Genomic DNA, 122474 nt, shown 5'->3' on the forward strand with positions numbered 1-122474 from the left:
CTCTCTCTCTCTCTCTCTCTCTCTCTCTCTCTCTCTCTCTCTCTCTCTCTCTCTCTCTCTCTCTTCCTTTCTTTCCCAATTCAATGATCTTTATTATTATTAATAATAATAATAATCCATGTAATTTAATTAGCGCTTTTCTAGAACTCAAAGTCACTTTATACTAAGGCGACTTAACCCTTTCACATTTGAACGTGGAAATATGTACGAAATAAAAGAAAAAGATTAAAAAGTTAAGATTAAAGAAATCAAAATAATAATAAATAAAGGATGTGATCAATTATTCACATTGAATATCGATGGATGAAATTGTACATTCCCTGTCGTCTCACTCTGTCCTCTCTTCCTCTTTCCCTGTGGCCTCCACGCTCACGTCTCTCAAACCAATTACACCCCCTCTCCGTTGCCCCCAATGTCAAGCACTGGATAGGCCCACTCACACATGATCCAACAGGGTTACACACACACACACACACACACACACACACACACACACACACACACACACACACACACACACACACACACACACACACACACACACACACACACACACACACACACCTACACACACACACACACACACACACACACACACACACACACAGTCACACACACACACTGACACCCTGTCCCCCTCTAGTTCTCGCTCTGTCCTCTCTCTCTCCTTCTCTCTCTCTCTCTCCCTCTCTCTGCTCTCTCTGCTCTCTCTCTGTCCTCTCTCTCTTTCTCTGCTCTCTCTCTCTCTCTCTCTCCCTCTCTCTCTCTCTCTCTCTCTCTCTCTCTCTCTCTCTCTCTCTCTCTCTCTCTCTCTCTCTCTCACCCGTCGTATTTTTCAATGGTGTCTTTTGTCCCTTTCATCTCCTCCAAACAAAGGATTCTTGTGCACACAGGACACACAGGACACTGGCGAAGGAGGGAGACGGGGAGACAGACGAGGGGAAGAGACACCAACCTCGAGCGCTTGGTTGGTTAAAGTCAAAAGTAAAAGTGTCTCCGACGCAGCGCGGCGGTTATTGTTTTGGTTGCACGTTGACGCAAGAAATGACTTCCATCCTACTCTCCAGTGGTGGAAGAAGTACACAGTTCCTTTACTTATATAAAAGTAGAAATACTCAGATAAAGGAGTACTCTGGTAAAAGTAAAAGTGCTCCATTCAAATTCTACTTAAGTAAAAGTAGAGAAGTATTTGCTATTGAATGTACTTATGTTTCTAAAGTAAAAGTACACATTCTACATGACATTTGTGTATCCATTGACCTCTATAGGTTATGTTGGTAATAAGTGGTATGTGGTCCAGTTCTGCTGCTCTGATTACGTCCTCTTGAAGTTGACAGGCTTCATATGTGAAAGTATATAATCTTCATACATTTTTTATTTTGTATATATTATGTTTTCTATGCAAAATCCTTTTCTTCAAAGTAACTAGTAACAGATGGGTTGAGATAAATGTAGTGGAGTACAAAGTACAATATTTCCTTTGAAATGTAGTGGAGCAAAAGGATAAAGTTGCCTAAAATGAAAATAGTAGTACAAGTACAAATAGCTCGACATTTTACTTAAGTACTTACTTTCCACCACTGCGACTCTCTCAAGTTTTCCCAACGCATGCAAGTGTGTGTTTACTGTATGCGTGGGGGTGAGGACTCGGAAGGGTTCAGAGGTCAACTGTGGATGTACAGGGCCTATCACATGTGCCTCCTTTTTCTTTTCTTTTTTTCTTTTAAACCCGCCTCTCTTCCCCACCTCTCAGTATTCAGAGCACAGACGTCAACACAGATCCCCATTCATCCACCCAGTGTGAGCACTAGCTCGGAGAGAGAGAGAGGGAGGGAGGAGAGGGGGAGAGAACAGAGTGAAGAGAATCAGAGAGTGAGCGAGCTAGAGGGAGGTCAGAAAGGGGAGTGTATCAGATCGCCTTGATTCTTGTGCTTTTGTTTCATTTATTTATTATTTTCTTATTTAAAAAAAAAAAAAAAATTACATTGGGTCCGGAAAGCAGAGGCAGAAGAGCCAGACAAAAGGGCCATTTAGTGAGCGAAAGAGAGAGAGAGAGAGAAGGAGAGAGAGAGAGAAGGAGAGAGAGAGAGAGAAGGAGAGAGAGAAGGAAGGAAAGAAAGAGGGATACTGAGGAAGAGAAACTGCAGGCCAGATGAGCATTACGCTGTTGAGGATGCACAGAGAACAGCCGGGGGGGGGGGGGGGGGGGGGGGGTGCGGCACACACACACAGACAATGAGTATCCATTGCACGGAGGAAGGGCCGACTGACCTCTCATACAGCTCCAGTCCATGTTGATGGTTATAATAAGACCCGTGCACTTGTTCTTGTCTGTGCACATCCCAGCGCATGATTCCCTGGCAGGCTGACTCGTTCATCAGAGACTTGTTTGGTAGTTGTACAATAGCCATTGAGCTGGAGTGTCCCCCGGCCCAGTAGTACCAACTCTCCATGACAGCAGACTCAAACTGTCGCGACTGAGGTCGTCATTGATCCAATGGACGTGCCGATGATGCGCGTGGCGGAGGAAGTATACAGTTTCTTTACTTTACTTTACTTTACTTACATTTTACCAGAGTACTATTTCACCTGGGTGTTTCTACTCTTACTTAACCCTTTCACTGCCACACGACAGAAGGTTGACCCTTTACTATCACACAACCGACGGTCGCCACGGCAGTGAAAGGGTTAACCGGCTGTCGTGTGGCAGTGAACGGGTTAACCGTCTGTGTATTGTCACGGTGAAAGGGTTAACCGTTTGGTAGTGCGGCAGTGAAAGGGTTAAGTAAGAGTAGAAACACCCAGGTGAAATAGTACTCTGGTAAAATGTAAGTCCTACATTAACTTTTTTACTTAAAGGTGCTATGGATAAAAATGTTATGTAGTTCTATGTAATTATTAATAATAAATCTATTCTCAGTGTTAAAATACCCTTATGTCCAAAAACCTGCCTCTTGGGCATAGGGGTAGTTGGTATACAATCAGCACTTACGCAACGCATCATTACACTAGCACATATATGTGTCAGTTAAGCGTACAATCATGATGAACTGGAAGATCCAAAAGCCAAATTGTTTCTGCATGGACACCATGGGCCCTCATGCATCAACGTGTTCTACGCACAGATCTGTGCGTAACCCGTGCGTACGATCATTTCTAAGCAAAGAGTGGGATTCATCAATTTCGATTTGAACTTGACTTCGTGCGTACATCTACGCACATTTCAGACCTGGCGTACCTAGCTCCCAGTGGTAGAATATCGTTACTACGCATAAGCACTCCTCAGTCCTGCATTAGTTCCAAGGCGGAAATAAAGTCACTGGCGCGTGTTCTGTATGACCCCCGTGATTCATCATAGTTCATTGTGAAACAGCGATATTAGTGTAATTATGGTCAAAACCCTATAAATAGCATTTGGAATAATAGATCTTTCTCTCAGAATGAATGCAGCATGTCATATATGTTACGATGAATTGAAAATGGGGGACCCTGATGTAAACAAGACGAAAGTCTTTCTCTGGTCTGCATCCCCTTAACAATTGTATGTATTGAGCTGTACTGTACTGTACCCATTCTGCAATCTGTTAATAAAGTTTTCATTCATTCATTCATTCATGGTTTATATAGCGTTATCGGAATATACGGGGTGTAGGCTACTGACTGACTGCGCTCCGCGTAGCTTGATTGATTGATTGATTGAAAAGTTTATTAACAGATTGCAGAATGGGTACAGTACAGTACAGCTCAGTACATACAATTGTTAATTGGGGATGCAGACCAACTTTCGTCTTGTTTACATCAGGGTCCCCCATTTTCAATTCATCATAAATCATAAAGCTCAACTCGTTATTATTTTGCGCACAGACCGCCGAAACACGGGAACGTTTTGATTATATTTAAAAGGCTTTACGTTAAACGAAACAAGTGGAACTTCGAAGCTGTAAGCAGAATAAGTCATATGAATATAGTGTTCTTCCCCCTTTTTACTGTACAAGAAAGAATAGAAAACGCATTGCAATGACACCATGCAGATAGTGGACAGACTATATGATGGGATTCAAGTTCATGTATTGAAAGACAGGATACATCATACATGCAGTGAGATTCATTGTTCTATGCTCTCGTATTATATTGTTTATATAGGCTACCCAATACTGACATCAAAATAGATTGTAGTATGCCTCTAGAAATCATATGCAGCAGGTAGAAAATTGACGGGAGATCCATCGCGATTTGGAATAGAATTGAGGAGAACTTTAATCCGTGGGTATTAATCAAACAACACGGGAAAAGGCAGTCATATTCCAGCGCGGTCTTTATTAGCCGACAACAAAATAGATGCCTCTAAAAATCATATAGCCAATCGAACACAACTAATAAAGGCATTCATACAGCACGGTTATAATGACACACAACCAGCGCCAAACAGTGGTCAACGAACGGTCTTTATTAGTATTTTGAGCTGTCCAGGCAGAATTGCAGCAATGGTTTTAGGGAGCCGTTGATATCTGACATCACCGTTTACAAGTCCGCCTTTTATTTATCCCATAAATCATAATACGCGATAGTGTCTTCTTGGTTCGACAGCAGTGAATTCTCCGTGGAGTTTCTCGGAGTCCCGCTCGGGTCGGTCCATTATTTCACATCCCATGGGGGGTGTTTCCTCATTTTCATGACCATATATGGATAATCATGCACGAGCATTGACGGTAGAACAAAGTGGTATTCATCAACACGGAGGACCATAGAGCCTGCGTACGCACGTGTGATGAATGCCGACTTCCCTGTGCGTACGCTAGTTCTACATTCCGTGCTTACGTGTGGAAGTAGGTCAAGTTCAAAGTCCACGTTGATGCATGAGGGCCCCTGGATGAGGGATTTCATGGACCTATTGACAATGGAACGAGCAGCCTCAACGCTCGCTGAACATGACCATGGAGAGGAGGGTCCCTGGATCTCTATAAGGACATACTTTGTTGAAGTCAGAGGTTCTAGGTAGGATTGTTAGTAACTGTCTAACTGCATATATAACTGTTTCCACTAGAGGGCGCTCTAGGCGGAGCCACTCAAGACACCACCAGGTGGCGAGTATAAATAGAGATGTCTCCTCCTACTCTACCTCTCTCCCCCACCTACCTCTCACAGAGGAGGACTCATGTGCTACTGCTCATACCATGTGAATAAATAAACCACGCCAGTTAAAGGCTAAAGATAGAAACCATGCCTCTGGACCACATTATTGTCGCCCTATAGCCGGATTCTGTCAACAGGTTATGGGCCCAGATCACGCCGGGGCGAAATAATAAGGGTAGCAAGTATAGGCTAGGTTAGCACCGGGAGTACCGTGTGGCTAGACGCTAGGCCAACAGGAGCTAAAACTACGCCCACCATCAAAGAGCAACATGAAACCCAACACGATGATCCTGCGCGTCAAGAGGAAGCGGGGCACCGACCCCACCGACGGGCTGCTGGAGCACAAGCGGACCCGCCCGGAGAGCAGCGCGCAGAGCCCCGAGGAGGCGGCACCGGAGCACAACGGAGGCGAGGGGGAGAACCCCGTCTTAGAACTCGTGGCGACCAAAGGAAGGAGCAAATGGCCCTCGTTTAATGGGAAGGCAGAGGACTACAAGCTCTGGGAACAGCGCATGCTATGCTGCATGCACGGTGCGGGACTGAAGGAGACGATCCTGGCAGCCCCCACGGGAGAACTGACGGCGGAAGAGCAAGCCCTGGACGACCAGCGTAACGCAGACGCGTACTGTGAGTTAGCGCCACTGCTCGACGACACCAGCTTGGGGCTGATATTCCGCGACACTAAAGACAAAGGCAGAGAAAGCCTGGAGGTGTTGAGAGAGCATTACATCGGGCGAGGAAGACCCCGAGTCGTGGCCCTCCACATAGCACTAACGGCCCTGAAGAAGGGGCACACCGAGACTGTGACCGAATACGTCAACAGAGCGGAGCAGATCACAACGCCATTGAGGAGTGCAGGAGAAGCACCAAGCGATGGGCTAATGATGGCGATGATGATGAGAGGACTACCGGAGCTGTACAAACCGTTCAAACTCCTGGTAACACACGGTTCAGCGGACATGACGCTGAGACAGTTCAAGGCCAAGTTAAGAAACTTCGAGGTCTCAGAAGATACCCACCTAGCCGCCGCGGAGGCGGGAGAGAGGGTGTTGAAGGCCCGAGCGACGCCAACGGAAAAGACCAGGCCCACGACGGAGCTGGCGTGTTGGCGATGCGGAGAGAAAGGCCATCGGAGAGGTAACTACACGAGGACTGTCTGGTGTGGCTTCTGCAGATCCACGTGGCACGCAGACAGAGCGTGCATGAAGAAACGCGACCAGGGCGCGCGACACGCGCATGGACAAGATGGCGGCAATGGTCGGCGTGAGACGAATTGAGGCGACGCCTGGAGAGTAGCGGACGAGAGGGCTTCATCCCCAGGGCGCAGACAGCGTACGTCACCAGGCCAACGCAGCTGCAACAGGCCCAAAGGAAGGGACTGATCGTGGACACAGGTGCGTCGTCCCACGTCATCAACGAGTCGGTTCAAGAACTTTGACAAAACTTTCCGCCCGGAGAGACACAGCATGGAGCTGGCAGACGGGAAGCACACCTACGGGTTGGCAAAAGAGAGAGGAGACGCACAGGTATGCCTCACGGACAGCGGGGGGTGCCGGCGTACAGTGACATTAAAGAACGCTCTCTACGTACCATCGTTCCCACAAGGACTATTCTCTGTAATAGCTGCTACTGCGAACGGTGCCAGAGTGTTCTTCATTGAAGGTAAACATTTTCTTGTAGAGCCCAACGGTACGCGATTTGACATAGAGGTGTATCAGAGAATGTATTACCTAAAAACAGAGTGTAATGACAACGACAAGTGTAATGGTGACAATGTTATGTGTAAAGTAACTGTCAGCCACGATATTCAGACATGGCATGAGATTATGGGTCATTGTAATTACGAGGATTTACTGAAACTGCAAGCAGTGACCGAGGGCATGCACATTGAAGGTGAAAAGCGTAGACCTGATAAAGAATGTGTAGTGTGCATAAAGGGGAAGTTTGCTCAATCGAGAAACAGAAATCCCACAGAAAAAGTAAAGGTACCACTTGCGTTGGTTAACACAGATCTTGCCGGTCCAGTAAGAAACGAGTCCATAGGAGGCTTTAGATATGTACAGTCTTTTACAGACGTGTGCACAGGGGTAGTGTTTGTTTACTTTCTTAAAGCAAAGAGTGATACACTCCAGGCCACGGAAAAATTCCTGGCAGACATAGCCCTTTATGGCAACGTAAGATGTTTGAGGTCCGACAACGGAACCGAATTCACAAACAGAGAGTTCCAATCACTCTTGAGGAGGAACAAGATAAGACACGAGACGTCATGTCCATATTCCCCACACCAGAACGGAGTGGCAGAGAGGGAATGGCGCACTCTTTTCGAAATGGCTAGGTGTAAGCTAGTCAGTAACTTACCTAAGAGTCTATGGCACTATGCGGTGCAAGAAGCCGCTTACACCAGAAACAGGTGCTTTAATAAGCACACGGGCACCACCCCGTATACAGCACTGACAGGAAAGAAGTGTAATCTAGCCAGAATGCACCGATTTGGATCAGTGTGTTATGCGTACCTGCAGGACAGAGGAAAGCTCGAGTCCAGATGTGAAAAAGGACTCTTTGTAGGGCATGACAAGGGAAGCCCCGCTTTCCTGGTTTATTATCCCGGTAAAGGGGGAGTGCAGAAACACAGGCTAGTCAAGTTTGTCACAAAGACAACATGTGAGGGCGAGACACAGACAGAGGAGCCAGAGCTGGACTCCAGAGTAAGGTGTGTAGAAACAGAGACACATCAGCCCAGTGTACTTAGCACGGTCGTGCAGGCAGACAGTCAGCCACCCCCAGAGGGCGATGACGAGGACCACCCGAGGGTGACGTCAAGTGCCCCAAGCAGTGGGAGGTATCACTCAAGGGAACACAAACCCCCAAAGTATCTGACAGACTATGCCCGGAAAGGGAGTGACGAGGAGGACAGTACACCCACCACCATTGATTACTGCTACAGGGTAGTTAGTGGGGTACAGTGTTGTGCTAGTTACTGAAAAAAAGTAACTCTGTTACTTTACTAGTTACTTACACCCAAAAGTAATGCGTTACTGTGAAAAGTAACTATTTAGTTACTTTAAAAAAAATAAAAGATTGCTCCCATGCCCGGCTTACAGATACTCAAAATCGGTTGATCAACTTGACAGTTTCCATTCACATCACTGAACTCTGCTAAGCAATGTGGTCTAGATACAAACACAAATCTGACACAGCTCGTCACGCGATTGGGCAAACATGTCAGTGGCCAATCAGAGAGCGTCAGTCAGTGGCCAATCAGAGAGCGTTCGCCAGAAATGCGGCTACGGAAAGTATAGACGCTTACAGCAGAGCGTCAGTCAGTGGCCAATCAGAGAGCGTTCGCCAGAAATGCGGCTACGGAAAGTATAGACGCTTACAGATACTCAAAATCGGTTGATCAACTTGACAGTTTCCATTCACATCACTGAACTCTGCTAAGCAATGTGGTCTAGATACAAACACAAATCTGACACAAAGACAAATGTCCCGACGTACTAAGAAATGCACCGTGCCTAATTGTATCGCTGCTTAGGTTGAAGGAACAGCCTTGATGTCGCTGGAGCGTTTCATTATAACCGTCTTGCAACGTTGTTTAAGATATCAATCGTGCATTGCAACGTTAGAATAGTTAGGATATCAATTGTGCATGAAAGGACTATTTATATTGTTTGATTAGTATTGATGAGATTCCCTGGCAGATTCGTAGTCAAAATCCGTTGATCAACTTGAGTTTCCATTCATTTACATTCACATCACTGCACTCACCAGTGTCTGTCGAGATGTAACGTTAGTCCAGCAGCCCCTCAAACATTTTCTTTATCTCATTTCCATGTTGTACTGTATATTCTCTCTCCAAGTAGTTGGAAAAAGTTTTCCGTCCCATTTGCTGTGTGTCGCCTGGTATCATTCTATGCGGGTGGCGAGTGGCTTTGGATGAGTCCTGGTAGTTAACGTTAGACTCCAGTATCTTTGAGCCAAAACACAAATGACATAACTAAAACGTTATTTTCTTTTCAAAAGTAATGCATTAGAGTACTAGTTATCGCCAAAAGTAACTTTGTTACTGTAACGCGTTACTTTGTAATCAAATCAAATCAAATCAAATTTATTTATAGGGCCCGACAACACACGTTAATGTCCCCATGGGCCGTACAGGTCTTCTTTAAACAAGTCAAGAAGACAACATAACAATAAGTCAAGAACAGAACAAGAACACCATAGGGTCCAAACATTTTTTAGATGAATGCAAATAAATGAAAGAATGCAAGCACTCCCAGACATACCCCACGCGAAGGTAAGGAAAAACTCACTAAAACCTAACAATAGGGAAAAAAAGCTCCACAGGCAATGTGGAGGAGAGAAACCTTAGAAGGGCCGTTCAAGGGGGGATCTCCCTTCTTAGATGTCGGTGATAGTAGTGTTGCAGACGGACAGTTGGTAAGCATGCACTCATGTGTGTGGTGAGACACAGATGAGTGCATGCAATAGCAACTGTACATTTTGAAAAATTAAAGATAGAGCTAATAGCGATAGCAACTGAACATTTTGAAAGATTAAAGATAGAGTTGATAGCGGATCTATTTGAGGCACAGGGGCGGCGCAAGAGGGTCACGTCCTCCCCGTCTTAGTCACGGGACATTCAACACTCCGGTCGTTGCTCAGGGACAGCCGGAGACAGGGGGAAGGGGGGTGGCGCAGAGAGGGTCGCGAACTCCCGACATCATCGCGGGACATCCGGCACTCCGGTCACCACTACGAGACCTCCGAAGACAGGGGGGCACGCAGAGGGGGTCGCAATCTCCCGGCCTTCGTCACGGGACGTCCAACACTCCGGTCAACACTCCAGGACAGCAAGTCATAGGAAGACAGGGAGACGGGACAGGCGTTAGACAGCTCATGCGTTAGTCCCAACACTGGTGGGGTACCTCAGACCTTTAAAGAGGCCATAGTGTCCCCTGAATCAAGTAAATGGGAGAGAGCAATGGATGAGGAGATGAGGTCCCTAGAGGACAACCACACCCTCACTCTAACCAAGTTACCAGAGGGCAGACAGACAGTGGGAGGGAAATGGGTGTATTCAATCAAGAGGGTATTGAAGGCCACAACAAGTACAAAGCGAGGTTTGTAGCTAAGGGTTACAGTCAGAGGGATGGGATAGACTACGGTGAAACATTCTCCCCCACAGCCAATCTGACCAGTATAAGGGTAGTGATGCAGAAAGCAGCTGAGGACAATTTAATTTTACATCAGATGGATGTGAAAACAGCCTATCTGCACGCACCCATAGATAGGGAGATATATATGGAACAACCTGAGGGTTACGAAAAGAGAGGAGAGAAGCTAGTGTGTAAGCTGGAAAAATCCATTTACGGCCTGAAACAGTCTGGGTGAAATTGGAACGAGATGCTTCATACATGTCTTATCGAAGATCACTTCCTACAGAACCCAGTAGACCCATGTGTTTACTCGAGGGAGTCAAAGGAGTCAGGAAAAGTGATCATCGTCATTTGGGTGGATGATTTGATCATCGCAGCAGACAACACTAGAAGCCTAGCACAGGTGAAAGAGATGCTCTCCACCAGATTCAAAATGAAAGACCTTGGGAGGTTAAAGCATTTTCTAGGCATGGACTTTGAACAGTCTGCCAATTGTGTAAAAATATCCCAGAAGAGATATGTGGAAAAGATCCTGAAACGTTTTGACATGCAAGAATGTAGATCAAGGGAAACACCATGTGATCAAAAACTAGACTATCAGGAGGATGCTCAGAAACTGACAGTTGTAAAAATGTACAGAGAAGCTGTGGGTAGCCTCATTTATTTAACAACATGTACCCGCCCTGACCTATGTTTTGTAGTGAGTAAACTGTCACAGCATTTTGCTGACCCCACAGAGGAGCATTGGATTACAGCAAAACATGTCTTTCGTTATCTTAACCCTTTATCTGCCAGGGATTATTCTGATCTTATACCCCTCTCTGTCACCACTGTAAGTCTATGGAGATATTCCTCTTCTTTGTAGGGCTATAACTTTTTAAATTGTATTGCTAAATTGACATTACTATGGCCCATTCAACGTCAAGTATCTATCGTTTAGGATGTAGCAACGTTCTACTTTTTCATTCACATATTCATACTAAAATACGGTCTAAAGTATAAATATGTTTTTATCGTTTTCTGCAGCATTCTGCAGAACGTGATTTATAGCCCTAAATACATATATTAGATCATCAAATGTAGTTTGATACCGATTGGCGTCAGATAAAAAATTTCAATTGTACAAGGTCCTAAGCGTCATGCATCATCATCTGCTGGTGACCGGAGGGGGGGGGGGGGGGGGTTTATAAGTCCGTGACCGACGTTAAATCATTCATGTAGTATGGGCGATACATAGATCACAGCAGTTTATATGGATCATAATATTCAAACACGCTGAAACTTACCGCATCTTCCTCTGACCGTTGGGTGGTCAGCGTGGAGCAGAAAGTTCGCGATTATGAGATGTTGATATATGCGATCCATTTCCAGGTTGTATAATAATATATACGTCCAAATCATGTTGTTTATCGAGTTATTGGCAACGGATCGCTATCCATTGTGTCGAGCTCGAGTCCTGCGAGCGATAGCGAGTGGCCGGACCGAATATGGATGAGCGCCACTTCCTGCCGCTCATTTCCTGTTTGGGGGCGATCCGCCGATCGGCCACCAGATGGCGCTCTTGAACCGTTGGAGAGTTGAGAGGAGATCAACAGGAGATCTCCAGTCTCCGTGGGTGAAATATGATTGCCATCACAGATTTTTGAAATATTGATCTCAAAGACACCTTACGGCGTCATTGGCAGATTACGCATGGCGAGCAATGATGTGGTAACACGTTCTTGGCGAGAAAAGGGTTAAAGGTACAGCAGATAAACAACTGTGTTTCAGAAAGAGCAGCGTGGGTCTAGGACTTAAAGCCTACAGTGATGCAGACTGGGCAGCTGACACCACAGATAGAAGGAGTACCACAGGATATTGTGTGTTTGAACACAGACAGCTCACTGGTTTCATGGAAAACAAAGAAGCAGCCCACAGTGGCACTATCAACTTGTGAAGCCGAATATATGGCCCTAGCTATGACCATACAGGAGTGTATTTATCTGGAACAACTGCTCGAAGGGATGGATACCTATGTACAGGGCCGCCTCAGGGGGTGTGCGAGCAGTGCGGTCGCACAGGGCCTCATTATTATTTTTTTTGCGAGGCCCCCCTTCCCGCGAGGCCCTTTTTCATCACAGACCTAAAATCTAGTTTTGCTTACATGCTTATATATTTCACATTAGACGTTTGTAGAATAGTGTTCCGGGCTCTGCGGCTCTGCGGCTCTGCTGCTCTGCAGATAGACACGTTTGTAGAATAGTGTTCCGGGCTCTGCGGGCGGCTCTGGGTTTTTCTTTTGTGCAAAGCATCATTGGAGGACTAACACTAGGGGGAGCCGAGCTGGTTGGCGTCGTTCTGGTAGTCGGTAGAGAGATGTGAAGAAGACCGGATCCACGAGGGAAGGGGCTACAGCCAGGTACAGGATCTATTCAGCGCTATCCAGAGGAGCGAGTGGATGTCTTTTGAAAAGCAGCATGGAGCAGAAGAAATAACACTGTGTGCCATAAGCTTGTTATCAATACCAAGTATGATTAGGTTATGCCAAGACGAAGAGGACGTTCGGCAGATGGACTGAAGATAAAAGTTGTTGCGTGTTAGAACCTTCAGTCAGGCTATAGCTATGTCGGCTAGTAGCAATTAGCTAAAGGCAGGGACAGGTAACTAGCGTTAGCTAACGCTAGCTAGCGTTAGCTAATGCTAGCTAACTAGCGTTAGCTAGCTACGTTATCGAGTGCTGTTCCGGGGGGACAATATCATGGATGGGACTGGTACTTTTCATCTCCACGGTATGAAAATGCGTCGACGTCGTCTCCTTCCAACTTTGCCATTGAATCTGCGTTAGGGTGAGTTTTTCAAGCAATCTATTCTGTTCCCGCTGTGGTCTCTCTCTCTCGCTACACCCACCCGCCGTGGTCTCTCTCTCTCTCTCGCTACACCCACCCGCCGTGGTCTCTCTCTCTCTCGCTACACCCACCCGCCGTGGTCTCTCTCTCTCGCTACACCCACCCGCCGTGGTCTCTCTCGCTACACCCACCCGCCTCTCTCTCTCTCTCTCTCTCGCTACACCCACCCACCGTGGTCTCTCTCTCTCGCTACACCCATCCGCCTCTCTCTCTCTCTCTCGCTACACCCACCCGCCGTGGTCTCTCTCTCGCTACACCCACCCGCCGTGGTCTCTCTCGCTACACCCACCCGCCTCTCTCTCTCGCTACACCCACCCGTCTCTCTCTCTCTCTCTCTCTCTCTCTCTCTCTCTCTCTCTCTAGAAGCATTTCTCTCTCAATTCAATTCAAAAAGCTTTATTGGCATGAAATTTCACAAATGTTGCCAAAGCACAATTATGACATAAACAGCAAACAATATAAGATCAAAAGAAATAAAGGAGATGGTGCGGTGAGTAAAACATGGTACATGTATATACAGTATATGTGTCCTACTGGTTGTCCCTTTTCTTGTGACATGGATTGACATATTTTGCAGCTAAAACTGCACATTCTTTCTGTTCCCCCAGGAGGAATGGCAATTTCTGCACTTCTGTCATACTTTGGAATTCTGGGGAAATTATTTCAATTTTTGGAAAGAATTCCTCCCTAATATTTCTGTAATTTTCACATTGTGTTAGGAAGTGTAGTTCTGTCTCTACGACTGGCCCCGGTATTCACTGACATCTTTAACCTGTCCTTAGAACAGGCTGTCATCCCCACCTGTTTGAAGAAGTCCACCATCATCCCTGTACCCAAAATATCTATGCCCGCTTGCCTCAACGACTACCGCCCTGTAGCTCTCACCTCCATAGCCATGAAGTGCTTTGAGAAGCTAGTGAAGGGCTACATCTGTTCCTCCCTCCCCATCAACCTGGACCCCCTGCAATTTGCATACCGCCCTAACAGGTCCACGGAGGACGCCATAGCCCATGTGCTGCACACAGCAGCATCACACCTGGACAAGAGGCAGGAGAACTATGTGAGAATGCTGTTCATCGACTACAGCTCAGCATTCAATACCATAGTCCCCTCCAAACTCATAGCCAAGCTCAGGGACCTGGGCTTGAACTATGACCTCTGCCAGTGGGTCTTGGACTTCCTGACGGGCAGACCCCAGGTGGTAAGAGCAGGCAACTGCACCTCCTCATCCATCACGCTCAACATAGGGCCCCCCCAGGGCTGTGTTCTGAGCCCCCTCCTCTACTCCCTGTACACTCATGACTGCGTGGCACAGCGGAACAACAACACAATCATCAAATTAGCTGATGACACAGTAGTGGTGGGCCTGATCTCTGCCAACGACGAGAGGGCCTACCTGGAAGAGGTAGAGAATCTGTCACAGTGGTGTCAGGAGAACTGCCTCTCCCTGAACGTCAGCAAAACAAAAGAGATGATTGTGGACTTCAGGAGGTCGGGGGTCAAGGACTACAGCCCCCTCAGCATCGACGGGGCACCGGTTGAGAGAGTGAACAGTTTCAAGTACCTCGGAGCCCACATATCCGAGGACTTGACATGGACCACACACATTGACAGTGTTGTGAAGAAGGCACGACAACGCCTCTACTTCCTCAAGCGCCTAAGGCAGTTCCAAGTCAGTCAGAAGATCCTTAAGAACTTCTACTCATGTACAATAGAGAGCATCCTGACTGGCAACATCATCTCCTGGTTTGGGAATAGCACTGCACAAGACCGTAGCAGACTACAAAGAGTGACATGTTCAGCCGAACGCACAATTGGAGGGGGGCTTCCCACCCTCCAGAACACTTACAACAAGCGGTGCAGGGGTAAGGCTAAGAGAATCATCAAGGACTCCAGCCACCCGAACAACTGCCTCTTCGAACTGCTGCGGTCAGGCAAGCGATACCGGAGTCTTAAGGCGAGCACAGAAAGACTCAGAAGAAGCTTCTATCCCCAGGCCATCAGGCTGCTCAACAAACAATAAACACTATGCAACAACCATCAAATGCACACAGCACACACACCCACACGCACACACTCACTTAAACAAACAACACACTGCAGCACCCACTCTCCACACTTTAGATCACCTAAACACACTTTACACTTTATATTTATTGGTAAAGGATTTGCACTACAACTCGTACACCTTACTGTAAATTGTACCTAAATTGTACCTCATCCCATTTCTGCTTTGCACTATATAGTATTGTATATTAGTACATTGCATAGTATATTGTATATTGTATGGTAACTCAGTTACTTCTATTCTGCATCGAACATTGTACATATGTCTATACTGAACACTGTGACCTCTATTTTTACTTCTATTTTACATGCTATACTATTTTATTTCATACTTATCTTGTCTAGCACAGTCTCTGGAGTGTAACAGTAAGAAGCATTTTGTATAAAAGTATTCTGTACTTCTGTATGACAACTATTAAATAAACTTGAAACTTGAAACGTGTGCCGACAGAGATGTAAACATGTCGATATAAAATATAATTTAATCAGATCTGTCATCAGAGAAGAAAGGATGACACTGATTTATTGTCCAACGGACGACATGGTAGCAGACGCTATGACAAAACCTGCTTCAAAATTGAAATTGAAGAGATAAGATTTGCAGAGGTCATGTTTGGTCTGTAGATATTGACTGCCATATTCTTTTTGATGTTTTTGGATTATATTATTTCCTTTGTAAAATGTTTTTTAGGAGAAGTTACCCAGTATGCTAATACAACCCTACGTGGGAGTGTTGAAGTCAGAGGTTCTAGGTAGGATTGTTAGTAACTGTCTAACTGCATATATAACTGTTTCCACTAGAGGGTGCTCTAGGCGGAGCCACTCAAGACACCACCAGGTGGCGAGTATAAATAGAGATGTCTCCTCCTACTCTACCTCTCTCCCCCACCTACCTCTCACAGAGGAGGACTCATGTGCTACTGCTCATACCATGTGAATAAATAAACCACGCCAGTTAAAGGCTAAAGATAGAAACCATGCCTCTGGACCACATTATTGTCGCCCTATAGCCGGATTCTGTCAACATACTTGGAGAATAGTTATGACTGAAAGCAGGAGTGTTTGATCTGCACCCCCCCCCATTTTGTTAGTGTATTTTGTCTGTATTGTACTGTTTGTGAGTTTTGTTTCGTCTGTATTGTACTGTATTGTATTGTTTAATGTTTGTGAGTTTAGTTTTATTTGTATTGTACTGTTTGTGAGTTTAGTTTTGTCTGTATTGTACTGTATTTATGTTGAGCTATTAATAAAATAAAATAAATTAATAATACATCCACAGAGCTTTTAGAAAGGTGCGTAATAAAATTATTGCTCCTCCCCCCCCAAAAAAAGATTGATTAATGAATTTATAATTTTTTTCTTTTTTTTACAACTTTCTTTATTGGAAGAAGAAGAAACAAAATTACACAATCAGGGTTCACTCAGGGTACATCTTGAATTTTTTTTCCTTTTTTCCCCCTTCCCCATTCCTATCCCCTAACCCACCCCATCCCACCCAAGGAGAGCGACAACAAACATACAGATGTGACAGTAATATCCTCCACTGATACCAGAGAAATAACTTTAATATCCCCCACTGATACCAGATAAATCCCTCTAATATCCCCCACTGATACCAGATAAATAACTTGTGTTGCCATAGCAACCACATCAGTGAGGCAGGCATGACCAGAGAGATCCCCTTAATATCCCCCACTGATACCAGATAAATCCCCTTAATATCCCCCACTGATACCAGATAAATCCCCTTAATATCCCCCACTGATACCAGAGAAATCCCCTTAATATCCCCCACTGATACCAGAGAAATCCCCTTAATATCCCCCACTGATACCAGAGAAATCCCATTAACATCAACAATATACATACATCCGCCCATGTCCATATCCCTCCCACACAAGTCCACCGACACAAGTCCACCCACACAAACCCACCCATGTACATACAAACCCTCCATATCCCTCCCAGTCCCCATCCCCCCCATACAAACCCAACCTCCACTCCCAGATAGCTTTTTCCACTTCCATAACTTCCCCTATGCAAGAGGTCCCCTGGTCTTCCCAGCACTATGCCAATCGACACCTTTATACTGTATATCCCCCCCTCTTTAGATAGAAAATAGAATGAAAAATTTATAAAAAAAAATAAAGGGGCTCTTGATTATAGTAATATACATTATTTTCTCTTAACTGAAATATATATATGTATATTAATTAACAACACCGCTTTAACACGACGTCTATCATACGGGTATTCTTGGTTTAGGGGACAACCAACAGGTTTGTACGAGCTAAAGTGAGCTCCGTTTTTAAATAGTAGTAACATATTTTGGATTTTATTGGATTTTATTGAATTTTTATGGATTTTTAACATGGAATTGTACTGCCAGTTGAAAGGGTCTGTTTTATTTCATCTGCTTTAACTGTGGACTACTTATACTGTTTTTGGGAACTTTTCTGAATTTGTGCTCTTGCTTGTTAGCAGTAGCCTAGCCTAGCTGGCTCTGTTAGCAATTAGCCAAGAGCTGGAAGACCTGCAGTAGCTTAGCTGGCTCTGCTAGTCCTGCTATCAATCCAGTCCAGAGTTGGAAGAATAATCTCCTGTTTACCTGCCCATCACAACCATCTTACTGCTGCAGTGTGGCTCGTCTATAGCCTAGATCTGCAGCAGAGGCTTATTGCCTGAGAGATATATTTTTTACTTTGGCCTGACTTGGGCCTCCAGCCTGCTACACCTGGGCCTCCAGCTCTACTGGGCCACTAGCTGCACCTGGGCCTCCAGCTATACTGGGCCTCCATCTCTACTGGGCCTCCAGCCTGCTCTACCTGGGCCTCCAGCTCTACTGGGCCTCCAGCTCTACCGGGCCTCCAGCTCTACTGGGCCTCCAGCCTGCTCTACTGGGCCTCCAGCCTGCTCTACTGGGCCTTCAGCCTGCTCTACCTGGGCCTCCAGCTCTACCGGGCCTCCAGCTCCACTTAGCCTCCAGCTCTACTGGGCCTCCATCTCCACCTGAGGACCTCCAGCTCCACTAGGCCTCCAGCCTGCTCTGCCTGAGCCTAAAGCTCCAGGATGACATCGGGCGCCGGTCCCCCACTGGAGTGTTCCATTACTGGCTGATGCCAGATCGCCAAGCAGTTGGAGGATTTGCTGGAGCGGGTCTCCCTCCTCACCACCATCCATCTGGATGAGCAGAGACATCGGGAGACCATCCTGTCGGCTGACCTGAGAGAAGCACCCCCCCCCCCCGCGCGCCCCCCGTTCGGCTTGATCTTCTACGGAGAGCCAATACAGGAAGCAGGGAGCCAAGCCCAAGCTCTACAGCTCCACTCCTACTCACCCCCCTCCCCAGGCCTGGTCTAAAGTGCGGTCGAGGCGTAAGAGGCGAACCTGGGACTCTCGTCTTAGCCCTCCACCCCATGAGTCTCTCTCACTCTCCAACAGATTCAACATCCTGGAGAGTGTGGAGCTTGACCACCGGACACCAGGGGCCAAGAGGCAACGTCCAGGGTCAGGCTCACCCACTCCTACGGCTAGGAGCTGTCTGGGCCCCCCACCACAGGAGCGGGAGGAGGATCTGCCAGCTACTCCTAGCATTTCTAGGCGCCCTTGTTTCCCGGTCTTCACCCCCAGACCGAAACCGACCTCCTCTCCCGGGGCGTGGGAGCAGGTGTTGCAGCAGACTGGTCATGCAGGAATGTCCTTCACTGCTGCTCCTGGTACCACGTCTGTAGCCGACACGCAGGAGGCGTGGATGGGTCCCCTGCCTCACTCTCTGAAGGATCCCCCTCGCCAGCCGCGCCCCCCTCCCACTCGGAATGGTAAACCTCTACAGAGACCCACAAGGCATGGTGAGCCCTGCACCGCTCCCCCCCCCCTCCCTCTGTGCTTGTCATTGGGACTTCAATGGTGCGTCATGTGGCTGTCCCGAGGGCCAGAACCTACTGCCTCCCAGGAGCCAGGGTCTCGGACATCAAGGCAGCACTCCCTTCACTCATTAAGGACCATCCTCAGGCATCATCCATCATCATCCACTCCGGGTCTAATGACATTAGGTATCAACAGTCTGAGTTATTGAGGGAGGACTTTAGGGCCCTGATCTCCACAGTCCAGTCATCTAATAAATCCTGCATTATCTCTGGTCCCTTTCCCTCCCCTAGGTATGGGGATGGCAAGTACAGCAGGATCCGTGAACTTCATATCTGGCTGAAGGGTTACTGTTGCCTAATGATGATTCCCTATATAGATAATTTCTATGTTTTCTGGAGACGTCCGGAGCTCTTTGCTAGGGATGGCCTTCATCCCAACTGGAATGGAGCCCGGCTGCTCTCCATGGGTATGGACATGGCTCTGAGATCCGCAGTGAGTGGGAGTAGGGAACTGGTCCGAAAACATAGAACAGTGGATGTGGCCTGAAATGGGGTGAGTCCGATCCATCTCATAGTTCCTTGTGTCCATGTTTTTAAAGCCACTCCCAGGGATCAGGCGGATCAAAGCCCTATTGATGGACCTACTCCTAAAAATATCTCTGTTGTATGTGATGGTTTGTCGCGTGGTAGGCGCAGTTATGTAGAAGAGAGGGGTGTGGTCAGGAGTAACCTGGTGGATCTTAAAAATTAGAGATATGTACACCCCTTGTCTCAGGTTTCTGTTCCCATAACCTCTGTACCTAATGATACAGTCTCTGCCACAGTTAGTCTGAACAGCCCATCTGCCTTCAAGGATAGGAAAGGGCTTGGCCTAATCCATTTAAACATACGAAGCCTCCTTCAACAACATAAGTTAGACCATCTGAACATTTTAGTATCTCAGGCTGATCCTGATGTTCTGGTTTTATTGGAAACCTGGTTAAAAAAATCTGACAATGACTCATCTGCAGCTTTACAGCACTATAATTTATATAGAAGCGACAGAGCTGGCAGAGGGGGTGGTGTTGCAATGTATGTAAAATCCTGTTTGTCTGTTTCAGTATTGAATACCATCACAGTTCCAAAGTGTTTCGAATTACTTGTGCTGAAGGTTGATTTGGGGCCTTGTAACTCTTTAGTTTTGATTGGTGTCTATAGGCCTCCCAAAGCTGAGGCTAGTGCTACTGATAAAATTATGGATATACTGTCATTATATTCTAATTCAGAGATGCTAGTGCTGGGTGATTTTAACTTGGACTGGCGAAATGCTGCTTCTAGTTACCTGAAGGAGGTGAGTGGTAACCTCTGCCTTACTCAGTTGATTACTGAGAGCACTAGACCAAACCCTAAAGATCATGCTAAATCCACTCTCATTGACTTGATATTTTCTAACAGATGTGACAGGATCTCTGCTAGTGGTGTTTTTGATTTAGGCATTAGTGATCATTGTCCTACGGTCTGTGTTAGATCCACAAAGCTGCTGAAATCAAGACCGCGTATTGTTCAAAGAAGAAATCTTAAAATCTTTAACCCCAAACCTTTTTGGAGGACATTGCTACTAATAATAGTCTATGTTTAGCAGGGTCTGATAATGTGCAAACTGCACTGGATTCTTTTATAACGACATTTAATTGCTTTGTAGATAAACATGCTCCTTATAAAAGGACTAGGATTAAGGATAGGGTGGCACCGTGGTTCTCAAGTGAGCTGTCAGCATTATTTTCTGAGCGGAACTCTGCGTGGTCACGTGCTAGATGCACTGGGGATACGCAAGACTGGCTTTCCTTCAGACAACTTAGAAATAGAACTACTGCAGCTGTGAGGAAGGCTAAATCTGATTACTTTTTAGACTTAGTCTCGAATTCCTACTCTAACCCAGCTAAATTCTGGGGTGCAGTAAACCTGTCAAAAAATAACCCTGCTACATTGCCATTGTGTATTAATGTGGCTGATTGTAAAATCTCGGATCCTCAGGAAATTTGTCTTGCTTTCAATAAACACTTCATTGAGGCTGGGTCCTTATTTGACAGGTTGTCTACTGGGCTGGCTCCACTGGATGTTGACTCTGACCCTAGCCCAATCTTCGATCATGCCTCGTGTGTACCTACATTTTCCTTCCAGCCATTTTCATCTAGTGAAACTCTCAATATCTTGCAATCCATAGACCCTAAGTGTTCTACTGGTGTGGACAATTTAGACAATTTTTTTATAAAACTGGCAGCCCCTGTCATTTGTGAGCTATTGTCACACATCTTTAACCTTTCTATTGCATCTGGCATAGTCCCGCAAGTGTGGAAATCTGCCAAGGTGCTCCCCTTGCACAAAGGGGGGGATAGGGATAAGATGGATAACTATCGTCCTATCTCCAAACGATCATGCCTAGCCAAAGCACTGGAGACCTTGGTAAACAACCAATTAAAAACCTTTTTCTCAAGTTGCTCAGTGCTAAGTACTCACCAATCAGGTTTCAGAGCAAATCATAGTACTATTACAGCTGTTACTTTGGTCACTAATGACATTATTTCAGCCCTGGACAATGGGAAGCATTGTGCAGTTCTCTTTGTAGACCTCTCAAAGGCGTTTGATACAGTAGACCATCACTTGCTTTTGAATAGTCTAGCTAGCATTGGCCTGGATAAAGCCGATTGTGCTTGGTTTCAGGACTATTTATCTTCAAGGTGTCAATCTGTGAATTCAGGTAACTTTCAATCTGATTTCCTGCCATTGTCTAAGGGTGTACCACAGGGTTCGGTATTGGGGCCGGTCCTGTTTACAATCTATATTAATGATATTGTTTCTAGTCTTTCAGCACTAGCAGGTTGTCAGGCTCATCTTTATGCGGATGATACAGTTGTCTACTGCATTGCGGATACTGTTCAGGAAGCTATTGTGAACCTGCAGCTTGCGTTTGACACTCTCCAAAATGCTCTAGCTAAGCTCAAGTTAGTGCTTAATGCTAGTAAAACCAAGTCTATGATGTTTTCTAGAGCCAGGGTTATAGATTATGACATGCTACCTAACAACAGCAAATGGTTTGTATATTGAAAGAGTTAGTGAGTATAAATATCTTGGTATATGGCTGGATGATAAACTTTCTTTTAAATTCCATATAGATAACCTAGCTACAAAATTACGGCAAAAGATTGGTTTCTTGTACCGTAACCGCGCTAGTTTTCCTATGTTCTGTAGGAAAAGAATTATACAGGCTGTTTTTTTGTCAATATTGGACTATGGTGATGTCATTTACAGGCATGCGTCTGCGTCTGCATTAAGGCCTTTGGATTCTGCCTACCACTCCGCCCTAAGATTTATTACGGGTGACAAATATGATACTCACCATTGTCTTTTGTATGAGAGGGTAGGCTGGCCATCTCTCTCGTTGCGACGTAGTTATCATGGGTATCTTTTTATCTACAAAGCAATTATTGGCAAACTTCCACCTTATATTACATCTTTGTTGGTCTGGAGTGCTGTCACCTACCAAACTCGTTCGAATGATCGGCTTGTGCTCAGGGTGCCTCGAGTTCGGTCTGAGCTTGGAAAATCTGCCTTCTCCTACGATGCTCCATACACATGGAATACCCTGCAAAAGACTCTAAAGCTCGGAACATTCCCGTCATTCATGGAGTTTAAAGGCATTGCACTTGACCTATGTACTGAATCATGTAATTGTTTTTAATCCATCATTGTAGTAATTGTAATTCATTGTAATTATTAACTGTTATGATATTTGTGTCCTTTGTTAACTCGTCATCACTGTAAATGAGGGAAACCTCAGTGCTTTCACGAGTATAAATAAAGGTTTGAAATGAAAAAATATAAACATGAAAAAGGCATGTAGGCTATACTTGAAGCTTCCAGTGCACATACACTGAGAATGGACTATATGGCGAAGTAGCTAGCAGCTAACATTTATCTGCTGTTTACAGCCTCACAGCCAATAATTTATTTCACGATATAAATATTTGTTCCTTATTCTCACCTGTCATCATGAAGTGGGTAGAGCAGATATACGTATGATTTTACTTGGGGAACCAGTGTCTGCTTTGATCGACTCTCCCATCTGTGTCTACGTCCCATCAGCCTCAGCTGGTATTATATAAAACTTGCGATTTTGATTTTTGATTTAGTTATTATTAGTACAAAACGTAACACAGCAGCTCTTTGGCTGTGATGCACTGAAGAAAATTACCCTTGATTGTGTTTAATTTGCCGCTTTTCCGATACGTTTTCTGCACTAAATGAAGCGTACACAATGTACCCGGGGTGAATGTTTCCCCCAAGCCGTAGTTGCATAGCAACAACAGACAGGAAGTTGACTTCGAGAATGAGAAAAACAAAAAACAAAATGGCAGTTGAACTGCAACGTAATGCATCTGTCTCTTGGGAGAGCAGAGTTACAAAATGGCAGTTAAACTGTAATGTAGTTCAAGTTCAAGTTTCAAGTTTCTTTATTAGTTGTCATACAGAAGTACAGAATACTTTTATACAAAATGCTTCTTTCTGTTATGCTCCAGAGACTGTGCTAGGCAAAAATAGATAAGTATAAAATAAGTATAGCAAGTATAAAATAGAATTCAAGTACGTAGACAAAAATGTTCAGTATATACATATATACAATGCTCAATGTAGAGTAGAAGTAACTGAGTTACCATACAATATACTATACAGTGCAAAGGATGAGGTACAATTTAGGTACAATTTACAGTAAGGTGTAATGAGGTATGGGTTGTAGTGCAAATTCTTTACCAATCAATATAAAGTGTGCTTAGGTGTTCTAAAGTGGTTAAAGTGGGTGCTGCAGTGAGTTGTATGTTTAAAGTTAGTGCGTGTGGATGTGTGGATGTGTGTGCTGTGAGTGCATTTGATGGTTGTTACATATTGTTATTGTTCATTGAGCATCCTGATGGCCTGGGGATAGAAGCTTCTTCTGAGTCTTTTTGTGCTTGCCATGAGACTCCGGTATCGCTTGCCTGACCGCAGCAGTTCAAAGAGGCAGTTGTTTGGGTGGCTCGAGTCTTTGATAATTCTCTTAGCCTTGCCCATGCACCGCTTGTTGTAAATGCCTTGGAGAGTGGGAAGCCCCCCTCCAATTGTGCGTTCGGCTGAACGGGCCACTCTCTGTAGTCTGCTACGGTCTTGTGCGGTGCTATTCACAAACCAGGAGGTGATATTGCCAGTCAGGATGCTCTCTATTGTGCATGAGTAGAAGTTCTTAAGGATCTTCTGACTGACTTGGAACTTCCTTAGGCGCCTGAGGAAGTAGAGGCGTTGCCGTGCCTTCTTCACAACACTGTCAATGTGTGTGGTCCATGTCAAGTCTATGTGGACTCCGAGGTACTTAAAACTGTTCACTCTCTCAACCGGTGCCCCGTCGATGCTGAGGGGGCTGTAGTCCCTGACCCCTGACCTCCTAAAGTCCACAATCATCTCCTTTGTTTTGCTGACGTTCAGGGAGAGGCTGTTCTCTTGACACCATCCCGCTAGAACCTTGACCTCCTCCAGGTAGGCCCTCTTGTCGTTTGCAGAGATCAGGCCCACCACTACTGTGTCGTCAGCAAATTTGATGATTGTGTTGTTGTTCCGCTGTGCCACACAGTCATGTGTGTACACGGAGTAGAGGAGGGGACTCAGAACACAGCCCTGGGGGGCCCCTAAGGAGGTGCAGTTGCCTGCTCTCACCACCTGGGGTCTGCCCGTCAGGAAGTCCAAGACCCACTGGCAGAGGTCATAGTTCAAGGCCAGGTCCCTGAGCTTGGCTATGAGTTTGGAGGGGACTATGGTATTGAATGCTGAGCTGTAGTCGATGAACAGCATTCTCACATAGTTGCCCTGCCTCTTGTCCAGGTGTGATGCTGCTGTGTGCAGCACATGGGCTATGGCGTCCTCCGTGGACCTGTTGGGGCGGTATGCAAATTGCAGGGGGTCCAGGTTGATGGGGAGGGAGGAACAGATGTAGCCCTTTACTAGCTTCTCAAAGCACTTCAATGCTATGTAGGTGAGAGCTACAGGGCGATAGTCGTTGAGGCAAGCAGGCTTGGATTTTTGGGGTACAGGGATAATAGTGGACTTCTTCAGACAGGTGGGGATGACAGCCTGTTCCAAGGACAGGTTAAATATGTCAGTGAATACCGGGGCCAGTTGGTCGGCACAGACTTTTAGGACGCGGCCGGGGATACCGTCCGGTCCTGCTGCCTTCCTGATATTCACTTTCTTAAAGGTCCTCCTCACCTCATGTTCTGTTACCCTGAACACTGTGTCTCCATCAGCAGTGTCCCCCCCCTCCATTGCAGTGGATTGTAGGCTGGTGCTGTTATTCCCAGCCTCAAACCTCGCATAGAAGGTATTGAGATCATTTGCTAAGGAGATGTCACTGTTCAGCTTGAGGGAGGTGCCTTTGTAATCTGTCACCGTTCTGAGCCCTGCCACATAGCTCTAGAGTCAGCCTGTTCATATTGAAGTAAAATTGTATCCCTGTAGCGCCTCTTTGCTTCTATCACTGCCCTCCTCACGTTGCCTCTTGCCACCTTGTGGTCATTCATGTTGCCTGCCACAAGCCCGGCGTTGTAGGCTGAGGTGCGCGCTTTCAGAGCCTCACTGTTAACAGAACTCGCTTTGGGGTGCCAATAATGTGGTCAAGAGGCATGGATTCTCTATTGTGCCTGAACTGAATTGGCTTCTTTTATTCACATGGTGGGAGCATTTTACACATGAGTCCTCTCTTACTGAGGAACTGGAGAAGAGAGAGAAAGGGGGAGGAGACACAGATACTTATACACGTCATCTGGTAGTACTCCAGAGTGCCTCCGCCTAGAACGCCCTCCAGTGGACACAGATATACATGCAGTTAGATAGACACTAGTGTGAACAGTTACATATGCAGTTAGACATTTACTAACAATCCCACACAGAGTCTCTAGCTTCAACACTCACGGACGGATTTGTCTACCCAGGGCTTTTGGTTTGGGTAAACTCTAATTGTGGTAGTGGGGATTGTTTCTTCCACCAAAGTACAAACAAAGTCCAGCACTGTCTCCGTGTAGTCATTAATGTTATCTGTGTTATCTCGGAACACCCCCCAGTTTGTACATTCAAGTGCAGCCTGTAGAGTTTCCTCTGATTCCACAGACCATTTCTGCACCTCTCGCGAGACTACCGGGGCGCGCTTGAGACTTTGTTTATATGTAATGTGTCTGTCTCTTGGGAGAGTAGAGTTACAAAATGGCAGTTAAACTGTAATGTAATGCGTCTGTCTCTTGTCGCGAGAGGTTCACAGGAACATGTGCGTCACTCCCGATCAGCTGGGAGTAGCCTCTTTACAACAAAATGTCCGTCGAGTACCAGACAGAGAGAACAGAGTTCAAAGTACACAAATGTTCTTGGTGAAAGTCAATACAAACGCCACTCAAGGGGCTTGGTGAAAAGTCAATTGTAAACCGTGCACTTACCCAACAATGATGTGCGATACAAATGTCTACAAAGTAATGAGCGAATAATGTCCGTTGTTAGAGAACTGAGCAGGAACAGTAATCAATGGTGGCCGGAGCATCACGCGCACCACGTTATCCACTGTCGATCAGTCGCTCTTTGTAGAATTGGCATGCATTCTCCGGCGTCTCAAAAGTGAGAGTCTCGTTTCCATGTGTAACTTGCAAGCGAGCAGGGAATAATAATCTAAATCTAACAGCCTTCTTGTAAAGAGCTTGATTGATGTCATTGGAAGCAGCGCGCTTCTTAGCAGTAACTGGACTCAGGTCCGGGTAGAATCGCAGCGTCTCCCCGCAGTAGCTTAGCACATGTTGTCTGGACCACCAAAGCACCACTCCTGGTCCGAGTTTGGTGGCTGGAGAACGGCTCGCTCCCTCAAGCTCCGGTGGTTTGGTGAAAAAGTTCGGGCCGAACAGCTCCATTAGCAGGCCAGATATAAATTCTATCGTGTCTCGTCCTGTTTCGCTGCCCTCTGGGATGTTAATTATACAGAGGTTGACTCTGCGAGATCTGTTTTCAATGTCGTCAAGGCGGTCTTGAAGCTGTCCATTCTGGGCCTGAAGTGATTTGACCATTGCTTAGGTGGCCGTCAGAGATTCAAAGATTTCCCCAGCTAGGGACTCCATAGCAGCTAGGCGGCCTTGATAGATATTCATAGTCTCGCGGAGTGCGTCTACCGAAGACTGTAGCGGTTTAACCGACTCCTAAATTAGAGCCGAGATGTCCTCTTGGAGTGAAGCTCGTTATTTATCCAGTTCTGTGACCAGCTGGCTCATGGATAGGGTTTCAGAGACTTCTTCGTGTGCATCGTTAGCCTCCAAGTTTGCGGCCGCCATCTTAGCAATTTTGCCAGCCAACGTTGCTGCTTGTTGATTTGAGCTCGGCGTTTTAGGTTTATTGCTCATTTCGCGACCGAATGATAACTCTTTATATAAACTGTAGTATATCACTTTGTTACAAATAAAAGTATGGTGTTTACAGGTAAATCTGGACAATTAGACCGGGAGACCTCTTTCGCCTGACTTTCTCCTACCTCGTCATCACCGGAAGTCTCATGAATTTATCATTTAAAAAACTTTGGCGGGTCCAAAAATAATGTTGTTGTTTACATGTTGCATGCATGTTGCATGATTCCTTGGCAGGCTGACTCGTTCATCAGAGACTTGTTTGGTAGTTATACAATAGCCATTGAGCTGGAGTGTCCCCCGGCCCAGTAGTACCAACTCTCCATGAATTTTTGTCCTGCATCTTCTAACCACACACCCTCAAGATGCCTCCGCTCTGCATCTTCTAACTACACACCCACAAGACCCCTACGTTCTGCATCTTCTAACTACACACCCTCAAGACCCCTCTGCTCTGCATCTTCTAACTACACACCCTCAAGACCCCTACGCTCTGCATCTTCTAACTACAGTACACACCCTCAAGACCCCTCCGCTCTACATCTTCTAACTACACACCCTCAAGACCCCTCCGCTCTGCATCTTCTGGCCGCCTCAGACCCACTCCTATCTGAGCTCCGGGAGGGTCATCAAAAATAAGCTGCCTATTCTCTGTCCTCGCTCCACAAGTCAAGTCAAGTCAAGTCAAGAGTTTTATTTGTCACGGCATACAAGTATACAATGAAATGCGGGGGGTCTTGCCCGCAACGATGTGCATAATACAATAGTAATATATAATAGAATCCAATAGAACGACATTGTGCAATAAAACAAGTAAACAAAGTAGGGCATATCGGTATATGTACATGAGTTATTTACAGAGCATGGTAGAACATGCTAGGTCCTGTGGTAGTGCAATACACTGTTAGCTACAGATGAGGCACTGGGTCTTTATGTACACTGCTATACAATGCTATATTATACAATCTCAAGTTATACTATACTATTCTTAAAGTGACCTTTCCTTTTGTAAAGTGACGATAAGTGTGAGCGTGTGCAGCATGAGTGTGTTTGCTCATGTTAAAGTTAACAATGGCGGAACGAACTTCCCACCACAGTTAGGACAGCCGAAACCCGACCAATCTTTCGCCGTCGACTAAAGACACTCTTCTTCAATCAATATTTGAAAAAAAAAGAAAAAAAAGAAAAGAAAAAAAATGCTAACCTTCTTACTGTCCTCTACAGTCATGCACTCTTCCTAATATACTAACATACACTCGACACTGTAGCACTCAAGTTTAAACACTTTGATGAACATTGTTACTCAGCTGATAGAGTTGTACCCTTCCTTACCTGTTGTACAAAACTTGTAAGTCGCTTTGGATAAAAGTGTCAGCTAAATTAGGGTGACCATATTGTGATTTCCAAAAAAGGACACTCTGCCCCCAGCCTCAAGATAATTAAATTAAACTCAAAGTTTACTCAGAGATGCCTTATCATTTTAATATATTTAAAGTATGCCTCCTCTGTATGGATAGAAAATTATCATTTATATATATTTTTATATAACAAAAGAATATCTCTCTATAACCAACGTTACTCAACATGCTTTATTATGCCTAAAGTAATCTCGCTGACAAATCTCACGAAAATAACTTAAAAATCAACCTATAACAAAATAATATCTCTTTTCAAGTCTTACTGGACAAAATAAATAACCAAAAATATATAAATTAATGTTGTAAATAATACCTCTTCTGTATTAGAAAATCCAGCTTTAAAATGTATATATTTGCATGTTTTCAATGTAATGTAAATTATAAAACAGTAACCTCACAAAGATACTAATTTAAAAGTAAAACTTAGCAGTTTTGGATTTGTTGACATTTGCATAACGTTAGTGTAATTAGTGTACAAAACAAATTTACTACACACGTAATCCTTAGAATGATTGTATCATAAGCATTTTATATCATCATAAATCAAACCAAAACATAATTTTGAGGCATCAAAATCCTCTGCTATATTGATTTGTTATATTGTTTACACTGCTTGTTTTTACTACCTGTACCTCGCCTTCCCCTCCCCCATGCTGCTATGATGCCTGAATTTCCCCAAGGGGATCAATAAAGGAATATCTTATCTTATTTTATCTTATCTTATATACAATATACAATACAGAGTAAAATTAGGTACAATGAGGTACAATGTAAGCTCAGACCCTACATCCACATCTTGAGCTGCAGAACACGTTGTGGCCCGTTTCTCAGCTGTATTGATTGATTGAAAACTTTATTAACAGATTGCAGAATGGGTAAAATACAATACGGCTCAATACAAAGCATTGTTAAGGGGATGCAGACCAGAAAAATACTTTCGTCTTGTTTACATCAGGGTCCCCGATTTTCAATTCATCAAGACATTTATGACATACATGACATATACAGTACTGTTTCGTCAAGACATTTATGACATACAAGACATACAAATATACAGTACTGTATATCCAATCACTTTGTGTTTATAAAACACATATAGAAAGTAGCGTATATGCATATAACATTGTTTAGAAACGTTTTTGCAAACATTAGATGACATGCTAACTAGGGATGCACCGATATGAAAATTTGCCACCGATACCGATTGTTCAACTAACACAATCGGCCGATACCGATACTTGTGGCAATTTTTTTTTAAATTTTTTTATTATTTATTTTTTTATTATTATTATTATTATGAAACTACTGTATATTTGTATGTCTCTAAATGTTTTTATGAATTGAAAATGGAGGACCCTTATGTAAAAAAGCCGAAAGTCTTTTTCTGGTCTTCATCCTCCAGTCCACTGAGCTGTACTGTATTGTACCCACTCTGCAATCTGTCAATAAAGCTTTCAATCAATCAATAAGACAAATGCATAGAAAAGCCCTTATTATAACCAAATAACAAAAAATTATATTATTGTTTATGAAAATGTTTTAGCCCTATGCTTGACTATTATTTTAGCCATAATAAAATAATAAAATGAATAAATAAAATATTAAATAAATAGGCTACACGTCTCTCTTTTTGTGTTACAAATTGTGCTCACCGATATTTTTACATTTACATTTAGTCATTTAGCTGACGCTTTTATCCAAAGCGACTTACAAGTTCTGTACGACAAGCCATCAGGAAGGGCACAACTCTATCAGCTGAGTAACAATGTTCGTCAAAGTGTTGAGTGCTACAGTGTAGGTTAGTTTATTAGGACAAGTGCATGACAGTATGGTTAGTTAGGGTTAGATAATTTTTTATTTTTTTATTTATTTTTATTCAGATAATGGTTGAAGAAGTGCGTCTTTAGTCGACGGCGAAAGATTGGACGTGTTTCGGCTGTCCTAACTGGGGTGGGTAGTTCATTCCACCATTGTGGGGCAAGGACTGAGAATAGGCGACTTCTCTTTGATGACCCTCCCGGAGCTTGGATAGGAGTAGGTCTGAGGCGGCCAGAAGAAGCAGAGCGTAGGGGTCTTGAGGGTGTGTAGTTAGAGACCATTGACCGGAGGTAGGCGGGAGCAGTTCCCTTTGCCGCACGGTATGCTAGGTCGAGGGCCTTGAAGCGGATTCGTGCAGCAATGGGGAGCCAGTGCAGGTCCCTAAGAAGTGGGGTGACATGGGCCGACTTCGGTAGGTTTGAGATCAGGCGGGCCGCTGCGTTCTGAATGAGTTGAAGAGGCTTAGTGGCAGTGGCCGGGAGGCCAGCGAGCAGTGCGTTGCAGTAGTCGAGGCGGGAGATGACTGTTGATTGGACGAGGAGTTGGGTGGATTCTTTTGTCAGGAAGGGGCGGATCCTTCTGACGTTGCTCAGGAGGAATCGGCAGGTTCTGGTTGTCGCTGCGATGTGAGCAGAGAAGTTCAACTGGTCGTCGAGGACAACACCAAGGTTCTTGGCGGTCGGGGACGCGGTCACAGCTGCATTCTCGACTGTGATGGAAAGGTCGGTCAGGGGCGAGGATTTGGCCGGCAGGTGGAGCAATTCTGTTTTGCTTAGGTTCAGTTTGAGGTGGTTGGTCGTCATCCAGGCGGAGATGTCGGACAGACAGGCCGAGATCCGCTCAGAGACGTGGATATCTGAGGGAGGGAAGGAGAGGAAGAGTTGAGTATCGTCGGCATAACAGTGGTAGGAGAAGCCATGAGACGTGATAATGTTACCCAGTGATTTAGTGTAGAGGGAGAAGAGAAGGGGTCCTAAAACCGAGCCCTGGGGGACACCCGTCCGCAGGGGGCGGGTGGCCGACAGGGTCCCTCTCCATGACACTTGGTAGGAGCGGTCATTGAGGTATGATGACAACCATGTCAGCGCAGAGCCAGCCACTCCCATTCCTGCGAGGGCCACGAGGAGGATCTGGTGGTTGACTGTGTCGAAGGCTGCAGATAGATCTAGGAGAATCAGGACAGAGGAGAGGCCTTTCGCTTTTGCTAAGTGAAGTGCCTCTGTGACCGCAATGAGGGCTGTCTCTGTGGAGTGACCAGTTCTGAAGCCTGACTGATTAGGGTCTAGGAGGTCATTCTGTAGAAGATAAGCAGTAAGTTGGTTGGATACAGCACGTTCAAGTGTTTTAGAAAGGAAGGAGAGAAGAGAGACAGGACGGTAGTTGCCTATGACGGTAGGGTTCAGGGATGGTTTTTTTATGAACATAGGCCTCTTTACTTACTTAAAAAAAGTAAACATCAAGAAATATGTTTATGGTATTAATTCCACCATGCCATGTAGCACTATCTCTCTCCCAGTATGGTCTGCCGGGCTGCAGCTGGATACTATTAGGCTTGTTCGAGATGGGATAGGCGGACGCAGATCTGCGCAGGTTTCACTACTGCCTCGCCAAGCGCGTTGCATGACGGTTAGAATGTTGTCCGACTTGCTCTGAAAATCTGACGAGGCGAGGCGCGGAACTCCCGCGGGAGCGAGCCACGTGCAGCCTTCAGAGCGAGGCGCCACAGTACCTCTCACTTGGCTGCTCCCGGCTGGGAAGCGACTTGCTACGGTCGCGCAAAGCGCCTATTGGCTCAGAAAAGCCAAAGAAAAAGCCACGTGACAGCCAGGGAGTTATGAGACGTTTGATTGATTGATTGATTGAAAGCTTCATTAACCGATTGCAGAATGGGTACACTACAGTACAGTTCCGGTCTAAACATAACATATTACACATTCCATGTCCACAGTAATAAATAAATGAATCAGAGACATAGTATTATACATATTATTATCTAACATCTACGTCTGTATGCATTACATTCTGTATTAGCACTCCGAGATTGTTTCACAATGAAAAGTGCTTTATAAATAGAATTATTCATTATTTTCTTATTATTATTACATGAACTGACACTCATTCCTGTCCACTGTATTGACCTTTATTGTGCCTTGCTGCAAGCTAAGTTTCCCATTGGGCCACAATAAATATCTGAATTTAACTGAACTGATCATTAAAGTGGGATTAGTGGTGCATGGATATAGACAGACCACATGTACATTGGCCATTCGGAATAGTTACCTCAACATGTGTGCCGGCTCCTTAGAACCACTCAATCCCAATCATTTAATACACATGTGCCACTCAGAATCATCCAATCAAGCAGGTGTGGTTCCTCATTAGGGCTTACCTATATAAAGCTACCAAATGAGATAACTTTCCTCTTGGACAAAAATGGCAACTCAGGCTGTGATACTCAAAGACGCTCTTGGATCGCTAACCCTCATGGTTACCCCAGCCATAGCAGAAAGACTAGTGAATGGTGAGTAAACAAGTAAAGTGTAAATCAAATGTCATGTAACAATTATTACTGTAGGAAGGGACTTTGTTATTTGATACATCTGCTTTTTCAGATCAAAGATATGCAGCTCAGATGATGAGGGAAGTCAGAGGTATGGGAAATCATTCAAAAGCAAATAAATGACTCATTCAAATGTTTACATCAATAACTTTTATTGTGTTTCTCCATTCATGTAATCAGCTTCATTGGCAGCTGCAACCCCACGAGCGCTCACTCCACACCCCCCAGTAGCCAGGCCACCTTCAGTGCTCACTCCACACCACCCAGTAGCCAGGCCACCTTCAGTGCTCACTCCACACCACCCAGTAGCCAGGCCACCTTCAGTGCTCACTCCACACCCCCCAGTAGCCAGGCCACCTTCAGCCCCCACCCAGTACCCTCCAGTAGCCAGGCCACCTTCAGCCCCCACCCAGTACCCTCCAGTAGCCAGGCCACCTTCAGCCCCCACCCAGTACCCTCCAGTAGCCAGGCCACCTTCAGCCCCCACCCAGTACCCTCCAGTAGCCAGGCCACCTTCAGCCCCCACCCAGTACCCTCCAGTAGCCAGGCCACCCTCAGCCCCCACCCAGTACCCTCCAGTAGCCAGGCCACCTTCAGCCCCCACCCAGTACCCTCCAGTAGCCAGGCCACCCTCAGCCCCCACCCAGTACCCTCCAGTGGCCAGGCCACCCTCAGCCCCCACCCAGTACCCTCCAGTAGCCAGGCCACCCTCAGCCCCCACCCAGTACCCTCCAGTGGCCAGGCCACCCTCAGCCCCCACCCAGTACCCTCCAGTGGCCAGGCCACCCTCAGCCCCCACCCAGTACCCTCCAGTGGCCAGGCCACCCTCAGCCCCCACCCAGTACCCTCCAGTGGCCAGGCCACCCTCAGCCCCCACCCAGTACCCTCCAGTGGCTATTCCCCACACAGCCCCCACCCAGTACCCTCCAGTGGCCAGGCCACCCTCAGCCCCCACCCAGTACCCTCCAGTGGCCAGGCCACCCTCAGCCCCCACCCAGTACCCTCCAGTGGCCAGGCCACCCTCACACCTGCATCTCCACGACAGTCAGGTCTGTACAAACCAGGTACATTAACCAAAATTACAACCTAAATAGAGCAAAAGAAATCTGTTTGTCAACACTTGTGTCTTTACAGACTTCACACACAACAGAATAATGCTGCTCCTGGAGCTGACTAGGACCCACCAACACCTCTACTACCGCAATAAAATAGCATTTTACAAGAAACTGGAGGAGGAATTCAAGGGCCGTGGCTACAACTTCACAATAGAGAAGCTGCGGAAGAAACTGGGCAACATGCTAATCACGTACAAGAGGGCTAAGGACCGGAGTCACTCTACAGGAGGGGGGAGCATAACATGGGAATACTATACAGTATGTGCAGTTTGTTAATGCATTTCCAGTTGTAGCTTCTTTTCCAGTTGGAGCTTTTTCTTAACAACTGTGCTCTTCCACAGATAATGGATGACTTATTTGGGTCCTGTGGGGTCGGGAAGGCACCACCAGGCACCATCGTGTCAAGCCCTCTATTCCCCATGAAGAGGGGTTCGAGTGCCAGTGCCACTGCTACATCCTCTGAGCAACTACCCAGCTTCCCTGAGGAGCAGCCTGGTCCTAGTGCTCCAGAGGTCCCTGAGGAGCAGCCCGGTCCTGGTGCTCTAGAGGTCCCTGAGGAGCAGCCTGGTCCCTCCACGGCCCTGCCCAGAACCACGGCCCTGCCCAGAACCATGGCCCTGCCCAGCACCACGGCCCTGCCCAGATCGACAAGTCGGAGGGAAGTCCTGCGCATCAATCGTCCGCGTTTCGCCGAGACGTATGAGTCTCATGCGGAGAGACGGACGGTGGCGTTGGAGTCCATGGCGATGCCCGATCAGGACCGACGGAGAAGGACAAAGGAGAGAAGGAGGAGAGCATTTGAGACACAACATTTACTTCTCGCCCAAAACAATAACACACTTTTAACTAGTCTCAACCACACCAATAAGCAGCTTCTAACCGGTGTCACCCAACTCACTAATACACTCCAAGAAATCAGTAGCCAGCAGAAAACACTTATAGCACTCTTGTTGTCACGGGCACCACAGTCACCAGGTAACTAACATTTCATGCATACATGCCACTTTTGAGTTTCTTTTTTCAATCACCGTCACCAGATAACTAACATTTCATCCATACATGCCACTTTTGAGTTTCTTTTTTCAATCACAGTCACCAGATAACTAACATTTCATGCATGCATGCCACTTTTGAGTTTCCTTTTCTTTTTTTGCAATGTTTTGGTTGTCACAGTTCCTGCCTGGATGTGCTCTCTCTCTCTCTCTCTCTCTCTCTCTCTCTCTCTCTCTCTCTCTCTCTCTCTCTCTCTCTCTCTCTCTCTCTCTCTCTCTCTCTCTCTCTCTCTCTTGTCCTTCCCCTGCAGGGCCACTGGAGGGTACTGGGTGAGCACTGAAGGTGGCCTGGCTACTAGAGGGCATGGAGTGTTGGCTGAAGGTGGAATGGCCACTGGGGGGCATGGAGTGTTGGCTGAAGGTGGAATGGCCACTGGGGGGCATGGAGTGAGCGCTCGTGGGGTTGTAGCTGCAAATTACATGAATGGAGGAACACAATAAAGGTGTTATTAACATAAACATTTGAATTAGTCATTTATTTGCTTTTAAATGATTTCCCATACCTCTGGCTTGCTATCTGAAAAAGCAGATTGTATCAAATGTCTGCATATTGGGTTCAGTACAAACCGTTATAGTTGTAGTGTCTGTGTCAAAGCATTTCTTTTATTCCCTGCTAGCCAGGGAATTCTAAACAAAATGTATTCAAGGTTTCTAGCACTAACAATGTTGTCTCACAACAAATGGGGCAGTGGTTGGTTGGCCATATTCGTCCCCTTGACGTGACTCAGTACCTCTGGGGACCACTGATGCTCCGAGATCCCCTGCTGGTTTAGCCTGGCTTTTAAATCTCCCAGTTTCCATGAGCTGCCACACGGAGGCACAGCAGGAGTCTTGATGATGAAATACACTGTACAGAGTCAATGCATGTAATCCATGCCTGTTGACAAATACTCAATATGTGCATCACATCACCCTGTGGGATATGGCCCACCAGCTCACAAAAAAGGGGAGGGTGGGGGGCTAAAAAGAAAAGGGGAGGGTGGGGGGGCTAAAAGAACAATCAAGTGTGTGTCATTGGCAGAGGTGATGTTTACAAACTGAGACAGATTAGATCCCTACGATGATTTGCACCTCTGTCCTGGTCTACTGCTGGTGGCTCGTGATCGGCTTCTACCTCAACATCCTCTTCAACTTGGTCAGTGGGCAGGCAAAGACTGCTGCGCTGATGTTTCCTGTATCCCTCATATGCAAGCATCTAAGCCTCCTGAACTTGTTCTTGAGGATGCCGAAGGAATGCTCGATCACCACACGAGCAGTATTCAACCTCTTGTTATACCGCCTCTGCCTAGCAGTCAAATGCCCGTTGTCCCTGTAGGGCTTCATGAGCTGGGGCATTAGTGGGTACGCAGAGTCCCCAATGATGTGCATCCCCTCCGGCACCAGGGACTGGGGATCTGCTTCTAGCAGCCGGCCAACCTCCGATACCCGAAATGCTCTCGCATCGTGCCAGCTACCAGGGTCGCCCACACTAACGTGACAGAACCGCCGATGGCTGTCACAGTACCCAGTGAGTATGACTGAATAGAACCCTTTCCTATTCAGATACGCCACTGGGTTCTCGCAGTGTGGCCTCACCATGGGGATGTGGCAGCCATCCACGGCACAGACCGTGTTGGGGAATCCTGCTGCCCTGAATCCTAGCTCTGAGGAATGTAGCGCTTCCCCTGAGGGCCAGGAAATGTGATGGGACATGTGTGCATTCACTAGTGCACAGAAGTCGTGCAGGTGTTTGCACACTGTGGATTTTGTGGTGTTGAACCGATCTGCAACACCCCTATAGGACTCTTGATTCGACAGAGTCCACAGACATGCCAGCACACTGCGATTCAGTGGCAACTTTGTGTGAAGTGTGTTGTTGTACACAGGGTCAATGGCAGTCATCAGCTCCTGAATGGTTGAGGAAAGAGCAAAGGGGAGTGATTTCCATTCAATGGTGTAGCAGCATGGGCTTTAATACTGTAATAGCCAACATAGAATGTCTGCTGATTGTATACATACCTCCACGTGCCCACGGGAGAGTCTGAAGTGACTTCTGAAGTCTGAAGGGGTATAGCGTGGGACCACCTCTTTGACGAAATAGTTGATCTTGGGAACCGATCTAGAACAGAAGGCAACTTCAGCATAATGTTTACTTTAACTACTACTATCTCAGTGTAGGCTAATACAAATGGCAACAATGTACTGGACATGCATTGGCGACATTTTAAGTAGCCTTGCTTGGACCTTGTTGGAAATGTATTTACAAATATATGGCATGCACCATTTGATTGATCTGTGAAGTGCATTTAGGAAATGTGTCGTGATTGTACTTGTCGATAGGGAAAACAATATTATGAGGGGGGCAAATGTGTAGGAGTTAATATGTATTACACTTGATCAAGTGGAGCAAGATTGGCCCCCATTTCTTAAGAGGGGTGTGGTATTACATGATGTAGAATCTACCTATTACTGGAAATGCTTTGTACAACCACAACACTAGATTAAACGCTTTTATTCAATTGCAAAATCACTGAAATAACACTTGTACTGCTACAGCAGATGAATGAATGAATGAATGAATGAAAACCTTATTGATTGCAGGATGGGTACAATACAGTACGGCTCAATACACACAATTGTTAAGGGGATGCAGATCAGAGAAAGACTTCCGTCTTGTTTACATCGGGGTTCCCCATTTTCCATTTGTAGTATAATCCTATAGAATCCTAACAATAATCTAAGGTTATTGTACAGTACAAGGAGGTCGCTTAACTGGAAGGAGGAGAAAGGATCATAAGTGATAGAATTTTTGGTCTCCTCATCTGACTTAGTCAGATGAGAAATAAACGTGTATAGCCAGACAACCAGAACTCTATTTCAACTCAACTGATTTATTTGTCACAGGGCCAAGCGTGAATAAAAGGTTGCTTTTCACATACAAGGATTATCAGAATACATTAACATGTCTGTTTTGTACAAAGAATCAACAAGGTTTGCATCTCAAAACCCCAACATACATACAACAGTCATTGTCAACATCAAATTAACATAGAGAATTTACTGTACACATTACACATGAGTAAATCTGGTTTACAGATCAGGGATCTGTACATTACTCTAATCTAAACAACCATTGGTGTTTCCCATGATTTACTCACGTAAAATGCAATCAGCTCACAGTAGTCTCTGGGTGGGGAGCGGTGGAGCAGCAGACCTGGGGTGGTCTGGGCTCCTGAACTACCAATATGTTCGCTCTTATATACTATAGCTTCCCTCCAATCATAACATTCTAGAAGTACATTTTGGTCCAATCATGTGGTTTTCTGTGGGCGGTTCTCTGTGGGGGCTGGCTGCCCCCACCTCTGGGTTGTGGCGACGTGATGGGACAGAGATGGAGGGGGCCTGTCTGTGGCCCCCGTCGGTGTGGTCTTTTGCTGAGTACAGAGGGGTTCTGCTGGTGGCCCCTGTCCGTGTGGTTGCTGTGTGAGTCTTCTTTCAGTAAACAGAGGGGGGGTCTTGGTGGCCCCCCTCCTTGGTGTGGCCGCTTGATGAGTACAGAGGCCTGTTCCAATAAACCTTTTACCAACTGTATCTCCCGTGTATATGAATTTACACATTTCTAATATTATGGTTTACTCTTTTGATACTAAACAGTTGATTAATAGATAACTTTGTTTGTGACTTAGTGTCCATGACTAATCATCTCTTCAACAAGTCTAAACTGGTCTGCCCTGTGTTCAACCCAGCTGTCTCTGCTTCTACATTTACATACAGTCAATTCGAGAAGGTGTTGTTTGTTCTCTAAATTAGTCATTGCTTGAGTGGGGGTTGAAATAACTGTTGCTGCTGTTATCTGATGCAACTGTCTCAAGTATGGTTCCTTATTTTAGCCACTGAGTCCACTCTGCTATTGAAAGGTACACCTGGCTTTACATTATGGTTCTCTAATTTATTCACACATATTAATTATGAAATTCAAAGGCAATATTACCATCATGTACATCATCATACCCATCGTGTCCATGGTCATCCAAGAGTTGTCGGACTTCAATGGCATCGAACTCGTCAGCAACAAAAAACATGCGTGCGACGTGTTGTTGTGTCATTACGACTAGGCGAGCAGAACGGTCTCGACTCTCGTGCAGGAAGTGTCCGCCCTCTTAACTCCTCCCCCGGCTTCACTCGGCTACTCTCGTCTACTAGTCGAGGCAAACCGAAATCCATCTCGAACAAGCCTATAGTCTCAACCAGAGCTCTCAACCAAAGCAATGCAACAGAACAATTTTGATTGACAGTCGATTCTGCCAATTACGTCACACCGCTTGCACCCGCCTTTGCTGTTACCACCAATCGGCAAGCGCGTATTCGTGTTTTACTTCCTGGATGTCCGCCATTGATCTGCAGCGAGAGATCAACAACAAACCAACGCGCTAATAACGAGTAGATTACCAGCGCTCCGCAGGATGACCAAACGAGGCATAATGATTTTACAGCAACTAATGTTATAATAAAACAAAGCTTTTCTATACATTTGTCTGATTGAAAACTTTATTAACAGATTGCAGAATGGGTACAACTCAGTACAGGCTCTGAGCAACGGAAGGAACTGAGCTATGAATTGAGTAATGCTTGCTATGTTCGGGTAAATAATATGCTGATGTTATTGAACGTGTAACACTAACTATATAACGTTAATGCCACAAAACGAATGCCTTTGTTAATCATAAGTAGTAACTTTGATGCAGTAGCTAGCTTGTGTGTGTGTGGGGGCGGCGTTGTGCAGGTCGCTTGACTGAACTTTTATTTATTTTTTGCCTTTTGACGCGACACAAATTGATGGATATTTATCGGCTACTGCCATCGGCACATTTGAGCTTATCGGCCGATAGGCCGATTGCAGTCAACAAGGCACTTATCGGCCGATACCGATACCCGACCGATACATCGGTGCACCCCTAATGCTAACGTGACGTTAGACTGTTTACACAAATGTGTTGTGGTCTGTAACTTGCCAACAAGGAGGCTGCTATTGGGCAAGCGCAAGACACGTGACAGAACTCGCACCAATTACATAAAATGTAACTATGCGATGACCAAGTATCCGTTCGTGAGGAAAGATCTAGTCCCGACGTTAAAATTAGAATTGCACAAAACCAGGTAGTCTAGCGATTCCTCTGGTCCTGCGGGACCAGACGGCAACCCTCGTCCCGGTTCGGCTGGTCCAGGTTTCGGACCTTCTACACTCCCCTTCAATACACCACTTCACACTTCAACATTGCCAACTGGTGGGCTGATCCAGATGTGGCAGATCTGGCATCAGCTCACTCACCTGATTAACATTATTTGCTGTCATTTATGTTTGATTTATTCGTTGTCTATGTTGTCTTTATTAGTTCCACTGTGTTAGTCTTGTGTCCCTACTGTCTGTGTTTTGTAATGTGTTTTAGTCTCGTATGTCTCAGTTTGTACTATTGTTATTGTTTTCCCCTGTGTGCTCTGTATTCTGTTAGTTCTGTCTACCACACCTGTGTCCTGTTAGTAATTACCCTCTGTCTCTAATTAGTGTCTAATTAGTGTTTGTATTTAAGTGATCTGGGCCAGCATACACTTGCTGGTTCATTGTTTAATGTTACCTGTGTGTCAGTCGTGTTTCCTTGTCTTCTGTTTGAGTAAAACCTTGTTATCATCACAACGCCGTCTCCTGCTTCCTGTTAAAGTATCTCTCCGTTATCTGCTGCAATTGGGTTCCACTCTCCACCATGCCAACGAAACGCACCAATCGTAACAGGTAGATTCTAAATGGAAAACTTTTTATTCCTAAATCTACACCAATAGACCTTTCACCCAGAGTGAAAATTGCGTAGTCCCCCAAGGTGGGAACGAGAATTGTTTTCTAGCCACTTCTCAGGCTTCACCTTATGGCCTATCAAGAGCGAAGCCGCTAACTACTACAGTGGTTAAATCTGCGTTGTTTCATCGTTTCATGAATGAATGAATGAATGAATGAATGAATGAATGAATGAATGAATGAATGAATGAATGAAAACTTTATTTAACAGATTGCAGAATGGGTACAATACAGTACGGCTCAATACGCACAATTGTACGTTTGTCTTGTTTAGGGTCCCCCATTTTCAATTTATAGTGACATTTATGACATTTATGACATACACAGCATACATGACATCATGACATTTATGGCATATGGCATTTATGGCATAGCCCAACAAGAGAAGTAACTAGCCGCTGGAGGTACCTTGAAGTAACTAGCCGCTGGATATACCTAGCCCAACAAGAAAAGTAACTAGACGCTGGAGGTACCTTGAAGTAACTAGCCGCTGGAGATACCTAGCCCAACAAGAGAAGTAACTAGCCGCTGGAGGTACCTTGAAGTAACTAGCCGCTGGAGGTACCTTGAAGTAACTAGTCGCTGGAGATACCTAGCCCAACAAGAGAAGTAAGTAACCGCTGGAGGTACCTTGAAGTAACTAGCCGCTGGAGATACCTAGCCCAACAAGAGAAGTAAGTAACCGCTGGAGGTGCCTTGAAGTAACTAGTCGCTGGAGATACCTAGCCCAACAAGAGAAGTAAGTAACCGCTGGAGGTACCTTGAAGTAACTAGCCGCTGGAGATACCTAGCCCAACAAGAGAAGTAAGTAACCGCTGGAGGTACCTTGAAGTAACTAGTCGCTGGAGGTACCTTGAAGTAACTAGCCGCTGGAGATACCTTGAAGTAACTAGCCGCTGGAGGTACCTAGCCCAACGAGAGAAGTAACTGGCCGCTGGAGATACCTAGCCCAACGAGAGAAGTAACTAGCCGCTGGAGATACCTAGCCCAACGAGAGAAGTAACTAGCCGCTGGAGATACCTAGCCCAACGAGAGAAGTAACTAGCCGCTGGAGGTACCTAGCCCAACGAGAGAAGTAACTAGCCGCTGGAGGTACCTAGCCCAACGAGAGAAGTAACTAGCCGCTGGAGGTACCTAGCCCAACGAGAGAAGTAACTAGCCGCTGGAGATACCTAGCCCAACGAGAGAAGTAACTAGCCGCTGGAGATACCTAGCCCAACGAGAGAAGTAACTAGCCGCTGGAGATACCTAGCCCAACGAGAGAAGTAACTAGCCGCTGGAGATACCTAGCCCAACGAGAGATGAAGCATGTAACCAGCTGCTGGCAGCTGATCTCGACGTCTTTCCTTCAAAGATAGTTTCTATATGTGTGAGGAATAAGACACGGCAGTATCTGTTCATCTCCTCAGCTACTTGTTGTGTGCCTCACACACGTGAGTGGTGCGCTTTTAATGTGAAAGAGCAGCTGCGCCGTCACGCTTGAAAGGGGGCTTTTATTCTGAAGGAGCCAGCTGCTCCTGGTGAAAAGAGCTTAAGTAGACCACTGCCTCTGTCCAGTTGAAAAATGTGCTCTGTGTGTCACATTTATAATCCCTCTAATTTTCTCTCTCTCTTCCTCTCGCTGGCCCTATCCCTCTCTCCTATCCCTCTCCCCCCCCCCCCTCTCTCTCTCTCTCTCTCTCTCTCTCTCTCTCTCCCTCTCTCTCTCTCCCTATCCCTCTCTCTCTCACTCTATCCCTCTCTCTCTCCCTATCCCTCTCTCTCCACTCGAACGTTACACTCTGGCATGTCTTTCATTCATGTCCTTCATCAAACACTTTCCCCCCTTCCTCTCCTCTTCTCTCCTTCCTCTCCTCTTCTCTCCTTTCACTCCTTTCCATTTCTTTTTCATCACCCCTTCTGTCCGCTCCTCACCCGCCATGCACTCCCCCTCTCTTTCCTCACATCCTTCTCCCTCTCTCGTCCCTCTATCCTTCCTCCCTCCGTTCCTCTCTCTATGCTTCCTTCTTTCCCCCCTCCTTTTCTTCTTTCTATCCGCCTTCTATCAATCCGTCCCTCCTTTGTTCCTTTCTCCCTCCCTCCCTCCTCCCTCCCTCCCTCCTCCCTCCCTCCCTCCCTCCCTCCCTCCCTCTCTCTCTCTCTCTCTCTCTCTCTCTCTCTCTCTCTCTCTCTCTCTCTCTCTCTCTCTCTCTCTCTCTCTCTCTCTCTCTCTCTGTCTCTCTCTGTCTCTCTCTCTCCCTCTCTCTCCCTCTCTCTCCCTATCCCTCCTTCCTTCTCTCCCTCACAGCTGCAGCCATGACCTCGGCACTCCCCCCTCCTCCCAGGGCTCCTCCCCGCAGAAGTGTGCCACTCCCAGACGCAGACCGATGTCACCAAGCCCCTGCTGGGGCCCACAGGGGGGGACGGAGGGGCCACAGGGGGTGCGGCCGGAGGAGGAGCAGGGGGGACGTGCGCTCTGCGGCGGAGGCGCCGCGTGCTCTCCAAGGACGGCCGCAGCAACGTCCGAATCGAGCATGTGACCGGGGCGCGGGGCGCTGTACCTCCGTGACCTCTGGACGACCTTCCTGGACATGCAGTGGCGCTACAAGCTGTTCCTGTTCTCTGCCACCTTCGCCGGGACCTGGTTCCTGTTCGGAGTGCTTTGGTACCTGGTGGCACTGGTGCACGGAGACCTACTGGGTGAGGAGGGAGCGGGGGGCGACGAGGAGGAAGTCAAGTCAACATTATTTATACTAGGGCACACACACACACACACACACACACACACACACACACACACACACGCACAACACACACACACACACACACACACACACACACACACACACACACACACACACACACACACACACGCACACACACACACACATACACACACACATACACACACACACTAGAGGTCTGCACGGGCCTGACATTTCGGCCCCAGCCCGGCCCAAGCCTGTAGCATTCAGGCTCGGCCCTACCCTAGCCCGAAAAGTTAAGCAATTATTCGGCCCTAGCCTGACTTAAGCCAGAGACCAATATTATGATGTGATGACAGACATCACACACACACACACACACACACACACACACACACACACACACACACACACACACACACACACACACACACACACACACACACACACACACACACACACACACACACACACACACACACACACACACACACACACAAATTGTGCACAATGCAATAACGACATAGCTCTGTGGCTAACAACAGAAACAATTACATGCCCACAGACTAACACATTAACACTTTGAGTGCCAGCGACGTGTTATGTCGTTATTTCGCCCTGACCGTTGAATGCCGACGACGCTAATTGTCGTTTTTCTTTTTTTATTAGCGATCTGAATTCATATTTCATCAACCGAGTCTCCGTTGGTACAGCAGCCCCCTCTAGGAGCTCCGGTGGGGAAATACCGCCCCCTATCGTCTATCCCTGTGTAACTGCAGGCCATTCGATTACACTGGTGGATCTGTGGGGGGGGGGCCTACTGGCTCCACTATGCTGGCAAGCCGTCTGATGAAGAGGGAAGTGATCGCGAGATGGAGAGCAGCCTGGAATATATATTTACAGCAGCCAATAATCAATCAATAAACGCGATCGATATTTGGAATGGCGATCAGGAATTGGAATAATCTTTTTGGAGAACATCTGATCTAAGGTAAGGAGTCTATGTTACCAGTTTTAGGATAATCAGAGCTGTTTTCACTGAGATAACAGCGTGTCCCGTATGTGTATATGTGTGTGTGTGTGTGTGTATGCTGTTGAGGAAATAAGAGAATCGATTTCTCAGCTCGCTTCTATAGCGTGCATAAGTACACATATATTATCGATAATCTAGCGTTTATTTGAAAACGATTCATAAATAGGCCGACAAATGACAACGTGTCTAGTGTATTCAAGAATATTCCAATAAATGCCGTTTATGACGGAATCTTTCTATTTTCCTGAAATTTTCGAGAAAACGATAGCTTTTCGAAATGCTATAAAAAAGGATATGAACCGATTAAAAAACAATCCGTTTCGACAATGTTGACTGCAAACAAGTCATTGATAAGCGACGGGCAGATTAGACACATAGCCATAATTTAAAACATAGATTATGCGTTTTTAATGCTATCATTGAAGTGGATGCTGGCATCCAAGGATATTAATCAACGTTAATGGCTGGCACTGAAAGTGTTAATGTCATGACACTAAAGCATACCGAAAACACTCATAAACCAGCAGCCAATACATTTTTGTAAATCAGGATGGACTCACCACTTCACTGTTAGATGAACGTCAGCAACAAAAACGTCTTGCGTTGAATAAAGTTAACAAAACTCACAAATCTTCGCCAACCAGCTAAATCTTTTTTGCAATCATGCAAAACCTTTTACAGTGTATTCCACTCCGCTGTTCATTCGCGGGCGCTGTGAAGGAAAATAATGACATCCACCATTGATGGCTTCAGCGCTGTTCTCTTCTCCTCCAGCATTCGCCCTGCGGTGCTGAAATATCGCTCGCTCGAGCTGCTGCTTGCAGGGTATATTCAACACAGTCTAGCTAGCAAAGGCAGCTTCTCCATCTCCGACACGCACACTCTCACCAGTGGTCTAGCTTGTTGCTTTGACAGAAACGCTACCTGACGTGACGGAGTGCTTGTGTGTGTCTTCCTCTGTGTGTGTGTGCGCGTGCACGACTCTCTTATGCGCACATGTGTAAAATTAAACTAGACAAAATAAAAGGAGCCCGAGCCCTGAGCCCTATCTATGCATAAAACAAATCTGCCGAGCCCGCCCTAATCTGTCCATGGTGTCGGGCTCCGTCGGGCTTGCAGACCTCTAACACACACACACTCACACACACACACACACACGCATGCATGCACGCACGCACGCATGCATGCACGCACGCACACACACAGAGACACACACACACACACACACACACACACACACACACAAAGGCAAACACAAAGGCAAACACAAGACAAGGTCAGATACAATTAAGACTATTAGGTAAAAAATATGTTTTCAGCTGTTTTTAGCTATAGTTTCAGTTTTTTAGCTATAGTGGAGGGTTAGAGGAGAGAGAGAAAGTCTGAACGAGAGAGAGAGAGAGAGAGAGAGAGAGAGAGAGAGAGAGAGAGAGAGAGAGAGAGAGAGAGAGAGAGAGAGAGGAGAGAGAGAGAGAGGGAGAGAGAGAGAAAGTCATAACGAGAGAGAGAGAGAGAGAGAGAGAGAGAGAGAGAGAGAGAGAGAGAGAGAGAGAGAGAGAGAGAGAGAGAGAGGGGGAGAGAGAGAGAATGAGAGAGAGAAAAGAGAGAGAGAAAGTGAGAAAAGAGAGTCAGGAGAGAAAGAGTAGAGAGAGAAAGAGAGACAGAGAGAAAGAGAGAGATAGAGAGAAAGAGAGAGAGAGAGAGCACGAGAGAGAGAGAAAGAGAGAGATAAAGTGAGAAAGAGAGTCAGAGAGAGAGCGAGAGAGAGAGAGGGGAGAGAGAGAGAGATTCTTTATTTTTATTTTAGAAAAAACATTTATTTACATAATTCTCATTACAATGTGTGTGTCAATACAATTAAATAACTACACATTATATCGGGCAACATGTGTCCCCATCATACTTAAAACCACATGAAATCGCACATAAAAAAAAGTGCTAAAATACAACTGTCCTTCTGCAACACAACAAAAAACGTCATTGAAGCTCCACCCCAAACAAAAAAAAGTTTCCATATTTCCATTCAACACATACATCTCAGCAAGAACAACACATGAGCAACCCAAGAAGGGTCCCGTCAGTCCAGTTTTGTCCATTTTGATACCCAGTGCATGAAACAGATCCCCCCTCATCAGGACCCTCCGTTCCACTGAAATAGTCCTGCAACAGGTCTTGTCCCCCGATGCTCCGCGCTTCAGTCCAATCGTTCAAACAGACTCTGTTGTGACAAGTTGTCCTCAGCCCCAGTAAAGAAGCCACTTCCTCTGTGTGGTAAATTTCTGCCGGCTACATCCACTACATTTTTCAGTTTCACTGTCCCAACTGAGTGCAGACGCTGTCCAAGCCCAGGTCTACTACCTTCCTGAAAGTCCAGCCGGGCTCCATACATCAGAGGCTCCTCCATACAGTTAGTTAAAAACATAGACGTTAAAGGCCAACTTGCAGGTTGTATTTTTGTTCAATAAACAATGTGACTAGGGCAAACGGTGACTTTCATGAAGAGGGAAAAAAATTCGAAATTGACCCAGTTTTAGCGTTTTTATCAAACATTTGTCGACCAAACCACAACCTCCACGCACATGCATATTTTAATCCATGGTTCATAACGTGCGTGTGTCATCTTAATGATGACGTCACACGAGGTGCAGGGCAGTGAGGGGCTCTGAGAGTCAGAGCAGGTAGTGGCAGGAAGCAGAGAGCCTTGCTACTACTAGCCGAGGAGCTAGTCTCTGTTTCACCTAACACTATTGCTCTGTGATCATAGCCATTCATCTCTAAAGCTAACCACTATTTGTAAAAGCCCACAACCACGTTACCATATTTGTAATAATGTAAATCATTGTGTCGTTGTACATATTGTGTTTATAACGTTAGTAGCTAAGTTAGCTAGCTTGGTAGCCAGCATTCTCGAAACTCCTAACATCACCCGATTTAAAATGGTTCTCTCCTCTTTGTATACCTTTGTCCTCACAAGTATTCTGCCAGGGAACTTATGGACATGACAATAGTAGTAGTTATAAGGTGTTTGAGCTTGTAACGTTAATGTTAGTTAGCTAATAGCTATCGTGGTAGCCCGTTTCGTGACTGATGCACCGAGTGCCAAGGGGCTGCTATCGTATCAACATGCCGCGACGTGTAGCTTGCTAGCCGGCATGATGTGTGTACAGTGCTTTGCCCCACAGGTCTGAGAAGAGGACCTGCACATTTTACTCGTTCCCCAAACTCTTTTACATGGCCCGATTTAAAATGGTTCACGACAGTAGCCATAATGCTAACGTTAGTGGGGTAACGTTAGCCAGAGCCATATAGCCAGTAGTATGACCCGGACGGGCATAAGGCATAAGTTGCCTCGAGTGACGTCACAGCCCTGCTAGCGTCTGATAAGCATTTTGATTTGCTCCGTGCATGTTATTCGTGCATGGACCTTTTTAACCCTTTCTGAGTGGCATTTCCGGCGTCAAATGGAAAAAAAATTATAATTAAATTAGATACCAATGATGTAAACTACCCATAATTGCAGAGTAGGGTTTAACCTGCAAGTTGGCCTTTAAAGGTTCAATATTGAGCGTGTAAAACTTGATATCACTCATAATCTCCAAAAGGAGTGCACAACAGATAAAGAAACACAGGATCCATCCTAAAATACTTGGATTCTGGTTACCCTTCATTGTCTGTTTTATTGAGCTTTTGTACAATTTTGTCTAAAAATTTCCTGGGAAGTGTACCCCCCATTGTTTTTCAACCTCATTTGAGTTCTTGCTGAAATAATAAACATCTCCTTTCAGTAGATAGTAAATTATAACACTACCTTATGCATACTGCACTTTATGTGACACTGTGAATACTGTGAATATATTTTTCAGCTAGTTAGATAGTAAATTATATTGACCTATTTGTTTACACTGCTTGTGTTGTTTTTACTACCTGTACCCCCCCCCCCGTTCCCCCATGCTGATATGATGCCTGAATTTCCCCCAAGGGGATCAATAAAGGAATATCTTATCTTATCATCAAAAAAATCTCCAACTTTGACATTCTTCATGTTTTTTGTTGTGTGCAGGAACTTCTGTATGTGCCTGACTGCATAACGTTTTCTCTGTTGCGAATCAGACACTTGAGAATCATTGGGAAACTCATTTTCCTCAGAACTTGTGCCCTCCTCATCCTCGCCCATGCTGGACTGAGAGAAAACTGTGCCTTCTACATCCTCCTGACTCTCTTTGACCAAACTTGTCACTCCTTCCTTATTCTGAGAGCCACTGTTGCCACTTCCTTTTTCCTTTTCAAATAATACAAGTACATTTCCCCCCACCCCTCCATCACTACTTCCCACCACGTCATCCACTGTCTGACTGTTACATTATCTACCACATTCGGCTTTTTTCCTATTACTTCACTGTCACTTGTCATATTTTCCTTATCTCTTTTCTTTCTCCGACGCGGTGTTTGGGGGACCAAACCACCTCTGTTCTCCCCTGTTACCTCGCCACTGGTTGAGGGGGGAGCAGCGTCTCTCACTCCTCCCTTCTCTGTACCTGCACTACCCGCAGCTCTATGCTGCCACACTCCTTCCTCTTCTGTACCTGCACTGCGCGCAGCGCTGCGTTCCTCCTGGGGCTGACATTGTGCGCCTCTCGCCTCTCCCCTCGGACAATCGCGCACTATATGTCCTTCCTCTCCACACTTGAAACACTTTGAGTTTCCAGAGTACACAAAAACGACATAGTCAAAATCATCAACTCTTAATTTTAAAACCAAATCAAGCTCTTCTCCGATGTTCTCGAGAATCATTAAAACCTGGCATCTATGTGAGACAACATGTTTTAATAGCGGAGATTTGCATCCAGACGACAATTTCCTTATCGGGGAAATTATCCTCCCATGTCATGCAAGTTAAATATATAATAAATAATAAATGTTATTTATGTTAATCCTTCTGTGTGGTATGGAGAGAGGCGCCACGGCAATGAACGCATCATCGATACTAATTCCGGATTCTACCACCGCGTTCACCTTGTCCAAATAATCGAGAAAAATCACCACTCCACTGTTCATTTTCGCAGCAGATTTAACACTTTTATGCCCAACAACTTCAGCTACTGCCATTAATACTTATTTTTTTTATATCTACGATCCCCACCCACCGGCTTTCCTACCCCCTAATACTGCCAATTGTATTAGTATGAACGACCAGCCAAGCCGGAAGCAACGCCGAGAGCTGGGCTCGAACCCAGCATCTCCTGCGTTAGTGGCAAGCGCCTTGCCCACTGCGCCACTTAGCCGCCCGGTAAGAGCATTCATTTTAACACCATGCTTCCTGCCGAGTCTGGCAAACTCCATACTGGCGTCTCACGCCAACCAGCAGCACAACCTGGCCGACATCCAAACAAACAAACTCCCCACTTAACCCTGTACACACCAAACACACAGAAAACTAACACTACACTATAATTACAATATAGCATAAATAAATGTAACTAAATAGATAGATAAAGAATTCGAAAAACTCACTCTACTTTCACGCACCTTCAATCTCCAATCTCCAATCTCGCTCCCAGCATGCACTGAGAGAGAGAGAGAGAGAGAGAGAGAGAGAGAGAGAGAGAGAGAGAGAGAGAGAGAGAGAGAGAGAGAGAGAGAGAGAGAGAGAGAGAGAGAGAGAGAGAGAGAGAGGGAGAGGGAGAGGGAGAGGGAGAGAGAGAGAGAGCGAGGGAGATAGAGAGAGGGAGAGAGAGAGAGAGAGAGGGAGAGAGATAGGGAGAGAGAGAGGGAGAGAGATGGGGAGAATTAGTGAAAAAAGAAGTCCTAGTATGTGATGAGAGCTGTGGAAAGAGACAGACACACGCAGGGCAGCACAGAGTTACATTGTAGAGATGCAGTGAGAGGGAGAGACTATGCTGTGAGAGGGAGAGACAGAGAACATGGAGGGAAGAAGCAGCGAAGACCAAATGCTCTGTGCTAATTGAATTGTACCTTTGTACCCTGAGCATTTTCACATGCTAACAGATCATAGCGCAAGGCTCTCGCCTCGTATCCCAATCTCCTCAATATTACTCAAAATTACGTTTGACTTTAACTAAATTACAAAAGAATAGAGCTCTGCATTGTTTGTCCTCTGTGGCTGAATGTTCAGATAAGCCAAAATAAATATAAATAAATGGTGCATTTATATAGCACTTTTATCCAAAGCGCTTTACAATTTTGTTCCTCACATTCACCCATTCACTCACACACCGATGGCGGAGGCAACCATGCAAGGTGTCAACCTGCACATCTGGAGCAATTAGGGGTTAAGTGTCTTGCTCAAGGACACATCGACACTCTGGTCGGGAGGAGCGGGAATCGAACCGGGAACCTTCCGACTACCAGACTACTGCTCTACCTCCTGAGCCACTGTTGCCCTATCTAATATAGATACATATACTGTAATAGACACCCATGGATCTATGGGCTCACAAATCAGTTGGATAGATTTCTGCTTGTTGAAACCAGGACACAGCGATTAAAGGGGCATACCACCCATTTTAAGAGTGCACATTATGATCTTAGAATAGAATAGAATAGAAATACTCTATTTTTCCCGAGGGAAATTCAGCACTACAGATCGCTCACAGTAAACAGTAAACATTTAGGTAGTCAGAAACAAAAGTCTAAATACATCATAAATACAATTTCATTACAATACATTTTAATGTAATCTACTCATTTGGGTGTAAGTGCTCACAAAAACATTATATGACCTCATAAATTCAGAGCTCCATTCATTGTCTATGGAACAGCCTCAGATTTTACATCCCAGTGACATCACAAATTGGCAGGGTTCTTTCTCTGATTTCTATAGCTTTACCAGAGAGTGGTGCGTGTTCACAAATACTGAACGGTCCTGGGGCACAGGAATAACGTATGTGAATTCTTAAAATGGGTGGTAGTCCCCTTTAAAAACAGCCATTTAAAACCAGCTTGAAACATTAAATATGTGAGATGAGCTTTCCATTATTTGGAATGAGAACCATGTAGTCTCAACCGCATGCAATTTTGTGGAATTAGCACGTAGCACTCGTGTTTGAGTCTACATGGTTCTCATCCAAACTGGCTGACACTGTATTTCACCCCCCCCCCCACTTCCTCTTCTCCCTCAGAGTTTGATCGCCCGGCCAACCACACGCCGTGCGTGAGTGAGGTGAAGACGCTGACGGGAGCCTTCCTGTTCTCCCTGGAGTCTCAGACGACCATCGGCTACGGCTTCCGCTGCATCACGGAGGAGTGTCCCGCCGCCATCATCCTCCTCATCTTCCAGCTGGTCATCACCATGGTGATGGAGATCTTCATCACCGGCACATTCCTCGCCAAGGTAAACGGGATGTGGGGGCTTGCTTAGGTCGGTGTGTTTACACAGGGATGGATCGACGTGGCCAATAGGGGATCGCTTTACCGATGACCGTTAGATCCGAGACTGAAAAGGTTTTTCTTCTCGCTGTGTGACATTCTCACCCGGAACACTTCCCCCCTCCTGGCTGTAGGTGGCGCGGCCCAAGAAGAGAGGAGAGACGGTGAAGTTCAGTCAGCACGCCGTGGTGTCCAATCACGAGGGCCGGCCCTGCCTCATGATCCGCGTGGCCAACATGCGCAAGAGCCTGCTGCTCGGGTGCCACGTATGTTGACCGCATGTGTATGTGTGTATGTGTATGTATGTATGTGTGTATGTGTGTATGTGTATGTGTATGTGTATGTGTATGTGTATGTGTATGTGTATGTGTATGTGTGTATGTGTATGTTTATGTGTGTATCAGGCCACGTGAGCGGATCGGCGCGGCCGAGAAATCCGCTCTTCGCTCTTTAAAGCTTGGTCCGCTCCGCTAATCGCTCATGTTGACCCCGCCCCCAAGTCGCTCTCCGCTCGCTCACCACTCACCTTGAATCGAGCGCTCCCCGCTCCCCGCGCCAGATCGCTCGGCAGATTTTTTTTCTTTTTTTGGAGCATGGTGTAAATTAGCTCAAACTACAACAGTCTACACCCCCTGGGCCCCTTAACAATTGTTTGTATTGAGCCGCATTGTAATTGTACCAATTCTGCAATGTTAAATAACGTTGTTTATCCATTCACTAGCTCTATTAAGCGATGATAGCTAGCCGAGCCACAATGCTATGGTCGCAGCCATTAACGTTAGCATGTAAGCTAACGACAACAACAATGGCGTCGATACTTTTTCTAACAGGAGTGAGTGACAAAGCCTGAACAGGATATCACAGGTTCACCCTTCTCATTTGTTGAAAATGGCCTTCATGTTTGTACATCGCCATCTGTTGCTTTGGCATTGTACTACATGTATATTAACATCAGCGTTAAACGCACCTGGAAAAGCCGCGCAGCTCAGTGAGGATCATGTTCTTTGATTTCTCCAGCGCCTTCAACACCATCCAGCCGTCACTGCTAGCGGAGAAGCTCTCTGCGATGCAGCTGGAGCACGGCTTGGTGGCCTGGATCAAGGACTACCTCACTGAGAGGCCACAGTACGTCAGACTAAAGGACAGTCAGTCTGACGTACTGGTGAGCAACACCGGCGCCCCCCAGGGAACTGTGCTGTCACCCTTCCTCTTCACCCTCTACACCTCAGACTTCTGCCGCAACTCCAGCGGGTGCCACCTGCAGAAGTTCTCAGACGACTCCTCCATCGTAAGCTACATCACCGACGATGATGAGGAGGAGTACAGAGCCCTGGTGGAGAGCTTCGTGGGGTGGAGCGACAGCAACCACCTCCAACTCAACACCAGTAAGACCAAGGAGCTGGTGGTGGACTTCCGGAGGGGCAAGAAGAGGCCCCCCCCGATTCCCATCTCCATCCGAGGGGTGGATGTGGAGATGGTGGACTCATACAAGTTCCTTGGGGTACACCTGAACAATAAACTGGACTGGTCGGACAACACAGAGGCCCTCTACAGGAAGGGACAGAGCAGGCTGTTCTTCCTGAGGAGACTCAGGTCCTTCAATGTGTGCAACAAACTGCTGCAGTCTTTTTACCAGTCTGTTGTGGCCAGCATCCTCTTCTATGCTGTGGCATGCTGGGGAGGCTACATCAACTCAAGGGACACCAACAAGCTCAACAAGCTGGTGAGGAAGGCTAGCTCCGTGGTGGGAGTCGAGCTACCTAGACTTGAGGTGATGGTAGAGAGGGGGATGATAAGGAAGCTGGATGCCATCATGGAGAACCCCTACCACCCCCTCTACGACGAGCTAGTCAAGATGAGAAGCTCGTTCAGCCACAGACTCATCCCCCCCCGACACTCAACTAACCGCCTCGGACAGTCCTTCATACCAGCGGCCATCAGGCTCCACAACAGTGGGCAGCGACTAGCAGCCTCCAGGCCCCACAACAGGGGGCAGCGACAGCGACTGCTACCAGACATTGACCTGGGACTTATAGGAACCCAAGGGGGACAAAGTAGACTACCCTGGTACTTTGATTAATGTATACTCAGTAGATAGTAAATTATTATAACACCACCTCTTGCATACTGCACCTCATGTGACACTGTGAATAATGTGAATATTCCTCAGCTAGTCAGTTAGTAAATTATATTGACCATATTGATCAAATTGTTTACACTGCCTGTGTTGTCTTTTACTACCTGTATACTGTTTTGTTTTACTACCTGTACCCCTCCCCCCCTCCCCCCATGCTGCTATGATGCCTGAATTTCCCCAAGGGGATCAATAAAGGAATATCTTATCTTATCTTACCACTGTGAGCGGCCTGGAGTGGATTGGAGCGGAGGAGAACTCTCGCTCCGGACGTCGCGCCGACACATTTTAAAACCCACTCCTCGCTCACGTCAAAACCGCCCGCTCCGCTCCCCGTGCCGCTCACGCTCCAATCCGCTCACATGCACTGGTGTGTATGTGTATGCGTGTATGTGTGTATGTGTATGTGTATGTGTGTATGTGTGTATGTGTGTATGTGTGTATGTGTATGTGTGTGTGTGTATGTGTGTATGTGTATGTGTGTATGTGTGTATGTGTGTATGTGTATGTGTATGTGTGTATGTGTATGTGTATGTGTATGTGTATGTGTTTATGTAGGGGCAACAGTGGCTCGGGGGGGTAGAGCAGTTGTCTGGCAATCCGGAGGTTCCCGGTTCGATTCCCACTCCTCCCGGGCAGCGTGTCGATGTGTCCTTGAGCAAGACACTTAACCCCTAATTCAGGGCTATTCAACTAAATTGTTCAGGGGGCCACATTGTCAGAAACCCAAGGGGCCAGGGGCCGGACTGCCACGGCGCCTCCCCGTGCTATGAGTATATGTACACTTGACACAACACGCAACCACATTTTCACAACTTTTATTTAAAGGGGAACTATTTTACTATTTCTTTCACTATTTGGGCACTTTTACACAATTCCTGTGGGTTTATGGAACACCTCTGTAATTTTTTTTTTTTTAATTCATTGTTTTGTATTTCTAATCAAGTACTCAAAAACAGCATTTTTCTACCTCAAGATCTTAAGCGTTTTGAGCCTGGGCTCCAACCACAGTGGGAACTGTGTGGAAACTCAGCTGATTATCATGCAGCGGTGTCTCTCTGACATCACAAATCAGCACATTTTCAGATGACTCAGTTCAGTGAGGGTGAATATTGTGAGAGGAGAATTGGAAGAATGCGCCAATATGAGAATTAGAGACATAGATCATATTAATATAAGTCAACATAGCTAGGAAACAATGCTAAACACTGAAAAAGGCCATTTATAAGATAGTTCCACTTTAACTACATTGCAAAAGTAGTATACTTTTCAAAAAAAGTGCTTCATTTATGTGCCACATCTGCAACATCTCCTGCAAAAAGTGCTTCATTTATGACTGTGCAACAACTGCAACATCTCCTCTTCAACATTTCAATATAGAAATAAAATAAAAAACAAACAAGTGCATGATGTGCATCTGAACATTCTAACATCAACACTTGAACAAAAAAACACATTTATAGTGCAGCTGAGCTTATGAAAAAGTGCTTCATGTCTGTGCAACAACAGCAAATCACAGCATCTTATTAGCACTTATTGTCGACTCTTAACTCTCAAACATCAGGGGGGTGGGGGGCAGACAGGCCTAGCCTACATACACACATCTAATGAGAGCGATTGCACTTCTTTGACTGGCAATGGCAGAGAAAGAGGGTTCATAGGAAGTGAGGGCTACCCGCAAACAGTGATGCAAATGCTCATTTGTCAAGGAGGCATGGTTGCTTGTTTTAATGGCATTCATGTGAGAGAAACTGGATTCACAGGTGTATGTTGAGCCAAACATTGTTAGCACAGATATTGCCAGCGTTTTTATGTTGGGGAATGTCTTGACATGAATACACTTTATCCAAAATGTTGTGGTGGATTCATTCTCAAGTGCCTGCTGCAGAGCAGATGATGCTTGCATGTCAATTATTTCAAGTTGCAGGAGACCTTCATCAATGTGAAGTGATGCAAGGAACTCTTGTCCTTTTGTGGAAATAGCAGCTACATTGGCAAATGGGTTGCTCACAAAATGCATCAATTCTCTGGACATGTCAAATTCATCAAATCGACTTGCAAAGTTTTCCCTCAATTTATCAATGAAATCTGTCATTAATTGAGTGACTTTTGGCTCAATTGTGCGTGTTAACGTTGACATGAAAAGAAAAAAGTAAAAAAAAAAAAAAAAAGATTTAAATTTTTTTTTTTTTATATATATTTTTTTATATTTTTTAATTTTTTTTTATTATCATGTAATCTTTGGCGGGCCGGTCAGAATCATCCCGCGGGCCGGATCTGGCCCGCGGGCCGCCAGTTGAATAGCCCTGGTCTATAGTAACAAGCTACAGTCAGCATCCAGTTAGACTGGACAGGAAAGAGAATTAAGCAATCGCCTAGCCTGACACCATCTAGGCAATACAATGTGTATCCATGCACCTCTAAAGCTCACCAATTACGTTGTCCATTTCTTATAGGTTGCACTTTCATCACTTTATTCCAACATAACACTTTTTTTTTAAGTTTTTGCAACAGCATAATTATATTCTGAATCACCAGCATCACCAGCATCACCACCTCACTACCTAAACTTAACCTATGAAGTAGTTTGCAGGGGAGGAAGCTCACCAAACATGCAGGCTTGTAGTGTGGTGTGCTTGAATGGCTTCTTGCTTTCTGAACAACGCTTGTCTTTTTTTCCAGCCCAGTTGAACCCACTGGCCAGGGCGTTGGTCATAGCAGTTTTCAACATCAGTCTGATCAGGTTCTCTGAATTGGTGCCTCCTACCAAAGCCAGGCGAGAAATCTAAATCAGAGAGAAGAAAATGAAGGCCCTGCGTTAGAAACAGCATAACATTTATTTTATGAACACAGAGCAACCAACTTGTTTATACACACACTTTATGCATGCACTGATATTCCAGCCCATGCCAGTCATTAGGTTTAACCACATTAACCCTCCTGTCCATATGTAAACGGTATATTTGAACAATTTCAAAACGTTTCATAAATAGCAGATATACAAGCTCTAACACGTTTTGAACTAGAAAGTGCTAAACACATTTTTCCCCTGAACAAGACCACACTGAAACGATCTACATTTGATAAATGAATGCAGTTCAATAAATTACCATCTTTTGACGGACTGATTGCTCCATCAGTAATGATTCTGCCTCATTGAAGTCTTGTTCACTGGCGATTGGCAGCTGGACGGGGAGCATAGTGGTTGTGGTGGCCACCCCGTGTCCCCTGGTCCCACCAGATATGTTGCCCTCAGCCAACTCGGTCTTGATGAACTGCACATCTCTGGACAGATCCTTCACCACGACAAGTAATTCAGCAAGCATTGAATTCATCTTCTGGATGGTAAGGTCTTCAGAAGAAGAGTTAAAATCATTAAGTGAGAAATAAAAATAAGCAGCAAATCACACGAGGAATTACACCATGTCCAATAGACTTGCCTTTCATAAGCTGCCCGTCATCGCCGGCCATCTGTCTACGCTGTGAAACACCAGATTGCCCTGAGCTGTATCCTGACATCGCTGTAGAAACAAAATCATAGTTATATATTTCACTATAGTTTGACTGCATTGGATCAAACTGGTGGTAGTTCCCTCTAAAATGGCATACCATTTTGTGCATGTTGTGAGAGACCAGGGGGACTGTAGTATTGCCCCGAGCTGCATCCCGACATCCCTGTAGAAACAAATCATTATATTTAAAAATACAAAATCTGACTTGTCAGTCAAATTAACATACATGTCATAATCACTAACACCGGTTCCTGACAGGCAGCAAGCGAGCGAACTGGAGACGAAATCGCACACGACACTGTCCTGATATGATGCAGCGCGTGTCCGAGTGTGTGTTACCTGGATTCTCGACCAATAAAAAGTGTTTAGGGGCGGGACTCGGCCGCGTAATCGCTCAACTAGAGACACAGCGAGCGAATATTTGAGGGGTGAACGACATCGCTGCTCAGTTCACTGTCGCTCGCGGCAGGTCAGGATAGTCTGATTGAAACGAATACATTTTAATCACTTTTTCTCGCTCGCTCGCGTCGCTCTATGTCAGGAAGGGGTGTAAGGAGTTGTATCCCCGTCTCTCAAAACACTGTTACTGAAAGAGTACAGTATCATACCACTACTTGCACTTTGTCGATCTTGCAGCTGCTGGACATGTGAGGCCTGCTGCTGCTGGTGGTACTGTACAATATCAAATCCTGGCATCTCGGCTGAAACACAGTAGGAAATACACAAAGTTATTAGCAAATGACGCTATTGTAATCCCCCATGTGAGAAAATGTTTGATTTCCATTCAGCTGATTTCACGTGCACTGCCAAATACTACTTTAATAAAAATATCAAAGACAATGCGAGACAATACAGATATTTTAAACATGCCAGAATATTATGTTATGAGATTGCTTGATAACTCACCATTATGTTGAGTTAGCGATTGCCGGTAGTTGCTAGTAACCAGATCTACAAAGGGGAAATGTAAAATAAGTTGCGACTCAAACATGGTGGAAATTGTGCTCAATATAAAAGCATTATGTACAACTACACATTTTTATTGTGACATTGCTTGCAAGTTGTGAAGGCTTTGAATTTTTGTAGTGGGCTGGCATGCACATTGTAAACATGTATTCTGTTGCATGCATGATGCCAGCGACCTGCCAGCAAGCTCCTCACAAGAACACAGATATGGGTTCACTTACTGTTATTTGGATCAGGAGTCTGCAACGAATCTAAATAGCTGTAGATCATGCCACCATCCAAAGAATCTAAAAAAGGTAAGCCAAGGTGAGAATTGAAGATGCTACAAATCATGTTTAAACAGTCATCTAGTTGGCATTTTAACATTCATAGCAACATACCATTCATTGTAGGCTCTTGGCCAACAACTGGAGGGTTGCCGGATCTTAGCGCCTTACGAGACCGGCTCGATTTTGGAGTCTGTCCTACAACATATTTTAGTTGGCATGTTATTCACAATGTATATATTTTGGGCCAACTATAGAATAACTGCAAGAAATGCAGAAGTCCAATCAAATTAAAATGCTCAATTTGTCGGTACATGGTCAGACTAATTTGTTTAACTGTTTTTTATTATTATTATTATTATTATTATTATTATTATTATTATTATTATTATTATTATTATTATTATTATTATTATTATTATTATTATTATTATTATTATTATTATTATTATTATTATTATTATTATTATTATTATTATTATTATTATTATTATTATTATTATTATTATTATTATTATTATTATTATTATTATTATTATTATTATTATTATTATTATTATTATTATTATTATTATTATTATTATTATTATTATTATTATTATTATTATTATTATTATTATTATTATTATTATTATTATTATTATTATTATTATTATTATTATTATTATTATTATTATTATTATTATTATTATTATTATTATTATTATTATTAACTGTAGCAGTGATCATTTCCAAAGTGCCTATATAAAATAAATGCATTGCATCAATACCTGGGAAACCCACATCAGGTGCTTTGGCAAAACGTTTTCTTTTGGCGTCGCCACTCGAGTCATCAGAGTCCGAGTGCACATACTGCTGATTTGGCCTAAAAAAAAGTATATATATACACACATGTAATAAATGTAGTTATGATACTACGTTTATTAGTCAAGGCTAAAGTCTGAATACATAGGCCCTCAGGCCACTGTGTGTTATCCTTTTAGCACTACTTGCAACTACAACAGCAGTGCCATTATTTACAACACCCTAGGGAGAGTTGTCCCTTTAACAAAGTGAACACTGTACCTGGATCTTCTTTTCTGGCGGAGATCTCCTTCGTCCTCAGATTCAATTTCAGAGGTTGGACACATAGTTGAGGTGTACTTGGTCTCTCGTTTTTTGGCCTCATCATGGGTCTCTGGAAAGAGCAGAGAGAAAATGACAATTAACATATCTGCAGTCCAGTGTTTAACGAAAAAATATATGTACCTCTTATCATATGTGCATCGTCACAATTTGCGTCCTCACTTTTTGTGTATGTGTTGCACGAAATACTCACCACACGTAGTAAGCTCACGTACATCCTTATAGGTGATCCATTTATCATCTGGTTGCAGTCCATCTCGAAGGGCTTTTGTGAGCTTTATGTGTTTAGGGGGCCATAACACAGTCTGGTCTTTAGCATTAAACCAGCTCTCTAGAACTACTGCTGTCCCACCATTTGGGAACTGTACAACTGACCACAGCACCACCTCACCATTCATCTTCAAAGGGCTGAAATGAGAATTTACGGTACTCATAATGATCTCTCCTTACAAGCCATTCCCATACCGTCCTAAACCAGCCACAGGACCAAAGCAATATAATCCAGCCGAAAAGGGCTCTGTAGTCGTCGGTGTAGGTTATCCAGTGTACATATCCACACGGTTCTCGTCTAGGGCTCCTCGGATGGCGGCACAAGGTTAGGCCGCCCAGCCTGGATAAGCACACTAGCTCGGTACGATGAAACGTTGGTAATGCTGGTCACTGTAGAACGGTAGCCGCACGATACACTATACATAATAGACTAATACTTAATAATAGAATAGGTCGAACTCGACGATACAGCGTTAAACTCTGACACTTCAGCTATCAATTCGCACGCGGTCTCAAGGCTCTATTTTGGGGCAAAACGGGCCCACTTCACAGCACGTTGTATCTTGGTGAAGGCTTCAACTTATTGGGGTAACTAACTGCTGTATCCACCTGCAACGTATTTATACGTCTTAGCGGTGACTTTGAACTAGACATTGGGGGTATGGCCGTGGCGCCTAGGGGGGTCGCTGTCCAATAGGAGAACGAATATTATGGTCTGGCCTGTACTAGGTAAAGGGATATTCCGTGTATATGTACAAAGAATATACAAGGGATATCAGACGATATACAAATACTATACAATATATCTCAAGTAATAAATATATATATTCGGTTTAATCTGACCCTTTGTAACAGCCGCCTCCTAATTAGTCCGCACACATTGCATTTTTGAAGCATTTAAAGGAAAACTCCAACATTTTGTGAAATTAGCTTATTTGACATCTTCCCTGGAGTTATAAGAAGATACATACCTCTGCATGCATTGGGCTTAGGGAACGCCTGGACAGTTAGCCTAGCTTAACTTCATCACTGGAAGTGGGGCAGACATCTAACCTAGTTCACTACAGTCAGGAAATATACTCCAAATACAATCAAAATACAACTCCCAAACGTTCCCATAAACATGTTGTGACCTGTGTATTTACCACGTCTCCCAGTCACACAAGTCACACAAGTCTCCCAGTCACACAAGTCACACAAGTCTCCCAGTCACACAAGTCACACAAGTCTCCAAGTCACACAAGTCACACAAGTCACACAAGCCCAAGTCTCCAAGTCACACGAGTCACACAAGTCTCCAAGTCACACAAGTCACACAAGTCACACAAGCCCAAGTCTCCAAGTCACACAAGTCACACAGTCTCCAAGTCACACAAGTCTCCCAGTCACACAAGTCTCCAAGTCACATGAGTCACACAAGTCTCCAAGTCACACAAGTCTCCAAGTCACACAAGTCACACAAGTCCAAGTCTCCAAGTCACATGAGTCACACAAGTCTCCAAGTCACACAAGTCACACAAGTCCAAGTCACACGAGTCACACGAGTCACACAAGTCTCCAAGTCACACAAGTCTCCCAGTCACACAAGTCTCCAAGTCACATGAGTCACACAAGTCTCCAAGTCACACAAGTCTCCAAGTCACACAAGTCACACAAGTCCAAGTCTCCAAGTCACACGAGTCACACAAGTCTCCAAGTCACACAAGTCTCCCAGTCACACAAGTCTCCAAGTCACATGAGTCACACAAGTCTCCAAGTCACACAAGTCTCCAAGTCACACAAGTCACACAAGTCCAAGTCTCCAAGTCACACGAGTCACACAAGTCTCCAAGTCACACAAGTCACACAAGTCACACAAGTCACACAAGTCCAAGTCACACAAGTCACACAAGTCACACAAGTCTCCAAGTCACACAAGTCACACAAGTCTCCAAGTCACACAAGTCACACAAGTCCAAGTCACACAAGTCACACAAGTCACACAAGTCTCCAAGTCACACAAGTCACACAAGTCTCCAAGTCACACAAGTCTCCCAGTCACACGAGACTCTTGTGACTGGGAGACTCGTGTGACTTGTGTGACTGGGAGACGGGGTAAACACACAGGTCACAACATGTTTACAGGAACGTTTGGGAGTTGTATTTGGAGTATATTTCCTGACTGTAGTGAACTAGGCTAGATGTCTGCCCCACTTCCAGTGATGAAGTTAAGCTAGGCTAACGGTCCAGGCGTTCCCTAAGCCCAAAGCATGCAGAGAGACGAAAAAGGTATGCATCTTCTTGTCCAACTCCAGGGAAGATGTTAAATAAGCTAATTTCACAAAATGTTGGAGTTTTCCTTTAAGCGTTTCAATTGGCCAGCCAAACATGTTATCTGTGTACATGTAATATTGTACTAATTGTGTATTTATTAATGAGGTAAGTTATGCCCCGAAATCCGACGTTAGAGTCAGTGTGTCAATATAGTTACTGCACTTTAGCTTTGTAGGGCAGTATGGTTATGCTGTTAAATGAAGTAGTGGTATTGCAATGGCACCATCTCCGTCTGGAGAGAGAAGACATTTGCGCTTGATATAGCGAAGTTTACCTATCCCTATATCTTCTTGCAAGCCACTGACCTTGTATGTACCAATGTATGATGATTCACAGGGATACATGTAGTATGGCTGTTTGTGTCTGTACTTTCTGTAAATTATATATACCTCTTCCTCTGATTTAAGAATATTCTCTACTAATGCAAATCCATCTCCAACCTCAATACAATTGTCTCCTTTCTTTGTGGACAAAGTAAACCGATGAGTGGAGACCTTCCTGTACTGTTGTGAAGAAGTAAACTGTGGGGGGACAGGCCCATCAGTGTGAATATTACGCTAAATTGGATCATCTGTGGGACATGGGGATCCAACATGTGGAATTTCAGACAACCTTTTCACTACCTGTTGTAGAGGCTGATGTGGCTTGCGTAGAAGATGCTTAATTTGTGACAGGATCTGTGTTCTCTAAAGAGTGATGGTTTGTCCTTGAATTAGCAGCAACAATTAACTTATAATCAGTGAGGATAGCCTGCTCTGTCTCTCTCACTAATTTGTTGACTCTACGTCTTTTAGCCCGAGAATAAGATGACATAGTGATGAGGTGCTGTAGTCAATGTAATGGTACATACATTGTGCTATTTACTTGGCTAGAACAGGTCTTTGCTTCAATTGCTGCAACGTGCGGCTTCTTGAAAGTGGTATGTGATTCTGGAAAAAGAAAGAAAAAAGGGGGGAGGGTCCTGATTAATGTGCTGCATTGCAATGTGCAGGGTGAAACGCTTGCATAATTCTACATTTTGATCAATATCAAGAGAGTCCATTATTATATTATTGTTATATTGTTCATTAGAAAATACCATGCATATAACCAAACGTCTAACTATATAGTCAATGTAATGGTACATAAATTGTGGTATTTACTTGGCTAGAACAATTAGGTCTTTGCTTCAATTGCTGCAACATGCGGCTTCTTGAAACTGGTACGTGATTCTGGAAAAAGAAAGAAAAAAGGGGGGAGGGTCCTGATTAATGTGCTGCATTGCAATGTGCAGGGTGAAACGCTTGCATAATTCTACATTTTGATCAATATCAAGAGAGTTCATTATTATATTATTGTTATATTGTTCATTAGAAAATACCGTGCATATAACCAAACGTCTAACTATATACTATCTGTATGTCATGCATGTCCCTCCCTATGCCATAAATGTCATCATGTGTATGTCATAAATGTCACTATGAATTGAAAATGGGGGACCCTGATGTAAACGAGACAAAAACGTCTTTCTCTGGTCTGCATCCCCTTAACAATTGTGTGTATTGAGCCATATTGTATTGTACCCCTTCTGCAATCTGTTAAATAAAGTTTTCATTCATTCATTCAACATTAGCAGGACCAGTGGCACGCCAAACAGCCTGCAAACTACCTGGCGTTCTATCGCCATGCTCTAAGACAAACTCTAACCTTAACCAACTTAGAAAGAGTGCCTAAGCTTAAAGGGGAGATGAAGCATATAGCGATATAAACATAGTCATAGCATCAAATTAGTATTTAGATAAGCCACAGAAAAAAATCACGTTATAAAAATAAGCAGTTTCTAAGAAAAAACGATTTGTTATGTGAAGCGCTTTATCAACATGGGCGCCGCCATTTTGTTTGGTGACATCACCTTTCACATCACATTTAGCTAGCTGGCTACCTAGCCGCAGCCGGGATTCAAAGCCAACTAGCCGGCTAACCCAGCTCGCTAAATACTGCATGTAGCTAGCAGAACTGTAAAATTAGTTTGAACAGCCAGGAGCAATACAAAAAGAAACACGCGGTCCCGTTGTCTGGTAGGCAACGTTGCATTTACGGATCCACGTGTTTACTAGGCCAGCTAGCGCGTGCTTCCTTGACTACTTCCTGTTCACCCAATAAGCATGCTTTTGATTGGCTGAGTCGCACAACGTCATTCAGTACCAACGCACGCAATTGGAGCACGCAATTTCTGTTCGTTTGGCGCTAGAATATATTTACATCGAAATAACTTAAACAACCGTACGATTCCACTTGCACACTCTCCAGAGTTATATTAAGCACACGCTAACGAATATTCATGAATATTTATCTTAGTTGACGTATATATATATTTACCTACCAAACTGCAGCATAAGCACATGCACAACGCCGTCAAGATCCACTGGTCACACTCACAATAATGTTATTTTTCACAGAACACAGTTAAGATAAAAGTAATATAGCCAAAACTTACTGTAAAGCACTCAGTAGAATCAAATCCGGGGGATCCAGACGTGCTGTTCTGTTGCCATGCAGTTCACATTGAGAGAGTGCTCAGCTGCATGCTGGGACGTACCATATCTGTTTAAATTGGGGGGGGGAATTCGGATCGGTCCAACGTAATGACGACAAACAGCATACGTTGAACAGCATACGTTGATTCAACATTTATTAGATATTGGCATTTCAATCATTAAAATGCAACCACAAAACAATATTGATTCAATGACATGTTTTCAACATTAGTCAATTGCTTCAGCGGTTAATGGGTGATTCACCATCAATCGTCGACCTTAACCAAAAATCAAGCATTTTGACCATAAATCAACATTGAATTAACACCTTTTGCTATCTGGGTTATGTCATTTGTGTTTTGGCTCAAAGATACTGGAGTCTAACGTTAACTACCAGGACTCATCCAAAGCCACTCGACACCCGCGTAGAATGATACCAGGCGACACACAGCAAATGGGACGGAAAACTTTTTCCAACTACTTGGAGAGAGAATATACAGTACAACATGGAAATGAGATAAAGAAAATGTTTGAGGGGCTGCTGGACTAACGTTACATCTCGACAGACACTGGTGAGTGCAGTGATGTGAATGTAAATGAATGGAAACTCAAGTTGATCAACGGATTTTGCCTACGAATCTGCCAGGGAATCTCATCAATACTAATCAAACAATATAAATATAGTCCTTTCATGCACAATTGATATCCTAACTATTCTAACGTTGAAATGCACGATTGATATCTTAAACAACGTTGCAAGACGGTTATAATGAAACGCTCCAGCGACATCAAGGCTGTTCCTTCAACCTAAGCAGCGATACAATTAGGCACGGCGCATTTCTTATTACGTCGGGACATTTGTGTTTGTGTCAGATTTGTGTTTGTATCTAGACCACATTGCTTAGCAGAGTTCAGTAATGTGAATGGAAACTGTCAAGTTGATCATCCGATTTTGAGTATCTATAAGCGTCTATACTTTCCGTAGCCGCATTTCTGGCGAACGCTCTCTGATTGGCCACTGACTGACGCTCTGCTGTAAGCGTCTATACTTTCCGTAGCCGCATTTCTGGCGAACGCTCTCTGATTGGCCACTGACTGACGCTCTCTGATTGGCCACTGACATGTTTGCCCAATCGCGTGACGAGCTGTGTCAGATTTGTGTTTGTATCTAGACCACATTGCTTAGCAGAGTTCAGTGATGTGAATGGAAACTGTCAAGTTGATCAACCGATTTTGAGTATCTGTAAGCCGGGCATGGGAGCAATTTTTTTTAAAGTAACTAAATAGTTACTTTTCACAGTAACGCATAACTTTTGGGTGTAAGTAACTAGTAAAGTAACAGAGTTACTTTTGAAATGAGTAACTAGTAAAGTAACTGAGTTACTATTTTTCAGTAACTAGCACAACACAGACCTGCCCATATAGACCTGTTCGCTGTATACGTCAGACTCAGTGTGCATGCGCATCAGTGGGGAAAAAGGAACGTAATCCTGGTCAGAACAACGGGCAGACTACAATATATTTGTATTTGTTAGCCATGCTAGCGATCTAAACAATCAATCCATGCCAAAGCTAGATATGTAAAAGGTGAAAGACTCACACTCACAGCCATGCTGATTTGGCTAAATGACATCCCGACGTTTTCATTTGAAACAACTTTTAGTCAGGGGAGTGTCATGGTCTCTCCATAGAGCCCCGTTGTATTTTTTTTTAGCGCAGCAGCTCGCGCAGGTAGGGGGCAACTTAGTCACGTGACTCAGTTGGTATTGGCTCGAACGCGGCAATCCGGACGCTGCAGGTCCGATAGCGAACCCCACTGACTCCATGCTGGACCTACAAAAGGCCTTCGACACTGTCAATCACTCCATTCTGATTGACAAGCTAAAAGCAATTGGTTTTGATAGTGGGATGCAATCCTACCTTGAGGGGAGGGAACAGATGGTGGAGGTAAACGCAGGGGCGGACCTAGCACATTTGGCGCCCTAGGCGAGGTTCACCACTGCGCCCCCCCCCCCCCCCAATCAAAACATCGCCACGCTAACCCTTTTCACTGCGACAATACACAGAAGGTTAACCCTTACATGACCGTCGGTTGTGTGATAGTAAAGGGTTAACCCTCCGTCGTGTGGCAGTGAAAGGGTTAACAGTTACAGTAAAGTACTGCACCTTTATTTTTTACAAGCAAGAACAAGAGCTAAGAATAAATGTAAAGTGCACACTAAAGAATTAAAACAAATAAACAACTTAGCTAACGCACAATAATAATAATAATAATAATAATAACAATAACAAACAATAAAAGAATGTGCAAATTTGCTTTCAAAGAAAATTAAGAAGAAATGTAAAGTGCACACTAAAGAATTAAAACAAACAACTTAGCTAATGTAGCAGGGTGGATTATCCCTGCTTCGTGGGAACGGTTGCTGGCAGTCACAAGGTAGCTGGACACAGTAGAGCTCCGTCTGACTGCACCCTCGTCTTTGGGCCTGGAGAGTCGACTGGAGGCCGGTAGTGTGAGTGGATGGGGCCCGGGATTTACCAACCTGGTCTGGTACTCTGGTCTTCCTCCCCTGCAGCAGGGCTCAGCAGTACTCCCCAACACGCTCCCACTTCCCCCAATTGCTCCTTAAGCCCTCCCACACCTAGTGACTGAATTGTAAATAAATACCCTGGGTTCCCCCCGCAAGCAGTACCCTCCCTCAATGACCCTAGAAACCTTACAATGAAAAGGGAAAGGTGGAATAGGAAGGGGTTAATTATGTTAACGTTACCTGTAACTGAGGGGTACAATTCCCTGACTGTATTGATAAGTATGGTATTATTAAACCACTACCGCTTGTACTTTAACTTCTGGCCATCCAGTACATGATATAGATATGATGAACACTTTCCCACCTGATGAAACGAAGTCCACACAAATGTATAAATCGAATATTTTATATAGCAAAGGGTATATACAACGTTCACTTAATGACATTTATGATTTGAAATGCACTTGTAAGGCAAATGAGTATTCGTACGTAAATCAACATTGAATGTCCAATCTCTGGTTACGCAGGGAGCAAGTATACAACCTGGTTCTTTAGGGAACTATAGCAATGGTACTTAAATGATTATAGCTGGATACACTAAAGGGGGGGGTCCCGCTGGTTGTAAGACAGTAGGGGGGGGGGGTTAGGAGAGCCGCTGGCGGTATCCCATCTGGCCGACGATTTCTTGGGAGAATTCAGAGTGCTGAACACGGTGCCCACAGAACCTCGGTCCGCAGATGAATACAGCTGGGCCCTCTGGTGGACGGTAGCTGCCGGTCCACAACGAAGAGACGTGAGGCGACCTCACTCGGGGTAGAGCGCCGTCTCACCTGGACTCCTCTCGGGGGGGTAGTTCCAACACTCAGCAGTGTTGGCCGTTATCCATGGCATAATCAAAGCACCCAAAGCACGTAGATAATCCAAGCCGTGGAAGGCTCGCCGTCGTCCGGGTAAAGTAATCCAATGTACAGGTCCACTCGTCCTGGCCCGGAGCTCCTCGGATGCAAGCACCACACGTGGTCTGCCCAGCCTGGTTAAGACTCCAGATAACGTCAGGAACGATGGGGGTACTGCTCACTTTATAACTCTAACCGAACGATGCACCATACATAATAGACTATTATTAACTTAATAGAAATACGTCCCACTCGACGGTATAGTGCCAAACTATGACAATTCAACTATTAATCCACACGATGTCTCAATGCCTATTCTGAGGCCAAGTAGGCCATACTGCACCACACGTGCGTCGTGGGTGAGGCTTCACGTCTGTTACTAGGTTGGAGGGTAAAGGACTAATGGACTAAAAGAAAGTTCTACTTTACTTGCGCCATATATATATGCGCTGTGAACAAATAGTACCATTCGTATTTCGCCAGACGTATTCCTACGCGGAACCGGGCTTGTAACGACATGTTCGTCGGCACGATTGAACTTGAACCAAGGGGCTTGGCTGCTGGCGCCAGGTTCTCGTCCAATGGTAGAATGAAACTATTATGGGCTGTTAGTAGACTAAAGGGATATTCAGTGTATATTGTACAAGGAATATACAGGGGATATCAAACGATATACAAATACTATTAAATATATATCCATAAATAAATATATATATTCGGTTTAATCTGATCCTTAAAGCCGCCCCTTAATTAGTCCCACCTAATTAGCTAAGCAGAGACAGATTAACCGCACTGTCTACCACTCAAGGTCCGCTGTAAGGGTCAGTCAACTCACAAAGTCATGGGGTCATGGTCATCATCGATAGTGTCTGGGAGTCTGGGCAGTTCTATTAGCCTCGCCACGGGTCGTGTGTAAGTTCGCCCTTGGACGAGCACTTCAGCTGCTCGGACCTTGCCATCGGCACCGGTGATCACTTTGCTTACGCGGCCAGCCGGCCACATAGCTCTGGGTAGTGACTGGTCGATAATCATGACGACTGTTCCTTCTGTCAAATTGTCTCTCTCTTTTACCCACTTCTGGCGGGTCTGTAGAGACGGTAGGTAGTGGAGTAGAAAGCTGTTCCAAAACTTGTCAGCTAGTACTTGACTGTACCTCCACATTCTTCGGCCGTTCGCTTCTTCAGGCCTGTACATTGTCTGGGGTAGCGCGGGGTCTAGCCGCCCCATCAAGAGTGTGTTGGGGGTGACTGGGTCGACATCTGCTACATCACTGGAGACGTAGCCGAGGGGCTTGGAGTTCAATACTCCCTCGATCTCCGTGAGGACTGTCATTAGGACTTCTTCCGCCACAGTCTGGGCCCCAAGCACGGCGTACAGGGCTGTCTTTATAGAACGTACTTCTCGTTCCCAGGTTCCACCGAAGTGGGGTGCGTTCGGGGGATTAAACTGGAAGTCAATCTGGGATGGAGCGAGGTGGGTCTTAAGTTCTGGGTCCATAGCTTGGAAGCTCTCTCTCAGCTCTCTTTCTCCGCCTTTGAAGTTTGTCCCGTGATCAGACAACAATGTAGACGGTTTTCCTTTCCGTGATGTGAATCTTCGGAAGGCCATAAGGAATGAGTCTGTGCTCATGGTCGGAAGGAGTTCGATATGTATCGCTCTGGTGGTCATGCATTTGAATACAATACCCCACCGCTTCTCGGTTCCTCTTCCTCTCTTTATATACAACGGGCCAAAACAGTCCATGCCTGTGGAGTGGAATGGCTTGTCGCCGAGTCGGAGGCGACAGGGAGGTAGGTCAGCCATCCGGGGTATGCTGGGCTGCGCGCGCCACTTTCGGCAGTCTAGACAGGTTCGCTGGAAGCGTCGCACCGCTTCTCTTCCTTGAAGTATCCAATAGCGACGTCTGATCTCCGCGAAGACTCTCTCTGCTCCTGCGTGGTGTACATCCTCGTCGTATTTCTTTATGATCAGCTCTGTGACCTTGTGTCGGCTGTTCAAGACTATCGGGTACTTAACGTCATCCGGTAGATCGGGGGCTCTCCGCAGACGACCACCCACTCTGATGAGATTATGGGCGTCGCTCTCGGGTGCCAGGTGGAGCAGTCTGCTGTCTGATGGGACGGGCTTTCCTCCCTGTAGACAGTCTAGCTCATCGGGGAACGAGTCTCTCTGGGCTCGTTGTAGTAGAAGAAGTTCTGCTTCTTCGTAGTCAGCTGCTGAAATGTCAGTGGTGGACTGGATCTCTGGGTGGTGCCACAGGAATGTCTTTAGCTGCGCACTCTGTAGGGTAATGCAGTCATCTATGTTGGGGTCTGTGGAGGCGACTGTGCTCAGTCCACAGAACATAGGTTTCTTGTTCTCAGCCTCATCTTTACTTGCTTCCCGTGGGGTGGGCGTAGGCCACTCTTCTTCCGGGAGCTTGAGGAATTCTGGTCCGTCACTGTAGATGTTGCGACGGGTGAGGTCATCCAGGGACATTCCCCGGGTGATGACGTCAGCTGGGTTGTGTTTGGTGTCCACATACCGCCAGCTCGCTGCTTCTGTTAACTCTTGAATCTCTGTGACTCTGACTCCCACGAAGACCTTGTATCTGCATGAATCAGACTTGATCCATGTGAGTACTGTCGTGGAATCTGACCACAAGATTGTTCTGTGCACCGGAATGGTGAGTTCACGTTGGATTAACGTGGCTAGATGCGCTCCTGCTAGGGCTGCGCAGAGCTCTAGACGCGGGATAGATTGTTGCTTTCGTGGGGCTATTCTTGAGCGAGCCAGGATGAAAGCCGTGTGTATCTCTCCTCCCTTCTCTTGGGCACGCAAGTAGGCCACCGATCCATAGGCTACTTCGGAGGCGTCGCTGAAGACGTGTAGATCCATCTTGCATGTCTCTGGCCTCACCGTGGGTGGGAAGTAGCTGCGGCGTATATTGACGCCTGGGAGTGAGCGGAGTTCCGTCTCCCACTCTCTCCATGTGGAGGCAAGGTGTGCGGGTATTGGGTCGTCCCAGCCCTGGTCCTTGTCCCATAGTGCTCGTACAATCATCTTTGCCCTGGTGGTGTAAGGTAGAATACATCCCAACGGGTCATATTGTCTGGCGAGTGTTCTGTACACACTCCGTCTGGTGGTCGGTATCGCCGTCGACCTTCCCTGCTCCGTGGTCAGGGGTTTGTGTCTATAGTGGAGCGAGTCTGTTTTGAAGCGCCAGACTAGTCCTAGTGTCATTTCTTGGGCTTCTCCTGGGATGGTCGCCATCCAGGTCTCGCTGCTGGCAGCCTTGTCCGCGGGGGAGAGGCTGCGCAATACGTGCGGGTCACTGCTGGCCCACTGCCTGAGATCAAAGCCGCCTTTGATCAGGGAGGCGCGGAGCAGCGCACGGCGTCGCCAGTCAATCTTCGTTACGTGTCCCGCTGTGATTAGCTTCTCAATCTCAGCGCGGTACACACTCTCTTGAGCGGGGTCTTTGGCTAGGCGCCGCTCTGTGTTCAATAGATACCGCTCCGTGGCGTCTTTCTTTGCGTGAAAGGTGGGCATTCCCTCTCGCCTCAGGAGTGGAGTTGCGTATCTCATCACTCCGCCGACTGTGACTCTCTTTGTCCCTTGCTCGAGGAGGTTGATGGCGTAAATGTCTTCTTTAGAACGAATGTCTTTCTTTTCGTTCTTAAAGGGCATTGTCTCTAGTGTCCATAGCCTCTCGACATGCTGCAGGAGAGTGGTGTCTTCTTCTGTCGCTCTGGAGTGGAGGCAGCTAGTGGCTGCTGTTCGGTTGAGAGATTTAGCGAGGGGGCCTTGTAGTGTCCACCCTAGGCGGGTCTCGACTGCTGCAGGACAGCCTCGGGGTCCTGTATGGACCCGGTCAATCGGGACGATGAGGTCTGCATGGTCGGAGCCTATCAGCAGGGTCGGGGTGGCGCCGTCTATGAGCGGGATAGGTAGTTGACGCAGGTGCACATATTTATCCATCAGCTTGGCGATGGGGTAGGTGTACTGCGATAGTCCTATTTCTTGGCTGGTGAAAGCATTTGTAATCCTATACCGTCGCTCTGGCTGCCCGCTTGCTGCGATAGTGAAGGAGACATTCTCGCCCTTTATCGTCTTTAAATCTCTTCTTATTGTCCGAATCGTCATTTGGTTCTCGCTCCCCCGCAGTCCCAGCTGGGCCGCAGCGGACGCGAGCAGAAGGGTCTTCTCTGACCCGTCATCAAGGACGGCGTAAGTGTCCATGACTTTATCTTGGTAGCTCAATGTTACACGGACTACCTTTAAGAGCACTTGGGCGCCGCTGCTGCTGGCGGGGTCAATGTACATGACACTTGCCTTGGTGCTGCTCGATGGTGCAGGTGCAGGCCTTCTTCTGTTACTGTCGTGTAGTACATCTAGATGGGCTCCGTCACACCGACTGCACCTTTTCTTTAGGCGGCATTCGGCTGCCATGTGACTGCGCGCACATCGGTAACAGCGCCTGTTGGACTTTATCCATTGACTCACTTCTTCTGCATTCATCTTTGTGAACAGGTCACATTGTGACAGCCAGTGTTCCTTCTCGCAGTAGGGGCACACCATCTTCCACTTCTCTTTTCTCGAGGGGGTACTGTGGCTCTTACTGCTCGGTACTGACTCTGATTGGTGCATGACAGTCACCGATCTTCTTCCATCGTTTATTCTCCTGGGTCCCTCTCTGGAGCTTGGCGTGCTCCGCACGAACGTATCCAGTCGTAAGCTGCTGACTTCTCTCGCCAGGAAGTCGGCTAGATCGAGGAGGGATGGTTCGGGACCGTTAGGATCACGGTGGTCTCTCTGCCGCCTAAAACGCTCTTGTCTTGCGGGTGGCAGCTTCTCTAAAATCCTCTCGACGTTAGAGTTGGCGTATAGCTCGTGCATACCCTTTTCTCGTTGCGCTCCCAGCATCCCTACCAGGGACTGCACTTTTATCGACAGGTCGTCTAATGAGCGATTGTCTGTTGGTGGGGGTAGGCGATCAATATGCCTTATCTCTTGGATTATGTAATCCCATATACGTCCATATCTCTGGTCCAGCGCTGCTAGAGCCGCGGTGTATGGGGTCGTAGAGGTGGCATAGGCTAGCGCTATATTGTGCGCTCGCGGTACTTTCAGGTGCTTCAGTAATATTGCATACTTGTGGCGTTCATCAGCGACATCCACCATCATTGTCTCTAAGCACATCCGGAGCTCCGTGTACTGTGCTCGATTCTCATAGGTGAAGTCTGGAAACGTCGGCGTGGCAATGTATGACGCCGTGGATGGCTGATACATCGGCGAGCGTTGGGGGAGAGACCTCCTAGGCGAGTCTCCTCTTGCGCCTCTCTGTGGGCTGGTACCGGCAGGGTACCATGGCCCGCTGGTCCAGGTGCTGTTCCTCGGGGCTGGTCGTGCGTCATGCTCACCCGTGAATAGAGTCGGGGGTCTGTAGCGCAGCGCCGCGGGGGTATAGCCTGGGCTGTACTGGACCTCCTGGTCCGGTGGAGTACTGTGCTGTCGTCGGGCTTGGTTCTCCTCCTCTCCCTCTTCTTCTTCTATCAGGTCCTCTAGATCCTGTAGTCGTTTATTTAGCTTCTCCGCAGTGTATGCCGCTCCTTCCTTGTAGCTGGGTCTCGCTTGGACCGGTCTGGGAAGGGGGTCTGCGGGGGGTATAGGCTTGGTCTGTTGGTCAAGTTCAGGGTCGCTTGCTCGGTTAGGAGACGCTGCCCTTGACTGTTGTCTCGACGAGTTCCTTGAACCCCTGGCGGAGGGAGAGGGTGTTGCCTTGAGGATCAGCTGCTCCATTAGTTGCGCTTGTAGCTTGTCGCGCTCGGCTTCGCGCTTGGTGAGATCTGCTTCTCTTTGGGCACCGGCAGCGGCGCGCTGGGCGTCGGCCCGGTCTCTTGCCATATTCTCTTCCGTCTGAAGGCGTCTCATCTCCAGGCGTATGCGCTCGTCTTCGCTCCGTTGCTGCGCTTGGAGTTGTTCGCGCTCGCTAAGCGTCTGTGCTTGTAGTCGATCGCGTTCACCCTGAAGTCGATCGCGTTCGGTAGAGGCTGTCAGGCTGACGAGGAACGCCTGTGATAGCATCCTCTCCGCTTCGCTGGGGGAAGACGGTTGTTGAGGTGAGCCGCTTCTGGCTGTACTCGTTGGGGAGTCCTGGAGCTCTATTTCCTCGGCGCTCTCCTCCTCTTCTTCCGTGCAGAGTTCTCTCTCTGTAGGGTTGTCTTCCTCCCGGGGCTGGTCGGGGACTACTTCTTCGGTATTGGCGGGGGGTAAAGGCATGTCAGCTCCCTCCTGGTCCCCACCGTGAGCCTGGTCAGTTACATTAGAACCCACTAGGGCCTCTGTGGTCGGGGAAACCTGGTCGTTAAGGTCAGACATAATTTTACTTTCTACTTTTACCGCGTTTACCGTTTGTCGAAGGCTAGGTAGTTGACTGACAGCGTAATCCTCTAAGTACTGAGGTGGCTGTCGTCTGCGCTGCGGGCGTTCTACGTTAGGAGGACCGTTTCGTGGAGTGTTCATCATAGGCCATTTCAATATTAATAACACTATATTAATATTACACTAGTTACCCTCCGGCTCGAAGGACCAATTGTAACTGAGGGGTACAATTCCCTGACTGTATTGATAAGTATGGTATCATTAAACCACTACCGCTTGTACTTTAACTTCTGGCCATCCAGTACATGATATAGATATGATGAACACTTTCCCACCTGATGAAACGAAGTCCACACAAATGTATAAATCGAATATTTTATATAGCAAAGGGTATATACAACGTTCACTTAATGACATTTATGATTTGAAATGCACTTGTAAGGCAAATGAGTATTCGTAGGTAAATCAACATTGAATGTCCAATCTCTGGTTACGCAGGGAGCAAGTATACAACCTGGTTCTTTAGGGAACTATAGCGATGGTACTTAAATGATTATAGCTGGATACACTAAAGGGGTGGGTCCCGCTGGTTGTAAGACAGTAGGGGGGGGGGTTAGGAGAGCCGCTGGCGGTATCCCATCTGGCCGACGATTTCTTGGGAGAATTCAGAGTGCTGAACACGGTGCCCACAGAACCTCGGTCCGCAGATGAATACAGCTGGGCCCTCTGGTGGACGGTAGCTGCCGGTCCACAACGAAGAGACGTGAGGCGACCTCACTCGGGGTAGAGCGCCGTCTCACCTGGACTCCTCTCGGGGGGGTAGTTCCAACACTCAGCAGTGTTGGTCGTTATCCATGGCATAATCAAAGCACCCAAAGCACGTAGATAATCCAAGCCGTGGAAGGCTCGCCGTCGTCCGGGTAAAGTAATCCAATGTACAGGTCCACTCGTCCTGGCCCGGAGCTCCTCGGATGCAAGCACCACACGTGGTCTGCCCAGCCTGGTTAAGACTCCAGATAACGTCAGGAACGATGGGGGTACTGCTCACTTTATAACTCTAACCGAACGATGCACCATACATAATAGACTATTATTAACTTAATAGAAATACGTCCCACTCGACGGTATAGTGCCAAACTATGACAATTCAACTATTAATCCACACGATGTCTCAATGCCTATTCTGAGGCCAAGTAGGCCATACTGCACCACACGTGCGTCGTGGGTGAGGCTTCACGTCTGTTACTAGGTTGGAGGGTAAAGGACTAATGGACTAAAAGAAAGTTCTACTTTACTTGCGCCATATATATATGCGCTGTGAACAAATAGTACCATTCGTATTTCGCCAGACGTATTCCTACGCGGAACCGGGCTTGTAACGACATGTTCGTCGGCACGATTGAACTTGAACCAAGGGGCTTGGCTGCTGGCGCCAGGTTCTCGTCCAATGGTAGAATGAAACTATTATGGGCTGTTAGTAGACTAAAGGGATATTCAGTGTATATTGTACAAGGAATATACAGGGGATATCAAACGATATACAAATACTATTAAATATATATCCATAAATAAATATATATATTCGGTTTAATCTGATCCTTCACAACATTACCCACACCAAAAGAGTTGTTAAACGGCTCATGGATAGACACGCACACAGAGCTCCCATCTAATTCTTTAATGTTACTTATACTGGTCAGTTACAATGATTTAATACTAGTGACCAATTGGACTGAAGTCCCACTATAGTTCCGTTGGTAACTCCATACCTCATAAACACGTATATTATACACCCACCTCTGGGTTAATATCAGGGATAATATACTTCAATGTGTTTGACTCATCGCCCACGTCTGGGTCTTCACCCTGTATAATACCTCCAAAAGGCTTTAATTATACGGCAAGAATAATACCTCTCTAGGCTTTATTTATAATGCACCAGGTCTGTAACTTCCCCACAGGGAAAGGGTTAATTAGATGGGAAAATATTATTAAAGAACAAACCCGTTATCACACTCAAAGAAAGGAAAATAAATCAAAAGGTGGGCCCACAAATACCTTACAAAAGCCCTATGCTAATGCCGGCATGTATTGTTAATGGGGTACCCCTAGAACTGTGGTTGGCAACGTTAGCTTCGCCCGCGGGCCGCACCACACTGTGTACTGTGTAATAGCTCCGGAGCATAGATGCTCAATTGTACTCAACCAACATGGCGGCCTCGCCGCGCCACCGTCGTCCGGAAGGCAAGATGGCGGCGAACGCTCTCGGCGAGGGGACTAGCAGGCGGAGCTGGAGCAGAGAGGCAGTGCTGGCTGAGAGCGTGTGCTGGGTGATGGCGACCTCTGTTGGTCGGGACAAACTCCCGTGTGCTGCAGGCAGCCAGGTGTAGATCTGGTTGTAGGCAGCCGGAGCAGACTGGTTGTAGGCAGCCGGAGCAGACTGGTTGTAGGTCCACGCGCGTATCTAAGATCGCCCTCACTAACACTGCAGCTACACTCTGGGTCCCCAGACAGCCCACATGCTACACGATTATACTGTGGCGCAACGTGGTTAACTATACCACCGGTCGTCGTCAGCGCCTCGCGCTAGGGTTGCACTGGAGTCGATATAGCCCTTAGCCGCACGCTAATTATACCGTCACACTGCTACTGTAACCTGACAACTATGGACGTCAGTCCCGTGGCTCAGTCTCTCTTACTCACGCACTATCACGGATACTCCTATGATAACCCGTCGCTCGCTCCGGCGGGGCTCTCTGGGGGTTCTTTAACGGGGCTATTCCAAAGCACCTCCCGTTGCCGCTGCGACCGTTCACAGCAACATCCCAAACAGAAGAGAGCGTCTCCCCTCTTCCGCCTCCATATATCTCCTTCCATCTCTCTCCGACACTCTCTGCCTGCCACCGCCCCCTGCTGGTACCGCCGACTAGTCACACAGGGAAAAGACTGATAGAGTATGGTCCAGTAACCCTGTTCATAATCCATATTCCAGCGATAGAAGAAGGAGGAGCTCACATCATTGTTCGTGAGAATATCAATGGAAACTAGTCAACATGTCTTTGTGCACAAAGGGGAGATAAAAGGCAAGTCAGCACATCTGAATAATAGGCATATTTTTCAGGTTGCTAGACTAACAATCAATAATAATAATAACAATAACAAACAATAAAATAACATGCAAATTTGCTTTAAAAGAAAATTATGTATTGTAAAATATGTTACACATATATAATCAAAATATAATATGCTAAATAAACAAACAAATAAAAAAAATTACAAAAATTCACTTTGTCTAAAGAACTATGTAGATTCCACTCCCTATCATCACACTTCAAGGTTAGCCTGTAGCTCCTACTGGTTTCCATTTACAGTGCAATCCTTCTGGCCTTCCTCGCTGCAAAGTCATCAATCACATCAAATTTTCCAACTCCTGAGCCAGCTCCTTCCCATCCAAATCAGATTTCCCTCCATGGTTTAAGGTGTGTACAAGTGCCTCTGCTTGCTTCATCAGCTCTTGGTGTGGCAGGTCTTGGAAGTTGTACAAAATTGCATACCTTTCACCTTGGCACGTTTCTCATCTTCTTCTTTTCTTCTCTTTTTATACTGGATGATTTTATTTTATTTTATTAGGGATCCCCATTAGCTGGTGCGATAGCAACCAGCTAGTCTTCCTGGGGTCCACACACAAAAAAACATACAAAAACAATCACTATTGCAAAAACAAAATGATTAAAAGTCAGTACACACAATGCATAATGAAACTACTGTAACAATTAAGATAGCTAAAATTACATTAGTGTAAAACTAAAACTAAAAATTACTTTACAGTGTTAAAAACAATTTAAAAACTATTTAAGATTCTTTTAAAAAGTGAATCTACTGTAAATGCAGCAGAGGTTCCGAGGCAGGCCATTCCAAAGAGTTAATGCTCTAAAAATAAAAGATCTCCCCAAAGCGCTGGTTCTAGGACCTGGCAATTCAAGCTGCCCACTACTGGAACCTCTAGTGTAATGCTCGTCCACAGTATTACTAAAAACAACCTGATTATGTATAAAAACAGGAGTTTTACTGCTCATGACCAACTTGAACAGCACAGGTATATTAAAACTACCTATTTTCAACGTTAAGCCAAGAGAGGCGGGCATGCATACGGCTCACATTAGACCTTAGTGAGCAGCCCAGTACCAACCGTGCTGCCCTGTTCTGGACCACCTGGAGCTTCCTGAGGTCACCACTGGCAGCAGATGACCACATCGCAGAGCAATAGTCAAGATGACATAAAATTAAACTTTGCACATAAAAGGGGACGGGCAACAAAAGAAGCACATTTCCTGGAAATACCAATTGCTCTTCCCATTTTTAAAACAATATAATTTATATGCTGAGACCAAGACAGAGTGCAATCCAGCATCACTCCAAGGAGTTTAGTACTTTCAACTTGTTGAACTGCTGAATTACACATGTTTAAATGAAGCTTTGGATTTGTAGATAACCTGTGCCTTGTTCCCAGCACAATACATTTAGTCTTGGAGATATTAAGGACAAGTCTATTACATACTACCCAGTCATGCACAACTTTAAGTTCTCTACTCAAAACTTCATTAAGTACATTGCATGATGGTGCAGCGTAATACAATGTTGAATCATCTGCATAAATAACTGTTGTAGCACATTTGGTAGCCCAAGATAGGTCATTAGTAAATACAGAGAAGAGCAAAGGTCCTAGGCAACTTCCTTGCGGCACGCCACACTCTAGACCTCTGCTACTGGACAGGCTGCCATTTAGATACAGAGGACAAATAAACTTAGTATCCACTTTAAAGCAGAAGAGTTAAAACCATAACATTTAAATTTCTCAACCAGTAGAGAATGGTCCAGCACATCAAATGCAGCACTAAAATCTAACAGCACAGCTCCCACCAACATAGAGTTATCTATAGCTTTAAGCCAGTCATCAGTCATCTGTATCAAGGCAGTAGAAGTAGAGTGACCAGCTCTATAGGCATGTTGAGAATCTGTTGCAAGCTTGTTTGAAACAAAATACTCTTGAATTTGTGAATGCACCAACTTTTCCATGATTTTGCTCAAGACAGGTAAAATACTTATATGTCTAGAATTTCCCTCATTAAAATCAGCTTTGGCATCCTTAGGTAAAGGAAAAAACCTTAGCCTCCTTCCACTTCTTTGGAAATAGGCCCACATCCAAACATCTATTCATAATATGACATATAGGAGATGCTATGATACCAGCAGTCATCAGCACTTTACTATCCAGGTTATCTAGGCCTGCTAACTTACTATCAGGAAGAGAGCGGAGTAACCGCTCCACCTCACTGACTTCAGCCTGATGAAATTCAAATTCACACATTTTGTCTTTCATTATAATATACTTAATACAGTCATTTGTTTTAAGGTTGTTTGAAATATTCATAGCATGCCTTGGTTTAGATACTTTACCCACATAATAATCTTCATAGTTCTCTAACGTTAGTCTTTCTTTCCTCAACGCTCAATTCTATAAACACTTGACCGATACCCATCAATGCACAGCGCTCTAGCATGTTCTGACTGTGAACACCTAAAGCTGAGGCTCAGACCGACCGACCGTTTTAGATTTTTGGCTCATTTTCCCTTATGTTAGAATTTTTTTTATGTAAAAATAATGGTTGCAGATATAGAGGGGGGCGCCAAAACTGCGCCGACAAAACATTAAAAAAATAATAATAATAATAATAAAAAATATATATATAATAATAATAGTAATATATATTTATATATTTTTTATTTTGGCGCCCCCCTCTGGGTGGCGCCCTGGCAACCGCCTATATCGCCTGTAGGAAGCTACGCCCCTGGGTAAACAGTACCCTATCCCCCCCCCCTCCCAGTGAGCTGTGGTGTTCCACAAGGAAGCATACTAGGACCGCTACTGTTCCTAATTTATGCAAATGACATGTCGTCAGCTTGTGACAGCAACTTGTTCCTGTTTGCGGACGACTCAGCCCTGCTGGTCTCTGACAAGAACAAGTTGCAGGTTGAAAAAACCCTCAGCTCGGAACTAGGCAAAATCTGCATATGGCTCGCTGATAACAAACTATCATTACACATGGGCAAAACAGAGTCCATTCTCTTCGGTTCAAATAACAAACTCAGCAAGACCGACGGCTTCTCAGTTACAGTGGGTGACAATATTGTCACAAGGAAAGATGAAATTACCTACCTGGGCAGTGGGTTCCATCCTAGCGGCTAATCTTTCCTGTGACAAAATGGCATCTAATGTAATAAAAAAAGTCAACCAACGAACTCGATTCTTGTACCGGATCTCCTCTCTGGTAAACAAGAATACCCTGAAGACTCTGGCAGGAGCACTCATTCAAGGATACTACGACTATGCTTGCACCTCATCGTACCAAAGCACCTCAAAGGCGCTAAAAACAAAATTACAAACATCTCAAAACAAACTGGTCAGACTACTGCTTGACCTTACTCCTAGAACCCACCTCACCCCTGCCAACTCTTTGACAACCTAGGATGGCTTAGAGTAGACGACAGAGTACAGCAACTTGCAATGGGCCTGGTCTACAAGATACACTACACGACCAAGGTACCCATGTACATGTCAAAATACTTCCCAAAGGTCAGTGAATACCACGATCACAACACCAGAGGGAGCTCCACAAATCATGTTAAACCCAGATTCGGCTCAAACAAGGGACTAAACACGTTTTGCAATTATGCCACATCAATGTGGAACACCCTACCCAAAGCTGTAAAGGAATGTGAATCACTACCCACCTTCAAAACCACTCTCAAAGAACACCTACGGGAGACTGCAATTGGAAACTGGCCCCTGTAAATGTCCTAACCCAACCCCCTCCAATGTACATTAAATTACCCAGTATGGTTTTGTCAATATTCCAATGTACAGTTTTGCTTGTACAGTTGTACAGTGTCCCCCCCCCCCCCCCCCAACCCCTCCTACCCCCCCCCCTCCCCCCCACCCACCCAACCCCACCCAACCTCCTCCAATGTACAGTTTTTACGTCAAATGTATATACTCTCTTTTCTGGACTCTTTTTGTATCACAAACAGTACTGTATTTGCAAATCTGGTATGTCATAAATGTATAGATGTAGCAGTACTGTCTATCTGTATGTCATGTATGTCATATATGTCCTGATGAATTGAAAATGGGGGACCCTGATGTAAACAAGACGAAAGTCTTTCTCTGGTCTGCATCCCCTTAACAATTGTGTGTATTGAGCTGTACTGTATTGTACCCATTCTGCAATCTGTTAATAAAGTTTTCAATCAATCAATCAATCAATCCTCCTCCACGCTGGCTCCCAGGTGACGGGCAAGCTGCTGCAGACGTCCCTGACCAAGGAGGGGGAGACGGTGCGACTGGACCAGAGGAACGTGCCCTTCCAGGTGGACACGTCCAGTGACAGCCCCTTCCTCATCATCCCCCTCACCTTCTACCACACCATCGACGACAGCAGTCCCCTCAGAGCCTGGGCTGCCAAAGGTGAGAGCTGACACAATTACAGGCCTTTCACGGAGCGCTTGGAACGCCCCACTCGCCCTCCATGTCGGAAGTAGCAATGGTTGCTACGCGTCGATGTGTGAGAAATATATATATAGATGAAAACACGGTCACAGTGGAACAGTGTTTACCTACTGCACAGAAATTAGGCAATTTCTTTCGGAAGAACTTACCAATGGTTATGGGCGGTCATGTTGGAAGAGAGAGAACTACACGAACACTCTGTGCAAGGCCTCTATTGTTGTGTGATATAAGGGGTTGTATTGAACCTGAGATGTCACCGTTACTATTACAGCGTGTTTCACCAAATGTATAATTACAGAAGGAATCATTTACCAAAGTCACAATTCCAAATTCCAAATTCTGAATATATGGGTTGAATTCCACGTGTGTAGCACCGTGGTCAGCGTGGAAAGAGTAGGCTGAGAGATACATGCATCGAAAAGACAGCTGTGGGAATATGTTTGACGTGTTGCAAATATGTGTATTTGTCAAGCATACTACATGCCTACTGAGAGAATGAATGTGTGTGTGTGTGTGTGTGTGTGTGTGTGTGTGTGTGTGTGTGTGTGTGTGTGTGTGTGTGTGTGTGTGTGTGTGTGTGTGTGTGTGTGTGTGTGTGTGTGTGTGTGATGTCTGTGGTTATGCGCCTGGACACTGGATGTCTGGGTTGGTACCAGAGGAGAGGGGTCTCTCTGGTTGGAATGTGTGCGTGAGCTTAGTGCCAGACTGCCCCTTATTAGAGGACAATGGCACACAGTCTGGGGCGCTGACACTCAGTCCGTAGCAGATCCCCTTACAGCCCAGACCTCTCAGCGCTGCCCGTAAGCAACAAGGCCTCAGCACTGAGAGACCACGACAGCGGCTACTCCTCTCTTCTCCTCTCCTTCCCTCCCCTCCCCTCTCCTCCCCTCTCCTCTCCTCTCCTCTCCTCTCCTCTCCTCTCCTCTCCTCTCCTCTCCTCTCCTCTCCTCTCCTCTCCTCTCCTCTCCTCTCCTCTCCTCTCCTCTCATCCCCTCTCCTATCCTCTCCTCCCCTCTCCTCTCCTCTCATCTCCTCTCCCCTCCTCTCCACCCTCTCCCCTCCCCTCCTCTCCTCTCCTCTCCACCCCCCTCCTCTCCTCTCCTCTCGGTCTTCTTACCTAACCGGCTCCTTTCATAATAATAATAATAATAATAATCATAGTAATCATAATAATCTTAACTACCCACATCATACTTTAGTGTACCCTTATACTCTGTATGATAGCATGTACAACAGGGCTGTTTATACAGCATGTATACATTTATATTTACAGAATATATATATATATATATATATATATATATGTAACGGATGATACCGCAAGGCGCAGTCACGGTGGACTTCAGATGTTGTGAAGTGACTGTGGCGAGTAGTGGTGCTATGGGTTAAACTCACTCTCACCCTTAAAAAGACACATACTGTAGACGTGTTGCAAAGTAGTGTTCACTTCTTGGTATAGCGGTCTGTGCTGTCGACCCGTGGTCTGTTCGAAACTCCCTCGGGCATCGAAGTTTATGACAACCGTTACATATATATATATATATCTGTCTGAATATACCTGCATATAACTATATACTATATATACTTACGTATACACCTGCATACAACCCATATAACTCTGTATGATAGCATGTACAAAATGCTGTATATACCTTATATAGTATATATATATATGACGAAATCCTTTGGAATACCTGTTTAAAAACATTCACGCAAAATCTAAATGGGAGATTAGCCTACGTAAAGACTAGACTAGCCTCCCACCTAATCGGACTACCTAAACGTATAACGTATGAAGTATATCGCGCCATACGTACAATATGCATACTGACCTGTGTATACTGTATACTTATTTAATCATAGCATATATTTAGATTATAGCGTCTATTGTAACTATATTATTGTAATTGTAATGCAAATATAACTGAGAGGGCATACATACCCTCATCTGCACCTTGACTTATTTACACTGCCTACTTGCTCATTATGCTCATACTCAGAGTTAATTATATTGTTATATCGTTTACACTGCCTATTTTTATTATTTTTACTTCCCCACTGTACTGACCTGTATCATATCTTCTACTATCACCATGTACCTGTACCTTTGTCTCTCTGCATTCCTTGTTACAGTGAGATATCATGTTACACCTGAGGGGACCAGTGATTACACTGTTAGACCTGCTCTAATAGTCTATTCAAATACCTCTCCCTAGTTTAATGATGCCAGTTTCTTCCGCATCCAGAAAATAATGCCTCAAAAGTAGAGAACTAATCATATATAATGTTAATATCCTGAACTCTTCTTTCAGCAGAGGAATCATCAAGACACACATACACACGCACACACACGCACAAGCACGCACACACACGCACGCACAAGCACGCACACAAACACGCACAAGCACGCACACACACACGCACAAGCACGCACACAAACACGTCCCTCCATGTTGTGAATGTACATTACACACACAGTACAAAAGACGCTTTTAATGCTTTGGGGTGGGGGTGGGGGTACAGTTTGATCATGGAACCCATGATGACAGTGCCAGATAAATGGCCGGCAATTATCTTATATTATCGATATTCGATAATCGATATTTGGTTATACTATTACTATATATATGTGGTGTCGCCAGACATCAAGTTTCAAGTTCAAGTTTCAAGTTTCTTTATTAGTTGACATGCAAAGATACAGAATACCTTCACATGGAATGCTTTTTTCTGTTATGCTCCTATGAGGATCATAGGACGCTTGGATCATACACATACAGCTCATTACAGTAATATTCCACAATTATTACATTTTAGATAGTAATAATGGTACAGAGCCCTGAGACAAACATATGCATATTCACCACCGCAAACAGACTGGCAGCCGTCATAGGCAGCGCCATTTACGGAAGGAGGGGGGAGTGGGTTGGGGTTGTTACAGGGCTGTAGGGGGGGGGAAGGTGGGGGGGAGTGCACAAGCCAACAAGCCAAGTCCTGGGTGGGGGAGGTCTCCCTCACACGAGGCAGCCGACAGTGCAGCGCCAATGCAGAGGAAGGGGGGGGGGGGGGGGGGGGGGGACTAGGGATTGGGGGTGGGGAAGCCGCTCGCCACTCTTATCTCCCAGAGGGCCTTCGACTCCAGAGCTCTCGGTTCGACCTTGGTCCAGGAATTTGTTTTGGCTGACTGACTGGCACAATTTATCCCAGCCACGTCCCTTTAAATTTGATTTGAATAGAGTGGAATATAACTCTATTGATTTGAGTGGAGTGAGTTTTAACAACTCCGTCCAAATGACTGAATGCATTATTAGTCCAAGTGTCCAAGTGTCTTATCAGTTCATTTTGGTAGATCCTGTGCGCGGTAAACAGATCCAAAATCTTCTTATTGCAGTCCAAAAGCTTCGATAATCCAGAAATGACCACGTCTTCAAGTTGGTAACCCGATTATGATGTCCCAATAGGCAGAGAGGGTTAGCCTTATTCTGCTTCTTGAAAAAAATATGCAATCCACTGATTAGATCCATTTAGAGTTGATTTGAGTATAGTCCGGCCACCGGCACGAAGCAGGGCATAGCAGCGTCGGGCTCCATGGAGCAGTAGAGGCGGCGGTAGGAACGGCCTTGAAGGCCTTGGGAGAGAGGAAAGAAATGCGACTTGTCTCTGCAAGAGGTGGGAGGTGCTGTGCAGGTACTTTATTGTATCTTTTATATTGTTTATCTCCTCTGTTTTGGAGTCAGTTGCGTCATGTCTTTATGTATGTGTCTGTGGCTGCAGTGTGGGTGTAAGCCCAAGACAAATGTCCCAGCTGATGGGACAATAAAGTGACTCTTGACTTGATGACTGAACACGGCTTAGTACCTCTGTCAACAGCAGCTCAGGAGGTGGAGAGGTCGTCCGGTAATCGGAAGGTTCCCGGTTCTATTCCAGCTCCTCCCGGGCAGCGTATAGAAGTGGCCTTGAGCAAGACACTTAACTCCTAGTGTGAGTGAGTGAGTGAGTGAGTGAGTGAGTGAGTGAGTGAGTGAGTGAGTGAGTGGGTGAGTGAGTGAGTGAGTGAGTGAGTGGGTGAGTGAGTGAGTGAGTGAGTGAGTGAGTGAGTGAGTGAGTGAGTGAGTGGGTGAGTGAGTGAGTGAATGAGTGAGTGAGTGAATGAGTGGGTGAGTGGGTGAGTGGGTGAGTGGGTGAGTGGGTGAGTGAGTGAGTGGGTGAGTGAGTGAGTGGGTGAGTGGGTGAGTGAGTGAGTGAGTGAGTGAGTGAGTGGGTGAGTGAGTGAGTGAGTGAGTGAGTGAGTGAGTGAGTGAGTGAGTGGGTGAGTGAGTGAGTGAGTGAGTGAATGAGTGGGTGAGTGGGTGAGTGGGTGAGTGGGTGAGTGGGTGAGTGAGTGAGTGGGTGAGTGAGTGAGTGGGTGAGTGGGTGAGTGGGTGAGTGGGTGAGTGGGTGAGTGGGTGAGTGGGTGAGTGGGTGAGTGGGTGAGTGGGTGAGTGGGTGAGTGGGTGAGTGGGTGAGTGTGTAGGCCAGGGGTGGCCAACCAGTCAGAGACTAAGAGCCACAAAAAAATGACTGTGGTACCACAAAGAGCCACACCATATACCAGCGTTTCTCAACCTTTTTTTTCAGTCACGGCACCCTTCATGTGTTTATAGGTCTCAGCCTCTGGCCTCTGAAGTTGCTAATGTCTTTTTTATTTGGGCCTCACAGGGTTAAAAGTACCCTGTGAGACCCACGGTTGCAAAATTACAAAATCACTTTTAGCCATTTAAAAAAATAATGTTTATTTAAAAAATGTTAAAGGGGAACTATTTTACTATTTCTTTCACTATTTGGGCACTTTTACACAATTCCTGCGAGTCTATGGAACACCTAGGTTTTTTTCAAAAGAAATGCATTGTTTTGTATTTCTAATCAAGTACTAAAAACCGCATTTTTCTACCTCAAGATCTTAAGCCGTTTTGAGGCTGGGCTCCAACCACTGTGTGGCCTGGTGCCAACTGCCACATCAACTGCCACATTATTATGCAGCTGAGAAATCTCTGACATCACAGATATGAACATTTTCAGATGACTCAGTTCAGTGAGGGTGAATATTGTGAGAGGAGAATTGGAAGAATTCGCCAATATGAGAATTAGAGACATATATCCTATTAATATAAGTCCACATAGCTAAGAAACAATGGTAAACACTGAAAAAAGCCATTTATAAGATAGTTCCCCTTTAAGCACATGTATAGTCAATTGGTCCTGTTGTTCAGCCTCACAATGCTATTTGATAGTAAATGTGTTTATATGTCCCACCCTCTGGCCTCTGAAGTTGCTAATTTCTTTTTAATTTGGGCCTCACAGGGTTAACCTCTTAAGCCCGAGATATACAGTAAAAGTGTATATTTTCAGCATTATGTTTGTTTACCAATTATTTTAACTGTTATTAGTGAAATATAAGATTATAGAAATCTCAGGGCATTGAGTCGGAAACCGGCGCATATTGACAGGAGGAAGTGGCACAGCCAAAAGTGAGTGTAGTCTTTTGAAGGAAGAGACTCAGGGCTTTCAAATTTCGAAAAACTACCCTACCCAGCTCACACCAGCCCCTGTCAATCATCTGACTGCCGGACTGCCACGGCGCCTCCCCGTGCTATGAATATATGTACACTTGACACAACACGCAACCACATTTTCACAACTTTTATTTAACTACATTGCAAAAGTAGTATACTTTTCAAAAAAAGTGCTTCATTTATGTGCCACATCTGCAACATCTCCTGCAAAAAGTGCTTCATTTATGACTGTGCAACAACTGCAACATCTCCTCTTCAACATTTCAATATAAAAATAAAATAAAAAACAAACAAGTGCATGATGTGCATCTGAACATTCTAACATCAACACTTGAACAAAAAACACATTTATAGTGCAGCTGAGCTTATGAAAAAGTGCTTCATGTCTGTGCAACAACAGCAAATCACAGCATCTTATTAGCACTTATTGTCCACTCTTAACTCTCAAACATCAGGGGGGTGGGGGCAGACAGGCCTAGCCTACATACACACATCTAATGAGAGCGATTGCACTTCTTTGACTGGGCAATGGCAGAGAAAGAGGGTTCATAGGAAGTGAGGGCTACCCGCAAACAGTGATACAAATGCTCGTCGAGGAGGCACGGTTGCTTGTTTTAATGGCATTCATGTGAGAGAAACTGGATTCACAGGTGTATGTTGAGCCAAACATTGTTAGCACAGATATTGCCAGCGTTTTTATTTTGGGGAATGTGTTGACACGAATACACTTTATCCAAAATGTTGTGGTGGATTCATTCTCAAGTGCCTGCTTCAGAGCAGATGATGCTTGCATGTCAATTATTTCAAGTTGCAGGAGACCTTCATCAATGTGAAGTGATGCAAGGAACTCTTGTCCTTTTGTGGAAATAGCAGCTACATTGGCAAATGGGTTGCTCACAAAATGCATCAATTCTCTGGACATGTCAAATTCATCAAATCGACTTGCAAAGTTTTCCCTCAATTTATCAATGAAATCTGTCATTAATTGAGTGACTTTTGGCTCAATTGTGCGTGTTAACGTTGACATGATTTTTTTTTTTTTTTTTTTATATTTAAATTTTTTTTATTATCATGTAATCTTTGGCGGGCCGGTCAGAATCAGGCCCGCGGGCCGCCAGTTGAATAGCCCTGGACTAGAGTGTCCGTCTATCTATCTATCTATCTATCTATCTATCTATCTATCTATCTATCTATCTATCTATCTATCTATCTATCTATCTATCTATCTATCTATCTATCTATCTATCTATCTATCTATCTATCTATCTATCTATCTATCTATCTATCTATCTATCTATCTATCTATCTATCTATCTATCTATCTATCTATCTATCTATCTATCTATCTATCTATCTATCTATCTATCTATCTATCTATCTATCTATCTATCTATCTATCTATCTATCTATCTATCTATCTATCTATCTATCTATCTATCTATCTATCTATCTATCTATCTATCTATCTATCTATCTATCTATCTATCTATCTATCTATCTATCTATCTATCTATCTATCTATCTATCTATCTATCTATCTATCTATCTATCTATCTATCTATCTATCTATCTATCTATCTATCTATCTATCTATCTATCTATCTATCTATCTATCTATCTATCTATCTATCTATCTATCTATCTATCTATCTATCTATCTATCTATCTATCTATCTATCTATCTATCTATCTATCTGTCTATCTGTCTGTCTGTCTGTCTGTCTGTCTGTCTGTCTGTCTCTCTGTTTGCCTGTCTGTCTGTCTGTCTGCTTGCCTGTATGTCTGCTTGCCTGCCTGTCTGTCTTTCTGTCTGTCTGGTTGTCTGTCTGCTTGCCTGTCTGTCTGATTGCCTGCCTGTCTGCTTGCCTGTCTGTCTGTCTGTCTGTCTGTCTGTCTGTCTGTCTGTCTGTCTGTCTGTCTGTCTGTCTGTCTGTCTGTCTGTCTGTCTGTCTGTCTGTCTGTCTGTCTGTCTGTCTGTCTGTCTGTCTGTCTGTCTGTCTGTCTGTCTGTCTGTCTGTCTGTCTGTCTGTATGTCTGTCTGCTTGCCTGTCTGCTTGCCTGCCTGTCTGCTTGCCTGTCTGTCTGTCTGCTTGCCTGTGTCTGTCTGTCTGCTTGCCTGTCTGTGTTAGGAAGCCCAGTGTCTTGGCCCCAGTGAGGCAGGTAGTGGCTCTGGGTGAAGGACTGTTCAGGACTGACTTTCGCGAACTATACAACACCAAAACGAAACTGAAAATCTATCTAATAACACTTTAACCTATTGGTAAACTAACGTATTGATGATATATATATACATTATAACTGTTGTTGTGACATGGTTATGATGTTTCTACTTGAATACGTTTGAAAAACAAAACGAGTTGTAAAAATTTTGTCAAACAGTCTGGAGAGATTTATTTATGACGTGGTGTCATTTTGGGACCGGTACCGGTCTCGTCGGGTTTAAGAGGTTAATCTGGTAAACTGTTGGTTGTATTGTATAGGGAGGTGTAGTCTGACGTCACTGGTTGTTCCACCTGTATAGGGATTCATCATTGGGACAATGGATTGATTGATTGATTGATTGATTGATTTTATTGTGGATTAGAGACATCATCCAAGGGATAAAAAACATGATAAAATGCAAGCACTTATTTCCATCATGGTCCCTGGTATTAAAAAACAGGACACACATCAACATAAAACAACATCATAAAACATCAACATACAGTAAAACAACATCATAAAACATTAAGATACAATATGCATATACAGTTGAAGATAAAATAATAATAAATAAAAATGCTACCCTCTCTTTCCTATGCCGATAGCCATGATCGTACATGCTTTTTGAAGCCAGTTAACCCGGGGGCCTGTTTAATGCTGCTGGGCAGGCTGTTCCACAGTAGGGGAGAGTGGGGTGAGTAGTGCCAAGGGGCATATAGTTCCACCCCTGTTATCTAGAAAACCATAGAAGAAGTTGGTCATGTGACAACATATTTTTGAAGAGGCATCCATTTCACTCAACCTGCAGAGAAGGGAGGAGGCTTGAGAGGTAAGCACATTTAAGTTCAAAAAACAGTTTTTTGCCCTCCAAAGTAAAATTTGTATGATCAAGGTTTTTTTATTGCTGTGTTTGAACAATTATAGACAACTTTGAAAACAGTTCACACATGTTTTAGTGCTTTAGTAAGCTACACCATGAGTCTATACAGTTAGCATGATGCTAGCTCAAAACAGCTGGGGGATGCATTTTTTTCAAAATGGTAGGCTTGGGGTGATTTGTGCCAAAGGGCCTGGGTTAAGTTGTGCCAGATATTCTCTTTGTTAAGTTGCCCCAACTTATAATTATTAACTATATATATTACTTTATTGTATTTTATTGTTATTGTACATTGCATTCTTGCATTTGATCACTAAAACTATGTGATATTCTTAATTTTAGACAAAAATCCATCATGCCACGCAGATATACAAACGGAAGACAGACACGGTTTCAACTCCTCTTGAGAAGTTGGAAAGACCAGTGAAAGAGGTGCAACAGGGGAAGACTATACGTCAGGTTGGAAAGGAGATGAAGATCTGCAGGATGCTTTTACCGCTTTTGAGATTAAAATTATCTGTTTTACGTAAAATTATCAATGGCACAATTTACCCCAGTGTATTCTCTCTAATGTCACAACGTAGCCCGCACCGGGGGCAAGTTGTGCCACAAAACCACTTTTTTTTCCTAAAGCTATATTTCTGAAACAGTTTATTTAAGATCCAAAGTGATTGTCCCCAGGGATGCACAACATCCTAAACTATATGTACATATTTTAGTTGGGGGCATTACTGTAATCCCCTTGCTTTAAAGGCACTTTAAGTTAAAAGTGGCACTACTCACCCCACTCTCCCCTACTGCTGCTGAGTAAAGGAAGGTCTGCTGGCCGTAGGAAATGAGTTTAAATCTAAATGGAACTATGTTTGTGTCTCTACCTCTGGTTTCATGGCTATGGTTGTTTTTTACATACTGAAAGTAATTTTGAAGGTAGCTTGGCACCTCCCCTTTATAAATTCTATATACTAGGCATAGTTTTATCATGGATACTCTCTTTTCCACCCTGAGCCACCCCAGGCTGTTGAAGTGGGGCTGGTCTAGGTGAGTACGAGTGGGGAGCTGCAGGACTATCCTAACTAGCTTGTTCTGGGATTATCGGCTATTGTAACAATTCTGCCGCATGTAATTAGAAAAACTTTCCACTTTTGCACAAAATGAGTTCCCTTCTATCACTAACATTATTGGCATTTTTGGTTGAAATAAAAATCTGTGATTTTTTTAATGATTAATTGCGAATATTTTCATGTTGAGCAATAGATTGTGGATGAATAGGCACAGAAAGGTACACCATGCCAATGTTGTTTTAAACGAGACGATTTAGAAATGGGCAATGGGGAAATGCATTGGGTTGGACAGAGGGTGGAACAAAAAAACGGCAATGACGTAACCACTACACCTCCCTATTAGGCGGAGCTAAATGCTAATGTGGCTCCACTGTTAGAGTTAGCTACATTAGCATTTAGCTCTGCCTAAATCCCATACATTAATCTGTTAGATATGGGGCATGAAATGAGAAATTAAATTAACTAAATTAGTATCTGATCTGTTAGATCCACGTTTGATATTCTGGAAAGTTGTGAACGCTTTCTGTTAATCTGGTAAACTGTTGGTTGTATTGTATTGTATTAGGCAGAGCTAAATGCTAATGTGGCTAACTAACAGTAAACTTTTGTACATGAAATACAGCCCAAAATCCTTAAAAGACCCCGCTGACAAACACACTTTACAAACGTAAAGACAAACGTTTTCTTATTAAATAATATTTTTATTCAAAAAGTAATGCAAAAAGAAAAAAGTGACGATAAAGTTGTTTAATTGATGGGAGAAAAGTTGCTAAAGTCTATGTATTGTGATGGGACCGGAAGAAGTCTACACAGCGGAAGACATAACCGGATATGCCAGCCAGCCCCACATTGTGCAAGTGGAGAATTGTGGGAAAGTGGTGTTGTTGTCCACCAGAGGGCACTCTGTCTTCTGGACCTGGTGGTGTTGTTGTCCAGCAGGGATCACTCTGTCTTCTGGAGGGGGGGGGGGAAGAATGCCACATCAGCATTAGCTTCGGCTACCACGAGGATGGTCTCGGCTAACGAACAGGCCTGACCACTATTGGACTGAATAACAAAAGGACGATAGACGAACACACCGAAAGATCATTAGAATAGACTCTTCAAGGACGATACAATTTGATAACATCTGATAACATCTGATTATGAGGTTCTGTTTATAGCAATAAAACAACGCTTTTCCTCATAAGGTATCTCACGGTGTCGAAGTGTCGAATTCTTACGGAGGTGGAGAATTAGTATGGTTTATGGATTGCACTAACGGGGGAGATAAGGATCTTATCCGCCAGTATCGGAGACGTCAGGACCATTAAAATGACACAACGCAGAGGAATTGGATGGAGAGCCAACCAGACGAAGACGTGATACTGGCCAGTTTGATCAGGATCTTACACTCTGGACCTGGTGGTGTTGTTGTCCAGCACGGATCACTCTGTCCTCTGGACCTGGTGGTGTTGTTGTCCAGCAGGGATCACTCTGTCTTCTGGACCTGGTGGTGTTGTTGTCCAGCACGGATCACTCTGTCCTCTGGACCTGGTGGTGTTGTTGTCCAGCAGGGATCACTCTGTCCTCTGGACCTGGTGGTGTTGTTGTCCAGCAGGGAGCACTCTGTCCTCTGAACCTGGTGGTGTTGTTGTCCAGCAGGGAGCACTCTGTCTTCTGGACCTGGTGGTGTTGTTGTCCAGCAGGGATCACTCTGTCCTCTGGACCTGGTGGTGTTGTTGTCCAGCAGGGAGCACTCTGTCCTCTGGACCTGGTGGTGTTGTTGTCCAGCAGGGATCACTCTGTCCTCTGGACCTGGTGGTGTTGTTGTCCAGCAGGGAGCACTCTGTCCTCTGGACCTGGTGGTGTTGTTGTCCAGCAGGGATCACTCTGTCTTCTGGACCTGGTGGTGTTGTTGTCCAGCAGGGATCACTCTGTCTTCTGGACCTGGTGGTGTTGTTGTCCAGCAGGGAGCACTCTGTCTTGGTGATAGGGCTGTTAAGGGGATAGGGCTGTTAAGGTGATAGTTGTTAAGGTGATAGGGCTGTTAAGGGGATAGGGCTGTTAAGCTGATAGTTGTTAAGGTGATAGTTGTTAAGGGGATAGGGCTGTTAAGGTGATAGGGCTGTTAAGGGAATAGGGCTATTAAGGTGATAGATCTGTTAAGGTGATAGGGCTGTTAAGGTGATAGTTGTTAAGGTGATAGTTGTTAAGGTGATAGCTGTTAAGGTGATAGTTGTTAAGGTGATAGGGCTGTTAAGGTGATAGTTGTTAAGGTGATAGTTGTTAAGGTGATAGTTGTTAAGGTGATAGTTGTTAAGGTGATAGTTGTTAAGCTAATAGGGCTGTTAAGGTGATAGTTGTTAAGGTGATAGTTGTTAAGGTGATAGTTGTTAAGGTGATAGTTGTTAAGGTGATAGTTGTTAAGCTGATAGGGCTGTTAAGGTGATAGCTGTTAAGGTGATAGTTGTTAAGGTGATAGTTGTTAAGGTGATAGTTGTTAAGGTGATAGTTGTTAAGGTGATAGTTGTTAAGGTGATAGCTGTTAAGCTGATAGTTGTTAAGGTGATAGCTGTTAAGGTGATAGTTGTTAAACTGATAGTTGTTAAGCTGATAGTTGTTAAGCTGATAGATCTGTTAAGGTGATAGTTGTTAAGGTGATAGTTGTTAAGGTGATAGTTGTTAAGGTGATAGTTGTTAAGGTGATAGTTGTTAAGGTGATAGGGCTGTTAAGGTGATAGCTGTTAAGGTGATAGTTGTTAAGGTGATAGCTGTTAAGGTGATAGTTGTTAAGGTGATAGGGCTGTTAAGGTGATAGTTGTTAAGGTGATAGTTGTTAAGGTGATAGTTGTTAAGCTGATAGTTGTTAAGGTGATAGTTGTTAAGCTGATAGGGCTGTTAAGCTGATAGGGCTGTTAAGGTGATAGTTGTTAAGGTGATAGTTGTTAAGGTGATAGTTGTTAAGGGGATATGGCTGTTAAGGTGATAGTTGTTAAGGTGATAGCTGTTAAGGGGATATGGCTGTTAAGGTGATAGTTGTTAAGGTGATAGCTGTTAAGGTGATAGTTGTTAAGGGGATATGGCTGTTAAGGTGATAGTTGTTAAGGTGATAGTTGTTAAGGTGATAGCTGTTAAGGTGATAGTTGTTAAGGTGATAGCTGTTAAGGTGATAGTTGTTAAGGTGATAGTTGTTAAGGTGATAGCTGTTAAGGTGATAGTTGTTAAGGTGATAGCTGTTAAGGTGATAGTTGTTAAGGTGATAGTTGTTAAGCTGATAGGGCTGAGTGCCGTAGGGGGTTCCCTGACGTTCCCGGCCCAAATCCTAATCAGGTCTCTGACATCAAGGCCACCTAATCATCCCCCCCTCCTTAACTCATTGGGCGCCAGACCCGAGTAAAGTCGGTTTATATCGCCAGCGGTTGAGCGCCATACCCGAGTATAGTCGGGTTTTCATCGTTTTTTCTTTTATTTGATTTTTTTATTCTATGCAATGTCATGGACCTCGGTGTTCAAATAGGAAATCATTCTGAGATCCCTAGAGTGCAATACCGGCCGCATCCTGCTAGGTGGCAGTATCGCCCACCCTTTGAAACCTTATTTCGCACTGTGTGTCACATCTAATTTCGTCCGGGCGGAGAATTTAGATCAAGCCAAGTAAATCGCTTCATCCGACCAATTCGAAACACGTTCAGCACATTTGAGGCATATCTTGTGCCACTTCATGTCAGGGACTCGATCAACATCAATACTGGAAATCGCGATCAGACAATTGGAATATTTTTTTTGGGATACCTCAAAGTAAAGGTAAGGACTATATGACATCAATCCTACTTTGATCCAACAATGATTTCACATCGATCGCAACGATCATATGTAATGTACTCCAAAACTGTTGCTGTTGCTGACGATCAAAGCATAAAAAAAATCAAGAATCAAGAGGTTTATTTGTCACATACATACCAGGGCATACAGTGAAATGCGGGTGGTCTTGCCCGCATTGATTGTGCAAAATACAATAATAAAATAGAATAAAATAGGCATCGAAAAAATAAAATAGATAAGACACAAGATATGCATGGTAAAAAAAAAAGACATGCTAGGTTCCTGAGAAACTGGTTCTTATATACACTACTATGCAATATACAATTTACAATGTTAACTCTTAACACTTTCAATGCCCAAAACGTGATAAGACGTTTTATCAGCCCAATGCCCACGACGACAATTAGCGTTTTATTTTTTTATTAGCGATCTGAATTCATATTTCATCAACCGAGTCTTCCTTTGGTATGCAGCCCCTGTAGGAGCTCAGATGTGAAAAAACCGCCCCCTATCTTCTCCCAGATGGTAATGCACCCTTTTGGAATGGAATCAATGGATGAGAAAAGAAAAATCCGGAATCCACATTTTACTTCTCAGGCATGTAACCCGAGCCGATCTGATTCATTGTGGAGCCTCAGAACAGCGTGGAATACATAATACAGTATGTAGCGTTGGATCAATAAAAGCGATCGATTTTTGGAATGGCGATCAGGAATTGGAATGATCTTTTTGGAGAACATCTGATCTGAGGTAAGGAATCTATTTCACAAGTCTTGGGATAATCAGAGTTGTATTCGCTGAGATCTCAGCGTTCGCCCTATGTGTGTGTGTGTGTGTGTGTGTGTGGGCGATCGCTTTGAAGAAATCAGAGAATCGTTATAGAGAATATATATAGCGTGCATACGAATGAATGAATGAATGAAAACTTTATTTAACAGATTGCAGAATGGGTACAATACAGTACGGCTCAATACATACAATTGTTAAGGGGATGCAGACCTGAGAAAGACGTTTGTCTTGTTTCCATCAGGGTCCCCCATTTTCAATTCATATAGACATATATGACATACATGACATACAGATAGTCAGTACTGCTACATCTATACATTTATGACATACCAGATTTGCAAATACAGTACTGTTTGTGATACAGAAGGAGTCAAGAAAAGGGAGTATATACATTTGACGTAGAAACTGTACATTGGAGGAGGTTGGGTGGGGGGGGTTGGGTACATTGGGATATTGACAACCATACTGGGTAATTTACATTGGAGGTGGTTGGGGGGGGGGGGGGGCGGGGGGCACACTGTATAAACAAGTAACACTGTACATTGAGGGGGGGGGGGGGAGGAGACACTGTACAAACAAACACAATTGTACATTGAACTATTGACAAAACCATACTAGGTAAATGACTGTACATTGGAGGGGGTTGGGTTAGGATATTTACAGGGGCCAGTGTTGAATTGCAGTCTCCCGTAGGTGTCCCTTGAGAGAGGTTTTGAAAGTGGGTAGTGATCCACATTCCTTTACAGCTTTGGGTAGGGCGTTCCACATTGATGTGGCATAATTGCGAAACGTGTTTAGTCCCTTATTTGAGCCGAATCTGGGTTTAACATGATTTGTGGAGCTCCCTCTGGTGTTGTGATCGTGGTATTCACTGACCTTTGGGAAGTATTTTGACATGTACATGGGTACCTTGGTCGTGTAGTGTATCTTGTAGACCAGGCCCATTGCAAGTTGTTGTACTCTGTCGTCTACTCTAAGCCATCCTAGGTTGTCAAAGTGGGCAGGGGTGAGGTGGGTTCTAGGAGTAAGGTCAAGCAGTAGTCTGACCAGTTTGTTTTGAGATGTTTGTAATTTTGTTTTTAGCGCCTTTGAGGTGCTTTGGTACCATGAGGTGCAAGCATAGTCGTAGTACCCCTGAATGAGTGCTCCTGCCAGAGTCTTCAGGGTGTTCTTGTTTACCAGAGAGGAGATCCGGTACAAGAATCGAGTTCGTTGGTTGACTTTTTTTATTATATTGGATGCCATTTTGTCACAGGAGAGATTAGCCTCTAGGATGGAACCCAGGTAGGTAATTTCATCTTTCCTTGTGACAATATTGTCACCCACTGTAACTGAGAAGCCGTCGGTCTTGCTGAGTTTGTTATTTGAACCGAAGAGAATGGACTCTGTTTTGCCCATGTGTAATGATAGTTTGTTATCAGCGAGCCATATGCAGATTCTGCCTAGTTCCGAGCTGAGGGTTTTTTCAACCTGTAACTTGTTCTTGTCAGAGACCAGCAGGGCTGAGTCGTCCGCAAACAGGAACAAGTTGCAGTCACAAGCTGACGACATGTCATTTGCATAAATTAGGAACAGTAGCGGTCCTAGTATGCTTCCTTGTGGAACACCACAGCTCACTGTGAGGGGGGGGGATAGGGTACCGTTTACCTCCACCATCTGTTCCCTCCCCTCAAGGTAGGATTGCATCGAGCTCACTGATAGACTATCAAAACCAATTGCTTTTAGCTTGTCAATCAGAATGGAGTGATTGACCGTGTCAAAGGCCTTTTGTAGGTCCAGCATGACCATGCCGCAGTATTTGCCTGCGTCCACCTCTTGTTTGATGTGGTCATTCAAATAGAGAAGGCATGTGTCAGTGGAGTGGGATGTTCTGAAGCCAGATTGGAATTCGTAGATTAGATTTTTTTCCGCTAGGTACTTTTCGACCTGTTCGTAGACTATTTTTTCCATGACTTTCGAGATGGAGGTGAGAATAGAAACAGGGCGGTAGTTGCCTGGGTCTAATTTGCTGCCCTTTTTGTGCAGAGGGGTTACCCTCGCAATTTTGAAGTCCTTGGGGACGTGTCCCTGTTTTATGGAGAGGTTTATTATGTGTGTGATGATTGGTGTGATGGCGGCTGCTGAGTCTCTGAGGAATTTGGAGGGGATGTTGTCATGGCCAGTGGCCTTGTTAGGTTGGAGGGCGCTCAGTTTATTGAGTACCTCATCTGTTGTTACCATTTCCAGCTTGAAGTCGTCCTTGCGGACCCCTAGGTTTTTGTAGTAAGCTACTATGTGTTCTACCCCATAAAGCCCTGAGTGGGAGGGTAGTTTGTTTACCAGTGTTGTGGCTATGTTTGTGAAGAAAATGTTTAAGTAATTGGCTACATCCAGCTTGTCTGTGATGAGCGTGTTGTCCGTTTTTATGTTTATGTTTGAGAATCTGGTTTTAAGTTTTTTACTGCATCCTAGTTGATTATTGAGTCATTTCCAAAGTTCACGTGGTTTGTTTTTGTTTTCCTCAGTTTTGTCATTGATGAAATTCTTTTTTGCAGTTTTGATCATGGAGTTTACGTCGTTTCTTAGTCTGTTTCTTTCTAGTTTGAGTTCAGTCACGTGGGCTTGGAGTTCACTGCTCGTGCTTTTAGTAAGCTTTGACTGACTGACGTACACATATACTATCGATAATCTAGCGTTTATTTGAAAACAATTCATAAATAGGCCGAAAAATGACATGTATTCTAGAATATTCCAGTAAAGGGCGATTATCATGGAATATTTATATTTTCCTTGAAAACGAGGGCTTTTCAAATGCTATACAACGAAAATGGGCCGATAAAAAAACAATCCGCTTCGACAATGTTGACTGGAAAACGAGTCATTGATAAGCGACGGGCAGATTAGATACATAGCCATAATTTAAAACATAGATTAGGCGTTATTAACGCTAACATTGAAGTGGATGGTGGGCATTCAAGCGGTAAATCAAGATTAAGCTTGGGCTCTGAAAGTGTTAATGTATCTAAACTATATAGTACCTCCTTCTTTTAAAGTGTTTCTAAAGATTCTATTTTTTAAAGTGACATTTTGTTTAAAGTGATTTTTTTTGCGGTTGCCGCATGAGTGGTGTGAATGAATGAATGAATGAATGAATGAATTAATGAATGAATGAATGAATGAATGAATGAATGAATGAAAACTTTATTTAACAGATTGCAGAATGGGTACAATACAGTACGGCTCAATACACACAATTGTTAAAGGGATGCAGACCAGAGAAAGACGTTTGTCTTGTTTACATCAGGGTCCCCCATTTTCAATTCATAGTGACATTTATGACATACACAACATAGATGACATTTATGGCATAGGGACATACATGACATACAGGTATTTAGTACTGTTACATTTGTGACATATACGATATGCAAATATACAGTACTGTTACCCATAGATCCTGACAGAGTATATACATTTACATTTACATTTAGTCATTTAGCTGACGCTTTTATCCAAAGCGACTTACAAGTTCTGTGCGACAAGACAGCAAGAAGGGTATAACTCTATCAGCTGAGTAACAATGTTCATCAAAGTGTTGCGTGTTACAGTGTAGGTTAGTTTATTAGGACAAGTGCATGACATTAAGGTTAGTCGGGGTTAGATTTTTTTTTCTTTTTTTTTTTTTTTTTATCATTTCAGATAATGGTTGAAGAAGTGAGTCTTTAGTCGACGGCGAAAGATTGGACGGGATTCGGCTGTCCTAACTGGGATGGGTAGTTCATTCCACCATTGTGGGGCAAGGACTGAGAATAGGCGGCTTCTCTTTGATGACCCTCCGGGAGCTTGGATAGGAGTAGATCTGAGGCGGCCAGAAGACGCAGAGCGTATACATATGATGGGGAGGGGACTGTACATTAGGAGGGGGTGGGTGGGTGGGAGAGAAATATACATACGGTGGGGAGAGAATATATACATATGGTGGGGAGGAGACTGTACATTAGGAGGGGGTGGGTGGGTGGGAGAGAAATATATATATGGTGGGGAGAGAATATATACATGCGGTGGGGAGGAGATTGTCTATTAGGAGGGGGTGGGGGGGTTTGGACATTTACGGTGGCCAGTTTCGACTTGCAGCCTCCCGTAGGTGCTCTTTAAGAGCAGTTTTGAATGTGGGTAGGGATTCACATTCCTTTACAGCTTTGGGTAGGACGTTCCACATTGATGTGGCATAATTGCGAAACGTGTTTATTCCCTTGTTTGAGCCGAATCTGGGTTTAACATGATTTGTTGAGCTTCCTCTGGTGTTGTGGTCGTGGTATTCACTGACCTTTGGGAAGTATTTTGACATGTACATGTGTACCTTAGTCGTATAGTGTATCTTGTAGACCAGGCCCATTGCAAGTTGCTGTACTCTGTCGTCTACTCTAAGCCATCCTAGGTTGTCAAAGTGGGCAGGGGTGAGGTGGGTTCTTGGGGTAAGGTCAAGTAGAAGTCTGACCAGTTTGTTTTGAGATGTTTGTAATCTTGTTTTTAGCGCCTTTGAGGTGCTTTGGTACCATGAGGTGCAAGCATAGTCGTAGAACCCTTGAATGAGGAGATCCGGTACAAGAATCTAGTTCGTTGGTTGACTTTTTTTATTACCTTGGATGCCATTTTGTCACAGGAAAGATTTGCCTGTGTGTGTGTGCAGGGGCGTAGCTGTAGATTCTGGGCCCCATGAAAGAATGTATTTGTAGGCCCCAAATTAATGCGAGCGCGTGTTAGCGCGCAAGCCGAATTTTTTTTTGGCCATTTATTTATTGATGAAAACGCATAATATCGTTTTTACCTATACATTCGGATCAGCAGTTCAGCACCTGCACTGTTGGTGGGTGAGCCTAGTAAAGGATGTCGCATTGCGTTCATCTTCAATGAATGGACCAATGCAATAGTCTACCAAAGAACCTTGAGTCGCACTAGGCTGGGAACAACCCTGGGTCAAGTGATAGTAAACTGGAATGGACGAACAACATCGAGGCCCTACAGGAAGGGACAGAGCAGACTGTTCTTCCTGGGAGGGCTCAGGTCTTTTAATGTCTGCAGCAAACTGCTGCAGATGTTCTACCCATAGACGCCTGCGCAATAGAGCAGACGATGCACGTGCTCCAGGACTATTGAACTTGGGGGAGCAAGGATATGATCTTGCTCCACCACTTTTTGATCATATGAAAAATATGATATACCCCCCCCCAATATATAAATCTAAGCATAACTACGTAATTTCAATCAAATTAATAATACGCAATGACACTTAATAACACGTTTTTAAGTTTCCAAAGATTGCGAACCCCCCCCCCCCTGCCCCATTATGGTTTGATCCAGTTCCTCCCATCTCCAGCGCGTAGACCTTGGCTCACTGCCTCACAGCGCTGCAGTCTGGCTGCAGGCAGGAGTCAGTGTAAATATCAAAGCCCACAGAGTGTGTCATAATATTGGTGCAGGCTTTTCCAGTAAGTTGTTCAAATAAAAGGATTATGTTAGACATAAGTTACTATTGAGTGGTAGTAGAACTTCTACGGTTCTACCACGCAATACATAAAAGTGTTTCACGGTCCCGAATTGCGATCTGGTCATACGGTTTCCTCGAATAAATAATAATAACGTTTCCCTCTCTGGTTGGCGTTAGCTTTAGTGCTAGCCGCTAGCTAACGTTATCTAGATATGTGGTGTGAGCTCAGCTGGATGACGTTGACTTCATTTCCAAACGTTAACGCTATCGTTATCTATATGGCAGACGAGCAGGGCCGGATTAACGACGGCCGCGGCCCGTGGGCCTATAGTGACGAGGGGCCTCCATTTTTTTTTTTTTTTTTTTGAGATCGATGTCATGATTGTGCACTGCAGACTCAGGGAGGAGGCAGAGAAGGAGAGAAAGAGACACAAGATTTACAGGTAATGGAAATATATATTTTTTCTCTTTCTTATTAAAAACTTGGCCTATTTGAAAGGAGATTGATTTAATAAAAATGAATGAGCGAAAAATCAATATACAGTGTATATACAGTATAATATATTATTATTATAGTAATTGGCTATCATACTGCAATATAAACTGAGTTGTATAGTGAAAAGAGCAGCTTTATTGGTCAAGATTGAAGGCTCTATATTGCAGGAAATTGCACGTACAGGTTCATTACATTTAAAAAAAATCTGCCATGGAGGGGGTCGTGCCGGACACCCTCCAAACCACCCCTTGCCTGTCAAAAAATAAATAAAAATAAAAACAAAAACAAAAAATTATAAAAAAAAAAATTTAATAAAAATAATATTCTTGCACCCCCACTTTCAACTATAACTAGGCGGCCATGGTTCTACCAGTCTGTGGTTGCTGGTGCCCTCTTCTTCGCTGTGGTATGCTGGGGGGGCAACACCAACACAGACAAAATAAACAAACTGGTCAAAATAGCAAGCTCTGTGGTGGGAGCGGACCTGGACAGTCTGGAGGTGGTGGGGGAGGACGAGGAGGAAGCTGTATGCTATCCTTGAGAACCCCTGCAACCCCCTCCATGATGAGCTGACCGCAATGCGGTCCACGTTTAGCCACAGACTTATCCCCCCCCCCCCGACATACCACAAAGTGCTTCGGGGCAGTCCTTTGTGCCGGTGGCAATCAGGCTCCACAACCAGGCAGGGCCAGGACGGGCCAACTGCCGTGGACTGGAGGAGCTGGGTTGTGGACTGTAACCAATTAATTGTATTATTTAACATCATGATTGGACTTGTTTCTTTTTCTTTTCACCACTTTTAGCTCTATTTTAGTCCTATTTTAGCTCTTTTTATCCCTATGTATTTGTCCATCTTGTTTTTAACACATACTAATAAGTGTATGTTATGTATTAACTGTTTCCACTAACAGTTTTTAAAATGTCTGTTATGCTGTAATGGACATCTGAATCTCCCCTTGGGGATAAATAAAGGTTTTCAATTCAATTCAATAGCAAATCTTCTACCTCAGACACCACTACAGGTGGCTCAGTATCTGTGGAATCCTGTGTCGGAGCCTCACTTTGTCCCTGACATTGACTGTCCATAGCTGCTTCCTCCTCATCTGTGCTGCTTTCATGGTCCTCAACTTCTTCTTGTACTACTTCTGCCTCTTCACCTCTGCTCTCCTCGTTGGCTGCCTTGCTCGAGTATCCATAGTGTACATGATTTATAAAATGTCCTATAATAGTAATAACACAGTACAGCTTGAGCTATCTCTTAATTGTTATAATAATAATAATAATAATAATTTGTATAGATATTTTCCAATTGCTCAAATCTAGCTATAGCTACTGTAACAACCACAATTTAATGTGCCAGTGGTCAATGGTATTGCAATTACTGGAAGAACTAGAGTAACTAAATGTGAATATTACCTAAAGTTGTATTCAATGCATGGTAAGCATATTTTAAAATCTGTGTGTTAACCCCAAGCCCTGCTGCTTACCTCCCTCTCCTTCAACTGGGAGCTGGCCTGAGGGAAGGGGACAAGGGGTACTGATCCTGAAGCCGCATCTGTGCATTAGAGCAGTGCAATGCTACCATGTAACATTATACAGGTTAGGTTAGCTAGCCATAGCAAAAGGGCATAGCTGCTGGATACAAATTCACTGGGCTCATCTACACTCATCTAATTTTTTTTATAGCAACAGGTAGCTGATGAATTGAAAATGGGGGACCCTGATGTAAACAAGATGAAAGTCTTTCTCTGGTCTGCATCCCCTTAAAGGATAACTCCACTATTTTGGGAAATTAGCTTATTTAACATCTTCCCTGGAGTTAGACAAGAAGATGCATACCTTTTTTGTCTCTGTGCGTGCATTTTAGCTTTGGGAATAGATGCTCCGTTAGCATAGCTTAGCTTCATCACTGGAAGTGAGGCAGGACAGTAGCCTTACAGTGCCTTACAGTGTATTGCAAGGTCTGACATTGACCAAACTTGATATGCATGACCTTGGTGGGCTCTAGGTCAACTCCTGAAAAGGGGGTCAATGTCAGACCTTGCAATCAAAAGTTAGGGGCGCACTGAAATTATGGCAAGGGTTATTAGCCCCCTAACTTTTGATTGCAAAGTCTGACATTGACCCCCTTTTCAGGAGTTGACCTAGAGCCCACCAAGGTCATGCATATCAAGTTTGGTCAATGTCAGACCTTGCAATACACTGTAAGGCACTGTAAGGCTACTGTCCTGCCTCACTTCCAGTGATGAAGCTAAGCTATGCTAACGGAGCATCTATTCCCATAGCTAAAATGCACGCACAGAGACAAAAAAGGTATGCATCTTCTTGTCTAACTCCAGGGAAGATGTTAAATAAGCTAATTTCCCAAAATAGTGGAGTTATCCTTTAACAATTATGTGTATTGAGCTGTACTGTAGTGTACCCATTCTGCAATCTGTTAATAAAGTTTTCAATCAATCAATCAATCAATCAATCAATCAATCAATCAATGTCAATCAATCAATCAATCAATCAATCAGCTAACGTCAGCCACAAAATGTTGGCCAAGCTGTTATGGGCTTCAAAACAAGTTCTGTGAATAAATACCTTTCTTGTGAAAATACTTGGTGACTCTTGCAATGCTGATGTTTTTTCTTTCGTTTCTGAGCTCCTGAAACATGAGCTGTAGACGTTTTCCTGTCACTCTGACTCTGTCCTCTGACTCTGACTCTGCTGTGCGCTGCTGTGTATGTGGACTGAACCATGCAATGAAAGAAGGGAGGGGTGCTCATATTGTCAAACAAAGTAACAAGCACCTGTTTGTTTCTTTTGTGACGTTTTTCTTTAATACAGGCAATTATACTTTTGACTCAACTACATTAACTTACTTTAGGATAATAATAAAACCATATTAATAAAAAGATAATAATAGTGTTCTCTGGCCCCCCCCCCCAGTGCTGGGCCCTTGGAATCATCCTAATCTACCCCCCCCCCCCCCCAGCTACACCCCTGTGTGTGTGTGTGTGTGTGTGTGTGTGTGTGTGTGTGTGTGTGTGTGTGTGTGTGTGTGTGTGTGTGTGTGTGCGCGCGCGCGTGTGTGTGTGTGGGGGTGCGTGTGTGTGTGCACGCGCACGTGTGTGTGTGTGTGTGGGTGCGTGTGTGTGTGTGTGTGTGTGTGTGTGTGTGTGTGTGTGTGTGTGTGTCTGTGTGTGCTCATGTGTATTTGTGAGTGGAGAGTTCAGTGTTCAGTGTTCTGATGGCCTGGGGGAAGAAGCTGAGTCAGAGTCTCTCTGTTCTTGCAGCGTGTGACCGTAGGCGCTTGCCTGACCGCAGCAGCTTAAACAGGCTGTTGTCGGGGTGGTGAGGGTCTTTCATAATTCTGCAGGCTCTAGCGTGTCCAGGCGAGCAACGCCAACGCTTTTAGCAAAATTCACATATTGCTCCATAGCACAGTTACCAGGAATTAGCCAGGATCACTCTGAAACTATACAATATTCACCACGGTATAACACGCAAACGTATACATGTACACGTATACATGTTGAACGATGGATAGTTAATGTCAAATGAGCCATAGTATTGTCTCCATAGCTATAATATAGAATATAGATATAGCCCTGTAAACACAGCGATGCACAGTGAAAATTCCTATCTCTTACAGCGGTGGCGCAGTGAGTACAAGGATAGCTAAAGCGGCTGGCGCTGAAAGAGTTAATTGGCAGCCATTAATTCCAAGGTAGGGTGCTACCAGTGGTAACAAGCGCTTTGAGTCTGTCTAGAAAAAAGCCTGTATATAAATGCAATAATCATTGACATTCATTCATGTCATATTATGGTACAAACGACACAAACAATCAATTCGTTTTAATCAATTAGCTGTCTTTTTATGGAGACAGCAACACTACCTACCTGGTCAAAATTGGATTTAGATTAGTTTCTTTGGTGAAAATAATTAACAAACATGTTACACAGATTCAAGGATATATTGTACAATATTGCTGAAAAGATAAAAGTATGGGACCTTTATAGACACACTGTGCTTGAATAAGGTGCCCTCTGGTGGAGCCATGTTGCACTGCCTAGGAGTAAAAAGGATGGGATAGTGTTTGTAGCCCACTGCTGTAGTGATTTGTGGGATTTATGGGAGTCAGTTTGATACAATAACTGACAGCATGTGACAGTACATCAGGAGTGAGGCTAGGGGGTGGCTACTTGGGCTCAAGCCCCGAATGTTTTCTGAAAAGCCCCGAATCTACATAAAAAAATGTAATAAAATAAAATACATTTTTGTAATTTTTTTTGGACAATTAATCATTGTTACATGAAAATATGTTTGCACCAGATTTAGCAGAAGCTCATCTGTAGTCTATCCAGCTGCTAACTGTATTTGAGTGAGTCAAGTCTTGGTGTTATGGTAGACTCAGACCTAAGCTCTAAATCACAATCAACAAGTTGACAAAAACATAATTCTTCCACCTTAGAAACATAGCTAAAGTACGGCCATTTATAAATCAAAAGGACGCTGAAAACAAGATCCATGCCTTTATCTCAAGCCGACTCGACTACTGTAATGCACTCCTTACCGGCCTCTCGAAAAAATAATATGATAACTATTTTATTGCAATGCACTATTGCATTATTTGTATTCTATTTGACTAACTATTTTATTGCACTGCACTATTTTACTTTGTATCAGTGATAATCAAACCGTAAACAAAGACGCCTATTAACACTTTCAGCGCCAGATGGCGCTGGTTACTGTTACTGTAACTGAGGGGTACAATTCCCTGACTGTATTGATAAGTATGGTATCATTAAACCACTACCGCTTTATGTACTTTAACTACTGGCCACACAGTACATGATATAGATATGATGAACACTTTCCCACCTGATGAAACCAAGTCCACACAAATGTATCCGTCGAATCTTTAATATATAGCAAAGGGTATATACAACGTTCACGTAATGACATTTATGATTTGAATGCACTTGTAAGGCAAATGAGTATTCGTAGGCAAATCAACATTGAATGTCCAATCTCTGGTTACGCAGGAAGCAAGTATACAACCTGGTTCTTTAGGGAACTATAGCGATGGTACTTAATGATTATAGCTGGATACACTAAAGGGGGTCCCGCTGGTTGTAATTCAGGAGGAGAGCCACTGGCGATATCCCATCTGGCCAATGATTTCTTGGGAGAATTCAGAGTGCTGAACACGGTGCCCACAGAACCTTGGTCCACAGATGAATACAGTTGGGCCCTCTTGTAGACGGTAGCTGCCGGTCCACAACGAAGAGACGTGAGGCGACCTCACTCGGGTTAGAGCGCCGTCTCACCTGGACTCCTCTCGGGGGTAGTTCCAACACTTACCAGTGTTGGCTGTTATCCATGGCATAATCAAAGCACCCAAAGCAAGTAGATAATCCAAGCCGTGTAGGGCTCGCCGTCGTCCGGGTAAGGTAATCCAATGTGCAGGTCCACTCGTCCTTGCTCAGAACTCCTCGGATGAAAGCACCACACATGGTCTGCCCAGCCTGGTTAAGACTCTAGATAACGCGAGGAAAACGATGGGGGTACTGCTCACTTTATAACTCTAACCGAACGATGCACCATACATAATAGACTATTATTAACTTAATAGAAATACGTCCCACTCGACGGTATAGTGCCAAACTATGACAATTCAACTATTAATCCACACAATGTCTCAATGCCATTCTGAGGCCAAGTTGACCATACTGCACCACACGTGTATCGTGGGTGAGGCTTAACGTCTTGCCACTAGGTTGGAGGGTAAAGAACTAAGGGCTAAGGGAAGTTCTACTTTACTTGCGCCATATATATATGCGCTGTGAACAAATAGTACCATTCGTATTTCGGCAGACGTATTCCTACGCGGAACCGGGGCTAGTAACGACATGTTCGTCGGCACGATTGAACTTGAACCAAGGGGCTTGGCTGCTGGCGCCAAGTTCTTGTCCAATGAGAGAATGAAACTATTATGGGCTGTTAGTAGACCAAAGGGATATTCAGTGTATATGTACAAGGAATATACAAGGGATATCAAACGATATACAAATACTATTAAATATATATCCATAAATAAATATATATATTCGGTTTAATCTGATCCTTCACAACAGTTACTGTTGAAAGGCCAGCGACTTTTAACATGGGGATAAAGGCCTGTGTTTGCAGGCCTAAAGCTATATTATATATTATAGCTATGGATCTAATAATATAGTCGATTGTCATTGAGTTTCTTCCGGTCAAGATGCAAAAAACAGATAATTTTTCCATCCATACATTTCCGTTTTATACCGTCGTGAATATGAGTGTAGTTTCAGGGTGGTCTGGTGTCATTTCCAAAATGCTTCGTAATGGCCGGCAAGGTGTATTCTAGTAAACACGTTATCGTTTCTTCCCTGGACTAGCTACCAGGGCCGGACTGGGGAAATAATTCATACCGGGAGATATATCGCAAAATATAGCCCCAATCAGGCCACTTTTTAAGCGGGGGGTCCCCCACCCGGAATTTTTTTGTTACAAAGACTTAATTTCCTGCATTCTGGTGAATTTTAGTGCATGTGAATCACAAACTAATGAGCCAACAATTGCTTAGTACAATGTACTGTTATGAACCTCAAATAAAACTGTTGTGGCACTAGCAATGCTACTCTCTCCACCTTCAAAAAGAAAAAAGCAAGAGCACAACATATTTTTCTATTTATTATTATAATACAGTTAACCATTCTCTCCACCTATTCAAACAGAGCAAGAGCACAATACCATATTCACTTTACTGATGCACTACCCATCAACAGTTAAAATAGCCCTTTACACAAACATTAAATAACAGACCTTTCATTACAATACTATAATAACAGTAGCCACTGCCAGAATAGTGACACATGTATTGCGTGTGGTGAGCACACGAATGCATGCACAACGAAGACAGAAGATTGCGTTGTCTCAATCATTTTAACTATAAAATGAGCTCAAAGTATGAGCTCACTGACTGAAATTTGCAACAAAAAGCATCAATTGTCAAATAATATTGATCACATTAACTAGACTAGATGTTTTTGAGGAAATTAGAAAGGGAACAACAACTTAACCCTTGTGTCTGATCAGATTCTTATTTTTTTGATAACTTTGCAGTGATTATGTTTGTAGCCAATGTGGCAAAGGTGTGTAATCTTTGAATTATCTTTATTTAGACTTTCTCTTTCATAAATTGTTTATTCAACTTCAGCCCCAATCATAACCACCACATATTGTTTTTTGTAATGTCAGATTTAACAACTCCTTTCAGAAAAGTGGGAGTGTGCCATCTGCCATTCCATTCGCCGCCTCCGCTGTCAATCAGTTGTATCGCCTGGTCCCGCCTCCACCAATCACAAGCAGCAGCACGGCTCCATTGTGTGTGTGTGATCCGCGTGAGGGAGAGAGAGTCAGATAGTTCTCCAACTCTGTCGCTACACACACACACACGCCCCGATCAGCATGAAGGAATTTTTGGATCAATGCTGAAAATGTTGCGTGATTTTAAAAACGCTGTATTAAGTGAGCCTATTATGGGCTCCACGCGAGCTTTCGACCGTGGGTACATCTGGGCGTCCCGCAACTTTTACTCATTCACATGTAGCTCCGAAAATGCTTAGAAAAGGAAAGCCGAAAGCATGGAATAAACTTGCCGAACGGAAAAGTGTCCCATGGGCGCGCCGTGATTCCGATCCGCGTGAAAATATTCACAGCGATAGAGGAGACAGTGGGACACCTTTTTGCAACCGAATATGTGTCTCGAATTTGCTCCCACGCAGCGAAAGAAAAAGCTAAATGTTCTCACTTTATTATTGATTTAGGGGAGTGGGCGGGGCCTCATGGTCTGACCTGCGGGGGGCCCCGACATATTGCGCAACGCCACTGCATATAGTCCTTACCTTGACCAGGATCTGTCCCGAAAAGAATATTCCAATTATCTGATCGCCATTCCAAGTACTGATGTCGATCAAGGTGCCAACGTAATCCAGCATTGAACATGAACCCGACCCTCGTCGATGCATGCATTATAAGCGTTTGGCTTGACCGAGTAGTTAGAGCCCGCCCACAGGCCGCAGCTCGCCACATCGTTTCAAATGGAGTGCAATAGCGGCCGCAAGGCGTTAGGCGGCGGTATTGGACTTTTGAGATCTCAGACCCATCCCCAGTGATAACACAGGCTGCCGGCATGTCTTTATGAATGGAAATATCTAATAAAAGAAACAACGATGAAAACCCGACTATACTCTGTGTAACTGAGGGGTACAATTCCCTGACTGTATTACTAGATATGATACTTACTACCACTACCTTTGTACTTAATATTCGGCCACCCAGTACACGGCATAAATATATTATCATGAACACTCTCACGTAGATGAAACGGATCCAACACAAATGTACGAATTAGAAACAGGTCTTTATTTCCTACACAGCGATGGTGTGTAGAATAAGCACTTAATCACTTAATTACATTTATGAATTGAAATAGTATGCACTTTTATGGCAAGGAGTATTCGTCGGTATATCAATAGAGAACGTCCAATCTCTGAAGGCGCAGGTGGTAAATATACGACCTGGAATAGTTAAGGAATAACAGCAATGATACTTTAATGATTATAAGACTGGATACACTAGAGGGGGTTAATCCGGTCGCTTGTAAGCCGACAGGAGTAGGAGGGGGGGGGGGGGTAGAATCCGGCTGCCTCGTCCGGCCAAGGGTATCCCAGGTGAACCCACTGTAGTGCCGTTCAATGCGCTGGCGATCCTTGGACCACAGATGAAAGCAGGTGGACTCTTTGTGGGCCGGCTCTCTCCGGTCCACGGGGGAGAGACGTGAAGCGACCTCGTCTTGCAGAGCGTCTCCTCACCTTGCGTCCTCTCCAGGGGGGGGGGGTTCCAACACACGGCAGTGTCGGGGGTCTTTATCCATAGAATAATCAAAGTATCCAAAGCATAATCCGTGCCTGGGAAGGCGGGCTGTCGTCGGTAGAATAATCCGGTATACAGGTCCACTCGCTCGTCGGCTCTGGGGCTCCTCGGGTGCAGCTTCACATAGGGTCAACCACCCTGGGTAAGCAGCCAGTTCTCTGCCCGAAACGATGGGGTACTGACTACGGTAGTATTCTCACCGCACGAAGCACTATATATTAACAGACTATTATTAGCTTAATAGACTACGTCCAACTCGACGATATAGTGCCAAATATGACTATTCAAATATTAATATACACGATGTCTCAATACCGATGGTAGGCGAACTTGGCCTTACTCCCACACGTGGCGTCGCGGGGAGGCTTTACGTCTGTGACTCTATTGGAGGGTAAGAAACTGGACTGAAAAGAAAGTCCTACTTTAGTAGCGCAGTATATATACGCACTATGAACAAATAGTCCCATTAGTGGTGCGGTAGCCAAATTCCTACGCGGAACTAGGACTTGTTCGTACATGTCGAGCGGTACGTTTGAACTGGGTCTGAGGGGTATGGCAGCCTGGCACCAAGGTCTCGACCAATAGTAGAATGGAGACTATTATGGGATGTTCAGTAGGCTAGAATGGATATTCAATGCATATTGTACAAGGAATATACAAGGGATATCAGGGAATATTAGAGAATATACAAATACAATTAAATATATATATATAAATAAATATATATATTCGGTTTAATCTGGCCCTTCACAACAGCCACCCCCTGAATAGGTCCCAGACCTAATCAGTTAAACAGAGACAGATTAATCGCGTTGTCTATTTACACATAAGGGTTTGCTGTAGGGGTCAGTCAACTTCACAAAGTCATAGGGTTGTAGGGTCATGGTCATCATCGATTGTGTCTGGGAGTCGAGGCAGTTCTATGAGCCTTGCCACGGGACGGGTGTAAGTGCGACCCTGGACGAGCACTTCAGCTGCTCGGACCTTGCCGTCGGCACCGGTGATCACTTTGCTTACGCGGCCGGCCGGCCACATAGCTCTGGGCAGTGATTGATCAATAATCATGACGACTGTTCCTTCTGTCAAATTGTCTCTCTCCTTTACCCACTTCTGGCGGGTCTGTAGAGACGGTAGGTAGTGCAGTAGGAAACTGTTCCAAAACTTGTCGGCTAATACTTGGCTGTACCTCCACATTCGTCGGCCGTTCGCTTCTTCAGGCCGGTACATTGTCTGGGGTAATGCAGGATCTAGCCGCCCCATCAAGAGTGTGTTGGGGGCTCTGCGTAGGCGACCACCCACTCTGATGAGGGTATGAGCGTCGCTCTCGGGGGCCAGATGAATTAATCTGCTGTCGGATGGGACGGGCTTTCCTCCCTGTAGACAGGCCAATTCATCGGGGAACGAGTCTCTCTGGGCTCGCTGCAGTAGAAGCAATTCTGCTTCCTCGTAGTTAGCTGCTGACATATCAGCGGGGGACTTGCACTCCGGGTGGTACCGCAGGAATGTTCTTTGTTGTGCACTCTCTATGGACGTGCAATCGTTTATGTTAGGGTCGGTGGAGGCTACGGTGCTGGTGCTCAATCCACAGAACACAGACTTCTTAATTTCCACCTCCTCTGGACTTGCTTCCCTCGGGATAGGCATGGGCCACTGTCCTTCCGGGAGTCTTAGGAATGCGGGGCCGTCACTGTAGACATTGCGACGGGTGAGGTCATCCAGGGGCATCCCCCGGGTGATGACGTCAGCTGGGTTCTGTTTTGTATCAACGTAGCGCCACTCTGTTTCTCCGGTTAACTCTTCGGTTAAGTCTTGAATCTCGGTGACTCTGACTCCCACGAAGACTTTGTACTTGCATGAGTCCGATTTGATCCAGGCGAGTACCGTCGTGGAATCTGACCACAGGATTGTTCTAGACACCGGTATGGTGAGCTCACGTTGGATGAGCGTGGCTAGGTGCGCTCCGGCTAGGGCTGCGCAGAGCTCTAGACGTGGGATAGATTGTTGCTTGCGTGGGGCTATTCTCGAGCGGGCGAGGACAAATGCTGTGTTGATCTCTCCCCCCTGGTCTTGGGCCCGCAAGTAGGCTACTGATCCGTATGCGACCTCTGAGGCGTCACTGAAGACGTGTAAGTCCATTTTACATGTCTCTGGCCTCACCGTGGGTGGGAAGTAGCTTCGGCGCATATTAACGCCTGGGAGTGAGTGGAGCTCCATCTCCCACTCTCTCCAGGTGGATGCAAGGTGTGCGGGAATGGGGTCGTCCCAGCCCTGGTCCTTGTCCCACAATGCTCGTACAATCATTTTTGCCCTGGTGGTGTACGGTAGAATACATCCTAGCGGGTCATATTGTCGGGCGAGTGTTGTGTACACACTCCGTCTGGTGGTCGGCGCCGCCGCCGGCCTTCCCTGCTCCGTAGTCAGGGGCTTGTGTCTGTAGTGAAGCGAATCTGTTTTGAATCACCACACCAATCCCAGGGTCATCTCCTGGGCTTCTCCCGGGATTGTAGCCATCCAGGTCTCGCTGCTGGCTGCCTTGTCCTCGGAGGAGAGGCTGCGCAGTACTTGCGGATCGCTGCTGGCCCACTGCCTGAGATCAAAGCCGCCTTTGATCAATGAGGCGCAGAGTTTAATCAGGAGAGCCTCGGCTTCTTCCTGGGTTGAAAGGCTTTGTAGACAGTTGTCTACGTAGAAGCTGTTCTTTACGCTGTGTCGGACCTCTTCGTCCGCTGCTGGGTCCTCTGCTACATGTTTCTGTAATGCAAATGTCGCACAGCAGGGGCTGCACGTCGTTCCGAAGGGGAGGACTTCCCATTGGTAGATGGCTGGGTGCTCATCTCCTGGCTTCTCTCTCCATAGGAACCGTAACAGGGGCTTGTCCGCCTCTACTAATCTCACCTGCAGGAACATTCCTTTAATGTCCCCGCTGATGGCCACCTTTTCCTGGCGGAAGCGGAGTAGAACGCCGAGTAGGGAGGGGCCGAGTGTGGGACCGGGCAGTAACTCTTTATTCAGATTTTGGGATCCGATCTGGTAGCTGCAGTTAAATACTATGCGGTCTTTACCGTTGTGATGGACCTTGTGGTGGGGCACGTACCACGATTCAGTGGTCTGGTCAGCCTCTTTAATGTCCATCTTTGTGACGTGTCCCGCTGTGATGAGCTTCTCAATCTCAGCGCGGTATACACTCTCTTGGGCGGGGTTCTTGGCTAAGCGCCGCTCCGTGTTCAGCAGGTACCGTTCTATGGCGTCTGTCTTGGCGTGGAAAGTAGGCATTCCTTCTCGCCGCAGGAGTGGCGTGGCGTATCTCAACACGCCGTTGACCGGGACTCTCTTGGTCCCTGTCTCGAGGAGGTGAATGGCGTAAATGTCATCTTTAGAGCGAATGTCTTTCTTTCCATTCTTAAAGGGCATTTGTTCCAAGCTCCATAGCCGCTCTACGTGTTGCAGGAGTGCGGTTTCTCCCTCTGTGACTCGGGAGTGGAGACATCTAGTGGCTGTACTTCGGTTGAGAGATTTGGCGAGCGGGCCTTGGAGAGTCCATCCCAAACGGGTCTCGACTGCTGCAGGGCAGCCTCGGGGTCCGGTATGAACCCGGTCTATCGGGACAATGAGGTCTGCATGGTCGGAGCCTATCAACAGGGTCGGCATAGCATTGTCTATGAGCGGGATCGGTAACTTGCGCAGATGTGCATATTTCTCCATCAGCTTGGCGACGGGGTATGTGTACCGCGACAGTCCTATTTCTTGGCTGGTGAAAGCGTCTGCAATCTGGTACCGTCGCTCAGGCTGGCCGCTTGCTGCGATAGAGAATGAGACATTCTCGCCCTTTATCGTCTTCAAATCTCGTCTTATTGTCCGAATTGTCATTTGGGTTTCGCTTCCGCGCAGCCCTAGCTGGGCCGCAGCGGAGGCGAGCAGCAGGGTCTTCTCTGACCCGTCATCGAGGACGGCGTAAGTGTCCAGGACTTTATTCTGGTAGCTTAGTGTCACACGCACTACTTTTAGGAGTACTCGGGCTCCACTGCTGCTGGCGGGATCGATGTACATGACGCTCGCTTTGCGGCTGGATGGTGCAGGTGAAGGACGCCGTCTGTTACTGTCGTGAAGTATGTCCAGGTGGGCTCCATCGCACTTGGTGCACCTTTTCTTTAAGCGGCATTCGGCTGCCATGTGTGAGCGCGCACAGCGAAAACAGCGCTTGTTGGACTTTATCCATTGACCTGCTTCCTCCGCGTTCAGCTTGGGGAAGGAGTCACATTGCGCTAGCCAGTGTTCTTTCTCACAGTAGGGGCACACTATCTTCCACTTCTCCGTTCTGGAGGGGGTACTGTGGCTCCTGCTGCTCGGTACTGACTCCGATTGGTGCATCACAGTCACCGATCTTCTTCCATCATTTAGTCGTCTGGTTCCTTCTCTGGAGCCAGGGGTGCTCCGTCCGAATGTATCTAGCCGTAGGCTGCTGACTTCTCTCGCCAGGAAGTCTGCTAGATCGAGGAGGTTCGGTTCGGGGCCATTCGGGTCTCTGTGGTCCCTCTGCCGCCTAAAGCGCTCCTGACGAGCGGGCGGCAGCTTCTCCAGAATCCTTTCCACATTTGAGTTGGCGTAAAGTTCATACTTCCCCTTCTCTCTTTGCGCTCCCAACATCCCTACCAGGGACTGCACTCTGATGGACAGGTCGTCCAGTGCTCGATTGTCTATTGCTGGGGGTAAGCGGTCGATGTGTCGGATCTCCTGGATCACGTAATCCCATATGCGCCCATACCTCTGGTCCAATGCTACCAGCGCTGCTGTGTATGGGGTGGTGGAAGTCGCGTAGGCGAGCGCTATATTATGTGCGCGGGGTACCTTTAAGTGCTGCAGTAGGATGGCGTATTTGTGGCGTTCATCCAATACATCCACCAACATGGTCTCCAGACACATGCAGAGTTCTGTATACTGGGCCCGGTTCTCTTGGGTGAAGTCGGGTACCATAGGCGTGCCAATGTATGACGCTGACTGTGGATACATCGGCGAGCGTTGGGGGAGAGGCCTCCTAGGCGAGTCTCCTCCCGCTCCTTGGTATGGGCTGGTACTGGCAGTGTACCATGGCCCGCTTGTCCAGGTGCTGTTCCTCGGTGCGGGTCGTGCGTCGTGCTCACCCGTGTATAGAGTCGGGGGTCTGTAGCGCAGCTCCGCGGGAGTATAGCCTGGGCTGTACCGGACCTCCTGGTCCGGTAGAGTACTGTGCTGTCTTCGGGCGTGGTTCTCCTCCTCTTCCTCTTCGTCTTCAGTTAGGTCATCCAGTGCTTGTAGTCTCTGGTTTAGCCTCTCCACAGGATATGCTGCTCCTTCCCGGTTGCTAGGTCTCGCTTGGACCGGTGGGGGGAGGTGGTCTGTGGGGGGTATAGACCTCGTCTGTTGGTCAAGTTCAGGGTTGTTTACTCGGCTAGCGGATGCCGCCCTGGAGGTGTGTCTAGACGAGTTCCTGGAGCCTCTGGCGGAGGGAGAGGGTGTTGTCCGTCTGATCAGCTGTTCTATTAGTTGCGCTTGCTGTCTGTCGCGCTCTGCGTCCCGTAGAGCACCAGCAGCTGCTCGCTGGCTGTCTGCTCGGTCTCGGGCCACATTCTCTTCCATCTGAATGCGTCTTATTTCTAGACGTATCTGCTCGTGTTCGCTTCGCTGCTGGATCTGCAGTCGATCGCGTTCACCCTGGAGTCTATCGCGTTCAGTAGAGGCTTTCAGGCTGACGAGGAATGCCTGCTGTAGTGTCCTCTCTGCCTCGCTGGGAGAAGGCGGTTGTATAGGGGAGCCTTCCCTCGGGGTACTCCTTGCGGAGCCTTGGAGTTCTATCTCCACGGTGCTCTCCCCGTCTTCTTCCGTGCCGAGTTCTCTCTCGGTAGCGTTGTATTCCTCCCGGGACTCATCGGGGACTACTTCTTCAGTACTGGCGGGGTGTGAAGTCATGTCTGGTTCCCACTGGTCCCCACCGTGAACTTGGTCAGTTACATTAGAGCCCGTAGGGGCCTCTATGGTCGGGGTAGTCCGGGCGTTGGGGTTAGACATACTTTTACTTTCTAGTTTTACCGCGTTTACTGTTAGTAGAAGACTAGGTTGTTGACTGACAGCGTAAGCCTCTAAGTACTGAGGGAGCCGTCGTTCGCGCTGCGGGCGTTGGTTAGGAGGATCGTTTCGTGGAGTGTTCATCATAGGCCATTTCAATATTAATAACACTATATTAATATTACACTAATTACCATCCGGCTCGAAGGACCAATTGTAACTGAGGGGTACAATTCCCTGACTGTATTACTAGATATGATACTTACTACCACTACCTTTGTACTTAATATTCGGCCACCCAGTACACGGCATAAATATATTATCATGAACACTCTCACGTAGATGAAACGGATCCAACACAAATGTACGAATTAGAAACAGGTCTTTATTTCCTACACAGCGATGGTGTGTAGAATAAGCACTTAATCACTTAATTACATTTATGAATTGAAATAGTATGCACTTTTATGGCAAGGAGTATTCGTCGGTATATCAATAGAGAACGTCCAATCTCTGAAGGCGCAGGTGGTAAATATACGACCTGGAATAGTTAAGGAATAACAGCAATGATACTTTAATGATTATAAGACTGGATACACTAGAGGGGGTTAATCCGGTCGCTTGTAAGCCGACAGGAGTAGGAGGGGGGGGGGGATAGAATCCGGCTGCCTCGTCCGGCCAAGGGTATCCCAGGTGAACCCACTGTAGTGCCGTTCAATGCGCTGGCGATCCTTGGACCACAGATGAAAGCAGGTGGACTCTTTGTGGGCCGGCTCTCTCCGGTCCACGGGGGAGAGACGTGAAGCGACCTCGTCTTGCAGAGCGTCTCCTCACCTTGCGTCCTCTCCAGGGGGGGGGGTTCCAACACACGGCAGTGTCGGGGGTCTTTATCCATAGAATAATCAAAGTATCCAAAGCATAATCCGTGCCTGGGAAGGCGGGCTGTCGTCGGTAGAATAATCCGGTATACAGGTCCACTCGCTCGTCGGCTCTGGGGCTCCTCGGGTGCAGCTTCACATAGGGTCAACCACCCTGGGTAAGCAGCCAGTTCTCTGCCCGAAACGATGGGGTACTGACTACGGTAGTATTCTCACCGCACGAAGCACTATATATTAACAGACTATTATTAGCTTAATAGACTACGTCCAACTCGACGATATAGTGCCAAATATGACTATTCAAATATTAATATACACGATGTCTCAATACCGATGGTAGGCGAACTTGGCCTTACTCCCACACGTGGCGTCGCGGGGAGGCTTTACGTCTGTGACTCTATTGGAGGGTAAGAAACTGGACTGAAAAGAAAGTCCTACTTTAGTAGCGCAGTATATATACGCACTATGAACAAATAGTCCCATTAGTGGTGCGGTAGCCAAATTCCTACGCGGAACTAGGACTTGTTCGTACATGTCGAGCGGTACGTTTGAACTGGGTCTGAGGGGTATGGCAGCCTGGCACCAAGGTCTCGACCAATAGTAGAATGGAGACTATTATGGGATGTTCAGTAGGCTAGAATGGATATTCAATGCATATTGTACAAGGAATATACAAGGGATATCAGGGAATATTAGAGAATATACAAATACAATTAAATATATATATATAAATAAATATATATATTCGGTTTAATCTGGCCCTTCACAACACTCTGGTTTCCGGGGGTCCTGGCTCTCAACGTTTGGCGAGTTAACCCTAGATCTTAGATCCTAATATGAAAAACGATGTGATTTAATGTTCTGTCTTACCTTAACTTTGTCTATTTTACTGCTATCTATTTTATGCTTTATGTCTGCACTTTATGCATTGCTCTTGATCTGCCAATGTTGTGCTCATTTTATGCCTGTCTTTTTTTACTGCTGTGAAGCACTTTGAGCTGCAATTCTTGTATGAAAGGTGCTATACAAATACAGTGTATTATTATTATTATTATTATTATTATTATTATTATTATTATTATTATTATTATTATTATTATTATTATTATTATTATTATTATTATTATTATTATTATTATTATTATTATTATTATTATTATTATTATTATTATTATTATTATTATTATTATTATTATTATTATTATTATTATTATTATTATTATTATTATTATTATTATTATTATTATTATTATTATTATTATTATTATTATTATTATTATTATTATTATTATTAATTATTATTATTGTTTGCTAGGGTGTGAATTTAAGTGTTCTCTAGTGCCTTTTGTCCGCTTTAAGGTGGTGGTATAAGTTAAAGGTTGTGGTGTCGAAGTAAAAAAAATCCTATCTGGGCTAAGCCCCGGATCTCCTACAATCCTAAATCCGCCCCTTCAGTACATGACAGAGTACATGATTCTGTGAAAGGTTTCCTTACACTCTCGAGGTGCATGACAGGGACGTCATGCACACTTCTTCAATCAATATCTGAAATGAAAATAAATATTATAATAATATTACTAACCTTCATAGTTTGTACTGTCTTTTACTATCATCGACAAATAATAGAGGTACAAATAAAAAGCTTACAATAAAAATGTCATATTGCATATATGAAACTGTCGTATCGCTATATCATATATACCCAAGTATACCCCAAAAATGTAGACAGACAAATCAATTCTAGATTGCATCATTAAAGGTGCACACTATCTTCCACTATCATTAAAGGTGAAAAATATTTATATATATATTTTTTTATGTGGAGTAATCATTTAAAACAAATAATACATCCCACAGAGCTTTTAGAAATGTGCGGAATAAAAGTATAGCTTTCTCCCCCCAAAACATTATTGAATAATTGTAAAACCTTTGGCAGGTCCAAAATTAATGTTGTTTACTGTTTACATGTTACATGCATCTTTCCCCTCGTACTTCCCATTTCTTCACGTGGATTGCACCCGATTGGATACAATTTGACGCGCTGGTGCTCTAGTGCGACATCTAGTGGCCGAATGTTATCTATAGCACCTTTAACCTCCCCTTTCTGCGCTGTAGGTGGGGGCTGGACGGACCCGGACCTGGCTGACTTTGAGCTGCTGGTGATCATGAGTGCCACGGTGGAGCCCACCTCGGCCACCTGCCAGGTCCGCACCTCCTACCTGCCCGACGAGATCCTCTGGGGGTACGAGTTCCCGCCCGTCGTCTCCCTGTCCCCCTCGGGGAAGTACGTGGCCGACTTCGCCTTCTTCGACAAGGTGGCCAAGACCAAGACCCCGCCCTTTTTCAAGCAGGCCACGCCCCCGAGCTCGCCCTCGCGGGCGTCCCGTCGCCGCGGCAGCAAGGAGGGCGGGGCGGACCCGGAGAAGATGCAGCTGGAGGAGAGCTACAGGGGGGAGGAGGAGGGGGGCCGCGCGAGAGAGAGCAGCCCCTTGAGTGTACGCATTAGTAATGTCTAGTTAGAGAGGAGGGGAGAGAGAGAGAGAGAGAGAGAGAGAGAGAGAGAGAGAGAGAGAGAGAGAGAGAGAGAGAGAGAGAGAGAGAGAGAGAGAGAGAGAGAGAGAGAGAGAGAGAGAGATTTCTGTGAACATTTACCAGGAGAAAAACTTCAGTCAAACAAGCGGCTCAACACGTAAACCAACCCACCCACCCACACACACATACACACACACACACACACACACACACACACACACACACACACACACACACACACACACACACACACACACACACACACACACACACACACACACACACACACACACACACACACCTTTCTGTCTTGGACCTCTTGGTAGCTACCTCCCCCCGCACCTCTCCCCCCATCTCACTTTCACACATCTAGACACACCACACCTACATCACACATTCACACCACACATACATCACACATACACACGACACCTACATCACACATTCACACCACACATACATCACACATACACACCACACATACATCACACATACACACCACACATACATCACACATACACACCACACCTACATCACACATTCACACCACACATACATCACACATTCACACCACACATACATCACACATACACACCACACATACATCACACATACACACCACACCTACATCACACATTCACACCACACATACATCACACATTCACACCACACATACATCACACATACACACCACACATACATCACACATACACACCGCATACATCACACATGCACACCACACATACATCACACATGTACACCGCACATACTATACATCACACATGCACACCACACGTACATCACACATGCACACCACACATACATCACACATGTACACCGCACATACTGTACATCACACATGCACACCACACATACATCACACATGCACGCCACACATGCACATACACGTGCACATGCACATACACACAC

General features: G+C 45.2%; 2 protein-coding genes across 2 annotated transcripts; one reads left to right on the forward strand and one right to left on the reverse strand.

Moving 5' to 3' along the window:
• Positions 1-36615: 36615 nt before the first annotated feature.
• LOC311226756 (uncharacterized protein) lies at positions 36616-39590 on the reverse strand (the record flags this gene model as incomplete). Its single annotated transcript, XM_084312166.1, has 3 exons — positions 36616-37392; positions 37504-37603; positions 39496-39590. 3 exons carry the CDS (start codon positions 39588-39590, stop codon positions 36616-36618), a joined length of 972 nt encoding a protein of 323 aa, XP_084168292.1.
• A 4037-nt stretch (positions 39591-43627) lies between these two features.
• Positions 43628-121528, forward strand: kcnj10a (potassium inwardly rectifying channel subfamily J member 10a; the record flags this gene model as incomplete). The annotated part of the gene is given in 7 exon segments (XM_084312495.1): positions 43628-43662; positions 43664-43853; positions 43855-44011; positions 52189-52400; positions 52570-52701; positions 82675-82852; positions 121128-121528. Coding segments are annotated over 7 exon segments (1305 nt in total).
• Between the last annotated feature and the right edge of the window lie 946 nt (positions 121529-122474).

The sequence above is a fragment of the Notolepis coatsorum genome (genome assembly GCF_963971535.1).
Source record: "Notolepis coatsorum genome assembly, chromosome: 4".
Taxonomy (NCBI): domain Eukaryota; kingdom Metazoa; phylum Chordata; class Actinopteri; order Aulopiformes; family Paralepididae; genus Notolepis; species Notolepis coatsorum.